Genomic DNA, 144,179 nt, shown 5'->3' on the forward strand with positions numbered 1-144,179 from the left:
GGAGACATGCTGAAAATGTAAAATCAACGTACAACATAATCACATGTCATTGCACTGCCCTGTGTCTCCAGAAATCGTCCCACTGACTTCACGTCATGTTTCTTTTCTCAGCCTCGTTTCTTCAGCACAAACATCATGTGAGGATAACAAAAGCTGATCTAAATTTAAACGCTCACTTTTTCCCAGATTGTCTAAACTTATTTGAAGCATTTTATGTGACACAAAGCTCTGTTCTAAACCTGCGCTAATTACCGTGCCATACATCATTCTGGGACTCTGAGACTCTGGGACTCTGAGACTCTGTGACTCTGTGACTCTGTGACTCTCTGACTCTCTGACTCTGGGACTCTCTGACTCTCTGCTCACTTGTCTGTTGGACATATTTGATCACCACAGCACAACACTTCTGTTTACAAATGTGTATTTCAGATCAAAATTCATGGACATGTTCTGAGCCATATGACGGGTGAGTCGGCGTCGTGGCTGCAGGTCTCATCCTCTCACAAGATGGTTTCAAGTCGTGAACCTGCCTGCAGCGGCGCGTAAAGCACTTTACTAAAATAATGAAGATGAAATCTGCCATCCACATCACCAGAGCACAAGTGTTTATGTTGGGGTTCTCCCGATGACAGAAGTGCTGCTGTGATATAACAACAAAGAGAGAGGGTAAGAGTGAGGGCAGCCCAAAATGGATAAAGCTATTCTAATAATGAACAGCTGAACAAGCACCATCACTTCACATGATTTATCGTTTACACCATTCCACGCCTGGTCTCATATTGCTTTTCCAGGGCCGTCATTTGTTTCACCCAAAGAAAACACTTCTATTCCACAGCCTTGTTGTTTTAATTAGGGAAATTAATAAATAAGAATAAATTAATGTAGCCTCCTCGCCCCTTCTGTACCCCCCCGGAATGGTGGCAGGCACCATTGCCTGCCTCCCTGCTCGCCTGCCTGCACGGGATGTATTTGCGTGCCATAATTAACGCTTAATAAGTGAGTGATTCATTATGATTAGCATGCGGATTCGCCGTAATGGCCCCTCTCTGTGCTAGCAATCAACCTCACTCTGTTTATCCACACATACGTCCCATGATCCATCTCTGTCCGCGATCCCCAGTCTCCGTATCCACCACCGTACTCCATTCCTCTGGTCCTGACGCCGGGCCATTTGTTGGGCGTCTGTTAGAGGCCTCGATCAATCTGAGTGTCTTTAGCCAAGCTGAGGGGGAGGAAAGGGGCCTCGCTGTCGTCAAAAAGGGGCCGATTGTCTTAAGAAGGGAGGATCAGTCATTTTGGCAATGGGCTGTAAATGTAGAATACGTTCATTTATCAAGAAATTAATATGTTTGGCAAGTTGGTGCAAAGAAACCTTCGTGTGTCAAAGGATCGCTCGTTATCACTTATCAAACCCCGGAGAGTGAAGGAGATGTATTAATAATGGTTGTAATCATTTTTGGGGAGGGTTTGTTGAGTGTTGAAGTGCTAAAGTGCTGCGACTGTTGACATGTGATACAATCTCATTTAGTTAAAGTCTCTTGGGAGCAGTTTGTTTATTGTTCTGTAGTCACTCATGGCCCCATGTGGCTGGTGTTAAACGCACCAGAGGCCTTCAGCGACAGAAAGAGGATTATAAATAAAATCACTCCACGCACATTAACAGCTTTGGAATTAACGCAGCTAAAATGATTTGTTCAGAGAAGTCAAGCCCAGATACACTTGTTTCAGGACTTATTTATCACTGCACTCATTCCCATTCTCTATGTGAGGAACGTCCTCTCTGGCACCACTGGTGGGAAGTATCTGAACAAAACACAAAACAAAACACTCACCTCATAAAGTCTGTTTACAAAGTCCATTACATCTTTAAAATATGTTAGCCACTGTTAGACAGTGTTATCTGAAACTGAGGTTTGTCAACCACTCGCTCTACTGCACAACAACTCCTGTGTGCCGTCATGTCAAATTGTCTCTGTGGAGACTGCGGTCTACAAAGCAACACTAACTTTATATACTGGTCACAAAGCTCCTAAAATAAAGGTAGGTGAGTCTTTTCTTAAGTGACTAAAATCTAGTGTTCCTGCTGCTCACAGTGTCCGTCGCAGTGAGAACTCTCCGTCTAAAGTTCAAAGTTAGTGAGGAAATAATGTTCATTGTGTTCCAAACTGGCGCGATGGAGGGCAAGATGATTGTTAGTTCACACAGAATCATATTGCATTTATTTATACATACTGTATATAGGGGAGGGGGGGCGACGGTGTGGGTTCGATTCCCAGTCTACATGCCGATGTGTCCCTGGGCAAGACCACTTAACCCCTATGTTGCTCCTGACGGCTGTGAATGTGTATGAAAACTGTATGAAATGTGCATGGGTGAATAGTGACTAGAAAAGATTGATTGTGCAGTTGACAGTCAAATATCACGAGTTATAGAATCTGGTCAGCCTGAAACCGGATGTCAGATACGTGCAGGAAACAAAGAAACATAAACGAGATGAAACTAAATCAAAGTGTTTAGTTACAAGTGGCATATGTAGTTCTTTATTATGCCATTACTATAATGCATCCTATAATTTGAGACAGTACAAAGTCATTTCTAGTGCTAACACCATGTAAACATGCATCCTCACACACACACACACACACTCCCTAACTCAGCTCAGTGGGGATCTTGGTGAAGATCCACTCAATGAGCTTTTCTCACCAACACCTCCACTTGACAGCAGCTGGCTCGAGCCATTTTGTAGCCTTTGAGAAAGGTTTGCACTTTCCTCAGCCGCCCCCCATACCTTGTAGAATGTTCATTGCCTAGAAAATAATTTCTCTAGTCATTTCAGCGCCTTTGTGAGTGGCAATCAATTTCTCCTCTCTTCATGATGGTCCCGCGTGTGGGCACAGAAGTTTGACCTTCTCTAAAAGATCTATCAATTTATCCGTCCATCCTGCAACCTATCCATTAATGTTTTCATCTTCCACTGTTGGTTTTCTCTCCCCATCTCTGCTCTCTGGCTGCTGACTGTTGGCTGGTGAAGGGGCTTTAAGCTCATGCGCTCATCAGGTTACCTGGTGGGTGTCTGTCGGCACAATTATGCCTCAGTCTTACAGCTGGAGCAAAATCAGCCAGGGAACAAAATGATGGTCATTTTGACAGAGGAGAATATGCACTTGAGACAATGGGGAGGGAAGCCTATTTAGAGCGAACCTGGGTAAGGGAAAGGGTCAGGCTAAGGCTAAATGACATATCACATTATCAGCCAAGGGGTCACACAATTTCTCCCAATCTGCTCCCAGCATTTCTGTGGCTATTGTTTGTCTGTCGGCCTGATAGTTTCTCTCCTTCTCCCTCAAGCGTCTCAGTCCCGTTCATGTTGTATCAGTGATTATTGGTGTCTGTATTTTTATGAGTAGATAGTGATTAGTAGGTACTGTACATTTTCTTATTAGATAAGATAAGATATAATAAGATAAGATTTGCGACTGCGGCCATGGTGGTTTTTGAAACCTAGAGGTTCACAGATGACACAAGCCTTTATTAGTCCCACAATGGGGAAATCTATATATCTATAATCTATAATGTACAATATAGAATAAATATTAAGAGAATTAGACCCTGGACAACATGAGCTCACAACATCAGCTCTCAGACACAGTAAAAGTTAAGCTTATGTTCCTGAGTTAGTGTTGTTATCATGGTGGTGTTGCTGTGTCTGTGACGGCTGAGTGGAGCCTGGACGAGTCTGTTCACTGTGATCTGTAGCATCAGCTCGTCCGAGAGGACGATACTGGGACGTGAGCGTCTTGTTTTTGCCTCCTGTGGTTTACTGTCACCCGTGTAAAAAGTCACGGGACAGATTTCTCATTTTCAAATCCAGAGTTTAGGAGATTCAGACAGGATTTGCATAACAGAGCAGACCAATAACAGACAAGTAACACTGAGAGGGGAGGAGCTCAGACCGTATGCTAAAATTTGACATAATCTCCTGTTTTGAAGCTGTCAATCAGTGTCCACTCATATGTGCCTTCTTATCATCTGTTATCTCTTCATGGGAAAATGAAATCATATTCTGGGGTTAGGGTTATCGAATTAGACCTGAGACTATAGTCCTCAGGGAAATGTTTACTGCCCCTAGTGGCCGTTCAATAAATCGTCATTTGCTGGTTGAGACTCTGTTTTCTTGTGTAATATGGGACACAGCATTTCTGTTTGTCACATGTTTAACTTTATTCTTTTTTTTTACATTTAACATGTAAATAATGTCGTGGGTGAATGTTCAAGATTAGTTCTTTAATGTGTTGTCATAACGTGGTGTGTGGCCCTTTGCTTTTTCTCAACTGTCCACCTCTGATCTATGAGCACATGAGTGTGAAAGGAAGCACCTTACGTTCTGTGGCAGTCCCATTGGGAGAGAGCTGATTCCAGGATCCCTGAGAGGGGTCACGACCCCAGGAAGTAAAACCAGGTCGTGAAATTGTGACAAGTGCCTCCTCTCTTCCCGTCTGGACCATTAAACCCGACAACAAGGCTTTTTGGATGGATAAATGATTTAAACCGATAAAAAGAAGTTTGTGTCTGTATCTGTGTCACCGTCCTAAGTGGTCATGGGCAACATAAAAAAAAGAAGTGATGGGCACACAGTGAATTATAACTGCATATGAAATGATGTATCAATTATTGGAAACTGTCTGATATCTGATATCTAACCCTAACCCCTCCTTGTATCCCATCAACCTGCCCAACATCCAGGTATTTTTAAGCAGTAGCATTCACCTCTGCTTCACCTCAACTTATTCACTTTACTGCCTCCATCTGTCTCGATGTAAAACACATCACTTCCTGTGTGCAGGGTGGGGACACACAATCTAAACTGAGAAACACTGTGGGTGCATTCACACCAGCTCCTTCTAAATGGAATTCTAGTTCGGTTGCTTTGGAGAGGTGTGAATGGTGTGAATGAGCAACTGTGATCCACACCAAACAAGAGAACTCTGGTCCGCCTAAAATCTTGGTTCAAAAGAAGGAAGCGGACTACATTGCAGGGCATTGTGGGTAAACACAACCAAATCATACGAGCATATGTGTTGCATGTTGACATAAAACCATAGGATTTGATGCAGCTCCATTAAAACAACAGATGTTCTCATGTTCACGTCGTCTCCTCCTTCAGCATTGCTGGGTGCAGCGCCGCCTCAGGCGAGGAGGGGAATACGTTATTCAAGTGTGTGAAAGAACAGCAGAGTCATGTGACGATGGTCGAGGTCACATTTAGAAAGTTACGCACTACAGCTTTAAAACGATGCTCTACAAACCCTGACCACCGAGGTTAAGCAGGTTAAGCAATTCCATCACATTGGTCTAAGATGTGCTTAGTTGTCATGGCAGCATATGGTTAAGGGAAACCTGAGGGTCGCCAGTTCAAGTCCCAGGATAGAACAGGGGCTGGGTGCCCTTGGGCAAGCTATCCAACCACCATTGCCCCCCAGGCACAGATAAGTGCTGCCCACCGCTCCTCACTGGTGTGTATATAGTGTGAATTCTTATAATGCTGTTTATCTGGGAGTGTTTCTGATGTCACAGGCGTGTTAAAGCTGCTCCGAGGGTTGAAGCTCTTTATTGTCTACGTGTGAATGTGACAGTATTTCATAATTCTAACGTAATGTGTTTGAAATGATGCTGTTTAATGTTTTTTTTTGGGGGGCTGTCAGCTCAGGAGTTTCTCTCTATGGGCCTATTCAGCTGTATCCTCTCCATCCCACTGATCCTTTTCTCCTCTCATCCCCAACCACCTATACCCTGAACCTTTCCATTCTCATCTCTCTCTCTCTCTCTCTCTCTCTCTCTCCCTCATGTGTTTTCACTTTCCCTCATTCACACTACTCCCTCTGTCCCTTCCAATCTCTCTCTTCCTCTCGCTTCCCCCCTCTCTCCGGCTCACAGGACAGTATTATATATTCCAGTCTCATGCTTTGCATGATTTGGGCAATAGATGAAGCCATATCCCTCTCTCCTCTCCGGGCTCTCCCCTCCCTCTCTCTCTCGCCTTGTTGTTTAATGTTTCAATTTGGAGGAAGCAAACATTCAATCAGACAGATTAACTGTTTAATGCATGTCATCAGTCAAACTGTCTACGAGAGGGGGGCCCCTCGGCCCGGCGCCGCCTCCCCCCCTCCACCCACTGCCGCTACGTCCTTCTCACTCCCCTGCTCTCCACACGCGCACTGTCTACTCTCATATAGACGGGCCCATCCGAGCTCCGGCCCAGACGCACACACACACACACACACACACACACACACACACACACACACTCATCTACAAACATAGACATACACTCATATACTTATATATGCAACCACATGCAAGAAAAAACGCCCGCTGACATCAATGTAGATGCAATTTAAACAAAGTAGAGAATGTGCTACACAACGTGTGTGTGTGTGTGTGCGTGTGTGTGTGTGTGTGTGGCAAAGTGGGATTTCACATGAAATTCCATACAATTACAATGTCAAAGAAAAGGACACATCAGCTGATTCACTCACGATTGTGAAAGTGCTTTACACAATTAAGTCATGCTCTCTTAACAGACAACACACTTGCTCTTACATGCTCCTTCTTTCTCTCTTTCTTTCTGTCTTTCTTTCACACACACACAGACACACACACATCCCACAGGCCAGTGGATAGGGAAATCAAAGTGACACGGAGGTAGAGCAAGGGGGAGTGAGAGATTAGAGGAAATGAAAAGAGTAAAGAGGAAAGAGGGAAGGAGGGAATGGGAGGCCGAGCGTGCTGCAGATGGAGTGGACTGTAAAATAGGCAGAGACGCTCACAAACCCAGATTATAATAATGATACTGTATACGGGATGAGGATGTACAGAATGTTAGATGTTGCATACTGATGACTGTAAAACACAAACGATGTCTTTATCAATAAATCTCATGTGTCTGTAACGTGCTCTCACGAGGACTCGGAGCTGCTGGTCTCCTGCTGCCTCATCTGGTCAGTCTGTGACACTGAGATGAAGACTGTGTGGACATAAGCAGGCATAGTGTTTATGAGCAGAAAGTTTCTAATCACTTGTTTTGTTTTCACAGCTTTAGAATACGTCTTTAATTTGTACTTGAGACAAGAGCCTTGTTTCATGAAAGCTGCCATCGTTTGTCTGAACAGGAAGTGGAAAGTGACTGCACAAATGAAGAAGAACAACAACACAAATGTGTTTTCATTCTGTCCCAGCTGGCAGCTCAAGTTGGGGTTTTTTGGACTGTGTGAGGAAACCTGGAGAAAACCCACACACACACACACACACAGGAAGAACATGCTAACTCCACGCAGACAATTACAATTAAATACAATACAATTAAAATAACATATATGTTGAGATGGTGTGTGAACACGTGAGAGGGTAACAGTCTGAGTGTAACAGCCCCACAGAGCTGCTGCTGCTGCTGCTACTGCTACAGCTGCTGCTGCTGCTGCTGCTGCTGCTGCTGCACTGCTGCTGCTGCTACTACTGCTGCTGCTGCTGCTGCTGCTGCACTGCTGCTGCTGCTACTGCACTACTGCTGCTGCTGCTACCGCTGCTGCTGCTGCTGCTGCTACTGCTGCTGCTACTGCTGCTGCTGCACTGCTACTACTGCTGCTGCTGCTACTGCTGCTGCTACTGCTGCTGCTACTGCTGCTGCTGCTGCTGCTGCTGCTGCTGCTGCTGCTACTGCTGCTGCTGCTGCTGCTGCTGCTGCTACTGCTGCTGCTGCTGCACTGCTGCTGCTGCTGCTACTGCTGCTGCTGCCGCTGCTGCTACTGTTACTGCCACTGCTGCTGCTGCTGCTGCTACTGCTGCTGCTGCTGCCACTGCTACTGCTGCTGCCGCTGCTGCTGCACAGCTGTTTCACACACTGCTCTCCTCAATCATTTTCTCCTCCATCCCTCTTTGTTTTACTCTCCCGCTCATTCATTTTTATTTTATCTCCCAGTGCTGTGGAGCATCTCGTGTGTCTCCCTCTCTCCCCCACTCTCTGACCACAGCGCAGAGGGTGGCCAAACCTGGTAAGTATTGACAGAGAGCTCCAGTGACACGGAGAGAGGCAGTCAATGCCCAGACACCCAGGGCAGGGGTCAATGACAAAAAGGTACGCCGCCTGGAAACACAGGGCCTGGCAATGAAGGAGAGAGAAGACAGAGGAGGAGGAGGAGGAGGAGGAGGAAGGGTGATGGGGGGACAGATACCTGGTGAAAGACAAACTAAACTCTGAGGAACAAAGAGGAACAAAGAGGAACATGGACTTGAAAGAATAAATGATGAGAGACCACATTGTTGACCACATGAGACAATATTTAATTATCAAATCACAGGCTTTCAATTCATTATAGTTCAAGACATCAGTGGTTCCCAAACACTGGGTCGGGACCCACAGATGGGTGGCGGGAGATTTTTGCCGTAACATCTTACTGGTTTTACCATATATGTGTGTGTGTGTGCTTGTATTTATATTTCTGTGAGGACATTTTGACCTGGGGACATTTGGTATGAGCCCCACAAATTTAAAGAGCTTTTTCAGCTTTTTTAAGACCTGGTTTTAGGGCTATGATGGGTTAGGGATGCATTATGTCTATGATATGTCCTCATTAAGATATAGAAACAAGTTTGTGTGTGTGTTAAATAACATGCATACAATTAAGTTTGAATTATTTGACCAAACACATTGGTTATAATGTGCTTAGTTATTTAAAATGATATAGATATGGCTCTAAATGAGTGCTGAATTATACACTCTTTAAAAAGTGGGTCCCCATATAGAGAGATCAGGACGTGCTGACTTGGACCAAACTAAAGTAAATTACAAGTAAATATTGTGTTTGTCTCGTCGATCATTTCACTTTCTAATGTGTGATTAGAAACTGGAGACGTCGTGAGAACATGAGTGTTCCTCAGAGACTGTGGATGGGACGAGTGGGACAGGACAAGAGACTACGATTAACAGACCTGCACACACACACACACACACAGAGAGAGAGAGTGTTTGTGTATTGACACACACACACACACACAGAGAGAGAGAGTGTCAGTATGTATTGAACGGCGGGCAGTAAGTGAGCCCTCCTCTGCCGCCCATCCCCTCCTCCATCTCTCCTCCTCTCTATCGGATATCAGTCCCTTCTCTTCTAATCATTTCCTTCCTTTTGGCCCTCTCTTCTTTCTAATGCAATTATCCCTCGTTCCTCCCTCCCTTCCTCTTTACCTCTGTTTGTTTTACCTCCATCTTTCTCCTCCTATGGTGTTGCTTTTATGTTTCACCTTACCTGACTCTTTCTCACACACACACACACACACACACATGATTTGTTTTACCTTTATCTCCCCAGTCATGTTCCGGCTAACAACACTGTGTCTGCCATTGTCACTTGTACTTATTGTTCCCTCTTGTTTGCACTTACCTGGCTCTCTCCTTTGTTTTGATCTGCCGTGATCAGCCTCCCGTATCGTGGCTGTGTGACAAAAAGGTTCTCATTAATCAATATCACTCTCCAAATGTGATAACATTCTTCTCCGAGCCTCGGCAATATGGCAAAGACAAACATGCAAACAACTTGTGAACCCTGGTGAAGAAGGTGTGTTAGTATTTCATTGCACGTGTCACAAATACTCCTTTATGCTGGCACAGATGTCATTATTGTCTTAGGGCTACAATCCCATTTGCAGATTTTGTTTGTTATATTTTGTGGGATTATTATTTTTGTTGACAAAGGTGATGTTTCTCGTCTGACACTTTTGTTGATTGATACACTTGCGTTAGTTTTGTCTTCCACAAATAACTCGCCCGTGTTTTTTGCCTCTTCTTACTTTGGAAAGTCACAGATCGAAGCGCTAATTGCCTGACCTGTTTTCTAGTCGCTAATTGGCATTGTTTCAACTCATAATGGTGTTTGTAATTAAGTTTCAATACTGCATGTACTGCAGTGTGAAAAATGAAAGATGCACCATACAGGACGTTTTGCCCTTATATTTTCTATCCCTCACTGTGCTGCTCTTTGCCCCCTGAATTGCCCCACGGGGATACATTTCTGAATCTTATATTATGTTATATATACGTGTGTGTGTGTGTGTGTGTGTGTGTGTGTCATTGTGTGTCTTCTGTAGTGAAATGAACAGAACATTTGGCACACACACTCATACTCATGTCATAGCAGATGTAGTTAGAACATATCGTGGTTTTGCCAATATCCCATAATACATTTTGAAGCCAATATTGGCCAATGTTGTGTGGATAAAGTTGTGTTGTTTTATTGTTTTTGTTTAAATATACTCCAGAATAATATTTCAAACGTAAGTAACAACAAATAACTGAGTCAAGACAAGTCATTAAATGGACACATTGATGTGAATGCACACATTTTACAAAAAACGATGCTTTTTCTGTAAACATCACACACTGGCCCTTTAACAAACGCCATATTCCTGCATATGGTCACAATATCTTAACATACAATAATGTTGTGTGTTTTATGTCAGTGTTACACAACATTTCCTGACTTCATGAGGCTTTCTAAACAACTACTCCCCACACCAAAGTCAGTCAGTCATCATCTAACCGCTTTATCCTCCACCAGAGGGTCGCGGGGGGTGCTGTGCCAATCCCAGCTACATCGGGCGATAGGCGGGGTACACCCTGGACAGTTCGCCAGTCCATCGCAGGGACACACACAGCTAGAGACAAACAACCATTCACTCTCACACTCACTCCTACGGTCAATTTAGAGTGTCCAAATTACGTCCACAGAGTAAATAAGTGATTTGATGTGAGTTGTTGATCCACTGCTGTGTCCCCAGTAAGTTTAAATGTGTTATTTTGTGACTTTAGTGTTTATACATTTTATTACTAAAAACAAACAAGGCAGCAGGAGACCAGCAGCTCCGGTGTCCCTGTGAGCTAAACACACATGTTACCTTTGGACTTTGGTGCAGAAGAGTGAGTGGTTTACACACTTTAGTTTCCACAAACCCAAGCAGACCTTTTACTTACTGTCTCAATGGAATGTGTCTGATTTAAATAAGATTACAAGTAGAGAGCAGACAGAGATTACATCTTCTCTGTTGTTCCTGCAGATGCCCAGGGCAGTGCTCATCAACAGAGGTGCAGATTGGTTTGTCTCTTTGCCAGTTTACCTTCACACACACACACACACACACAATGGACTGTACCATAACAACCAGCTTCCCTTCATCAGTGATGTATCTCTATAAAACACTCTCTCCTCTGGTTATTAGACGGTTCTTCCTCTTCTGTTCTGCAACACTTCATCTCTCCTGAAGGCGCGTGTACAGGCCACGACCCGACAGATAGGAGGGAGAGAGAGGGAGGGGGAGGGAGGGAGGGAGAGGGAGGGCGATACTTCACATACTTCACAACAAGCGCATTGGCAGACAAACCACCTTTCCTCCTTTTTTTTTTTTTTTTTTTCTGCGAGAGCCTCTCTTGCTTCCTGCGTGCCGCGCGCATGGTGCTCTGCCGGAAACAGATGGTTCCCGGAATGTCCTCGAGCGCAGATCCGAGGAGCTGCTATAGTAGCCGAGAGGCGCGTGAAGGAGGGAGGGAGGGAGAGAGGGAGGGGGCGCGCGCTGTCTTTGACAAACTTAACTTCATCTGCTTCTCTCTGCACTGTCTTCCTGCTTAATGCAGATACTTAATGGTGACTCGGTGTAATTGTACGTCAGTGATTGACGTTATTACAGAGGGACGACAACAATGTCGTTTTATGACACGGAATTCGTTTGGGAATATGCGCTTTACATGACGAAAGCCTGAAAAACACCGAGCTAAACGACCGGTTGCTAGGCAACAACGTCAGTTTGAGTTGCAGACTGTTTACGTTTATCTTTCTAAGGAGAGTGTGTGTGTGTGTGTTTGAGTGTGAGAGAGACAGACAGAGAGAGACAGACAGACAGAGAGAGAGAGTAGATTAGAGCTGAAGGAGGCCTGTGAAGAAGGTCTAAGAACTTCAGGCAGGTTTCAGAACCGTGGACAGAGACAACGAGTGTCCACGGGAGATCCGGCAAATTCAGCACCGTGGACAGCGAACACTTTTACTGTGCGCGAGAGTGATGACAGTGAACTTGTGAAGTTACAGTATTTCTTTGCTGAATGAATGTGTGTGTGCATAATAATATCTGCACGTTTCTCCCTAAAAACAACAAACAAAAGTGATTTTATTTCACTGCAACTTTGAGGACCTTGAATTATGATTTTTAGAAACTCATGTTTACACAGTGATTTGACTTAATGTACTTGAGTCTATACATATATATACATAGATATATATATATTGTTATGGACATTACGAATTACTACTTAGCCAAGAGTTTATAACTCCTATATCTTCTATTGTAATTGTAAGCACGCCTTAAAAGAGTATTCTGGATAATTCTGACGAAACTTCGAGTCTTGTAAACAGTATTTTTGCACTGATATTATCATAAATTGTAATATAGAATATGGCCGAGGTCCCCACTTTAATTGATGAAAAGCGAGGGAACAACGAAGAGTCACTGGTCTATGTTTGGGCAGCCGATAATGGACTGAAAGCATCTTTTCCTATTAGTCCGCTCTAATCCGCAGCTCATCCCTGTCTTACGGCCCACTTGTCCTACACCCGATACTTTGATGCAGACTTGTCGGCACCTGACGATCCGGCCCTTTGTTACAGAGGAGTCCGGGGCTAATCTCACTGACCCGCCGCAACCTTGACCACCACCACTACTCCCATCCCCCGGCCTTGGGCCTCAGAGAGCGAGGGAGAGAGGGAGAGAGAGGGGGAGAGAGAGAGAGAGAGAGAGAGGGAGAGAGGGAGAGAGAGAGGGAGAGAGAGAGAGAGAGGGGAGAGAGGGGAGGGAGAGAGAGAGAGAGGGGAGAGAGCTTGAATCGTTTCATCAAACGCGTCCCCGCTGCGAGAGCAAGTACGCGCCGCCGACCTCCCACTCGTCACAGCTGCGGGGATAAGAGGGAAGTCAATGCAACAGCGCCACAACACTGTCAGTGATCCATAAACAGGAGCCAGTAATGAGGGACTTCACCTGAACTTTATGTAAACGATAAAGAGTAAATGTATACATATATATATGTATATATATATATGTATATATATATATATATATATATATATGTTGACAAATGAAGACATTAGTGTGCCAGAAGTTATTTTATTATGAAATGTAAAATTCAGGAAAGACTTTAGTCTGACATCCACAGCATTCATTGCATGTTTGTGCAGCTGTTTAGTTCAGATAATGTACTGACACAACCCTCACCTTAACCACAACCAGTTAACCTTAACCTAAACACAATTCACATCTAAATCTAAGACCAGGTTTTGGTCTCCACGAGGAGTACTGGACCTGACAAGGTCAGTGTTTAAGCCAGGAAAGGTCCTTAAGAGGTAACACACACACACATTTAAACTCAAACTGAGGGGCACCTTTCACCGCCTCCTCCCCCCTCTATCTCTCGTTTTCACCCCCCTCCACCTTCTCTGTGGAAGGAAAAAAACGGCAAGGAGGCGCGACTCGCAGGGCCGCACATAGCTGATCAATATTCGATTTAGTTGCTAATTTAGGGCCTTTCTATAGCTGTCATCCCGTGATGTATGAGTCCTAACCCGAGGTCGCCGCGGAAAAGAAGAAGAAGGGGGGAAAAAAATAAGAGAGAGAGAGAAAAATCAAACACCAGTCAACTTTTCACTTAACAATAGAGCGACTTGAATATTATTTATGGGCGAAAGAGCCACTTTATGGGTGAATTGCTCCTATCGCTGGTGGGATGATGAAGCGCCTTGTAAGTACATGCCACACAGGCTGTGACACCGGCGTAAACAGACATGCAGGCGCGAGGGAAACATGGAAACACACACATACACACACACGCGCGCGCGCACGCCGCCGCTTTTTAAAATCAGGAGCAAAGCCGTGAAAAGAAAGAGAGGAAATATTCATATCAACGCCGCGTCAATATCCCGCTCTCCTGGACTCCACAGCGCTACAATCACAGCGTACATATTTGATTGATTAATGGTCTTCCTGGGATAAAGATACGCCCCACACACACACACACACACACACACACGCACGTGCGCAAGAGCAAGTTTGAATTGACACAAAGACAGAAACAGGATCTGTCACGCGCACTAATAATAAGATATTTGTGGTCCTATGTTTTTGCATATTGCCACGCACGCGCGTACACACACGTGCAGATTCGCACGTGCACACAGACAAGTTTGGTCTTGTCACGCGTAGTAATAGTAAAAAAATTATTATAATTATTTTTGCATAATTTGTGGAGAAATATTATTGCTCCACACGCATGCGCGCGAGATTTACACATTTGCAAGTTTGGAATAATAAAAACACAGTAACACTGTCACGCGCACTAATTGTTTTGCTCATTGCAAAACACACACACACACACACACACATGCACATTGGACAAAGTTTGTCATGTAGGTACGTGAAACATTTGTTCACAATTGTTTTTGCATGTTGGCTCACACACATATGCACGCGCGAGATTCGCCCGTGGACACGAGCAAGTTTGGAATGACAAACGGAGAAACGCGATCTGTCACGCGCACAAAAAAATAAGGTAGGCCTAATTGTTTTTTCCAATTTAACTACACACACCAATGTGCGCGCGCGCTCATTGGCGGCAAGTTTGGAAGGACATAAGAAAATGTGTCACGTGCACTAATAATAAGGCATTGTGGAACAAATTGTATTTTATTTGCCACACACACAGGCACGAGATTCGCACGTGGACACGCAGAAATCACGCGCACTATTGTGGACCTATTTATTTTTTTATTTTTTTATTTTAAATACATACAGCTTCAAACACGCACATTGGCACGTGCAAGTTTGGAACGACACAAAACAAAAACAAGCAAAGACAGTTTGTCACGCGGACTAATATTAAGGATTGTGGACCTAATTGTTTTTGCATATTTACACACACACACACACACACACACACAGAGGCTGCTTTACTTTGCCACTTAATGTCTTCCCGATCGATCACTGTTCTAAGGATGTTATCAATAATTTGAGAGCTTGATTAACTTCAACATTTCCATAACAATCGCACACCGCGTTCATCCTCTCTCTCTCTCTCTCTTGAATTCTTTTTTTAATTAACGCCTGCTTAATTAGTTCGAGATCGTTTAGGAGTGAGATACTTTGTTTTAGATGGAGGAGGCAGGAAATTAACATAAAATCCGCTGATAAATTGATATATAATCAGGAAAGAAATGTTGTAGGGATTTTCGCGGCGGAACGAGTCATAAACAGACATCCATCAAGACAAGACAGCCTCAGACAACGGTATAATTCTTTTTTGGGGCGGGATTATTTCATTATTTAATGACTATACTATTCTAATTTCTCCAAATAATGAGGGTGCACATTCCCGCTGCCTAAATCATTCACAGACAAAGAGACAGATTTATTACATGCAGCATAAACAGGAAACCAATTTCCTCAGGTGACAGAGTATTTTAAGGCACAGTCAGTAGCTGCACGAGGGCCGTGGATTACATTATAGTGTAACATCTACTGAAACGGCTGAGGGAAATTTCTGTGCATTTTCTACGATGCTTGATCCTTAACTGCAAGTTAAAGGCTGCCATGTAAACCACTGAATGAGTAAAAGGCATTTTAATTAGAGTGATTAGTTAAGGAATCAATGGACTGGCACTAGCAGAGCTTAAAGGGAGACCTGAGATCAGCTAATGGAGCAGTAAGACCCTAAAGTAAGCTTTTACACACCTGCTTTAACTAGAAACTCTGTTTGTTATTGGCTGAGAAAACCCTCAAATCCTGGGAGTTATATACGGGGATGTAAAAAGTCATTTATGTGCCCATTAAAAACTACGCAATCAATACAGGATGAAAAAAGAAAACAGAGTTTGTTGATTTGGATTCTGTCTTGGAGCTGGTTTGACTAACAGATCATGTGGTCGCTACAGGAGGAATAGATGTGGGATTCTCACGCAGGCCATACATCACAGATCAAGTGTGTTTATAGGAGGCTCTTTGCATAGCAACGAGGATATGGAGTGTGTGTGCCTGTGTGTGTGCGTGTGTGTGTGTGTGTGTGCCTGTGTGTGTGTGTGTGTGTTGGCTGCTGCCAGCTGCCTCCAGGTTGTCGTGTGAAAGTGAGAGTGTGATTTCCCCAGACCCAAATCTCAGGGGACGACCCTCCCACCCCTGCCATCTCCCCAAAACCCCACTGGTTAAACAGACAGGTCACTGACACACACACACACACATGGAGTCGATCTCCTTATATGGGCCCCTGCACTGACATATGAAGGCCACATTTCCCTGGTCATTACCATTGACTCAGTCAGTATGTTTACAGCACGTAACAATGATAATACAGAACATTAGTGCGACTGAGATTGTTCTAGATTGAATTTCACCCACGTCATAAGAATAAGTGCATGTGGGGCACAAGTATTCACTCCATCATAAAACGTCGATACGTTACTGTGACTGTTTACAATAATATATATATGAGAAGACACAAACTAAATGTTTCATCAGTGATTGCATTTCTAAGGGTTAACACGCTGTGAACACATGCACTGGACTATTTGAATATTCAAAGAATAATAACATAATGTCAGTCAGTCAGTCATCATCTAACCGCTTTATCCTCCACCAGAGGGTCGCGGGGCCAATCTCAGCTACACGGGGCGATAGGCGGGGTACACCCTGGACAGTTGGCCAGTCCATCGCAGGGCCACACACAGATAGAGACAAACAACCATTCACTCTCACACTCACTCCTACGGTCAATTTAGAGTGTCCAATTCACCTAATCCCCACATTGCATGTTTTTGGACTGTGGGAGGAAGCCGGAGAACCCGGAGAGAACCCACGCACACACGGGGAGAACATGCAAACTCCATGCAGAAAGGCCCTTGTTCCAACCGGGGCTCGAACCCGGGTCTTCTCGCTGCAAGGCGAGAGTGCTAACCACTACACCACCGTGTGGCCCCTAATAACATAATGTAATATAATGTAATATATGTAATAGAGTAGACCGGAGTCTGACTGGAGCTGGTCTGGACACCGCTCGAGTCATGTGTGCATGTGTTTCAACATTTTTTAGAACCTGTCCTCCAACCAAATACTCGTCACTGGAGTTTTGTCCCCCGCGGTGTCTGTGAGGGTGGAAAACACGTCCGTTTTCTGGAGGGTCAGATGCCTCAGAATGACGCTACAACCACCAGCCGGTACGTTTACGTCACTGTAAACACTGCACAAACGTCGCTCGATCGTCATGGTAACAGTGAAGCAACATGTATGATGGACACGACTCATTTACTGTGAAGCTGTGGCCGGTGACGGCAGCCATCTTGGAGTCTTCTGTGACCTTATGGCTCCGAGTCAGACTTCCTGTGTGAGTTCCGACCCGTGCTTGTGTACACTGGTCCAGTATCATGGCGTTATTTACACCATAATCAGATCAAACCTGGAGTCGAAGCATTGAATCATAGAAGGAAACGACCTGGTGAATATGAGAGTTGTAATTGTAAATGTGATTGTAGCCTTTTAACCACATGCTGTAATGAGCATTGTTTAAACCACTCAAATGAAATTGATGCCGATTCACTGAGCACCAATGACAGCTCATATGAAGATGTGTGTGTGTGTGTGTGTGTGTGTGTGTGATGGTGGCGGCCCGTTTAACAGTGGTATTAATAAGCTCCATGATCTATGAGCTCGTCTGTTGTCACTCAGCCATTACAGAGACTGTCTCTCTGTGTTCTCCACACCTCTTCCTCCCCACACTGCCAAAAATAATTGTGTGTTAATGGTTAAGGAGGAGGAGGAGGAGGGTTGGGTATGAAGAAGGGGGAGATTAGAGCCTGGGGAGGGAGGGAGGGGAGGATTATCAGAGAGATGGGTCACTGTTAACAGGAGCGATGATTAGGTGAGATGTCTGACCCTTCCCTGTGTCAGTGCAGGAGATATGTGACAATAATTAGGAGCAGGAAACTGTGAAGGAATGAGGAGAAGAAGACTTTGTGATGATGGAAGAGTTAAAAAGCCAACGCTCGCGCTCGTATTCCTGGGAGATGTACACATCCAAATCCGGGTGAAGTAGCCTAAAGCCATTTACTGGTCCTAATCTGGGTGGAATGAGCCGTGAGAGGAAGGAGGAACTAAAGTACACTGACTAACAGCTCTCCCCTGACCCTTCTCCAACTCCCACTCTCCCACCTCTACTTTTCCTCTTCCTCATTTCCTCTGTCCTTCCAGCCCCCTCGCTCCCGACCACTTCCATCTACAAAACAAAGTTGCCTGGCATTGACGGGACCCAGGAGGCTGTCGGCGAGGAGAGGTGAGAGTCACCCTCAGCCTAGAGAGAGCAGGGAGAGAGGTAAGAAAGGAAAGCCAATGAGGTAGAGGTAAAGAATGGGAAGGGGGGGGGGTGGAGCGTGAGGAGATTGAAGCGTTTCTAATTTAAATAAACCCTTTGGCAGACTGAAACTGGCAGCGAGCTTCCCCTTTACTCACACGGAAGAGAGAGAGAAGAAAGGAAAAGGCACAAGAGGAGGAGGAGGAGGAGGAGGAGTGGGGCAAGAGGAAAAGAGATAGATAGATGGATATAGAGATGTCTCCGTGCTGGTTTGGTTATCCACATGGGAAAGTTAGAGGCCAGAGGATGGAGAATGGGAGAATAGAGAGAAAGAGAGTGAAGTGGAATAAAGATAGAAGGCCAGATGGAGCAGAAAGAGAGGGGACACACACAACACACACACACACACACACAACAACACACAATAACACACACACGGGGTTAAGGGAGAGGAGAGAAGAGCTTTGAAAGTTAAGTAATAGAGAACTCTGTGTGTGTGTGTGCGTGTGTGTGTGTGTGTGTGTGTGTGTGTGTGTTTGTGTACACACAGGTGGAAAGATAGAGGTGTGATCAATCTTTAGGGAAGAGTTCATCTGTCCTCTCCTCCTGAGGAAACACAGAGAAAGAGAGACAGTGGAAAAGAAAGTCAAATAGGGTCTTTCTCTCCCCCTCTCTCTCCCTCTCTCTCTCCCTCTCCTCCCTCCCTCCCTCCCCCTCTCTCTCCCTCCCTTGCGCTGCAGTGGGTCCGGTCAGTCTCATGTAATCAAAACTTGGTTGAAGTTTTTTGGATGGATCACCACAGTGTTCTCCGTCACACTGTCTCCCCCTGTCTGTCTCTCTGGGTCGTCACAGCATCACACTGATCACAGCTGTGACCTGAACTCTAACTACACAACACTTAGTTTGTCTGCTGTGTGTTGTGTTGTGTTGTGTTGTGTTGTGTTGTGTTGTGTTGCAGTTCAGAGGCATCAGGGATGAGAAGAGGGCAGACCAGGAGGGGAGGAGTCCAAAACCGGATCAAAACCAAACTTAATGAAAAGACCGTGTGTGGTTTATAGAGCCAGAGCTTATGGCTCAAACTTGACGATGACAACACTCAAATCAGTCAGTATTGATCATTATTGCAGTAAATGTATTTTTGTGCCTGAGATGAGTTTAATATTTGTTCATGCTCAGAAAACAACACACACATGTATCGCACAGGAAAAACATCTAAAGCAATTACACGAGTCGTGTTGACACAAAGCGTAAACATTACATCAATGTCATTTTGAACATTTGTTGAAGAAAATGATCGGTGATTATATAGGTACTGGGTTATTATTTATGTCTAAAGGGAAGAAAACAAAGGAATCCATGTTGGGTTTTATCTGCTCAAAACAAACCAACTAACCATGTTCCTACGTCATCATCGTACAAAAGAAAAGACAAACAAATCCTGTTTTAAATTCCCAAACTTTCATAATCACGTTAAAGAAAATGTTCTTTGTGAGTCTTTGTAATCAGTCGTGTTTTATTGGTGTTAGATTTATTTAACAGGGTTCCAGACCAGGTCTTACATCCTTCATATATAAAGGAGCATTAGAAATGCTTTATGAATCAAAGTGATGATTTCATTTCTGCTTTAGCTCACGTGCTACGTGAAGGTCGTGAAGGTCAAACACCTTCCTGCCACGTCACTTCACAGGATGTTAGATCAGGTGCCCGCGCTCATATCCATACATGTCATATACATCAGCCAATACACATAAATGACACAGTCAACACAGGAGTCAGAGCCTGTTGACAAAAAAAATGACAAGATGTGATTACAGTCTCTCTGGATTAAAGGTGTGTGTCTGTGTGTGTGTGTGTGAGTGCGACACGCATGATGTGTGCAGGCCCACAGGTAGAGGCAAAGTCCACAGGATGGATATGAGAGAGAGAGAGAGCGGGGGAGAGAGAGAGAGAGCGGGGGAGAGACGACCCCCTCCTTCAAACATACACAGCGAGTCCTGGCTCCGGCTTCGCTGGAGTGGAGAACCATAAATCTTCATATAGCGGCTGTTTTGATTAATGCAGCCTAGTCGAGCTAGGGGGCTGGACCTATCCCATTACGGCCTAATGGAAGATGGAGCGGCGCTGTCTCCACCACTAGGCCCCTGTCATTTGTTCCACTTTGCAGTCCATTTGGCCGAGAGACTACAAGCCACTCCATCAAAAATATTTTCAGAGTTAATTTCCGCCCGCTTAATTCGCCTTGATTCGGATTGCGTATCGAATGGCAGGATCGATTTTCGCCTGGCGTCTAAATTAAATAAAAGAGAGGGGGTATACTTTAAGTCTGCGTTTTCTTTTCTTTTTCTCCCCTCTATTCCGTTCTTCCACCTCCTTTCCAGCCATCCTTTAACATGTGCCCGCTCATTCTTTTTTTCTGCGATGCATCTCATTTCCTCCTTTCTCTCAGATTTTGATAGACCCATGTTTGCAGGGGGAAAAGAGGAGGAGGAGGAGGAGGGGAAGGAGGAGGAGAGCCAGATCTGAATGAGGGAAAACCTATTGAATGATGAGCTCAGGTGCATGTTTGTATCCTAAATTACAAACATGCACAGAAAGAAGGAAAGAAAGAAAGAAAGAAAGAAAGAAATTAAGAAAAAAAGGAAGAAAGAAGGAAAGATCATCACATGACAACACTATGCAGGGTTTGGAAAAACGTGTGAAAAAGAATTGGACGGGTCGACGAGGGGAAAAGTGGGGTAAATTAGGGGCATCGGGGTATTGAAGGGGTGAAAAATAATAGAGGGAAAAAAAAGAAAAAAAGAAATGAAAAGAGGCAAAAAGCACAGTGACAAATTGGTGGAGTGTGTCGCGAATTCCCTTTTAGATTTAAAGCTGCATGTAGCCTATCGTCATATCTTTCCAGAGTAATTTATTTTCTCATTTCTCTCCCTCTCTCTGTGTGAATGTATCTGGTAGTCACGTGGACCAGGACCAGGAGGAGGAGGAGGAGGAGGAGGAGGAGGAGGAGGGAGAGAAAAGTCAATAAAAGTCTCTGGCGACAACTGTTTCCCCCATCGCTCTCTTGTCTCCTTCTAACATTATCTCTCTCCTGCTTTGCTTTCTATTTGTTTATTCAGTGAAGCTGCTTTGCTGCGTCGCATTTCCTCCTCCTTTGGCTGCGTTTCCTGTTTGGGACGCTCTCCGCTCATATCACGCAGGTCTAGCCAGCCTATACCTTCTCTCTCCTCTCCACAGAGGCCTATTGATTTTATTCTCCCACTAACAGCAAGCCCCACGCTTTGAAATTACAAAATCAGGAAGCTGTAGGATCCATCTCTTGTGTCCACAGCAGAAATGTTTTCGATACGAGCGTCTGAAAAGTTCTCAGAGGTTTACAAGTTGAAGATGAAGGCCAGTGAGCTTTTGGCCCGCAGACACAAAGCCACATTTTCAAATCAACCAAAAGAATTCAAACTAAATCAATTTGACTTTATTACTCTTTGCCAAACCTCCGAGACAGTGTGCAGCCGAGTAACAGGCAGCAGAGAAGAAGACTCGTACAACATGGAGGGATTTAAGGGGATTTGACTCAGGAATAGAACGGAAGAAAGAATCCACTCATCAGTGAAAGCAGTTTCCCCTCTGGTTCTAAACCACACAATACAACAATCCTCACAATCTGCCCTGATTAACAGAGCATCTATGTATATATATGTATATATATACATATACATATATATATATATATATATATACATATATACATAAACACACGCGTCATTGAATCAGTTAAGTATAAGTTTATAAAAAGTATTAAATTATGAGAAACAGTTACTTATAACCACAACATGTCTACAAAGCATCAGACTTCATTTCATCAAAGTATTTCAGTATTTCATTTAACATTATTATTATTACATTATTATTGTTTTTGTAGTTTATTATAGTAAGTCCGTGTATTGTGCACTAAACAGTACTTATTTAATCCAATGTTATTCTCATTTTTATTCTATTTTAAACTATATTATATTCTACAGAAGCATATTGCTGCCACATAAGTGTATGGTTCTTATAATATGTGTATTATTATAATAAATAAATACATTATTTATAAGACCAATATACAGTATAATGTTCTTTCACATTATAATAAGGATACTCTCTTGATTATAACTATGTTATATTATGCATATTATACTGTATATGCACTTTGTACATTTTCTGTGTTTGTACCTCGTTGCTATGACAATTACATTTTTATCTGCCTCTTTCGTTTTGGGGTTTGCGTGTATTTTCTGTCCTACATGTGTTTTCTGTCCTGCGTGTGTTTTCTGTCCTGCATGTGTTTTCTGTGTTTTCTGTCCTGTGTGTGTTTTCTGTCCTGGTGTGTTTTCTGTTCTGTGTGTGTGAGTTTTCTGTGTGTGTTTTCTGTCCTGCATGTGTTTTCTGTCCTGCGTGTGTTTTCTGTCCCTGTGTGTGTGTTTCTGTCTGTGTGTTTTGGCTGTGTGTGTTTTCTGTGCTGTGTGTTTCTGTCTTGTGTGTTTTTGTGTTTTCTGTCCTGCATGTGCGTGTGTTTTCTGTCCTGGGGTTTGTGTGTTTTCTGTGTGTGTTCTGTCCTGCATGTGTTTTCTGTCCTGTGTGTGTTTTCTGTGTTTTCTGTCTTGTGTGTGTTTTCTGTGTGTGTGTTTTTCTGTCCTGCATGTTTTTGGGGTTTGTGTGTTTCTGTCCTGCATTTGTTTTGGGGTTTGTGTGTTTTCTGTGTGTTTTCTGTCCTGTGTGTTTCTGTCCTGTGTGTGTTTCTGTGTTTTCTGTCCTGTGTTTTCTGTCCTGTGTGTGTTTTCTGTCCTGTGTGTGTTTTCTGTCCTGCATGTGTTTTCTGTCCCCTGTTTTCTGTGTTTTCTGTCTTGTGTGTGTTTTCTGTCCTCGTGTTTTTGGGGTTTGTGTGTTTTCTGTCCTGCATTTGTTTTGGGGTTTGTGTGTTTTCTGTGTGTTTTCTGTCCTGCATGTTTTCTGTCCTGTGTGTGTTTTCTGTGTGTTTTCTGTCCTGTGTGTGTTTTTGGGGTTGTGTGTTTTCTGTCCTGTGTGTGGTTTCTGTCCTGTATGTGTTTTCTGTCCTGCATGTGTTTTGGTTTTTTTTGTGTGTTTTTGTTTCCGCTTGTGTTCTTGAATCTGCAGCTTGTTTCTCCTCCTGCATGTGTTTTGGGGTTTGTGTGTTTTTCTGTCCTGTGTGTGTTTTGGGGTTTGTGTGTTTTCTGTCCTGCGTGTGTTTTGGGGTTTGTGTGTTTTCTGTCCTGGGTGTGTTTACTGTCCTGCGTGTGTTTTTGTTTCCGCTTGTGTTTTGGGTCGTTGCAGTGCGTTTGCCTCTGTTAGCCACAGTAAATTCCTGTGCACAAAGAATTCCAAACACAGTCAGCCACCAGGGGCCCCCCCAATAGCATTTGAAGAAAAAGTCGTCCAACTATCTTCAGTTTAGGATTTTGTTTAATTGAGGAAATGATGGTTTGTTAGTTTCTAAATAGTGTTTATCTTAAGTTGTTTGGTTTTATTTTGCAGCTGAATATTACTCATTTAGTGCATGTTTGCCCACTTCATTATACTACACTTAATGTAAAAGTGCAAACTAACACTAATACTGTGCCAACCACACGATCAAACAAGATCACAACTGTACCTGCTTATAGCTATTACCATCTCACAAACATGATAACATTTATACTGATCTGTTAAGATGTCACTGACATCTGAACCATGTGTCATTTCAATTGCTGCCAAATCCGTAATCTCAATAATCTGATGCACAGTGTCTGGTCCTGCATACATACACCCAGTTTTGTTCAAATCTGATGAGTTCTTTTGTTTACAGTTTGCCTGTGTTAAGAAATGTAATATTCATTGGTGACGTCATCATTGAGCAGATTCTTACTAAACTTACTTGGGTGATCACCTGTCAAAAAAAATCTGATCGATACGGGAAAAATTGTCCACAGGAAGTTGCCAAGAGGACAAACTTACAGATAAACCCAGAAAAAAAAAAAAATACCCCTTTAATATGCAAAGTACTCGTAGATAAATGTACCGTGAGAGTATATATTATATATAGTATATAATATTTTCAACTACAGAGCTGCAGAACCAAAGGTACCAGTGGCGTTAATGTACACACTACAGTACACACTCTGTCGTCTTTCAACTCGAAGGTCGTGGGTTCAATTCCTAACGCCGCTATATGACATGCCTGTGTCCTTGGGCAAGACACTCCACCTGGTGTTGCGTGTGAATGGTAATGTGTGATGTGTGATGTGTGTGTCACAATGTCATTTTCATGACTGCACATTGTGTATGTTTGCAACTTTATTCATGTAAAACATTGTGTGGACAATTATTGCTCATTTTTGTGTCAGTGGGTACATTTCTGCACCATAGGTACTGAATTCTCCTTAAACGGGTGCAGTGTGATAAGGTACAGGTAAAAGTGAGTGTAACGGCTGAGCAACAACCATTTGTGCCTATTTCTGAGTGTATGTGTGTATTCATATACGTTGAGCTTTGGGCTCGTGCTGCTATCGAGCTTCAGGGTTTGATCAAAATTGAAGTCTCTCTCTTGTGGTCTCGGTATCCTTAGGGGTTTTACAGTTCCACAGCAAACAGGACTGATGGCCGACCCGCCCGGCTATATGACTTGTTCACTCAGCCCCCTCCAATATCACTGTCTCTATTTCAGTCAGCACATCTGTTATTGTCTGATTCTTAAGAAAAAAGTGGCTGAGCAGAGGATAATGAAATCAAAGCCCAACACACACACACAGTCAACAAGCCCCTGGTAAGAAACACAGTGTCAATATTAATCTCCCTGACAGAAGGTCGAAATATGGCATCTGTCACACATCATCTTCCCTCTCTCCTGTCTTTCTGCACTGCTGGAAAAAGATGGAGGAAGAGGAGGTGCTTTTGGTTGGGAGTGAAGAGGGGGAAGTTGCTGGAAACTGAGGACATGGAGCGGAAAGTGCACAGGACTCTGGAATATGTGTTGTATTCTATTTGTCTCCTTACATTTGGAACTCAAAAGCAAATTCATATGAGATATCTCAAAGAATTGAATTTTGAATTGAAAACAATTGATGGGGAAGCCAATAAATACATATTCCATTGTGTGCATTGATTTCCGCTGCAGCTTTGGTACTAATAAGAATAATGGGGATGAGGTGTAAGAGATCAAGATACAACGTTTATCATTGATTTATTCATTATTAATCAACTGCTAAATGAATTACCAGCTATTCTGAGAATGGATTATTATTGAGTGGGGGCTTCAGCTCCTCTGTGACAGTAAACTGAATAGTTTAAGTTAGAATAGTTTTTTTTTATTTTATGGACGAAACTGCTATTTGATTCAAATAATTTATTTATTTTCCATTTCCTGTTCTCTGTATGTTCATTAGCTTAGACACGGATGTTCACTCACACTGAGAACATGAACGACAAACACTCACTGAACCAAAGTCCAGAGAAAAGGAACCATTTTACAAACATGAGCTGGTGATCCACTGCTGCCTCCATCACTGAGTCCAGATGTTTTGTGACTTCAGTCTTTGAAATCTGGAGCAGGAGCAGAGAAGGGTGAGGGCAGCGTCTCAGTGAGGAGAAAGTGCTCCAGACAATAGATGGAGAATGTAGAGGCGTGACCAGTTCCACTTTAAACTTGGAAAAAAGAAGTTTGGACTCTTCAAGGTCAAAGTGTGAAGGGCAACAAGTGAGAGTGAGACTCGCTGACAGACAGACAGACAGACAGCAAACCTAATGTTGCTGTGAGGCAGCCATCACCACGACACCACAGCTCTTAGTGATGAGATACAAAATGTCCTCCTCGAGTTCATCACTTTTCCTCCCCATGCACATCTGCTATCCTTTATCTATCCTTCAATCTTCCCGGACTCTCTCTCTCTCTCTGTCTCTCTCTCTGTCTCTGTCTCTCTCTCCTTCCTCTTTGGCCTGTTATCTTTTTCTCCCACTCCTTTCACCTCGAACACTTTCCTTTCTTTCATCCTCTTTCCATCTGCTTCCTATTCCTCCCACCGCCCTTCTTCCTCTTCTTCCTCCTCCGTCGCTTTCTCTCTCTCTCTCTTCGTCTTTTGGACATTTCTCTTAGTCCTCTGTGTTTCCCTCCCCTCTTTCCCCCTGTGATGAATGAGTCTGTCTGCTGGGTGCAGTTCATATTTACTGAGCAGGGGAGCGCACACTGTCAGTCTCTCTCGCCCTCCACATCTCTATCCCGCCGCTAAAGAGACAGAGGGAGCAAGAGGTTACAGCGAGAGGAGAGGAGGAGAGGAGAGGAGGAGAGGAGGAGAGGAGAGGAGAGGAGAGGAGAGGGAGGGAGGCCGCGGTCACACAGATCTACTCCAGTTTTCACCACCATGGTTTCTCAGTGCCAGCATGAGATGGTGGAGGGAGAGAGAAGTCTTCCATACCTCTTGGCAAACCTGTCAACGTGGTGATACTAATAGGGAATAAACGATGTGTTTCCATCCTTTTATGTGCAACTCGGCAACCCACTCTCACCACTCAATGCAACGCAATTTAACGGCATTTTCTCCCTTCTTCCTTTTGTGTGAGCCATGCTTTTAGGCACATTTGGACTTGAGAGGGAGAGAAGTAAAAGCCGCTACCAGCCGCAGCTTACCAAAGGCCCACAAAATACCCGGTTTCATCTCCACCCACACACACCAGAGCATTGTGGGGAGTCAAGCGGTGTGTTTTGACCCATGCGTTGACCCCTTCATGAATGAGGAGAGTGGATGTGGGCCCACCGGAGCCCAAAGGGACGGGCCGAGAGCCGCCGCAGAGCCACCGTGTCTTCCCACACACTGACCTCGGAGGCCAGCCGACACCAAAACCACTGCAGCGTGACGACACGAGTGACACCCAGCGCCAACGCACACAATGTGTTCCTCCGCCAAATTGACAAAAATATAGACAGTAAATACAAGGAAAATTGGATGGCTCAAAGTACATTACAAAGCGAAAATCCTCTCAACTGGACTTTTATAACATTCCATATGAGGTAATTTAATTCTCAGACAGGCAACATAAAAACACTGGAAAGTGTCTGTCAAAGGCAGCAGATTGAAAATGTGTTTTGTGGCTGTGGGAAGTGAATGTAAGACGTTATGTTTTGATTTGAGGATGATTTGCAGTATCTCTATGTGTCTGTATCTATATGTGTCCTGATACAAGACGATGAAATCATTCATATCATCTTGCCATATGGTAGAATCTAAGGAAGGGGAGAAAATGGGAGAGGAAAAGAGCAGAATGCTGAAAGCAGGGGGAAGCAAAGCATCGCGCTATCATCATCTGATTATTAGGGAAAATTGGACGCGGGAAAGGCAAAAAATTGGATATGGGAAAGATTTTCAGAGAAGCCTGAATGCATCAAATGTGAAAACAATGACCGGATGGAAACAAATGTGGGCCCCTGAGGACAAATCACTGCCGTAAAATATCCTTTAGAGCTCCTAAAAACCTTCCTCGGCAGACAAATGACAGGGTCAGAGGTCGTACACGGGGAGCACCATCAGCTCCGACAGCACTGTTTATGATGGAGCAGCTTTACAATGGCACATAATACAATCTTTGCTACATGCAGTGCTGACCACAGGCTGCTTATTCCAAAATCACATATATACAGTAGTTCTAACAAATGACTCAAACTTCACACACGTCTCCTGAGCTCTCGTCTGTTCCCTGAAGCCTCCTTTCCACAGCTATCCATTTCCCCCTGGTGCCTCAAGTGAGGAACTACTGTTATTTCACCTCAGACTGAATTCACCAGCGCTGACGGAGCGGATCACCGTCCTCCTCCTGTCCCATCAGAAGACTAAAGAAACTGATGACTGACATTTATCCATGAATGACTTCTAGAGCACAGCAGTTTTTATATATATATATGTATAGACTTCTGTTTTCTGTCATTCATTTTAGTTGTTCTTCAATAAATGATTTGTTAGTCACGGACGGAGATTTATTAAGAGCAAAGCACTTTTGTTTTTAAAGGAACTAAAACGTTACAAAAAGTCTATAAAGACGAGTTTTGTTGAACCTGTTCTAAGAAATTGAGGTGTTTTTCTTTACATCATTTCATTTTATGATCAGATTATTTGTCTATATTGTCTTATATTATATATATATATAGATACATATATGTATGTATGTATATATATACGTATATATGTATATATAGATTTATATATCTATATATACATATATATGTATATATATGTATATATAGATATATATATCTATATATATACATATAGATATATATATAGATATAGATATAGATATTTTCAAAACATTTTAAATAAATAAAAAAAAAGGGTCCGACTCCCACCCAGTGATTATTTGTTCGGATGTTTCTTTGCTGTGTGTTTGTGTGCAGCTCCTGCAGCATTACAAACCCCCCACCACCACCCCACACTCCTCCTCCTCACCAGCCTCTTCATCCCTGGATCATATTTGTCCATCAGCCTACCACGCCGATGGAACGCTCCAAAAAAAAAAAAGAAAGAGGCCTCTGTGCAATCTATCTCAATTTTCCAAATCTATTAACTTTCTTTGTGTGGCCTCCCTCTCCTCCGAGCAGATCTTTAAAAAGCGTGGTTTGTTCAACAATTATGATAACTGCAACAGGGGGAATTAGAGGATCCACCCCATTCATCTCTCTCCGCCCCTCCTCCGCCCAGACATGACGCGGCTAAATGAAAAATGGACACGCTTTAAGAAGTATTGATTCCAGCTTTAAACAAAGGTACAGTCAATATTATTTACTCCTAAATATATCTTTGTTATCTGTGTGCTGGAGTCGCAGTCGCCGCTCCGTCCTCGTAATTGCGGACATAAAAATAATAGACCAATTCCCACGGAATTGACTGAGACAGGTTTGGTTGTGGCCCTTGTCCTAGTGACGCATATCCTGGGTGTGAATTAAAGTGTGAGCAAGGTCTTCCGCTGATGACTGCTCCAGATGAGAGGAAGAAAAATACTTAGCTTTAAAGTGGAAGTTTATCCTTAAAGAAAATCTGCTTTTCTCCTCATAGAGCTTTGTCATATACTTCAGTTTTGCCTTTTTTCAAAAGAGATTTCTGGGGCTTGTTGTGTTACACAGAAACACAGCAAAGGACCACAAGTGGAATCAAACCCCGGTTCCTTTGCCTTACCTTGCCAACTGAGCCATCAGGCACCCCAGTTTGACCTTAAGTTGTTTTTATTTGTGTCTTAAATGTAAGAATTGTACTCATAGCCAAGCCAAGCTCAAGTGCTGGGGTACCCCTAAACAATGTACCCAATCCCCATTAATCACTGTAAATTGACCCCAGCCACAGGGGGGCGGCACAGCCAGTGTAATCCTAGTGCTGGTTCTAAGCCTGGATAAATAGTAAGGTAGTGTCAGGAAGGGCAGGAATGTCATTTCCACCCAAATATGTTGATCATCTGCCGTGGCGACGCCCATGAAAGGGAGAAAAGCAATTAACTCACACTGGTTGCTAGCAGAGTTAGCTGCAGTGGTGGGTCAGAAATGCCAAACATTACCAAAGTTAAAAAGCCTCAAATTAGAATGAAAAACAAAGGCCTTTCTTCTTTTGCTTTGTGACCTGTCCTGTTACTGTTCAACTGTCCTCATGTCTTCCTTCACAACAGTATAATCACAATCTTCTCCTCTGCACGGGACCAAACCATCTCAACCTTGACTCTCTCACTTTATCTTCAAACTGCTCAACTTGAGCTGTCCCTTGAATATGCTCATTTCTAAGCCTGTCCATCGTGGTCACCGACACCTCCAGCTCCGCCTCCTGTCTTTTAGAAGTCATACATCACAGCACCGTCATGTGGACCTTTGACAGTTCAAAATGAAATCAATCAATATCAATATACATCAAGTGTTACTCATTGGCGTCTGTCAATGCTGGTTACTACCATTCTTATACAGTCAATATTATTTACTGGTTTACACCTGAAATCTTTGATGAATTATTTAATAATCTATGTTGACATCGGGCAACAGAGAAGACAAAGGCAGTAAGGCAACATTTCAGATGCCATATTCACACGTTCAAAACTTAAAAGGCATTAAAGGAGTGACATCATCATTACAATCTGAATGCCGATCATCTTAAAACACTATTACGCATTCCAACTTCACGGATTCCAAATGCCATAAAAACACCAAAGAACGGCCTGCTGGAGCTTTGAAGTGCCCTGTGGAGGGCAGTGTTACACCTCAGTGGACACTACAGCCTGCCGGGAGTTATTTGAAGAAGAAAACATTCGACCTCAGACAGAGAAAGCGTTCTCTGGCAGCTTCATGTGTGCTGGTTCCTGACAGTTTCCGTCATGGCTTTTAATCCAGGCTCCAAAAGATTTTCAAGCGGTATTTATGCCGTCTCCAGTCGCCCCGAACATTTGGAGATGCTCTTCAGACATCGTGAATACGACCTCCATAATCATGGAGACAACATGTCTGATGGTGGTGTTGCCAGAGAAGATACTTCGGCTCAGCGCGCCGCACGGACTGTATTACGGCTGACTGTTGCTGAAGTGCAAAGACAGCAGCTCAGCAGAGCCATTGCTCGAAAACACGAGAAAGAGCAGACCAAGTTCCTGAAGATTCCTGTAGCTCTGATGAGCCGACCGCATGTCGAAGTCCAAACAGATCTTTATCTTCAAGAAACGGCGGTTGTTGTAGATACAAGAGATATGCACAGCCAGACTGATGTTCACATGGAGAAGCCACCATCGCCACCATACATACCTGCCAAAATTGGCAAAGATTTCGAGGGTCAAGCGGAGTTGTTTGACTTTGACGTGGAGGTGCAGCCAGTGGCGGAGATCCTGGTGCACAAGACGATAGAGCAAACTTTAATGGAGGTGATGGAGGAGGAGGAGCTGGCCTGTCTGAGGGAGCAGCAGAGGGTCTCTGAAGAACTCAGAGCAAGAGAGTTCGCAGAAGTGATGCGGCTTCAGGAGCAGGAGAGACACCACACAGTGGAAAAAGAGCGCAGAATTACAGAGCAGAGGGAGGTCCTGGAGAAGGAACGAGAGACTGCAGAGAAAGTTGCTGCGCGGGCGTACACCCAGCAGTACCTGGCTGATCTTCTGCCTGCAGTCGTCACTTCACTCAGATGCGATGGCTACTTTTATGACCCTGTGGAGAGAGACATTGAGCTTGAGTTCTTGCCATGGCTAAAGACTCAGCTTCTGGACAATATGGACAAGAGAACCATGACAAGACAGATTCTCGACACTATTATTCTCAATATCGCTCAGATGAGACAGGACAGGTTCAAGTAAACTCTCTGCAGTGTGCACACGATGATTTAAAAAGCATCTTCTTCCAGGTTCTCCCTGTTGGGGTCACCACAGCACTTGTGTCCTCTTCTTTTACATCAACTGTCCTCATGTCCTCCTTCACAACATCCATGAACCTTTTCTAAGCTTTTTCCAATAAACAGATGAATTAAAGTGTGAATCACCTTTCTAGTGCCTGCTGAGATTGATGTTGGACAGGGACTGGTATGCTACACTACAGCTGGGCCTTCACCTCAGCCGTCATTGCTGAGAAAATAAATCATTGCGAAAACAGTACGATGAATTAAAAGCGTTCAACAACTGCAATCCTTTAACTAACGATGACAAGGATGTAAACAAATAGACCATGACATCAATAACATTCTCCACATTAACTTCATAAAACTGGAGACCATTTAGGATACACAAATGAAATAAACATAGCCAAAATCTGGAAATATCAAATGAGGTCACCCCGTGACACGAGGCTCATTTCATCACCATGGACAGCGCTATGAAATCACAGCGCACAACAAACCATACACACATTAAGAAATAAATTCATGAGCATCCTCAAACTACAATACAATTTCAAGTGCACAAGCTGGTAATACAAAGACTATTTTTTAAGGTACAAGGAAGTGTCGGCCCTCACCTTCGCCACATGGCACAATCCACCGGCGGCCAGGGAGGGGACCCACAAGGGGAGCCTTCCGCACATTCTCAGTTTTTTGTATGTGTATGTGTTATTTTTCCTTTTCCCTAATAGGAGTGTCAGAGCCACTCAATACACTATAATGCAGTGCACATTGTAATGAAAGTACCCAGCACTTTTCAAACCACACTTAAGCGATGGTTATTGTCTGCGGCATTTTATAAACAAAGTGCCAATGATCAATCATGAGCTGCATGAGTCAAAATGCAGCTTCTGGTACGCTGTGCGCACGTCTCCAACTAATAAGAATTTTCGGTCTTGAAATGCCTTTCCACTTTCCTTCTTTCATTTCTTTTATTCTTCCATTTTTATTATTTGGTTTTTCTGTGAAAGGCTGCCTTGAAAACGGCGATGCTATCAAGCTAGCCACAACATCGCTCTCGTCTCCTGCTGCCATTTTACTGTCCTCTACCTCTGGGGGGCGTGGTCTGCAGTTAGACCCGCGCTGTTCAGACTTCACGAAGACCGAGGATCTTTTGTTTTTGGCCCGCCCACTTAAAATCAAACTGTGATTGGGCAATTTGCCCATCACTCTCCAAACCAAAACTTCCCCAGGGTTTGAGAAGTTCTAACCAATTAATGAGCCAGCTAACCGGTCCTAATAGAGATGGACGATTCTGATTGGATAATATGTTTCGGGACAGTAACCTTTCATTGCTGATGGGAAATTGACAGTAAACTTAACATTAGAACATATATGAGAGAAAATTTATTAAATGTATCTTGTTTAATTAAATGTAGGGAAGCGCATTGTATTCATTTCTGAGTAATGAATTTTTTGGTTTGTTTTTTTAAATATTTTTTTTCCTGTTTTTCTGAGTATTTTTTTTCTATTTGTCGGAGTAATGTTTTTTCTGAATTATCAAGAACTCTTGCGGGAACCTCCAACCGCAAGTGACTCTCATATTTTCAGCAGTCTCCTGATTGTCTCTTGAGTCACCACGTAGCCAGAGGCCTGAATGCATTTCAATTGCATCATCTTGTATCTGAATGGGCTTTCCTTCTGAACAACAGTCCTCAGGTTCTGCGTAGTCGACAGACTAATGGTAATACCATCTATGTGACTTAATCTCCCAGTGTCTTAAACCCAGATCAAAGTAAAACTTGATTAAACTGAACAAATCGAACTCTCAATAAAGGAACAAATGGGTTTATTGTTTTAAATGAGCTCTAAACTCAGAAAAAACATGTTTTTAGTTAATCAGAAAAAAATACTCCAACTATGAAAAAAATTACACAGAAAAACAGAAATAAATAAATAATTACTGTTTTTTTTTCAAGTGTATGCAATGTGCTTCTGTATAAGTGAGATAGAATTTGAGAAGGTTCCCCTCTGGTTACTATAGTACTAGTTTTAAATTTGAAATTAAAAAAAATTGAAATGAACTGTTCCAAATGATTACGCACAACAGAGTTTCAAAACATTTTATAGGTTGTAAAGAACTGAAAACGGTCATGTGTGGAATTTGCAGCATTAGGTCATATTTACTGAAATCAAAAGCTATTTCAATCAAAAACATCTGGACGGGTCGTTACATTTTAACATAGGACCTCTTATTTGATAGCAGCCTCACAATTCTTGCATCCATTGAACTTGTGAGTTTTTGGAGAGTTTCTGCTTGACATTCTTTGCAGGACGTCAGAATAGCCTCCCAGAGCTGCTGTTTGGATGTGAAGTGCCTCCCACCCTCACAGATCACAGATTGCTTGAGGATCCTCCAGAGGCCTGCAGTTATGCATAAACCTTCTATTGGACCACCTCTAACCAATGCTCATCATCATCATCATCGTCCTCCGCTTATCCAGGGCCGGGTCGCGGGGGCAGCAGTTTCAGCAAGGGAACTTCCTTTTCCTGAGCCGCATTGACCAGCTCCGACTGAGGGATCCCGAGGCGTTCCCAGGCCAGAGTGGAGATGTAATCTCTCCACCTGGTCCTAGGTCTACCCCGAGGCCTCCTCCCAGCTCAACGTGCCTGATACACCTCCCTTGGGAGGCGCCCAGGAGGCATCCTCACCAGATGCCCGAACCACCTCAACTGGCTCCTTTCAACGTGAAGGAGCAGCGGTTCTACTCCGAGCTCCCCCCGGATGACCGAGCTTCTCACCCTATCTCTAAGGGAGAAGCCAGCCAGCCTCCTGAGGAATCCCATTTTGGCTGCTTGTACCCGCGATCTTGTTCTTTCGGTCATGACCCAACCTTCATGACCATAGGTGAGGATAGGAACGAAGATTGACCGGTAGATCGAGAGCTTTGCCTTCCAGCTCAGCTCCCTTTTTCGTCACAACCGTGCAGTAAAGCGAATGCAACACCGCACCAGCCACTCCGATTCTTCGGCCCATCTCCCGCTCCCTCGTCCCCTCACTCGTGAACAAGACCCCGAGATACTTGAACTCCTTCACCTGGGGCAAGGAGTCACTCCCTACCCGGAGAAATGGCTGTGGTGGACCATTCTCAGTTCTTTACAACCGATAAAATGTTCTGCGTAATAATTTGCAACAGTGCATTTCAAGTTTTATTTTTGAAAAAAATAGTCGTCAGTCATTCAATAACATTCAAAATATACTCTAATGGTTGATGACTTGAAAATGATGCTGACTGTTTCAGGAAACTCCCAGGAACTGGATAAATCATGGGTCTCCAACCTTTTTCCTTCTGAGAGCTACTTTGACAAAATGAAAATGGCCGAGAGCTTTTTTAACATTTATTCTCATTTCAACCAAAACAAACTGAAAAAGCTTGTTTTGCCTGAACATTTACAAAATATTGATGTCCACAACTCACATTTTATAATAAACATAACAAAAATAGTATCTAATTCAGCTCTGTGTGCATTGTTCTGTCAAAACAGAACAATGCATCCACAAACACACTTTTCATTTTGTTATTATCTGCCCACATGTGACTGTGTCACTTCACAAGAGTATCCATATGTACGGCTGAATGTATACTAGGTATTTCCATCTGACAGTGTGAACACACATTCTCATCAAGCCAATTGGCAAATAATAGTTTAGTTTTAGATGGGGCGAGACACCTCTGACTTTGATTGGATGAAAATGTAAGTGTTGGAGACCCCGCCCTAGGGTGTGTCCCTTAACCAAGTGGGTGTGGTTATATAATAATTTAAGAGTTGAATTTTAAATAGAATTTCAAAAACTTTTTTTTCTAATTTTTAAACTTTATAATTGACATTTAAATGACAACAAATGACTTTAAACTTTTAAATATTAAGAAATGACATTCAAACCATTGTCTTTTCATTTAATACAATGCTGATTAAGTCGTTCAGCTCCACAGTATAACAGTATTTAGATCTCGTCAACATTACTGCGCTGCACACAGGAAGTGATTTGTTTTATGACAGACGTAGGCACTAGCAACACTGAGTTAGTAAGAGAGACTGTTGCCTCCGTCTGTCTTGATTTGTTTCATGAAAGCACAAAGAATAATAATCTTAAAACAGGTTTTTAGTGATAATAGGTTAGACTTTAAAAGGCTGCGTCAGACTTACTTATGTTGACTTACCTGTTAAAGTCAAATTTCAAAACAGAAATGTTAAGCCTGAACACACATGCTGCTTGCTAAACCTGCTAACTGCTAGCTTGGTTGGCGCTAGCAAAGACATCGCCTGTGAACAGTAGTAAACACAAAGATAATAAATGTAAAGGTGGTTCATAACCTGCCACTGTTGTTGTTGACGATTCTTCTCTCCATCAGTTTGGAAACATAATCCATGTTAATGTGTTTCTTAACTCTGTTTCCTATGGTGGGGCTAATTGCTAGCCCTTGTTCCTGATTACAGATAACTTCAATTATGCTCAAATATAATGCCATGTTTTTAAGCTTATTCAAACAAGAGAATAAACTGCACTTTAAATATGACATTACACACATTACATGTGATTATGCTGAAAAAAAACACCGTATGTCTTCAAAGACATCATAAGTGTAAAACACAGCATAAAACAATTTAGAGAATTTGATCCAACAAATGTCTGTTTTTGGTTTATAGGTTTTTAGATACTGAGGACAAATGCTCTTTCTGTCAGACTGAAACAACTTATTCAATCGGTATAATTTTGTATTAATATCTGGAAGAATTTGGAGAAGTGTATTTTAGACCAGTTTATACCAAGTACCACCTAAGAAAATATTAAGTAATTATCGCCAAAGTTAAAATACTGTGGCATAAATAGGCCGAGCAAAGAAAAGGAGGCAGATTTATTACCAATAAGATCATTTGCTCTCTTCTTCTTCCCATATACTTCATATAGTTATATACTACCATGGTTTTAGAGGACACACCTACAAAACGTGTGTTAAAGGGGAAAGACATCATTTCAGGTTTTGTCTTTCACAATAACACATCTAACATGCGCTCCATTACAACTACTGTGCATACAAGTCCATATGGTAGAAAGCACTGGTTACAACCTACACTGACAAAAACGAGTCAAAAAGACAGTTGAACAATAAACAATAAATAATATGACGCACATATGTAAGTGTTTTAAAAACGTGTGGATGAAACTCCTCCTGCAGCTTTAAACACATGCACAAACACTTCAAATATCACTCGAATCAAACTGTGGCTCCTCAAAGTGGCTCAGCAGACAGCAGCATCACAACAGAGTGTTCATCAGGTCATTTATTCATGTTTCACAGCTAATACAGCATTGAACAGTGGTCATTGCATCTTACTATGTTCATGCTCTGCATGTCCTCATTGTCCTCAGGACACCACTGTAATAGTGTCTTCAGTCCATAGTGTTTATTTAAGTTCCATGCAATGACAGAAGTCATGACTTGTTTAGTGTTACAACAGTCCTTTAAGTGAAGGGTTACACAAACCTCATGTAAATAAGTATCCAAAACAAGTTGCACATTATACTGACATGAGAGTAGCCTCTGTGTCAGAGGTCTCAAACTCGTGGTCCTCGGGCCACATGTGGCCCTCCTATCCAATTAACATGGAATGTGGCTCTCCAATCAATTAAAAAGCAGAACGATGGAGGATTAAATGTCTTGTATCTGGGAGATTGGGGCAGAAAACCACCAAAGATCTCGGGGGGGGGCATATACACAAACATCCTAATCAGGTACTGGCAACAAGCCTAAGGCAGTGATAGTGTTATTTTAGACGTTCATCGTGGCAGAGCTGATGTCTGAGTTTTTGCAACAGTGAGGATAAAGCAGGAGTAGGCAATGGATGGTTGTTTGAGGGAGTGTCATAAAAATATGTCCTCCAAAAGTGCAAAAAGCAACCAGACATGGAATATGGAACATAATTCTGTGCTCATAATAACAGTTGCTTTTTAAGAATTTCCATTTGTCACTTGACTGGCCCCTGCCTGACCAGACTGGACACTCATTGGACCCCAGATCCTTTGAGTTTGAGACCCCTGCTCCAAGTAGTTTGCATAATTACATTAAATACGTTTATTTACAATCTCTTAACAACGAAAAGCTAATTTAGCGACATTTAGCCACGTGTCCAGAAAGATGGTGAGAGCGGGCAAACCTGCGGAGGCAGTTGGGGCAGGAGTACGGCTTCTCCCCCGTGTGAGTTAACATGTGAGTTTTCAAATGGCCTGACAAACGGAAGCTTTTGCCACATTCCTGACACGTGTAGGGTCGTAGGTTAGTGTGAGTCCTCCTGTGCTTGCCCAGGTCACCAGAGGAAGTGTAGCGTCGGTGGCAATCTGGACATTCGAAGGGCTTCTCCCCGGAGTGAATCCGTTTGTGCTTGATCAGATCCCCGGACTGAGTGAAGCTCTTGTCGCACTCGGTGCATTTGTAGGGTCGCTCGCCGGTGTGGGTGCGCTGGTGGTTTCGCAAATGTGCGAGTCGGATAAATCTGCTTCCACAGACCGTGCAGTGGTAGGGCCTCTCTCCGGTGTGAGTCCGCAGGTGTATTTTCAAAGCCCCGATATCTCCGATCTTCAGACCGCAGTCCCCGCACTGGTGAGCTTTGACGCTGTTGTGGACTTTGGTGTGGACCCTCAGGTTTCTCTGAGTGTTGAACTTCTTCCCGCACACGTTGCAGTGGAAGGGTCTCTCGTCGGAATGCGTCCTCAGGTGGAGATCCAGACTCGACTTGAATCCAAACTCCTTCCCACACTCGGTGCACGAGTATTCCTTCTTGCCGAAGTGTGTGGTCAAGTGGCACTTGAGGTGGTGCGATCTTAAGAAGGCTTTCTCGCACACCTCACATTTGAATGGCTTCTCCCCACTGTGTATTCTCATGTGCTGCCGCCAGCCGCTGCGCTCCACAAACCTCTTGCCGCAGTCTTTGCAGATGAACGGCCTGTCGCCTGTGTGGGTGCGCATGTGGATCTCCAGGCTTTGAGGGGTGCGCACCTTCTTGCCACACTCTAGACACTGCACACCAGTGTCCAGACAGATGGGCTTATCTTCTGGTTCCGTGTTTACTGGCTCGTGACACAAATGAGGCCCTTGACCCCAGGTAGCTTTGAAACTCTTCCCACAGTCAGCGCAGCTCAGGTGTCCTCCTCTGGTGACCACAGACATGCTGTGCCAACGCTGACAGTGGTTCTTCAGGTTCTTCAGGTACTGGAAGCTGCGTGCACAGCATGGACAGGTGTGCAGCCTGCGAGGAGGCTCAGAGGGATGAGCTTCACCTACATGAGCCTTCAGTTTGACTTTAGAGTTAAAGGAGCTGCTGCAGATAGTGCACTTGTGTTTGGGGATGAGGCTCAGTGTGCGGCTTGAAAGGCAATTTTTCAAGTTGTCCAGATACTGTTTCTGATGGACCCATTTCACATGCTTCTCCAAGAACTCCAGGTCAGTGAAGGAGACAGTACAGTGAGGACATGGAAAGAACTCAGATGATGATTCTAAGCAGAAGGAGAAACACAGAGAGAGAGAGAGAGAGAGAGAGCGGAGATTAAAGAACTGAAGCATGTTTGGTAATAAGGCTGCAACTAACAAGGATCTTCTTGATTACTCGATTAGTTCCATAAAATGTCACAAACAGTTAAAAAGATACGATATCTTGATACGATAACATTCTGAAATCAAACTGAGAACTCAGAGAGAATCCGATTATCCCATGAATTTAGTAATCAATGAATCCATTCATTTGCAGCACTATATGATAATACCCTTCCCTGTTAAAGGTGAACCTGTTATGATTAAACACAATTATTTTGATAATGAACACACTGGATTTATTGTTTTTTTTGGTTTGTGGACAAAACAAGTCTTTTGAGAACAACAAATATGTGATTCATATGTGAGTTATTTCCACATATGAATGAGGCCTGAATCTGATCTGATGATATCTGAGTCCATGTGGCTTTTTTCCTGCTTACACTGGCATGGGTCATATCTGATGTGTATCACATGGGAGGAACAGCTCACAATTGTGTCACTGGTGTAAATGCAGTTCAACAGCCTATTCCAACTGGAAACTGAAGTTTGTGTCACGTTGTAAACCGGTCACTCCCTTTGATCCCAACAATAGTTAGACACAAAAACTACTGCACATACATTTGGAAGGTTTCTGTCACTATGGTTTTTCTTCAGTCATAGATTAACGCTTCACTGGTGAAGTGTCACTGGTGGACATGTCACTGATGGACATGTCACTGGTGGACATGTCACTGATGGACATGTCACTGGTGGACATGTCACTGGTGAAGCGTCACCGGTGGACATGTCATTGGTGGACATGTCACTGGTGAAGTGTCACTGGTGAAGTGTCACAGGTGGACGTGTCACTGGTGGACGTGTCACTGGTGGACGTGTCACTGGTAGACGGTCACTGGTGAAGTGTCACAGGTGACATGTCACCGGTAGACGGTCACTGGTAGACGGTCACCGGTGAAGTGTCACTGGTGAAGTGTCACTGATGAAGTGTCACGGGTGAAGTGTCACGGGCGGTTACCAGAAGTATCACGGTGACATGTCACCGGTGAAGTGTCACTGGTAGACGCGGTCACTGGTGAAGTGTCACGGTGGACATAAACAGACTGCGGACATGTCACCGGTGGACATGTCACTGGTGAAGTGTCACTGGTAGACGGTCACTGGTGAAGGCGTAAGTCACGTGGTGGACATGTCACGGGTGGACATAAACACGGTGACATGTCACTGGTGGACATGTCACTGGTGGACGCAGTTGAATGGTAGATGCATGTCACTGGTAGACGCAGGTCACTGGTGAAGTGTTCACGGGTGGACATGTCACTGGTGAAGTGTCACTGGTAGACGCAGGTTACCCAGACGGTCACCGGTAGACGGTCACTGGTGAAGTGTCACGGGTGGACATGTCACCGGTGAATCCGTCACCGTAGACGGTCACTGGTGAAGTGTCACGGGTGGACATGTCACTGGTGGACATGTCACTGGTGAAGTGTCACTGGTAGACGGTCACCGGTGGCGACACGGTGGACATGCGTCACTGGGTGAAGTGTCACTGGTAGACGCGGTCACTGGTGAAGTAACACGGTGGACATGTCACTGGTGGACATAAAATAGTGGGTGGACATGTCACTGGTGGATATAAAATAGGTGGTGACATGCTACCGGTGGACATGTCACTGCGGCGTCACTGGTAGACGGTTACCGGTGAAGTGACACGGGTGACATGTCACTGGTGGACATGTCACCGGTGAAGTGTCACCGGTAGACGCGCAAGGTCACCGGTGAAGTGATTGACGGGTGGACATGTCACCGGTGGACATGTCACTGGTGAAGGGCGTCACTGGTGAAAGTGTCACTGGTGGACATGTCACTGGTGGACATGTGGACATGTCACTGGTGGACATGTCACTGGTGGACATGTCACTGGTGGACATGTCACTGGTGAAGTGTCACTGGTAGACGTGTCACTGGTAGACGTGTCACTGGTGAAGTGTCACTGGTGAAGTGTCACGGGTGAAGTGTCACTGGTAGATGTGTCACTGGTAGACGGTCACTGGTGAAGTGTCAGGGTGGACATGTCACCGGTGAAGTGTCACTGGTAGACGCGGTCACCGGTGAAGCGTCACTGGTGAAGTGTCACCGGTGAAGTATCACGGCAGAGACGGTTACCGGTAGACGCGGTCACTGGTGAAGTGTCAGTGACATGTCACCGGTGGGACATGCTAAACACTGGTGGACATGTCACTGGTGGATATGTCACCGGGTGAAGTAGTCACCGGTAGACGGTCACCGGTAGACGGTCACCGGTGAAGTGTCACAGGTGGATATGTCACCGGTAGACGGTCACCGGCAGACGGTACTGGTAGATGTGTCACCGGTAGACGCGGTCACCGGTGAAGCGTCAGGGTGGACATGTCACTGGTGAAGTGTCACTGGCAGATCACCGCGAAGTGTCACCGGTGAAGTGTCACCGGTAGACGGTCACTGGTGGTGACGCAGGTCACCGGTAGATGTGTCACTGGTGAAGTGTCAGGGTGGGATGTCACTGGCGGACATGTCACCGGTGAAGTGTCAGGGTGGATACGTTACCGGTGAAGTGTCACTGTAGAGGTCACCGGTGAAGCGTCAGGTGGACATGTCACCGGTGAAGTGTCACCGGTAGACGCGTCACTGCGAGTGTCACTGCGGACATGTCAGTGGGTGGACATGTCACCGCAGACGGTCACCGCAGACGCGGAAGTCAACAGGACGGTCGATTGGCAGACGGTCACCGGTAGATGTGTCACTGGTGAAGTGTCAGGGGCGTGACACTGGCAGGACATGTCACCGGTGGATACGTTACCGGTGAAGTGTCAGTGGACATGTCACCGGTGAAGTGTCACTGGCAGACGTGTCACCGGTATGTCACCGGACATGTCACTGGTGAAGTGTCAGGTGGACATGTCACTGGTGAAGTGTCACTGGTAGATGTGTCACTGGTGAAGTGTCACTGGTGGACATGTCACTGGTGAAGTGTCACTGGTGGACATGTCACTGGTGGACATGTCAGTGGTGGACATGTCACTGGTAGACGTGTCACCGGTGGACGTGTCACTGGTAGACGTGTCACTGGTAGACGTGTCACTGGTGGACATGTCACTGGTGGACTCAGCAGTGGTACAAAGCAGGTCAAAGTGTCCAGCTGTAGTTGACGCTCTGGATTGACTTGTTGTTTGGATACAAAGGCTTCAGACGAGGAGAGAGATCAGACCAGTCTTACACTTTCAAAATGGAGAGCTCTATGAGGCACAACATGGCTCCAAATGAACTTAAGACTCTCTTAAACTTCAGCTCTCCGTCCTGGATTTCTAAGTGATTTGATGAACAGTAGAGCTGCAACGATTAACGATTAATAATCGATTACTAAATTAATCGACTATTTTGATAATGTGTTTTTAATTCATTTCATTGTGAATATATTCTGAATTCTTTGCTCCATTTAACACGTAATCACTAACAAGGAGATAGATCTTTTTGGTTTTTTTAACAAAACAAGACGTTTGAGAAGATCATCATTTCAGGGTTTGAGAGACTGATTGTCATTTTTCAAAATGTTCTGGAGCAAACAACTAATTGATTAATCAACTGACAGATGCATTCTTAACTGTGACAAAACGTGACACTTGTGTATTACATATGGAACCTTTAAGTCATTAAAATCTAGCTTTTGTGCCCCTGCTGGCAGCCATGTTTTCATTCAGTGAGAGGTTCCTGGTTCTGGAAGTCACATGTTACACAGTCAGCACTAACTCTCACAAGTTGTGATTGTGATTGTGAATGCATGCCCTCATCGCAGCTCTTTTATCTTTGTTTGGATGCCACGGTTTGAATTCGACTGAAAAAGGCACCAGTACAACACAGAGCAACACAGTGCAACACAGTGCAACACAGTGCAACACAGAGCAACACAGAGCAACACAGTGCAACACAGTGCAACACAGAGCAACACAGTACAACACAGTACAACACAACACAGTGCAACACAGAGCAGAGCAAGACAGTACAACACAGTGCAACACAGAGCAACACAGTGCAACACAGAGCAACACAGTACACAGAGCAACACAGTAAACACAGAGCAACACAGTGACACAGTGCAACACAGAGCAACACAGAGCAACACAGCAACACAACACAGACAACACAGTACAACACAGAGTACAGAGTACAGAGCACAGTACAGACAGAGCAACACAGAGCAGTACAACACAGAGCAACACAGTACAAGCACAGAGCAACACAGAGCAACACAGCAACACAGAGCAACACAGTACAACAACACAGAGCAACACAGCAACACAGAGCAACACAGAGCAACACAGTACAACACAGAGCAACACAGTACAACACAGTGCAACACAGAGCAACACAGTGCAACACAGAGCAACACGACACAGAGCAACACAGCAACACAGTACAACACAGCAACACAGAGCAACACAGCGACACAGAGCAACACAGTGCAACACAGTGCAACACAGAGCAAACACAGTGCAACACAGTACAAACACAGAGCAACACAGTACAACACAGAGCAACACAGTACAACACAGTGCAACACAATGCAACACAGTGCAACACAGAGCAACACACAGCAACACAGTACACAGAGCAACACAGTACAACACAGAGCAACACAGTACAACACATTGCAACACAGTACAACACAGAGCAACACAGTACAACACAGAGCAACACAGAGCAACACAGTACAGTACAACACAGAGCAACACAGTGCAACACCAGAGCAACACAGAGCAACACAGTACAACAAAGAGCAACACAGAGCAACACAGTACAACACAGTACAACACAGAGCAACACAGTACAACACAGAGCAACACAGTACAACACAGAGCAACACAGTACAACACAGAGCAACACAGAGCAACACAGTACAACACAGTACAACACAGCAACACAGTACAACACAGTACAACACAGAGCAAACACAGAGCAAGACAGTACACAGAGCAAGACAGTACACAGTACAACACAGTACAACACAGAGCAACAACACAGAGCAACACAGTACAACACAGTACAACACAGTACAACACAGAGCAACACGCAACACAGTGCAACACACACAGTACAACACAGTGCAACACAGTGCAACACAGAGCAAACACAGAGCAAGACAGTACAACAGAGCAAGACAGTACTACAGTACAACACAGTACAACACAGAGCAACACAGAGCAACACAGAGCAACACAGTGCAACACAGCACAACACAGAGCAACACAGAGCAACACAGAGCAAGACAGCAACACAGTACTACACAGTACAACACAGTACAACACAGAGCAACACAGAGCAACACAACACAGTAACACAGAGCAACACAGTGCAACACAGTGCAACACAGTGCAACACAGAGCAACACAGAGCAACACAGTGCAAACACAGACACATAGCCACAGTACACAGAGCAACACAGAGCACACAGTACAACACAGTACAACACAGAGCAACACAGAGCAACACAGAGCAACACAGTACACAGAGCAACACAGTGACACAGAGCAACACAGCACAACACAGCACAGTGCAACACAGAACAGTGCAAACACAGTGCAACACAGAGCAACACAGTACAACACAGAGCAAGACAGTACAACACAGTACAACACAGTACAACACAGTGCAACACAGAGCAACACAGTATGGTACAGAGCAGCTCAGAGCACAGAGCAACACAGTGCAACACAGTGCAACACAGTATGACACAGAGCAACACAGCAACACAGTACAGAGCAACACAGAGCAACACAGTGCAACACAGTGCAACACAGTACAACACAGTGCAACACAGTGCAACACAGTGCAACACACAACACAGAGCAACACAGTACAACACAGTACAACACAGAGCAACACAGTGCAACACAGTACAACACAGTACAACACAGAGCAACACAGTACAACACAGTACAACACAGTACAACACAGTACAACACAGTACAACACAGAGCAACACAGTGTAGAGTTCATGTTTGATATTGATGCAGTGACTCCTACCTGCACAGTCCTCCTCTCCCTCCTCATAATCCTCCTGGATGGTGTCAGGCTCCTCTGCTGCCTCCACCTCACTGTTCCTCTCCTCTTTGATCCATGACTCCGACTCCTCCTCCTCCTCCTCCTTGATGCCACTTCCACTGTCATATTCATCCAGTGGCTGAAGGTCAGAGTCTCTCTCTTGCTTTACACGTGCGTCTGAGCAGCATGTCAGTGGGTCAGGCTTGCTGTCCACACAGCTCAGTGCTGGCTCTTCACAAATGTCCTGTGACAGTGGCTCCTCCTTCACGTGGATGTTGAGACCGTGTCCTTCCTCCTCCTCCTCCTCCTCCTCACTGTCCATCCCGAGTTCATTCTCAGTCTTAACTATGTTAGCATCGTGTTGACTCTGCTCCTTCTTCACTGCTTTGTTACTGGTAGATTTCATCTTCGTCTTGTCACCATTAAGACTGGGCCTCATTAGTTCACTGTGGAAAACGACGAGTGAGTTGAGTTTATATGCGAGTTATATCTGAATAGTATCTAGTGTTAGCATCACAGCTAAGCTACATCACCGGGCACACGTTGACCTAGCAGCGGTGTTGTCATTGCTCCTGAGGTTTCCTGTAAGTGTCAGTGACATTCAGCGTGTGTCTGCTTTTAAAAAATACTTACGCTTTTCTTTAAGTGACACGATAAACATACAAACTATCGTGTCCGGTCCATTGATGTGCAGTGATTGATAAACAACCCACTCACACAAACGCAGGAAGAGTAACACACTTCCGGATTTATGACCAATCACACCACAGCCCGCAATGGGATTTAAAGGGATAGTAGCACGCGTCATCCACATGTTTTACAACTCTTTACAACAAGCTTTTAGAGTTACAAGGTCCAAGGAGACACCACAATGACTTATAAATGCCAATTCTGTAGGTCTCACGTAAAATACTATCAATGTTTTCTAAACAACACTTCTAATACAGATACTACTATTTAAGATAGTAAAAAGACTACCACTCTAAAGTAGCATCATTAGTTACGGCTGATGCTAAAATGATACTAAAATACTATCAGTAGTTACTTAAGATGCTAAAATAACACTTAAACAGTATTACCTCCAGCTGTTACATGATCACTCTAGTCTGTTCTAGTACGAGTCTGATAATATGCTGGCTATGTAATCATCAAAGGCACTAAATGGTACTAAAGTCCATGTCAAAGGTCATCACAGGTCCACGATACCACTTTCCTAAGATACTAAAATAGACACCTAAATACTATCACGAGTTACTGAACATACTAAAATAGACACTTAAATACTATCACTAGTTACTGAATATACTAAAATAGACACTTAAATACTATCACTAGTTACTGAATATACTAAAATAGACACTTAAATACTATCACTAGTTACTGAATATACTAAAATAGACACTTAAATACTATCACTAGTTACTGAACATACTAAAATAGACACTTAAATACTATCACTAGTTACTGAATATACTAAAATAGACACTTAAATACTATCACTAGTTACTGAACATACTAAAATAGACACTTAAATACTATCACTAGTTACTGAACATACTAAAATAGACACTTAAATACTATCCCTAGTTACTGAATATACCAAAATAGCTCCAATTATTACTAGATAATAACAACAACAACACTAATAATAATAACAATACATTTTATGTAGAGGAGATTGAATTTGTGGATAGATGATGAACAGAGTCTTTGGGAACACCAGAGGAGAGGGGGATGTTTGGGATATGAAAGTTTTCAACTGAATGACCTAGTAAAATAGCAGTATCTAGTATTTTATATATTGGTAAAGATACAAAAATGTTATCAATAGCTGCTAAAGGTACTAAAATAGGCCCTTGAATAGCATCAATACTTGCTGAAAGATAGAACAGAAGTTACTTAGACGTTAAGATAATATAATAGTAGTAATAGTATTAACAGTAGTATGATAGTACACACACACACACACACACCATCTTGTTCCACAGACTTTATTTCAGTTGACTCAGGACAGAGAATCTTGAGGCAACAGTTTGCACAACACTGTTCCCTTCTTTGAAGAAAAGAAGAAAAAAAACAAACAAACACAAAAGTTATGTACAAAAATAAAGCATGTTAGGAAAACTGAAACTGAATTAATGCAAATTTGTGGAGGGTTGCTATAAATAGTGACGATATTTATTTGAGCTTTATTTGCTTTACTAAGCTGCGAGTATTCAGTTCATGACAAAAAACCTCCCAGGAAAACCAGTAGCACCACTTGAGGTCGTCCATGACACCGAGTGCCATCGGAGGCTGGACGACGTCCACTCTTTAGTGTTTCACATGAATAACCGGGCTCGGTGCCTCCATACAGTGCAAAAAGGAAAACAAACAAAAACATTAACATCAACACATTGTTTCATACATTTCTCACCAGGAGAACTTTCTAACACAACTCTTCTCACTATCAATGGAGTTTTGATACAGTATTTTTCAACCACATCGTAATGTTTTGATCATAATGTCGCAAACATTTAACGTCAACAAAATGTGATCGACTTTTTTCAACAGGACACATCATGTCTTCATGTTTATGGACGAGTTTGGTTGTGTAATTAAATTATTATAGGGTAAGGAACCCCAGGCGTGCATTAAAAACATGATCCTTCATTTTTTTTTTGTACAGAAAACAATTAATGTAACAATAATGTAAAAAATGCAACTGTTACTCCATCCTCCGGGAGCTGCACCACACATTTCCATTAGTGACTCACAGACAAGGCAAGAAGTGAAGGCAAATGAGCAGAAAAACCACGGATGTAGTGAAGGAATATGCAGAAACATACTCACCGGTCGTGTTTAACATAAACATAATAGCTTACAAGCCTGCCGCGTATTCAGTTACAATTACACAATTAAAATAAAAAGATTCTTGCAAGCAACTCTGACCTTTTGTTTTTTTCCTGCGCTGAGCTGACAATCAGAAGTTTGCACATTAGGTTGAAACAATTTAAACAGTTGTTTGTTCTAAATGGCAACTTCAATTTTGATTGTCACTTTTTTGGGGGTATAAAGCACATGTTGGTTCCAAAGTGAGCAGATGATGTCTTTCTTCACATCTCTGTTGGTCAGTGAGTATTAACACTAGCTCAGTCTCGGTGTGAGGCTGATCACAGTCAAGGATGCGACACTGTGGTTTTGTTTGTTGTAGTGCATTCTAAAGACAGCTGGCTTGGTCATGTGACGCACGGAAATACAGTATAGCAATACATCATACAACAAAACATACAACAAAACAACAAATTATACAGTGTATGTACAGTTGTGTTCCGAATGCTCCTGTTAACTGGCTGTGACTGTTCATGTGTGGGTGTGTGACATGCTGACAGTTTGGGTCACAGGACACAGCCTTTGTTGATCCAACGTTTCATTTTGTGAGTTCCGTGTTTGAAGTCGTTTGTTTCGATGAACAAATGAGGCAGCAGTAAACCAGCCGCTCCTGCCTTCTCTGACCGAAACGCAGATTTTCTTCATGACATCTGGTGCAGGAGAGTGAGTGAGTTTATAAGCATGAGGTGTCGATTTGATTGGAGAATCTGTGTTTCCATCGAGTGGAACGGTTCAGTTTGGTACAGTGCGGTACGTATTTTGTTTGCTTTTCCTTTAGGAATGCCAAAATAACCAAAAATAACAGCCCCGACCATTGAATTTTTGGCACCCTTCCTTTGAGGTACCAGAGTAAAATGGTACAGTAAGATTGGGGTGGAGCTAGACTCTGACTCCACCCAGGACAGTCAGCTGATTAGGTGACAGAAACTCCCTTTGTGACGCCTGCAGTCTATTCTCAGACAAAGCTTTGACGTCTTGCTGAGACGAACGCAAATCTTCAATGTTTGTTGTGTCACATTTGTTGTTGTCGCAGCGGTATGACATCACAGCTCAGCCCACACCCCGCCGACCAAATGAAGCTCTTGTTCTCAGTGGAAATGCAAGCCTGACCCATTCCAAAGCGAACCGTACCACGATGGAAACACCATGTTTTCAGTCTGTCAGCACCTCATACAACCATACATAAAGAAACTATCCTCTATGTCTGTGCCTTTCAAAAAAATGTACATCAGATACAGTTACAGATGTCTCCCATCATATTTCATTGATATAGTTTTCTGTTGCTCTACATAGCCATAGTGGTCAGGTGCTGATGCCCCAGAAGCCCCTTACGCCCCGCTCCCGCTCCTGGGTGCCCCCCTCCGTTGCCGTGGCCGCAGTATTCTTGCAAGTTCTGCCGCAAAGTGACCAGTGCGGAGCCCAGACAGGCGCGGTTTGGAGCCATGACTCCCCCGGGCAGCTGGAAGAGGACGGTGGCCACCCCGGCCATGCCGTCATCCGTGGGCTCCAGGGTAATGGGCCCCACTTTAAAGGACGAGTAGGAAAAACCCATGAGCTGGGAGAGGAAAGGGTCGGAGCGGCAAAAATGCTGGTAACCGCTGTAGGTGGACGGATGGTGGTGATGTGACGCTGGGTTGCCAGCGGTGGTGCTGGCATAGTGGTGGGTATTCAGGTAATGCAGGGGGAGGTGCTGACCACTGTTACCACCTCCACCCAGGGTAAGGTGATGGTGGTGGTGGCCTGTGGTTCCAGAGCCTGGGTCATGTTTGTAGGAGACACCTCCAGCCCGACCCCTCTGACCCACCACCACTCCTCCTAACTTGCTCGTGCGGGCATGTGCAAGTGAGACGGTGCTGCCCCCCACCCCTCCCCCAGACGAAGGCAGGTAGATAAGCTGTGGCTCCTCTGGTTCAAGATATATAGTGAGCTTCGCGAATGGTCTCGATGCCATCTTGGTCATCTCCTGAATGTGGCGACGCTGCTCCCGACGGAAGTCCAGGAACTGCTTCACCTTCCACAGGAGGACACAGACGGAGAGGAAGAGGAAAAAGCAGGAGAAGAAAACTGAGAAGAAAACAAAGAGGTCGATGTGTGCTTGGTCCTGACGCAGGAACAGCAGACCCTGGGACTCTCCCTGCCTCTCGCCGGTTCCCACGCCTCTCAGAGCGATGTAGAAGCGGCTGGACTTCAGGGAGTGCACTTCATGGGGGAAAGTGATGACCACGCGATCTCGAACGCGGCGCACGATCAGCACCGTCTGTGGTTTCCACACGGTGATGTAGGAGATGAGTCCTTCAGCTCGCTCCTCCCGAATTTCTCTATCGGACCCGGGAGCTTTCGCTTGCAGCTGCAGTGGGTTGTGGGAAAGCACGGGACCTCCAAAGCTGGATGAGGTGTTGGCAAACACTTTAATAGGAGACGGAGGTGAATCCTTATCCACACCAGCGGTCGTCCCCCGAGTCACCGCTTCCTCCTCAATCTTGATGGTGTGAATCCCTGTATAGCGGTCCACGTCCACGATGAAGGTGTCATGAGAGTTGGAGACGTACACCTCCACTTCGCCGAAGGTCACATCAATGGTGACCCGTATGTCCACATTGGTGAACTTGGGCTGGGCTGCAAAGAACACAGTCCGGCCCTTGGGGAGGTTACGGATGGTGGGGTCGTGGAAGCAGTTGGTCTGGGACGTGGGGTCAAAGCAGCACTCTGTGTCCACGTTGAACTGACGGTAGCACTGACGCCCATTCACTGGCGTGCCGTTGAAGGAGTCTTTGCATTTGGCACACTGAAGTGACAGGAGAAAGAAAAACATTAAAAACATTTAATTTTGTCACAGAATATTATGATACAAGGAAAAGCATCTCTACATGTGCATACCTGTTGCCTGTAGCAGTCTTTGCGGTCACTCTGAGGGTTGCTCAGACAGGACGAGGTCTCAGTGTTGTTTTGACAGGGGCAGCCTGTGCCGTCATGCTCATTACACGTGTCTGCGTGGCCATTACACTGACACCTGTGATCAAAATACACACACGGAAACACAAATGATCCAAACACTGTAAAATAACAACTTTGAATGATTACTCGACCGACTGCAGAACACAAGACACACACACACACACACAGACGACGAAAACCCAAGAACTTCAATTTGTTGAAACATGAGAGAGTTTTTTTTTTTTTTTTGCAGCTCCAGGTGTTTTGAAAAGGGGAGGAGTCTGCGACAATGAGACTTGCTGATTAGACGAGAGAGTGATGAAAGAGTACATGAAGTAGCTTGTGTTTGACCACAGAGAGAAGATCAACAAACACTAGACACCCATATAAACTGGTTTACATCTCAAAATAGTGGATTGGGGGTGAGTGACACTTTAAAATACCAACCACAGAAGTGAAGGAGTATAACAGGTACATAAAAACCTACAATCATACAGTTTGACACGTGAAGGATATTTTACAGTCATGACTCACTTCTCACACTTCCCCTGCAGCAGGAAGTAGCCGCTGAGGCAGCTCTCACACTTGTCCCCGACACTGTTGTTCTGGCAATTCACACACACAGCATTCTCTTCTGTCGGACCCTCAGTCACAAAATTCTGAATCTGAAGAGAAACGTTCATTTAAATTTCAGATAACTAACATACTAATGACATAACTTCTTAATATAATTCAAAAGACTTTTATAAGTTTAGCCCTTAGCTATATATTCATATATTGTCATTAAACATGCCAATCTGAGAACTTGGATCTGTTACAGTCCGTTCAGACGGATTTCCCTTTTCTGTTACTGCTGTATTTCCATTCCAAACAAGAATAATGGACAGACACGCGCAGCGTTTGTGCAGCTGAACCTTGATGCATGTGAGCGCAATATTGCGTCCATGTAAACAATGGAATTGTAAATTCCAATCGGAATTCATCTTTTTTGGGAATGAACAATGTTTCCACACGGAAACATACAGTAGCTACTTACTGTGTTGGGGCCCAAAATGAAAAGCCGTGGGTTTTCCAGCGCCTTCTTGTGTTCGTCCCGGGACAGACACACGGCACTGTTTCCCCTGCAAAACTCCCGACATGGACGACATGTTCCGCCGCCCTTGGCGGAGCCCACAAACAGTGGCTTACACTTTTCACAGTGTTTACCCTGAAATAAAGTGAAGGTAAAAAGGAGTACATATGTGGAATATATGGAATATGGAGAAGTAAGTGTTTAACTTGTGTGATATGGTAAGCACTCACTATAGTGTTATTGTGGCACTCAAGGCAAACATCTGGTTTGGTAACTCCAGCACAGTTGCTGTGTTCGTTGCAGCTGCACTGAGAGGAGCAGTTGTCCCCTACAAAGCCAAAGTGACAGCGACACACTCCAGGAGACACACATGTCCCGTTCACACAGCCCTGAGCACACACTGGCTCACACTGACCAGAAACACTGAGCGGAAGAAAAAGAGGAAGCAGCCATTGTGGTGAACACATGAAAAACAAAGACTTTAAATGAAAGTTATACAGTAGTTCAGGTTCTTTGAAGTGTGGTTGTATGAGGCACTTGACACATGGTCAGCACTAACTGCATCCAGGCTGAGGACCGGGACGCGAGGGAAAACAGAGTTTGCTGCTTCGTAAAAGGCTTACCTAATTCAAATGAAGAATATGTTTCCTGCTTTGACTGTTAGACAGCTTTTCCTGACAGGAAACAGAAGTTTACAACCTGACGCTATACAACAGCAAGTGGCATAGATTTAGGGGCTATTGTTTTCTGTGTGTTTGTGTTCATTAAGATCAGATTCATAGATCTCTATATTGTTGTTAATTAAATTGCTAGCTTTGTTCAGCATATTTTTAAGTTAAGATCTTTTGGGCTTTGTGCCTTTACTGGACAAGACGGAGACACATGAAAGTGTTGAGGGTCGCTGCGATGGGCTCTTTGACCCACAGGTTTGGGACCAGAATGCACCTGGGTGACATTTTGTGCCTCTTCCTTATACAACCACACTTCAAAAAGCTGTGAACTATCCCTATTTTTCTCCAGCAGTATATTGATCTCACCTGCTGAGTATGTAACCCTGCTTGCAGGTGCAGTGGTATCCCTGGGGTAGATCATGGCAGTTCTGGGTGCTGTTGCAGTGGTGATGGCCGTTAACACATTCATCCTCCTCTGGACAGTGGAGGAAAGACCAGCTGCTGTTTCTCAGCGGACAAACACCCTCACTCACACCTGGGAATCAAGAATAAAGTGAATTATCAGTAAGATACACCGAGCTCCTATTCAGAGAATCAAGTCCTCACCATCAAGTCCTCCCTGCAGACAGCGTCCAGCACCGTTACCCCCACGAGTGGCACACCAGCCACACTGAGGCCTAGAAATGCACTGGGAGCACTGGGTGAGCTGGGAGCACTGGGGAGAGCAAGAGTCTCCACCAGACAGCAGACGTCCACACTGACCTGCTTCACATCGCAGGGGCACAAAGGAAGGGCTCATGCACTGCAAGAAATGGAGGGAGGGAGGTTAGCTGCAGAAGGAAGACAATCTGTGGGTATTGGTGCAGCATTTGGGGGTGACTACGGTCACTCAACATACTTCTAAGTTGTAAGTGTCCAGCTGTCTCTTTATCATCCTGATCTTTATATCCACCAGTCAGCTTGCTCATTAGTTTAATATCAATATTGTTTGTACTGTTTTTCTTTGTTTTGTTCATGGATGGATTTGATGAAGAAAGAGATTTTGAATGTTCTTTTACTGACAATGGAAACATGAGTTAAACCAATCAAGAGAGAGCAGTATGAAGAAAAGGCTTTGGTCCAATTGATGAAGGAATATGATGACAAAATATGGACAACATCTTTTATCTATATCATGACATGAAAAAGACTGTTGATAATCATCACATTTATTATATTGAATACATTTGTGAAACACACTAAATATCACAAATTAGATATTATATAAAGAGTTAGAAAATACATGAAATCAACATCATATTTATAGGCAGTGCCATTGTTTCAAACACACATAAATATCTTTCATTTAACATTAGAAAGCCTTATAGACCACATATATAAAAATATCCATAGACCACATGCCCAGCCTTAGTCGAACATTTTCTTCAGTTTCCACTTGGTTGACAAAGATAAAAGTGTCTAACACAGATATGGCCCTCGTGTACAGGTGCTGAATATGATTAAGAGAAGCACCGGTTCAGACTTCAGTAGCAAAACAAGTACTTTTGACAGCTTGTTCCGTTTTAAGATTTCCAAACTAGAAAACCCTCGCTCAACAATAATAATAATAATAATAATAAAAAAAATAAAAAAAATTGCAGTACCACTGCCACTGCTTCAGCCTTAATCACACAGGAAACAGGAGCAGGGGGCGGGACAACCTATTCAAGTATTTTAGGAAGATGCAGACATACCTGTTGCAGCGCCATGCTCCACACGCAGTGCTGCCAGCCCCCGTCCGAGCCTCTCGAGCCCAGACACAGGCTGCAGTTCTGGAGAGTGTGGCAGGGCGGAGGGCACGGCAGAGGGGGAGAGGACTCCACTTGCATGGGTGAGACGTTGAGCAGGGCGTAGCTGAAACATGTCCAGTCATAGGTGGGGTTCACACTCAGGATGCGCCTGGTCTCACCTGGAGAAATCACAACAGATGTCCAAGAACTTAAAGTGGCTATTTAATCAAATGTTTTTAATGTTGGACATTTTTTCCAGCTCCAGACAGAAAACTAAAATCAAACAAATCATCTGCAATACTGTTTTCTGTACCTGTGCGCTTGAACTGGCGAGTCCACATGCATTTTCCTGAAGCAGTACACTTTGGGCAGTCAGACGCCTCACAGCTGGTCTCAGTGCAGTTGCTGGACAGAAAAATCTCTCTCTGGTTGATCCGACAGTCATGTTCAGACGTGCAGCTGACAGAGCTGCTGATACAGGCCCCCTCCGGACAGTTTGTGCACCATTTACACTGAAGAGCAGGCTAGAAAATGCAAAACAGAACCAACTTTAGCTCAGTGTATTTTATGCATATTTTCATTAATTCGATCAGATCACATGGGGGATCTGGAGCCAGTGGGGTACACCGTGGACAGTGCCAACACACAGAAGAACAACCATTCACTCTCACATTCACACCTATGGTCAATACAAATCACACACAGCTTTTATGCTTAAGTAGTAAAGTAAAACACTAAAAGGTAAACGGGAGTAAGAGCGATGGAAATAGATTCAGCAAAAAAAGAAAGAAAAATACATTTAGAAAACACAAACTGAAAGGACTGAAACCTCCCTCCAGCTTCTGCATTTCACTGTGCTGGGAAAAATAATAACAATAATAATAGAACCAGCAGATGTGAGGAAAGCACAACATTCCTCTAATCAACAACACAAGAAGCTAATATTACTTCAATAATAGATGGAAGAAGCAGCAAAACACCACAACAGCAGATGCTCTTTGTTTATATCATCAAGTTGCATCTTCTCATCCTTTAGTTGTGATACAGACTTGTGCGCCATCTACTGCTCGTCTCAGTGAACTATTAGCAGCAGTGGATAGAAACACATGAATGTGCATTTTCTTTTACCAAAAGTACAAAACACAAAACAAATACACATGTGGACAGAAATCATGTATGTGTGTATTTACATTAGGGCTGGGCAATGTTTGGATACTATATTTCATATTGTGTTAAGGTATCTGTGATTTTAAAGGCTGGTGCATTGATGATCATCATATTTATTATATTAAATACATATAAAATAACATTATAAACATTGATCAAAAATAAATAAAACAAATTTTCATTTTAAGACAAATTATTTTAAGTTATATCCTTCATTTGATATTAAAAAGCCAAAGAAATAAAGCAGGTATTTTAAGATCATGTAATATCGCCTTTGAGAAGCACAAACATCTCAAAATAAAACTTTTCATGAGTCCAGAGAAACAACCTGTGTGCCGCTTTATATCCACATACATCTCATATATCAGGATAGCTGAAAAACTTCTAGATATTATTTATAAGCCATACTGCCCAGCCTTACAGTAATACTGATTTGATATTGTGATATAATATCATTATTGAAGTAGGAAAACAAGTATATCGCCTCTCACTTTCAGAAAAGTGAGAGGCGATCACATGTGGTCACATCCCAGTTGCATGTCGATGGCAGGTGTGAACAGTTGAACTTACAACTTTCTATTTGTGATACTAGATCTGAATGAGCTCGGGATGGTGTTTGTGTGTGTACCTGTGATGGACTTGACAATGTCTTGGGGTGTCGGGCCAGGCATTCGCTGCAGGTCTTCAGCCGACGACACTGGTCTGGCTGACGTGGGGTTGGGGAACACGGGGACTGACCTGTGAAACAACCCATCCTGATGGAGACAGAGGGACTGCTGCATTATTTATTGGCCCGAAATAACTTATAGTATCAGGCACAGAGCTCTATTTATTTACTGATTTGCTTTCAGCCAGACGTGTTACCTCTCAGCAGTATTTGAAGTAGCACAGCTTCCCCTACACCACACGCAGCTGCCTGTGGTGGTGTTGCAGGCCTCGGGGGTTGGCAGCAGGCCACAGGGGTCAGAGGGCACAGTCAGGGTTAGGAGTCTGCCCAGTGTGACACCGTTGAAGCCCCCTGACACAAACATACGACCATCCCAGCTCGTCATGGCAAGAGATACGGAACGATTCACTGGATCTCCAACGGCAGAGACTGAAGGAAAGAGACGGGAAGGTCAGTTTAAGGTACGGTAAATTATGATTTGACAGCGAGCGAAGCTGCAGGACAACTTTCAGATGATCACCTGGTCGTATCCAGGTGTTACAGTTGATCTGATACAGAGACACAGAGTTACTGTAGTCTTCTGCTTCTGTCCTCCCCCCAACTATGACCATGGTGTCTTTGATCAGGGCTGCAGCATGGAAGAAACGGGACAGGGGCTGCGAAGCAAAGGACACGATCAAGAACAGATAAGTTATCTTTTTGCACTCGACTGATAAACATAAGTGTTTGACTTGTTTAACTTTCTGTCACTCAAGCAGGTGAGAGAGCTTCTTACCTTACTGCCCTGCGAGGGGACGAGCAGAGACCAGGTGAGGTTGGGATAGTACAGACTGTAGAGCTCGCCTGAGGGCTCCACTGACTCCACGTGAAAGCGATAACCTCCAAAGACATAGATGGCATCAGTCTGCTCGTGGTAGACTGCCGAGTGTCCATATAAACCTTATTTAAAAGCAAAACACAGAACAATGAGGAGTTTGCAACATCTGTGTGTGAAGTTACATTTAGGAGACTTGACTGGTATAAGTGTGTAATTGCTTTTAAAGCCTAATAAACCTCTTCATTTGGACAAAGGGTTTGCATTATGGAGGTGGCCAACTTATTCTATAGCATCCCAAATGCACAAAACAGCCAGAACGGCTGCTTAGAATGACATCTTCTGTTTCCACTTGTTAGTTTTCCTCTAGTCCTCCTCCAGTCTCCAGTCTGACCTATAAATGTCACTACTCGTCACATGCTGGACCATCCTGCATCTTTTTTTATTTACTGAAATCCTCTTTACATCCTGTCACACATCTTTAAGCCCTCGCAATAATAGGTTTAGCTGTAGAACAGTTATTAACCAGTTTATGATGACAATGTTTAGAGATTTTCTGTCAATAAAAATCTCCTCACTCGGCTTTTATCAGTTGCGATGCAGTGTGTGTTTGTCATGTTTCGAGAGCTTTGACGAGAAAGCAGGAGGACGTTTCGTTGCATCTATAGCAGTGGAGCATGTTATTATGACCTTTTCCAGACTCATACTAACACTGTACGTTGAAATTGAGCACATTTCAAAATGCAATCATGTCAAGCTAAATTAGTTAGTTCATTAAATAAAGTTAAAATACATTAATAAGAGCGGCTGCCTGAGGAGACTGCAAAATACCACAGAAAAACAGCCTTTTCTTACCGAGCAGCATAAGCGTGGAAAAGCCTAACTACAGAACATTATAAATGATTTCACTCATAAATGATTTATTTGGTACCTATCTTTTGACTAACTTCCTACAAGACTGTGTGGTCTAATGTATATTGTACGTATTGATTGTTTGCCTGTTTGTCAGTGTTCATGCTGTGCAGATGAAAATAAGCTTTACCACATTTACATGATTTATGAAATGAGCACGTTAATTAATGTACTTTGTCCCTTTTAATTGAATGAAATAAACATTTTTTGTTTTTGTTCTTAATGAAAAGTTATGATATAATCACTGAAAAGCAAAAGGCCTCAGAGACCTGTAGGTGGTGTTCCAGTGTGTGGGGCTATGGTCCAGTTCCCAGTACGGGGGCTGAACTCCAGCAGGTGGTGGTTGAAGCCGTTCTCTGGAGAGTAACCTCCAATCAAAAGTACGGAGGATTCTCGGCGTACAGTCAGAGTGTGGCCTGCGACTGAGGACAAGACTGCGCTCTAACAAAGGCACAAACAAAAGTATGTGAGGCACAAGAAAGGAAAACCTTTCAAAGATTTTGGATTTCCACATTACATTCGATCTTTACCTTGTGTTCTCTCCAGACTAAACTGCTGAGATTGAGACTCCAGGTATCCATGGCAACACCATTCTGAGTGACACCTCCCACCACAAACATGAAGTTGTGAGTGGCACCGTGGCTTCCAGAGCCAGACTCATGTGTGGTGAGCAGTGCACAGGCGTGGTGATAGCGGGGGCTCGGAGCTGAGCCCTCCTCCGCAGAGCTCGTCAACATTTGAGTCCAACGATGCTCCGACACGGAATATCTTAATGAAACAGAGGCAGAATGCATTATAACACAACACACAATAACACAATAACACAATATTTCCTTGAGGTTATGTGCCCCTACCTGTAGACATTTCCCAGGATGCCCTCTGACAAGGAGAGTCCTCCATACAGCCAGAGATTGCCCTGTGGTCCAGACACTAGAGAGTGGCCCATCCTGTGGAGGAACCTGTGGGCCTGGTTCTGTGGAGAAACACAGCACGTGAATGTGAATGTGTGTGTAAGTAACACAATGAGGACGTGCTCTCCGGCACTGGCACAACATTATTCAGTATGTCGCAGTGAGCAGTGATGATCCCAGTGAACTCTGAAGTAGAACAGAGCAGACACAGTAGCCCGTGTCATAGCATTTCATACAAATATGATTACAGTTTTATTTTTCAAGATATTAGAAAACGAAAACTAACCACAGAAAGAAACAACAAAAGAATGACAGTACTTCAGTTTGTGTAGCTTGCTTTTTCCACCTGACTTATAGAACAGGTTTGTCATTGTTTGAATCACAGGACAAGATGACTTCAATAACTCGGCCTACATAGTTACATAGTGCCGGTGCAGGCGATGTAGACCTGTTCAAGGTTCGGCAGAGGTGCCGTTCCCCTTGTTGTAAGTTGGTGTACCATCAAAATAATCTTGGAAACATTATTTGGAGGTTGAAATCCTACATTGTGTTACTTTAATATGATAATAAAGTTTCCCACAAAATCTAAAAATAGCTAAATAATGTTTCATTACCATCATACAAATTAAATCTGCAGCTCAATGTGCATATATTGGGGTCTTATATAGTTTATACATTAAAAAAACGAGTGTTTGCGCTCTTGGTGTCATGAGGAAGAGCAGGAGCAGAGAGGGAGAGTTGGTGAAAGTATAAAATAAACAATAAAAATAAACTAGTTACACAAAAATAAACCCTCAGACATTAGGGCTGGGTATGTCCTACATCAGTGGTCACCAACGTGGTGCCCGTGGGCACCTGGTAGCCCGCGGGCTCATTTCACTTCACCTCACTTGTATGTATCCATATGATCACTGAGTAAAATGTCCTTGATATTGTTTATAAAAACTGTGATAATCATTAGGAGTAAGCACTGGAATTAATGTGTATGCAATTGAATGCATAATATTTATCCTTTAAATGGTAAACTGCATAAAATGTTAATATGGTAGCCCTCCATATTATTCTCTAACCTTCAGGTAGCTCTCGGTCTCAAAAAGGTTGGTGACCCCTGTCCTACATCCACATGACACAAAACAGAAGCCAAAATGTGATACTTATTGAGAAACGCAGTTATTTTGAATTATGACCACAACCTACACATTATCTAAAGCCTTTATCTGCTTTATTATCCTTAACAGTAAGGGCAATGGACACGTTTAAGATAATGCTCTGCATCATGATCAGTGATGATAACATCTTAGACAATACCTGTCTTTTAATTCATTGTAACTCCCGCACAGTCCTATAATAATTGTTTTATTACTTGCAGTAACAGCATACAACTGAAGGAGCAGAAGGTTTGTTTATGTGAGGTTGTGCCATTACCTTGGTCAGCTGTGTGTCCAGCAGTGTTTCCCAGATCAGGGTGTTGGCGTCTCGAGGAACGGAGCAGTCTGAGCCAACCCAGCTGTCTAAGCACACACACACTCCCAGAGACTGAGACAAACACGTTATGTAGGTTAGTGATACAGGTAAAACATGGAAAACCACACGCAAAGTTCCAGACATGGACATGATAGAAATCTTACTGAATTACAAGCCCCCCTTCCTTCTGCTATTCCACAATCCTGGGGGCACATGGGCCGGTCACAGTGGGGTCCTCCAAAGCCCTGAGGACACTGGCAGAGGCCACTCTGGCACTGGCCTCCCCCTGGGCACACAGGTGAGCCCTCATCACCCTCGTCGGAGCTCTGGTGACACCGGCGCACCCAGTAAGACGCGTTGAAGCCTTGCGGTTTGGTTGAAGACACGTTGGCTTCAAAGTAGACTGAGATTATACCTGGTGGTGAAAGCAAATTCATTTGTTTAATTAGCCTCTTATCAGTTACCAGGAAGTACATAAACTCGGGTTATCATTTAAAAAGAGTGTCTGCTCGTGAGTCAGTGGGTTAAATGGAAGGATACCTGAGGTAGCCTCCACTGTGATAGGCTGAGTCCTCGTAGTGCCACAAAAAGCTCCAATTAGGTTATGATCCGAGTGAACAACTCCATTAGCCAGAAAACGAGGGAGACCGTCAAACACATACACAAACGAGTTCTGCAGAATATAAAGAATTTGGCAGAGCGTTAACGCGAAAACTGACAAAAACAATGTGGCCGACGTGTTTGTACTCACTTTACAATGTGTATGGGAGTCAGGGTGTAAAGTGAGGGCTACAGGGGGACACAGCTGTCTGGACATACACGGTGCCAGGTTATCGGTCACAGACAAGACCCAAAGGCAATGAGAAAGACCTCCTTTCCCTTCAGTGCCGCTTCGCCATCCCAGAGAAGAAGAAAGAGGCACGGTGGAGGACAAGCTGGAGGAGAGGAGCACAGAGCGACCCTGGCACTGACGGTAGCACGTGCCATTGTTCCTAAGAGACAGAGAAACAAATCAGAACATATAGAATTCAACCAAAGTCCTCATCTCTGGTCAAACAGTGACAGAGGAGACAGCAATGTTTTACTCAAAGACAAGATGCACACAGATGAGGTGGTTAAAGCAACACTCAGTCACTTTCCCATAGAGAACAGTGGGCAGCGCTTGTGGGGTCTCTCCTTCTGGGCTTATGTTGGAGCTGACGTGCGTTTGTCTTTAATGCTTTCCAGTTACTTTTCACTGCACCTCAGACTCTGCGCAGGGTGTGTGTGTGTGAGTGAGAGAAGTTCAGGTGTTCAGGGTGTTTCAGCAGTTTAGCTATAGCATAATCTGTATGGACAAAAGAAATGGAACCTCCATAAAACACTGTGATTATATGGTGTAAATATCTCAATACCTGGGGTCTCCATAGTAACCAGGCAGGCAGGACTCGCAGTGTGGTCCCTGAGTGTTGTGGGTGCAGTAGCATTGGCCAGTCTGGTTGTGGCAGTAGCCTTGGAGAGGGTCACCATGGCCATTACACTCACAAGAAACACAGCCGCTGCCGTCAGCCAGGGCTGAACCGAAGCTCCCAGGACGACAGTGCTCACAGTGAGGCCCTGTAGTCCAGTCTGACAGAGGGAAGACCAAAGATGACATTTTAACTAGCGCCTTACAAATGAAATAATAGTCTTTATCATAAAGCCAGCACCACACTGAACTCTGCACTGAAAACACACACCTGATAACCCATGCACAATATTTATTTAATTAATAGACATGTTGGCGCAGTATATGGGAATATGACAATTAAGTTATTATAAATCTGGAATTTCAATTCATCAGTTGAGGGGCTGGACAATACACCAATATTATATCTATAGAGTGGCATGAAACACGAGATCATGTTAGACTTTGGATATCATCATCTCATGATAATGTATCTGTGATGACTTTTCTTCTCCTGGTTTTAAAGGATGTTGTTTATTATACTGAATCAATTTGTGAAATACACTAAATACTATAAATGAGTAAAAAACATGGAATCAACTAAATAATTTACTACCTTTTTTAATAATAATAAGCCTAATATTTATGTAACAGCTAAATTTAAACATATTTAGAGGCAATTTCATCGTTTCTAACACACGTAAATATCGTTCATTTAAAATTAAAAAGCCAAAGAAATAAAGCAGGCATCATCAGATATTAAAGGTAATACGTGTATTTTAAGAGCATGTAATACAGATCATAAACGGTAGCTCTTTTATTTTAGAGTGCATATAAAGTATATATAAAGTGTACAGAGAAAAAACTTGTCTGTAGCTCATAATTAGGCTAAAAATACCCAGATATTATTTATATCACCTTTGACTTTTACACGTCACCCAGCCCTAGTCGGAGTATGATTTTAACTATACACTGTCTCAAAGAGACAGTAAAGAGGAGCTGCTCATCATCATCATCATCATCATCATCTGTGTCTCACCCTGGCATTCGTCACAGATCCCCGGAGCAGTGATACAGGTAGAGTGAAAGTTACAGCCACAGTCCACATCACATTCAACACCACTCAGAACCAGAGTGGCAGGGTCAGACGTCCAACCCAGGGAACACTCGCACTCGAAGCGTGGGCTCCCGCTGCACTGACCCTCGCGACATTCATTGTAGCACCTGAGGAAGAAAGACAGTAACATCCCGACGACTCAATGCAAAAGTGAAGCATTATTTTAGACAAAGACAACAGAGGTGAAGACTCACGTCTGGTTGCAGTGCAGCGTGCCGTCCCCTGTGTATCCTCTCTCACAGTGGCACTCGTAGGACGTGGGAGTGTTAATGCAAGTGGCATAGGGGTGACAGTTGTGAAGACCCAGTCTGCATTCTTCGACATCTGGGCAGGTGGGGTAAGACCAGACTGCATCTTGGTCTTCATCGTCCAAGTGCTCCAACTCCAGCTCCATCTCCAGCGGCCGAGGCGGGGCTGAGGTCTGAGGCTCGGGGCTGAAAAAAGGACAGAGGGATTATTTATGATGGAGAGAATTACATTTCCAATTAAACTACAGGAAAACTAATGGATAGAAAGAAAATTGGCTAGCACATATTGTACAATTAAGATTAAGAATTAAAAATGTACTTAAAGCAAAAGGAAGCCAACTCTATTTATTTATATATTCGCATTCAGAATATGAAGACACACCCAAAAAGTTTAATTCAGTGAGCAGCTGATTATAGTATGACACAAATATTTATCTTGTTTGTTTGTGTCCCTGTATTTATAGATATTTGTATTATTAGCTTGTTCTTTTAAATGTATCTTGTACTTGGATGGTTCTAATTTGTATGTGGAACACGATCATTATTAATAAAAAGACAAAGCAGATATACGATATCTGTTCTTCAGTTTTTGAGAAATATCCTTGAACCATGATACGAACACATATTCTTACTTTACAGTTCAAACAATTCAACACACAATCACATACTTAGCAGCTCGTGCTTCAGCCACAGCCACACTGCAGTTATAAACAGAGGGATCATCTATTCCAGCCCAGTCCCCCCTCAAACACCTGAAGAGATGAGTGTAAAACAAAGTGTAAGTAGAAAAACAACAGACATTTCATAAGAAAATGATGTTTTTTGTGTCAGTATTGTTTAATGTCATACATACTTTCCAATGGTGGGATTGTTGTAATCACCACACCAGCCACACTGGAATGTTCTCAGACAGTCTGTGCATGTGTTGAACGATGAACATTGTTTACACTGGGGAACTGAATGAACGCTAATGATGGGGGGAAAAAAGAAGACAATATCAGATTATTCATCCAACGTTCACTGAGTGACAAAAAATCCTCTAAAAAGTTATTTCATCTGCGTTTCTCATGTAACGTGAAAGTAATCATTACGTGCATCAACTCTCATGTAAAATATAGCAAAAAAATGGAAAAATGTCCTCCTTTTACCTGTCATACCAGTCTCTGCACTCTCCATATGGGTATTTTGTGAGGTAGGCAGCAAAGTAGAAGCAGGCCTGGGCTGACTCACACCACGCACACTGGCTGGAGTTGGACAGGCACTCGCCACATGTCTTTCTCCTATGCAGGACAAAGATTTAACCATAGAGTGGAGGAAAATAGGGGTGTGTTAAGGGTTTTCTGTGGAAGTCATGCAGTATATATAACTACTATGTAATTAGTATAAAAGAAAAGTCTTTGTAACGCACTGATTGCAGACTCTAGGACACCCTGTCGGGTCTCGTATAGATCCGTCCAGTCTTCCCCGTCGACTGCACTGATAGTCCCCTTTCTTGCTGGAGTTTATCTGCCACTCACAGTAAGGGTCCTAAACAACAAGCATTTACACACGTCGTAAGTAAAACACCAAGTTAGGCTATTTAGATTATCAGTAGTGCTGTGTGAAGCTGTGTATTGTACCTGGGTACAAGCAGAGCAGTCTCTGTACTCTTCACACAAGGTGCACTGCTGGGGGGCCAACAGCAGATGGTGCTGATCTTCCTCTCCACCTTCACTTTTCTCTCTCTCGGGGCAAGGTTCAAGGTCCGGGCTGTCCCGCAGCAGGCAACGGGACAAGGACGGGCACCAGCCACAGGACTGATCGGACAGACACGCCAGGCAGGACATGTAGCCCGAGCAGGAACCTGAGCGGTAAGGCTCCAAGAACAGGAAGGAGATTTCCTACAAGGAGAGCAAGTTATACGTAAGTGGATTTAAGTTTCATGTTCAGCATTTAATTTACAGCTAAAGCAATTTTCATACACAAATAAATGTATAAATGTATAAATGTACTTTACTCACACTCCCTCCTGGCAACGTTCTATTCCAGGTAAGGGCCATCTCACTGGTTTGTCCTGAACCGGAGTTGTTCAGGTAACCCTCAGCCTGAACAAGGTAATGATTGCCCCTGGTCAGGTTAGAGAACAGCCTACTGCCATCTGAGCGCGACAATATCTTCAACTCCTTTTCCTGCTGAGCTGCCCAACGACCCACCACCTCCTGGATTCAGGAAGAAGAAAAAATGTTAGGTGGCTAAGGGAAAATAAACAGGCAATAATTATTTTCCAATTTAATATTTGTCCTTTCAAATAATTGCAGCTACGGCTCATGTGTTGAAATGAAATCATCTGGGAGTTTTTGAAGACTTGGCACAGCAACAAAACACTACAAAGACACACACAGGTACAGTAAGCTTTCTATTAAGTAAAGATGGGGTAAATACACACAAGTCTGTTTGGGTTTATACAGCAGAATCTGTATGTTTTTATGTCTCCTTTATCATTTATTGTATTATAAAGCACTCATCTGTATTATAAAGCACTCACTATAACAGTAAACTTGACTTATTTACAAATCACATACAAAATTGTTAAAACATTTTATTCATTTAAAATAACACTTTGATGTGGAGACATGAACGTTCCCTCACCAGTTGGCTGGAGTTGGGACCCGATGCCACTCGAGCCTCAAAATGGAGCCTCTGAATGCGAGCCCACATGGAGACGGTCTCGGTGGGAGGAGAGGCGTGTGGGGGAGCCCCCCACAACGGGTGTATGAAGCCCCTGAACTGCAGAGCGACGTCCATTTCTGTGGTGGGGCTAAGGATGATGTTGGAGCTGCGGAGGATGGAAACCTAGCGAAGGGTTGAGGAGGGTGAAGGACAAAGGAGGATGGATGGAAGTGGAAACACATCAACAGCAGCACTAATCTCTACACACCACTCCACAAGTCTGACATACACTACTTACAAAAGGGAACCTTAACTACAAGCATAGTGCAAAACAAACAATTAGGAAATAAAGAGAAACGATAGTTGGAGTTTTTCGACGTGTGAGGTACTGACAAATAGACAGTGGGCGTGCTAACCCTCACTGGCTAACCCTCTGCAAGGAACCACTTGCTCTCGCTGAAAAGATGGCTGCCAGCGGGGACACAAGGAAAACTGATCCGGTAGAATATGTTTGCCACTTTATTGTTCTATTTTCCAGCAGAGGACAGACGTTTGTAAACCGCTCACTCTCCCACACCAAATTCTGCAATGAAAATGAGCATTTTTAGCAGCACTGTTTGATAAGTTTGTGTCATTTAGATAAATCTGAATTTCAAAAGCCAGAGCAACAAAATAGACCTACATCTCCTCTGTGCTGTGAGTAAAATTGGACTTTGGTTCAGGAGAGTGAATGGTTTACAAAGAGACACAACTTCATTTCAAGTTCTAAGAAAAAGACTGTCTAATGGTAAGATAAAGTGGGAAACAATTCTTAGGATACCGTTGACTTGAACATTGTATATATCATAAGGTGAACCTTTTGTTAAGTGGCTAAAATACAGTTTCCAGGACAGCAGGTGTCCGTGTCCAGGCTGGTTCTGAGCGCTGACTATGTGTCTGTAACTCACAGAAGTGTACACAAGGAAAAATGAACAATAAAAGAGAAACTAACACATTTTTAAAGTCGAAAACTACAGTTTCGGAGGAAGGAAGGAGGGATAAGTACAAGCAGAGACAGAAGTTACATCCACAACTAATACAGTTAGAACTTGAGGTCTGGACTCTGTACCTTGTCAGGCTGGGAGTTGTTGCGGGGGTGCTGGAAGGTGAGCAGGTGCAGTCCTGGGACATAGTTCTCGGTGCGACAGGAGTGGAGGGAGGTAAGGAAATGGGTACGCTCCCCCCACCAGCCGTACGCCCCTGAGATCTGGTCCACACGGCACACACTTCGCTCTGTGAGACCGAGAGGGAGAGGTCAGCACACAAAAACACACATCTGACCTCTAAATAGCTCATGACACGGCAGTTTAAAGCAAGTAATACTAATACTGTACTGCATCGTATGGGACCTGTGACCTTTGGGTGTGACAAGGAAGAAGCAACACGTGACTGTACTGCACCAAAACAAAGTGTGTGTGAATGGACAGCTGCGTCAGATCAGGTCAGGTCTGAGTAGTCTGTCCAATCTCAGCTAGGTGTAGTCAAGTCAGTGTGCTCCGTCTCTGCAACACCCCCAACATGAGTCTCCTCCCTCCCAAGTCATCTCCCAACATCACTGGGGGTTTTTTTTTTCTCCTCTGGCCTCCTTCCTCCCTGCATGCATCTCACCTGACACGGGCAGGCACGACTCATTCTGAACACACCACCCAAATTCTCCAGGGGCAAGGGCCAAAGTAGCTGGAGTGCCACTGAACACAAGACAAGACTGGCAGTCAGACAGGAAGCGCGCCAGGCCCAGGCAGCCAGTACTGCCGCACTGTGAACGGAAGACAGGGGTCATAGGTCAGTGTCCGTCAGTGACAGTGCTGACAGACATTCATACACAGTCTGATAATGAAACTTGACATTTCCGAGGTTATACCCCTGAACTCAGATAACAGACACTTCGCCAACCCGAACATGGGATTCCAAGATGGCTGCCACAGTACAAACACTGCCACATTTACTGTTAAAAGTACCTCTGTCAGTTTTGTTTAATAGTAAATTAAGTCATATACATAGTACTACTGTAGGGCTGCACTCTTCTGGAAAAATGTGAATCACGATTTTTTGCTGAGAATTGAGATCATGATTCGAAATCTAAATGTTTATCGCATTAATGAACAAAAGATTAGAAACATTCAATTAGGCATTCAATAAAGTGCCTGAACACGGCCCTGAATAATGGGCTCATTGTTATTATTATTGTTGTAATGGCTTCAGTGACATATGGCGTGTTTCCACGAGCTGGACTCATGACGTCATAACCAGGGAAAATACGAGTGCCGTCACAAGAATCAAACCTAACAATGCCGGACTGTAGATCATTTAAAAAGACTAAACAATCGTGGGTTAATCTCTAAAATCTCATCATTTAACAGAGGAGTCTGGTGTATTCAGCGACATCACTGCTGAAAGCCGGTGATCGCGCGCAGCGAGCCGAATGCAAACCTTTCTTCGGCCTTTTTCTCGTCACTACCACCGGGGTTTTCATTACCATCCATTTTGTATTTATTTCTCCTTGTAAACTCTCAACTGCAGACGGACTTCTGCCTTCACTGAATCATGAATGTAAATGTGCTTCATATGTTGAGAGAGAAGGCAGCGACGAGGAAACTGAGATTGTTTATTTATGATGCAGCTCATCAAATAAAATGCAGAAGAATCGAAATGAGATCACGTGTCGTTGTGAATAGAGATCGTGATTTCGATGAACGATTTTTCGTGCAGCCCTATAGTACTGTTTGATTTTTAACCACAGACATGTTGCTCTGCTGTTTGTGTGCCATACTTAGCGTTTTCAGCAACTGATACCGGGCCAAAGCATCATATCTTTTTCTATTCTTTTTTTCTTCTAAAACGTCTAAATCTAAATGCCAAACGTGTTGGTTTAAAGTAACTTGAAAATGCCACAGACAATTACTTGTGTCTGCTCTTTGACTCATCTTTTTAAAGGAGACATATTATACCCTATTTCCCCAATTAAAATAGTTCCTTTGTGTCCTAATGAACATGTCAGTAACATGCTTTGGTCAAAATACCATAAGGATGAAGCATCATAGCCGTTCAATAACCCTGCTAAACCCACCCCTTTACATGCAAATGAGACACAGGCAAACACACACCCATTTCTTAACAATGTGTGTGTTTGTACGTCAGTGACTAAATACGGCGACCGCTGGCCGCAGTCTGATGTGAAGTGGTGCGAACACACGAACACACGTTTGCTGACTTTATCCGGCACATTAGCTTCATATATAAAATCCTCTGTAAAACACTGTGCTCCACTGTGCAGCCACCAACAGCACACTTGTCCCTCCGCGTTGACATAATACCGCTCTTCCTCCCTCGCCTGCACTCTCGCAGGGACAAGGTGGAGCTAAGGTGGAGCTCTCCAAGTAAACTTACTGGTGGGCGGTAACATTCTCAGTGAAATGCGCATGCTGTCGTCATAAGCGCAAGGAATTCAACATCGAGCGTTTTATCGCCTATACTTACGCTAAGGGGGACCATGAAAACATGACTGAGTATTCTTTTTCCACACTTTGGCGACTGGTAGGGCCTCCAGAGTCCCAAATATAAGTACTGAAATGGTTAAAAAGTTGATTTTGCATAATATGTCCCCTTTTAATTTATATTTTCGTAAAGATAAGCAAATAAATAAAAATAAATTCATCTTAATTGATAAAGATAACAATGCTGACAGGCCAATTACTGCCCACTCATGTAGTGCATCGTTATTGACTAGAATTGCTAAAAATGGCTAGCCTGAGCTTTGTTTGCGTCACAGTGAAAGCGACGCGACAAAAAAACATACGTTATTTCGACGACATAGTTCAATTAATAATTCAAAGGCAGAAGGTGTTTGACTGAGGGTTGTGAAGCAGTGCTGAGTGAAGCGTTACCGGGTTAGTGGGTTGTGACTCTCGACAGCGGCCTTCGCACCAGCTGCACTCTGGGTTCTTCAAGCACATGCTTTCATCTATAGCCTCAGCACATACAGCATCCTGGTAGAGAAACACACAAACACACACAGGAAGTTTTGATATTTGTCTTTCTTTTCTCTTGTTTGTATGACATTCTGACACCTTCACTCACCCTGTCACCTCGTTCACTACTGACAAACAGTGGAACTTTGTAAGCCACCAGGTCTCTATGGGCAACACCACTGTAACCTCCAGCAACCAGGAGCACTCGACCTTCCATCACGGCAGCAACATGTGAGTAACGCCCATGCACAGTATCCCCGCCTTCAGAAACAAAATGACATTCATTATTGTAGGCACTATGTGAGCAAGTAATAACTGTTTATAAATATGTAAAAGACGTGGCAGATGATTATATCTAAAAGAACTCACGGAGGGACCATCTCTCGCCAGTAGACACCCACTGATGACAACCCAGGTGGTAAAAGAAGATCTCCTCATCATAGCACTTCTCCTCATAGTGGTGAATATGTACGTTCCCACCTGGGGGAGAAAGACAGGGAGAAGGGAGGATAAATAAACACAGGACTGCCCTGAATGCACTGTGTCTGATCATTTTGTCCATGCTCACCATAGACCACCATGTAGTTTCCAATGACGGTGGCTGTGTGGAAAGCTCTTTCTCTGGGGCCCGTTGCTGGAAAACGTGAACGGAGAGATGTCCAAAAGCGCTTGTCCACGTGGAACACATCGGTATTGTTCACCCTCACACTAAACCTTAGAAACGCAAACAATGACAGAACTTTAAAAACTTTTATTAATTATTATGGCGTTTTTTGATAACAGATCCCAGGTCTTAAATCACCAATCGTTGCCTTTTCGTGTACACATCCACTATTTGCTGTTGCCATCTTTCTCTATCTGTATTTGGATATCGTTTGATCTATTTGCTTTATGATAACTTTTATTTTCTGTTTCTGTGACTGTGTGACGTTTTTACTGTTTTATTTTCAAAATATGTTCAGTGATAACCACGCTAATGTTTCCCCCCGAAGACGTACCACCATCGCCAAGTCTCGCATGTTGTCACTGAGGCTTTGAAGCAACTTTAGCACAGGTAAGCCTTGTACAGAGAATGCAAGTGAGAAGCCAGAGCTCGAGGAGCCACCGAGCTCCTCGAGCTCTGCTGTTTGGGAACACTGTGGTTTCCCAGTGAACTTCAGTAGCAGCGGAGAAAGCCAAGTGAACAGTGCCGTAGATAAGCAATTGTAGATAAATTAACTACTTAACAATCCTACAAATGTGGGTTAATCTCCAACAACTACAGAAGTCTGGTGTAAAGTCACTAGTCACTTGCGTGTGTGTGTGTGTGTGTTGCGTATAAAACCAAGTCACCGCAGTTTCACTCAGCCGTGCAGTGATGACTCCGCCCACGTTAAGTAGGTACTTTTTTGTAGTGGCGAGGCGAGTAGAGCCGGTGGAACCGAACCATGACATTTGCGTATCATTCATTACCCCCCTAGTATGTATTGTAAAAACCTGCGTTTTTAGCTTGCAGTAACATAGGAGCTGCTGGTCTTTTGCTTCCTTGTTGGGCTGCACGATAAACTGTTAAAAAACACGATCTTGATTCACAACTACACACTATCTCATTTCTAAATGACAACGATTCTTCTGCATTTAATTTCATGAGCTGCATCATAACCTATTTTCCTCTCAGAGTTTCTCACCCTAAACGCAGCCTAGTCGATGCCTTCTCTCTCAACATATGAAACACATTTACATCACATCATATATATGTGTACATATACACAACTGCAGGTGACTGCACAAATGGACACACATGATCATCTCTCTTGTAAGTCTGTATCCACAGTATTCACATGCACAGGATGGTGTTTACCTGGCAGTGGTGGGTCGATGGCCTCCATAGACCAGCAGTGTCCTGGATGGGCCGTGGAACACCATGGAGTGGCCAGCGGTAGCTGGAGGTTTTCCCCCAGTGGGCTGCACAGTCTCCCATCGTCCAGAGCCACTCAGTCCGAACCGATACAGAGACGAGGAAAACATATCCTCCTCAGTACGACCTGGGGAATAAGTTCAGATGTTTTTTCTTAAAGATATGATTGTACTGTATGCCATAAAAAGGTCACAATATAATTGGAAACCCACCTCCAAACACGTAGAGATGATCTTCGACTACAGCTGCAGCATGGTTTGCTAGTTTAGGGGCACCAAGTGTACTTGAAAAACCAAGCTGTTGCCAGTCATCGTGAAGTGGCCGATACATCCAGACATCACTGGCCAGCGAGCCATTAGCTAATTCACCTCCAAAGATAATCATGTTGCCCGTCCATTCTACTGCTGTGAGGGAATGACGTGCCACCTGACAACAGAAGAGAGTCATAGGGCGCAGAAGGAAGAAAATGACATGGAAATAAAAAAAATTATTTCTGATATGTTACGATATTTATGTGTGCAAATATAACGGATAACAGAGAAACACCAACTCTATACTCATGACTATATAACCTGTATGAATGCACTTGGTCAATAATGAGAATCATGCCCCACTATTTTTAAACCGCATCTTGCACATTTAACATGAATGCATGTTAAATCAGTAAAGTCCATGATGTCTTTACTGAAAATACTGTGCTTGTGTGTCTACATTTTAAATCATTTTGTTTTCATCAGTGGCAGTATGAGGAACTCTGTGCACCCCATGACACACCAGTGATGGGGACGAGACCGCCTATGCCGAGTCCGAGTCAAGACCAAGTCTTTGAAGGGTCGAGACCGAGTCGAGACCGAGTCGAGACCGAGTCGATACCGGGTCTTTGAAGGAACGAGTCCGAGAAAGCAGAAATCGGTCTCGAGACCGGACTCGAGTACTACATCACTGAGACACACTCACCCTGACTGAAAACACGGCTGTCGGTGAGAACACAGGGGAACACAGATTTTAGATGCCTACTTGATAAGCCTTCACAATATCTTAGGATATGTTGACCACTTTGTTTTAACAGCCTTTTCTGACGGGAGACATTTGTATGGCCTTGTAAACACCACACCCCCCACATGAAGGCCCATAAAGAAAACAAGAGATGTTACATCACATCACACACAAGTTGTGGAGAGCAACGGAGAACTCGGTGGTAAAGGGAGTCGTCTTTCTACTTGAGGGTTGTGGGTCCAATTCCTGACTCTGCAAGTCTACATGCCGAAGTGTCCTTGTGCAAGACCTAACCCTTACGTTGCTGTGCCGGCTGCGTAAAGCAGCTTGAAGTGGGCGCCAAGTCTGGAATATTGCTATATAAAAACAAACAATTCAACATTTAAAATAATTCCTTTCGGATTTACGGAAGTGACACAGACCAAAATGAGGCAGCAGTGGCCTAGCAGCTCACATCTTCAAGCTGGCTGAAAACACTAAAAACTATTCCTCTGTGGACTTTGGTGCAAAACAGTTGTAAACATAATCTGAAAGATACAGATGTGCGCAAGCATAGATTTTTACTAGGTGTGCCTTTTGTTTAGTGGGTAAAATGTGTTTTCCTTACAGGAGTCGTTTAAATCACTGTTCACTGAAGCGACACCTGATGGTTTGTTAGTGTTTGTGTTTTCTGATTTCTACTGTACAGCGACCTTGGGTTTCATGAAAGGCACTTTTTTTATTACTAGTGAGAGTGAGTAGGCCTCCCTGTATTAGGCTGTTCCCTACACCAGTGGTTTGCAAGGCAAAGTCAGCACAGACTATGTACCTCATACAACCATACTTTAACTTCATGACATACTTTGAATTACAACTTCTCCGTCACACCTCAGGTTCATTGTTTATCTACTGTAGAGTTAAGCCTGTTTCACACTGGATATGTGTGCAGAGTGTCTGTGACGCAGCTCTTCACTAATGAGAGAATTTTAAAAGTTTTATCGTGAAATATGTGCAGCAACAACAGATGAGCCGCTTCATACAGATGAATCCAGATATTTAGGTGAGTACAGGGGAGTATTCAGAGTATGTGTGAGAATTATTTATGGTTTTCAAACGCAAGATGTAAAAGCTCAGCGGCAGGTGAGCAGAAGACACGCACCCAGTGTGGAGGACAAAGCTGCACGACACACATCCACTGTGAAACTGGCCTTTTACTGCAACCTCGGGAAAGAGAGTGTGTGTGTGTGTGTGTGTGCATGCAACCACACTTACAGGAGAGTGGCCATAAGACCTGCTTTCCCATTGATTGGAGGTGAAATTGTATTTGATCAGGTCACCAAGAACTCTGTTGAGATCAAATCCTGCAGAAAAAGATGAAACATAGATTGTCACTAATGATCCAAAAACCAGGAAACAAATGCAAGAAACAGCACTATTAATGTCTGGTCATACCTTAAACAAAGTAGAAACAAAGTAAACATTGAATAAATGGAGTCGTTTACAGCCACTTACAACTTATTCAAAATAAATTACCTCCAAACAAGTACATGGCTCCAGTGGAGGACAGATACACGCCAGCAGAACCTGTTCTAGGACGCGTGTAGTCGTTTCCTTCACTCACACGCCACCACTGGCCAACACCATTGTCGTCATGGAGACCAAGCTGGCAGCTGTGACCCAGGAAGCCTGAGTTACACAGACAGCGCTCTCCTTTCTGAAACAAAACACAGAGACGTGGAGACTGAGTCAAGTCAGTTATACAGGAACTACGATGTAGAAGAATGACAAGAGGATGAGATGAACTATGATAAAGAACTTGAACTGTGCAGGGCACCATTGCACCTACAGCTGGGCAATATATCAATATTATATCTGTCTCGTGACAAAGTATCGTCTTGGATTTTGGATATCGTCATATCCTGATTAGGTATCTGTGATGACGTTGTCCCATTTCATATTTATTATATTTTATAAATTTGTAAAATATACAAGATTGGCACAGCGCCCACAAACAGTAGAAGATGCATGTAAAATACAATTAATATTATAACTATTATAACTATAACACCTTTCATTATAAGCCTAATTATTTGTTTTTTTTATACCTGTTTTGACAAATGTCATTGTTTCGCACACACATAAATATCCTTCATTTAACATTAAAAGACCCAACAAATAAAGCAGGTATTATCTGAAATGATGTGTATTTTAAGATCATGTAATGCAGATCATAAACAGTAGATATTTTATTTTAGTGTATTTACAGTGCATTATCACTCTCCTTTGAAAAGCACAAACAAGTACAGAATATTATTTATACTTCACCCAGCCTAACCTTTAAGCTTGACAGAAATATTGATTTGATTTATATTGTATATCGCTCAGAGCTAATTACACCTGTCAGTGTACAGCCTGCTGGAAATTGTGATTATTCAATGTTATTTGTATAGCGCCAAATCATAACATACATGATCTCATGGCACTGTACATTGAAGAAGCCAAAGCATGAGATGCAAAAACAGAAGAATAAGAAGCAAAAGCAGGAGAAGAAGATGCGTAGGAAGAGATGACTGATCTTACATGTACCTTGTCACATTGGCCATTCACAAAACAGTCCTTAGAGCACATAAGGGTTGTACAAGCTGCTCCTCCCCAATCCTGATGGCACTGGCACTTCGATGTCGAGGAGTCACAGCGGCCATGACCACTACAGGCTCCAGGGCACAAAGAGAAGGTGTAGGTCGCATTGAAGCCCAAGCGGTTGTAGTTAGCATCACTGAAAAGATGAAGCAGCATCTGGAACAAGGACAATAAATTATAGGCACACAATTTAATAATTTGTCACAGCTTCAACATCTCACTGGTCGTGTTTTGAATGTGTTACCTTGCCAGACTTGGCTTCAATAGGTTGAGGCAGCGTGTTGCCACTCAGACTGGCAAGGAGAGGGCTCTGGTAGGAGTCACCATCGTAAACAAAAAGGTAATCATAGGTGCACTCTGTGTCCATGAAGGTGAAGTTCAAGACGATGCGGTGACTGTTGCTGGGAGCTGGAAGATATGAGACATGTAAATATCAGTGTTATCATAATGTACTCACTTCTGCTCAGAAACTAGCTATGTTTACATGAACACAGGTAACTGGAATAAAACATGTAAACATGCCAATCCAAAAACTCTGCTACAGCCCGTTCGGAAACAAATTTCATTCCGTATTGGTATATACTGATTGTCATTGAGATCAGTGTTTCTATTAACAGTCGATCCAATTAACTGAAGTCAATTTTATTTATACAGCCCAACATCACAAACACAATGTGCTTCGAAGGGCTTCACAGTCTGACACCCTCCATCCTTAGACCCTCACCACAAAAACCCCTGTACAGTGAAAAAATGGTGTCATCCGTGTCTGATCCATGTAAACGTGGCGTGTTTCTGTTTTGTCACTGCTCAATAACAAAATCATTCAAACCGAATCATTTTGGTTTGTGAGCTATTTAGAACTACATTTCCATATTTCACTGCAGTCCAAAGCTCCCAAACACATTTCAACATTCTCCACCGCAGTTCAAAGTTCTCCCTAATTCACACACCCATTCTTCTATCCTCGTCCCCGTCCCCCATTCTCTGGGAATGCTTCCTCTCTCTCAAAGCTGCTTCCATCTCCACAGCCCCAGATGTGGGGGACTCAGTCCTTGAGTCCTCCCCTCCACGAGTCCAGCTTGTTTAACACCTTGTTTAAAGTGTCTCAAGCAGTCAGCAGCAGTGAAATGTGTCAGTAACTATCATTGTTTATCAATTTCCCCATGCCCAACACAATACCTCAATAAAGTAACAATACCTTTAATAAGCCATTCGCAGTTCCCGTTGACGGAGTAGTTTCCGGGGCCATCTGTAACATAGCCTGGTGGCCCCTTCATTACCTGCCTGTGGCCCTTGCAGTCTCCTGCCTGGCACACCGGCCACTTAGCCAGCAGCAGAAAGACCAGGATGAACGAGACAGGGAGGGGAGAGGCCATCACTGGCACCACCTGAAGGACGAGAGGCAAAAACCAGTGAAAGAAAGGTTTGGTGAGGGAAGTCATACTGTGATTATTTGGTGATTGGGATATGATTGAACATTGGTACAGTCTGTATTGATACTTCGCTGTAATTTCACACACACACACAAAAGAAATCACAATCAAGATGTTTTTAGTGCAGAAGAAATCCACCATAACAACTGTATCTCTTTCAAATAATTGGAGTGCCTTTTAATTTGGATTTAGAAATTCCAATATTGTTGCTTTTTGATTGTGCAGCCCCAGCACAAAAGTCTCTTTATTTTGATTTTTTGGGGGACTTTTTATATACAGCTGTCCCATGCTAGTATAACCATTTTAATTTGTGACAGTGACATTTTTTAAAAAAAACAATGTTTTACATGTTTTCTTTTCTTCTTTATGCAAATCTATCATTTTCCTTCTGCTTCTTTTCTAACTGTATTGTGGATTTATTTATTATTGTATGATATTGCTTACTCCATGTTAAATTTGGACCCAGAGAAGAATAGCTGTTGTCTTAAGTAATGGGGATCCCAATAAACTGAACATAATCATATCCGTGCAGGTTTTTAATTCTTACAGATAAAACTAAATGAGGGTAAATTACAGACAAAGGCTCTGCCTATTACTTTTGAGCAATAATATTGTGAATCACAGTTACTATGGACAAGATAAATGTGACAGGAAGTGTTATGCCTAAACAAAACATGCAGCGAATACAATTTCAGATGAATGTACCACTTGTACCACAACAGCATCAATACCACTATGATACTTGTGACGTTCTTTAAGTACACACGTGTACGTAGACGTACAGTAAACCTATGGGGCATTCAGTAACAAAATGTATAACCGTAACAACCCCCAGTGTGCATCAGAAACACAAAACAATCACAACCAGAGGGCAAAAACTTAATGTACCTACTCCTACAGTACACTTTTGACTGGTAACGGCAGAAATGCACGACCATAACGTGCAGTTTCTAGGATATGTGGCCAAAACTGCACTGCATTATGCTCACAATGTTCCACAGAGGCAGCCGCTGGGGAAATAAAAAACACAATTTATGGAGGAGCTAACATCTGTTAGCGACTGTGTACAGTAGCATCAGCCTCACAAACATAAGAGTGACGTGAAACTATGCTTTTCACACATATACGGTCAGAGGCAAATGCAAAGAGCGTTTGACATGTGTGGTGCTTGTGTCGACCTGTTACAAAATAAACCAACTAGCCCTTCGACAACAAGGGCTTCTGCGCAGGCTACCATAACAAAGCTAACGCAAAGGGGTTGCTAACATAGCTAACCCAGTACCGTTAGCCGGCTAGTCATTACGATACTCACCAGTTCCCGTCTCTTTGACTTCATGGTGATTTACATTTTCGGCGACTCCTTTATCGCTGGCCACCACACGAGCCGACCTGTCATAAGCGAGAGCCCAGACCTGACAGCGAACGTAGCTGGTAGCGACAAATTCGGATGGAACCGCAGCCTGGGTCCACGGCTCAGTGCTATGCTATGCTATGCTATGCTAGCTTGTTCGCTAGCTAGCGGTCGCAGCCAACTCCAGATGCGCAATCGTCAGTGTCTGCAGAATGTACCGGAGCGAGTCACTCAGGATTCAGAATTCCATAATCATGAAATTATAAAAGTCATGTTTTTGGATCTCACTGCCATTAGCGAAGTAGAAAACGCTGCAGGTAACAGGGGAAACGAGTCATGCGATACATTTCATTTACAGCTTCTCGTTGTGTTAGTGTTTACGGAGCTGGTGAGCAGTAACCAGTGGTTGCCAATACAATAGACAGCAGCATGTCTCACTATCGCCACCCAGCGGAGATGAGGAGCAACAGTCAAAACATCTGGATACACCACAAACCACAGCAGGGCTGTGTACGTTTCCTTTACAAATACATAAACTAGTAAATTCCCATGTCATTCAAAAAGTAATGCTGTTTTACTTCAACAATAATAACACAACAAATAACAAACATTCAGTAGTTCAATCAGCACAATTTAATGGACTAATACTACTAAAAAACAATTTAAACAATTAAATATTTACAACGAAGCTATTAGAGAGTCAAATGACTTGGGCACTTCTAATTCTCATGACATTGACGTGTTAAATATGTACTATGAGAGATAGATTACTATTTTCATATCAAAATTCACTCAGAATACTTGGCAACTTCTCCATTGTTTGGAAGTGGTCAACAGTGATATTGCAAGACGCCTGTCAACTGAAAGACATTCAGACATTCCGTTGCACGTTGGTATGAAAAATGTGCGATAGAAGATGTGCTGCACACTGATGCACTGTATAAGTGAACTGCATAAGTCATCAGTAAAAAAAATATTTGGTTGTCATATTAGGAATCTCACAAATTCTCCCTGTTAAGTCTCAGCATAAGCCAAATATGCTCTTTGTCAGGCAACACCTGGCTAATAATAATAATAATAATAATAATGATTATTATTAGCCAGGGCCACATCAAGACGTCAAACATAACATAGCCATAATAACATAATAACCAATGTTATTTGGCTGAGGGGCCCCTGTCAGAAATAAGGGGTGAACAACATAAACCATGGTATATGATTGAGGGGCCCTATTAAGATAACCCTTGGGTCTCATTAAAATATTGGGATAGAAGCACAGAGGTTTGGGCCTCAGGAACCCCTTAGCCCTTGGGCCCCTGGGCCTGTTCAGTAACCCATCCTGGAAGAGGAAAGAATATAAAAAAGACAAATGTAAAAGATGGGAATTACAAACTCATAGAAGAGAGGCAGTTAGTCGTGAACACGAGGCTGTAGATGGCAGTGAAATTGAAATTTCCCACTCACACAAAACAGGTGTGGCTTGTCTTTTTTATGTGGGTCTTATAAATGACACAACACATATTTCTTTCATTTTTAATGAAGTGTGTTAAGTATGTTAAGTTTCGTGATTAAAAGCAGTTCATAATAAGGATGTCATCCTTCAAAGTGGAGTTGTGCCCTGCTGAAAATGACAACATCCTGGACGCACTTACACATGCACTGTGGTGAGGGACGAGCAATAATCTATCGCAATTATTATACAACCAATGAGTCTGTTTGGAGATAAGCAACAAAAGCATCGAAAAGCAGTGAAAAGCACCAATGTCATTCAATATTGAAATATGACTCCTGTATGTATGTTTTCAAGATACATTACTGTGAGACTCTGAAACACATGTAGTGCTACAGTTGTAGTTATTGAGGATTTTTAAAGGTTGCTGCTGCTGCTGAATATCCCTCACCTCATCATTCCAAGTGTGTTGGAGATGCTACTTCAGTTAGCATCATTTAGTTTGTCCATCGTGGGCTACTGTTAAAAACACGGTAGTGCAAAACAATTCATATCAGATGATTGCACATAAAACATGAAGTTTACTTACTTTGTGTTCAACTTCTCTTACTTTCAATAATATCATCTAAATAAGAGTTAAAGCCATAGCTTTGTGCGGTTGTATGAAGTAAAGACACGACAGCGAAAAACAAATTAAGTCAACAACATTGTTAACATTGAATTGCGAGAGGAGGCAGAGCGGAAGATACTGAGATTATGTTTGGGAGTGACCGGGACCGTGAGGATTGACAAGGAGCATATTGGAGGGACAGCTCGGGCTGAGGTGGTTTGGCCATGTGCAGAAGAGGGACAGTGATTATATTGGAGAAAGGATGAAAAAGACCACAGACATTTTTGTGGATGTTGTGAAGGACGACATGAGGACAAGAGCTGCTAAGTTTATCCTGTTTTTAAAAGGCTTATTATTTAAAAGGGATATTCCCATGTTCACAACCACCACTCCGCTGCTGGCCCATCATGATGTGTGCACAGCCATTTTTCCTGGCACCAGAATCATAGGTTCACTACAGAGCCCGGGCCCAAAAATAGGAAACATCTTCTCACTAAATTTGTGTGTAAAAGTGATGAGATGTTTTTCGTTTTCCCCATCCCAAAACGACACTTCTCCCTTATCCACGTTTAACCTGATGCGGATCCTTTTGGGACGCGGCTGCACCTGTAGCTCTGTACGCTCGGGGGTTAAGGCGTAGTACATCCCTTTGCTGAGGCATATGGACCACACACCACGGGTCGTAGACACCGTGAACTTCTTTTTGCGAGCCAGGGACTCTTTACAGACTCCCACGATCCACTTGGTGCTGTCACCAACGGCAACGTCCCATTTGAGTTTTCCAGAGGTGTAACCTTCGGCGCCCAGGACAAAGACACAGGGATCAAAGCGCTCCGGGTTGTCGGGGCTGGTCAGCCGCTCTGAGCTCTCCTTCATACTGGTCAGGTCATCACTCAGCGACAGCCACGGACAGGCTGTGCTCGGGTCCAGCACCACTGGATCTGTCGCCGAGCATGAGACGCAACAATGTCATATTACACACTTTCAAAGTGAGCATCGTATGTAGTGTATGTGCACCAAGCTCTGCAAGAGACAACGAGGCAGGAAAAACAGCAGTCTATGCTGTATCTATGCTGGCTTAAGTGCACCAAGACTATTAAGATTATGTTTGCCACCTTTTCTTACCATTAGACAGCATTGTTTGCCTAGAAACTATGGTTCCTGACCTTAATCTCCTGTATAGTTCACATGGACACAAGACACTGCTGTATCATTTAGCTCATTTGTTAAGTTTGTGCACACACTGTTGGTGAGTTACATCTACATGAAGAACATCAAACACCAAACAAACAACACTATCATTAGTCATCAACAACACCTGTGTGCCGTGCCAATGGCTGCTTTTCTCTGTGGACTTTGGTTTGGGAGAGTGAGTGGTTTCCAGTCACAAAAGGCCACTTTGCAACAAGATGAAGCAGAAAAATATTCTGGCAGAGATTTTACTAGAAAATGTAATCTGTTGGATTAAATGTGTTTTTCCTGATGTCACCCTTGGCAGCCATGTTTTCTCTGCCTGTCATTTCCTGCTGCTTCTCAGCATTCACAGCTGTATATAAATCACTTATTATGTTTAAGTACTTCATGAACTACTACCTTAAAATCAAATTTTCTCAAGATTATGCTTAAGTATCCAGTGCCATTTAATGGGCACTATTAATGGAGTTAATATGAAATACTAGGACTGGGAGTCACACACATATAGAGACCTTGCCATGCCTCATAAACCTCGTGAGAAATTAACTCACAGTATTTGACGTGGGATTGCATATCCTTCCAGATTTTGAAGCTCAAAGAACCAACATGGCTGGCCATGTTCAAAAGCGAGTCTTCAGGGAGTCGAGGGTCTTCGTGCATCCACTGAGCTCTAGAGCAGAAATGGCAACGAGTTAGAACAGAACAGAATTGTTTGTTGTACATCAATGAAAAGCACTTCAGTGATGTGAAGCAAACGTCTGACTAGATATGCACATCTGTCTATCAAAAAATGTCAAATGTGACATATGAATGAGCCAATCAGCTGCTGTACCTGTTCCTGACCCATTCAACTGCTGCTGCCTGGGAAATGATGAAGACAGTCAACCGTCATGCTGAGTTCAATTTACATCAGAGTTCGAAACTTCCAAACTTCACGTTGAATAAATGTGGATTTAAATGGATTAACTGCACTTGACTGACTTGCAGCAGAACAGCCCAAGTATTGACGTACTGATGCACCAAAAGTTTTAAAACTCCTCATGCCTGACATTAAGTGGGTCATATTTCTTTTAAAGAGGAAAACAAATGGACCCATCACTGAATACAGGTCTCAAGTCTGATTTGTCCATGAAGACTTTGGTTACTGTGGGAGGATTTGGGTTGAGCACCAGTGTGTCCAGCACGAGTCTGACACTGAAATGATATGATTAAAAGTGCAACTTCCACCCCCTCAAAAACAGGCACATACTGAACAGGTACTGCACAAGAATGTTCTAACAAATAATAGACTTTTATACTGTACGTGGGGTTGCAACGGCATGTCATGCACGTACTTACTTGTTTTTTAAATTCTTGAAATTCTGAAACACACAAAAGTGATATTGAGAAGTAAAAAAAACGCACTCATTCAGAGACAAATTAAAATGGTATTAATAATTCCATCACCAGCAGGAAGGTCAGCTCCTCATTGCCCTGCTCCTTCTTCACGTTGTCAATGAGCTCAGTCAGAGCCACAATGTGTGCCTTTGTTCTGGCGTTCAGCTTCTCAGCGACAGCGATCTTCTGCTCGCCCTCAGTTTCCACGGCTTTCAAACGCAGAAGTTCTTCTTTGTTGAGCAATTCGCGGAGCCTCTGAAACTCCGCCTTAATCTGATTCTCTGCTTGCTGAGCTTGATGCTGCGTAAAATCAGAGAGGAAAGCCAACATACACTGTACTTAAGACCTTGTCCACACAAAAGCAGAGCTCTTCAAAGGTTTTTCATAAACACCCCAATATTATCATTACTATTATGATCTAAAATCAAGGTGTTACAGTAAAGGCAGTAAAAATATTCAGAAGAAATGCTATAATATGCACAATTTTGTTCTAGAATTGGGTCAGCATATAAAAAGTTTGGAAAACACTGTTCTAATCTTGTGTCTTAAAAGCAGTGTAGAGCATTAATGTTTAATTATAAATGAATATCTATTGCTATATAAGTTCATAAAAGGCTAATTAATGCACAGACTGTTTCTTTTTTCTTATAGGAGAAGAATATTTGTTTGAAATGGCACAAAAATGTTGTAAACAGCTTCATAGATTAAAGATTACAAGGTCTAAAATGACTGTATTGAAATTACTTTGTATCAGTAGAGACTCAAGTTTGGGTAACACTTTTTTAACACCTTTTTTTAGGAAAAATCTTAATTCATGTGGTAATAGAGGTAGAATAAGGTGTTAGGATGTGCTTAATAATTACTAATAAAGGGCTAGTATGCTACTTACATATGTTAGTAAGCACGTAGTTAATGGTGAATATGTGTTTCCTAAGATAAAGTGTTACCCGAGTTTGTGATATTATGACCATCCCTATTAACTAAGCAGCTCCATATGACTCTGGGTTTGCAGAGAAACCCAGATCTAGCAACTGGTTATTTGAGCGATGGAGGTGGCGCGAGATCTCAGAGGCAAACATCAGCATGTGTCTGGATAATTCTTCAGAACACCTCAAGGGGGCTGCAGAGGTTTCACACTGCAGCTTTAACAAAAAGACATGTTGAATGTGGGGAACTCTTGTCTGACGGAATACCTTGATGTATTCCACTGTGCTGCTGAGTTTGTGTGTCATTTTCTTGTATGATTCCTTCTTCCTTTCAAGAATTTCAACTTTGTCAGTGAGCTGCTTCTGTAGGGTGAGAGAGCAGAGCATTAGGTCACCAAACTGCTGGGCAGTTGTTTGTTAGTTAACAGTGGGGTCGCCTGAATAGAGTATGTTCAATGCATGCTAACTTGTGCTACAACTGACAATAAATCTGCCAATTTGTTAGTCACACTACTTGTGTTGTCCATAAAATGTCAGAAAATATTGAAAGACGTCGATCTGTGTTTTTTCCAAATCTTGATATTCTCAAATGTCTTGTTTACACCAACAAAAACTATTCAGTTTTAATGATTTCTTTGTTATATGGAGCAAGGAAACCACAAAACATTCCCTTTTAAGAAGCTGTATTCTCAGTGTCATTTTAATGCGGTAGATATACTCATTTGTGGGAAAGCAATATCAGACATTGTTTCAAGACGGGCTACACGACCGTGGACTTTGGGCCCCCCCAAAATCGAATTCACCTTAGGGCCCCATAAAGGCTTCGGCCGGCACTGAAGTTATTGTCCTTTCACCATGATTATATTCGTTGTTAAAGTCTACGGAAGCGCCTCCGTGTCTCTACGGCGACCATTTACCTGACAGAGCGACGTTGCCGTCCTCAGTGGCCACAGCGTGTGTGTTTGGTGCTGAATGACACAGTCCACGCACACCGGCTCCTCGTCCTTCTCACAGAACAGCTCCAGCGGCTTCAGGTGGATCCTGCAGATGTCCGCTCCCGGACGCTCGTAGCCCCGCCGCCAGTCCAACTGTCTGCGGTAAACCTCGCTGGCGTTGCTGAGCGCCCGATTGGGGACGGCGTCTCCTTCGTTGAACACCGCCCGGCACACGGGACACTTCCTGTGGCGCTGCGAGGTCTTGTCGAGGCAGTCCTTACAGAAGCTGTGGCTGCAGGGCAGCAGGTACGGGTCCTCAAAGAACCGCGTACACACGGGACAGCTGAGCTCCTGCTGCAGAGGCTCCTGCGACATGTCCTCGTCCTCCATGTTGTCCGCCTCTCAGCCGAGGCTCCGCGGGGCCTACTCACTTTTTTTAACTTTCGTTTTGGACTTAATTTAAAGCAACACGTTTCCACACAGAGAGACGCGCTGTTTGTGAGCGTTACGTCGAGGTTTCGCTAACAAACGTGAAGAAACAGTCGCGAGTGAAGTGTAACAACTGTCAGAGTCGTGACACCAACTTTATTCTCTCTTTCCGGGTTTTGATGACAGGCAGCAAACTCCGCCGGGGATTACATTACACAACACCGCCCTCTAGTGGCACAGTGCGCTCACGACACGCCTCCTATTGATAGAGCCTCCCCTTTTTTTATCCCCAGGAGTGTCAAACTCAAATGACCCGGGGGCCAATGAGCTTCTAGTCTGGTCAAGCGGGACCGACACAGTGGGAAAAGAACTATTTATATAAGATATTCATTATGATATTACACAGACGTGCAAAGTAAAAGTGTTTGTTTTGATATAAAATGACAATAAAAACATATTTATGATGCACAAAAAATGGAGAATTCAATTGAAAATTTAGCAAATACTGACGAGGATAATTGTGATTAAAACAGCTTAAATATATGTTGAGTGTAATACATTTAATAAAGCAATGATTACAACCCAATGTCTTATTACTACTAATAGTAATAGTACTAAGATTTCAGGTGAGCCATGAAAGGTCATCACATATAAATATGTTAATGTTTTTAATTTTCTGTCTTAAACTGCTGTAACATATGTACAATAGATTTTAAGAAATACTGACAAAGCCATGTGTCGCAGTTCATTCAGCAGACTCCACCCCCATGACTCATACTCCAGCCCCTCACTCACACGCCCTCATGCAACATGTGAAGGAGAAGAAGTGTCTCAGCAGCATTATCAAAGTCTGTTCCAAGACCATCGCAGTCCAGCTAAAGGACTTAAGCTCCATCTTAAGAAAAAAGGGTTATGCAGAAAGCGAGGAAGGTCATTAGTCATCCTGACCACATCCTCAGTCAGGAATTCTGTTTGATGCCCTCGGGCCGGCGTTTGTTGTTGTTGTTGTTGTTGTTTTGTTGTACGTTTTATGTGACTGAGGCTGCAAACTGAATTGCCCTGCGGGGGATAAATCAAGGTGTTGAATTGAATTGAAACCTCTCTGTCAACGAGTGCCTCCACGTCCCTGCTGATGCCTGTTTGCCGTTCCCTCTGCTGTGGTTTCAATAAAGGCTGTGACCAACTGTCCTGCACCATCGTGCTGTATCTGGCTCCATACGGCACCGGGCGTTTAAATGAGGTTTTATTTGTATTTGATCCGTCCTAGTATTGCAGCTAATGTGATTATGTAGCAATACTGTGACATTTACATGTGTCCAGCGTCAGACAGTCAACATTCAGGCCTAATATTCCAGGATTGTTCTTAATGTTCATTTTTGAACCTTTCAAATATTACATGTACATTTTGACTGACAGCCCGACATTATTCAAATGTGCTCTTTTGTCATTTATACATTTACATAGACAACGAAATAAGTCCTCTGTGAAGATCTCAGCACTCTAAATAGGCCGAGGAGGAGGAGGAGGAGTGGGAGTGTGAGTGGGTTGGACCGTCCACACCTGGAGCACCTGCAGCCATTCATGACTGTGACAACGTTCTCACCTGCTTCAATTCTGGCCAGAGGAATGTTGCCGTCTTGTGGAAGTCCTGTCTTATCATTTTACGCGGGAGCCAGTCTTGGTGCCGTAGTCTTCGAGCAGAGTCCAGGACACACCAGAGACACACACCAGAGACACACACACACACGATTAAGACACTTAATCAGGCTCCCGCTGTGCTTCATAGAACGGCTTCAGAATGAAAAAGCCCAGTGTCCCGTGTAAAAGGATAGAAATGAAGACGATCTCCAGCTCTACCTCTCTGACTCAGATGGAGACACAGATGCATGCTCGCAGTCAAACATTGCCAGAAGAAGAAAATCTAGCTTTATTTCACCTATTTGTTTTCTTTTATCTTGCTATTTTTCAACTGGAAATGAAGCTTGGTTATAGCTGACTCACTGACTCTCCCTCACACCACAGGTCATGGGGACACAGGAACTGCTGTTGGGTCAGTTTATGGCACTCAAGCTAAAGTGAATGAAGGATTTCACACAGAAACTGAGAACATCTGTGTTTTTAACGCGCAGGAGCTGCTCTTCTATTACTGCGTATCACTCAGGTGAATCTAAAGTAACACATGAAGGGAATGCATCCAGCAGACGGAGCTACTGTGCCAAAATGAGAGCTCAGATGTCTTGTTCCTGTTCTTATGAACTGCATTGACTAATTAAAACTCAGAGGAAGAGAAAGACATCGTTCAATTATGAAACGGCTTCAAACTCACACCCCCATCATTTTCCAGATGATGTTTCACAAATTTCCACCGTGACACATTTTGACATTATAGTTGGTTTAATGTTATCTGGCCGGCCATATGTCATCTACAACACTTTTCATGCTACATGGGTGCATGTATATTTAGAAGAAGGGAAATTAAATAACTTAACTTAACTTTACTTAACTTCACTTCACTTCACTTTACTTCACTTTACTTTAGTTAACTTAACTTAACTTAACTTAACTTAACTTTACTTCACTTCACTTCACTTTACTTTACTTTACTTTACTTTACTTTACTTAACTTTACTTCACTTCACTTTACTTTACTTTACTTTACTTTACTTTACTTTATTTAATTAATTGGATGCATGTGTGAATAAAATGTCATCTATAACTAAATTTGCTGTGTTTTGGTGAACATTTATAAGCTGGGCTGCTAAAATTTGAAGGCTAAAAAGATAGTTTTTTTTTAACAACTACTGCAGCAAATGTCACACAGGAAATCCTCAGTAAAGCTGCGGCTTCTGTCTTTTTTTTCTAGTGAGAGAGAGTTTGGTGGTTTAGAACCAACAGAGGATGTTTAGTGATCTTTATGTGGTGGGTGCTGTCAAATCTGAAGAAAAATTCCAACTCTGATGGGGGAAATGTTTTCAATGAACTGAAGTGTAGACCTGAGCAAATACACCACCAGTCAAATACACCACCAGTCAAATACACCACCAGTCAAATACACCACCCGTCGTACACAGAGAACTGTTTGATTTCCATAGATGGATAAGGAGGTAAAGCTTGATGAGGTAAATGAGGGGGGTAGTTTTCAGTAGTGTTACAGCTCTGCGGTAGAAGCTGTTGTTCAGTGTTGTCATGCGGGCCCTCAGTGTCCTGTCACATGTTCCTGAGGGCAGGGGGGGTTTAGGAGGCTTTAATGATGCCCTTGACCCTCCGGATGCAGCGGGTTTGGTAGATGTCCTCGAGTCTGGGGAGCTCTCAGCGGTGAGAGCTTTCCTGTTCTCTGGGGTGCAGCCAGAGTACCACGCTGTGATGCAGTATGGGAGAAGTGACTCGCTGGCTGACCTGTAGAAGCTCACCAGCAGCTGTTGTGGGAGTCGTGCCCTCTTCAAGCACCTTCGCAGGAAGTGAAGCCTTTGAAGACCTTGGTGTTGACGGTCCAGGTCAGGTCGTGGCTGAGGTACCTGATGTTCTGCACAGCCTCCACTGTCTCGCCATTAATGGTGATGGGCTGATGGACGAAGGGCTTTGGTCTCCTCCTGAAGTCTAGGATCATCTCTTTTGTTTTGGCTGCGTTGAGGATCAGGTTGTTCTCTCGGCTCCAGCTCACCAGGTTCTCTACCTCAGTCCTGTAGGCGGCCTCGTTGTTGCTCGTGATCCTGCCTACCACGACGGGTGGGTTTGCAGTGGAGAGTGTGGAGAGGGAGAAGAGGTCGGGCTCAACACACAGCCCTGTGGTGCACCGATGCTCAGGGTGATGCTGGAGGAGACCTGCCTTCCCATGCACACTCATTCCTTATTTTTTTTTTTAACCTGTCCTGTCTAGTACCCAGGGCATGTAATATGATTGACTGCATGCCTTTTGGTGTCGGACAGATTTGATATGTGCAGGACGAGTCTGGGATACTCATAACTGCAGTATTTTTATTTATTCGTTTTATGATTATGTGTTGCGGGCAGCCGGACCGGACAGGGGGACAGGGAGTGGACTGACAAGGGGATGGGGAGTGAGCGGGGAGGAGGAAGGGAGGGGGAGTGAGAGAGAGAGAGAGAGCGAGAGAGAGAGGGAGAAAAAAGAAGAGAGAAGGAGATCGAGAGTGAGAGAGAGGGAGAGCAAGGTGGACAACAGTATAATACATGGGTTAGTACCATTAAATTGAAATGATATAAAGTAGACAGAACATACCTGATAAGACAGAACCTAGGCAACTTAAGGGTGACATTAGTGTGTTAGTAACAGGTTAATAACATTAAACAGTTGAAATTATTTAGCATATACAGAACATACTTTCAGATACAGTTTATATAGTAATTGTTAACGACCACATCAAGAGAGTTTGTCCGGGCTTACAGCAGTTATATCAGTTAAATTTAATTTATCTTAGCGTGTTAGTGTGTGTGTGTGTGTGTGTGATCGTGCATATCACTGTATATGTGCAGGAGTTGTCATTAGGTATGATTGGAATTGGGGTGGGGGACCGTGCCAATGTCCGGCCCGTCCCCAGCGACGGCCACCACTCCCAGGATAGCAACGCATCCGCCCCGCAGGGGGCCCGTCGGAGGAATGCGGGGGGAAAGCCCCCCCCACCCAAGGTCGACCCGAGGGGGCCGACGGCGACAAGACCACGGATAGAGGCCGAACCACCCCACACCCAGGCAGGCCGCAGAGGCCCAGGGTCTCCGCACCCAGAGCCCGCCAGCGCCCAAGGGCAGGGCCAGCCCACCACCGGGGGGAGCAGAGCCCCCCCAGACCGCCCACCAGGGAGGCACGGCCAGATACCAACCACCGTCACCCCCACCGCCCCCCAGCCCAGGGAGGGACAGGCGGAGGCCCACGTAGGGCCACCAGCCAAGGGGGCCCCCAGAGACAGAAGAGAGGCAGACTCCCGAGCCGGTCCAGACCCCCAGGTAGAGGCAGGGCCAATGGTCCAAGGACCCGCCGCGCCCAACCCCGCGGTGCCCCGGAGAGGGGTCCCCCAACATCCAGGAGCATCTGCGCCCGCCGACGACCCCCGCCGGGTAGGCAGACTGCCGCCCACCACAGTACCTTCAGGGAGGTGCGTCATGATGAGCCACAACATGCCTCCCAGACACCCCCCAGACCGAGCGCAGGGGACCCCGCGTCCAGCGACGCCTCATGGCCACCACTGCTGCCCCCACCCAGACCGCCAGTCCCAACACGGCCAGGGGGTGGGCAGGAATCGAGCGCTCAGGAGTGCACCCACGACCACCCCCCCCCCCCCAGCCCACCGGTGATTGATTTGGAGGTGTGTGCATGTGTGTGGTGTGTGATACGATGTATGTTGGTATCTGGGGTGTAGTTAAAATGGCGGAGGGAGATGTGGCACGGGCGTCCCACTGTTGGCAGACAGTGGGGCCGTCGACGTGTCTCTCGCCCACCAGGCCCTAATGTCTAACATGCGATAAAATTTGGGGAAGGGTGGCAGATCATCGGGGGAACGGAGAGTGGCCCCATCATGTGATGGTCCCACCCCACGACTCCCCATCATCTCAGCCACACACCCCCCGGTGTCCTAGATGTGTGTGTTTAGATGTATCATCTGCGGTGGGGGGGGGCGTAGGGGGTGGGCAAGAGTGCCCCCCCAAGTAGGTTGCCAGCTTCCTGACTGGCAGGGCCACACTCATTCCTTATTAACCTAACTACAATTCAGATCTTAGCCCTAAAGCCTCATACGGTCTCCATGACGACTACTGGTGCTGACAAGGACAGTGTTTATGCCAACTGAATCTGTTTCCATTGCAGTTACAAGCATTTACCTTTAATCAATGTGCCAGCTTGATGTGACTGTCACACTGTGACGTTTACAGTGTTTGTCTAACCTCAGCCTGTTTCTATGCACAAATGCTAAAGCTAAAGACAAGCTGATGAGAAACCACCTGTCGTCAGTGCAGCACATCCTGGGTTTCAGGAGGAAACCAATGATTTTCCATCACAGCACTGGAGCTGTTGATCCACTGCTGCCTCCTTCAGTACGTGTTCAAGTGTGTTCTTTTGTTACCTTTGTGATGTAAAAAGCAGCAAACACATTCTTCAGAAATCACAGACTGACACAGATTTTATTTTCTGTTACGCGAGCCTTTCGTGAAGTGTCCAAAATCTTTTGTTCCATCCGTGTCGTCGGTGAATAGTCAGCATCCCTGTCTCATCCTGATGAGTCATGACGACCGACTAAAAATACGACTTTCTCCCCTAAATAGAAACGGCAGAGGGAAAACAACGGTTGCTATTCAAACTTTACAATGTGACAACCATGATTTAAGAATCAAAACAAAACAAGCACATGGATGTGTGTGTGTGTGTGTGTGTTTCTTCTTCTTTCAGTTCCCCAAGTGATATATAATCATGGTTTCACAATTTGCTTTTAAGCAAAATCTAAATTTAAGGGCAAACTCACATTCTTAACACACAACACACTATAATCTCATCTCACTCTTCTTCTTTATTTCAATTATTAACACAAGTCTTTTGGCTGAAAAAAGCTGCTGTCTGACTAAAATATGAAGATACCTGTGGTTATCAAAGTGAAACCTAACACACTACATGTCTGAAACCACACTGAGGCTTTTTGTCTGAACATTACTCAATTCACCAACAACTCTTCTGAAAACAGCTTAAAAAGCAAAAGGTCAGACGTGAACAACGTTTCTGTTCTGTGTAAATCATAATTTGGTCGTTTCACCGTCATGCTGTGAGATGTCTGCACACGACATCAGGATGGAAAAACTAGAAAAACAAAGTCTGCAAAACACAACAGGGAAGGAAAAAAAAAAAGGTGTTAACCTCCGCACTCTGCATGAGACCGTGGGGCAGGTGTTTGGTTTGCATACCAGGGTTCCTGTACCCTGCAAACACATGAGCAATACTGAGAAAAAAAAGGTGAGGTTTCAGAGAAGAGGACTGCAACCAGGAACATGATTTAACAAGAGATTTCAACACTGATACACACGATGTTGTAGCATTATTATAGCATTATAAGTGTTGATTAAACTGATTAAGCAGCAGCAGAAGGTTCATTCACAAAGTTCTGCCTCAAATTTGTCTTTCATTCTGGTTCGACTTTCATTTCCTCTCTCGGTCAGTCGTATAGTTTCCACTGTTCTCTTGTTACACACAAATGGACACATTTGATGTACAATTACTATTATTACTTTTATTGTATCATACATTCATAATCAAAGATAATAAACGAACCCAGCCGTGGGAGGGCCAGTGCATTCCTTGTGCCTGTGCTACGCAAACGTGAGAGTGGTGTCAGGAAGAGCAAATCTATCCCCAAATCTGCTTTTGGAATAAAAAATGTTTTTTATAATCACATCATTCATTTCACTATTTTAAAACAGGTAACGCTGCATATTCTGATGGTGGTCTTTTGTTTAAATGTAATGTAGTTGCTCAGCAGGCTCTAAAACAGTGTGGCGTTCACCGTCATCAAACTCATATCTTCTTTTTTTTAATCACACTGACAATAACAACTGTTTGAAGTGGGAGCGATCTGTATTTGGTTTCCACTGGATCAGAAACAGACCATATGAAGCAATGTTGGATTAAATGTGCGAGTTCAAAGAAATGACACGCATCAGTTTTCTTGGAACGTGAACCCACTTATGGAAATTCAAATAAATAAGTTCAACATCCCACTGATCTAAGGCCGTGGTTCACCAAACATACATACATTTCATTTGTGTTCATCTAGTGGCTTGATGAAGTTCTGTTTGCACTGAACGCTCAGCACACACATCACGCTGTATATTTACAAAATCTGCGTGAAAAGTGCTTGAAATTGAAATCTTATTTTAAACTTGACCTTCTTTCTTCTTCTTTTTGTTAAAGAATAGCAATGACTGCAACAGTAATCATCAAACGCATGTGCATGTGCTGCTTCATTATCATGTCAGTGGTGGGGGGCGGGCTTTGAGTTGGGCTTCCTTTGTGAAGCACTGACATTGTTTCTGGAAACACAGAATTCTATAGTGTAGTCTTATGAACCTGCTCTCTGAACACAATATAATGGCACAGAATTTTAACTGGGTAAGTCATTGTGTTTCATTTTTTGTTTTGTTTTTTAGATTAAAAAGGTTTGAGAAGGTTTTGAAATCCACATGTGTGTATTGTTCTTTACTCTATTATGTTAACTGTTTCACTGTATATTGTATATATTTCCATATTGTCTATTGTTGTATATTTAATTTCATTCAAATTTTTTTGCCTATTTTACTGTTTTATTTTATATTATTTTATATCTGTATCTTTACCTCTAGTTTCCACTCATGTATTCTGATTCTGACGATTATTAAGGAATCTAATTAGCATATGTGCATCACACACACACACACACACACACACACACACACACACACACACACACACACACAGACTGCAGATGTAATCTCTTACTATAAAGGAAACAACTTTGCTTGTACAACAAAATGTGTTCTTTACCCTTCAGAGTATGAATACTATCATTATATATGAAGACATATAGACAGTGTGTGTTTGTGTGTATATAAACTATAGGATGGGAGGACACTTTGGGAAAGTGAGGATATTTTGTCTGGTCCTCACAACTTTAAAGGTTTTTGGAGGTTTAGGACTTGTTTTTTAGTGTCAGGGTTAGAATTAGATTTAAGTTTAGGGTTAGGTATTTAATTGTGATGGTTAGGGTTAGGGAATGCACTATGTCTATGAGTGTCCTCACTTGTGTGTGTGTGTGTGTGGACAGCCTCTGGTTATAATGATGGAGCTGTCTATTCTGCAGACTACAGATAACACATGAATGGCACAGTGATGGAACCGCATTGTATATCATATTGATAAAATCATCAAATTTGAACGTTGCCATTTTTATTTCGGTTCCCTGTAAGTATCTTTTCTTTCCGCTAAATGGGAAATAACTTGTTTCCTCTTCTTGAACATGTGCATTAATCTCTCTTCCTCATCTACGCGCAGAGCAACAGGGTTTTTAACGCATGGACCGTGACTGTGCTCTATTGTAATGTGACATGGTTTTATATATTACGTGGTGATGCACACGTCTCTGTCAATGACTAACACACACTTATCATTGCTCATCAGCATAAACCATTCAGACTAGAGTGAAGAATGAGTGTAGTATTTAAGATTGACTGTAAATTAGAAGCAAACAGTTGAGCTTGATATTATTTTGTACATTTCTCATTTCTCAAAAGTACCTGCTCAAACTCCACATCATTTAAATATCTTGATAAAAGCTAGTATGTGAGTCATCACGTATGAAACAGTTGTCAGAAACTGTTATCTATACATTTATTAGACTTTTTTTCAAGTGAATCTTGACTTTCAGTGTATGAAGTGTCAGAATAAGCAATGATGAGGCACAGCTACAGTCATTATTGCTGCTTTGAGACTGAGCATGTGTGTTTTACTGTAGAACGTTTGTGATTCCAGTCTTTTAATGTCAGTGTCCCACAGAGTAAGTGTAAGTATAGTGTCAACGTGCAGCCATCAAAATATCACCAAATATTTTGAATAAACGGCTCATTCCAATGTAATCTCACATGTAATCTTGAAAGCTAGATTGATAGATGGCACCACCACGTGGTTGGAAACCAAACTGACTGACTGCAGACTTCTTTCTCTGCAGAGCACGTTGATGAAGACAGGTGCCAGGATCACAGTGGACGACGATCAACCATTTTGGGAGGCCTATGACAGCCTTTACAATGATACGGATTATAATGGCAGCTGCTGTGAAGGCGGTGACGTGTGTGACCAGGAGGAGGCCATGCATTTCGAGGCGGTGTTCATCCCAGTTCTGTACTCTGTGGCGTTTGTGGTGGGCATCCTGGGAAATGGAGTGCTGCTGGGAGTTCTGGCCCAGAGCAGGAAGTGTTGGAGCGTGACGGACACTTTCATCCTCCACCTGGGTGTGGCCGACATCCTGCTGCTGGTGACCCTACCCCTCTGGGCCGCAGAGGCTGCTCAACGGGAAGGCTGGACCTTTGGTACTCCTCTGTGCAAGATCACTGGGGCCCTTTTTACGGTAAGAAAAACACAAATATGTTTTCTGATGTGAACATGTTGCAATTATTTTAAACTTCACTTCTCTCTCTCCCTCTCAGATCAACTTCTACTGTGGTATTTTCCTGCTGGCTTGCATCAGTCTGGACCGCTACCTGTCCATTGTCCATGCCACGCAGATGTACTCACGTAGAAACCCTTGGGTTGTCCAGGCCAGCTGCTTCTCAGTGTGGCTCTTCTCACTGATCCTCTCCATCCCCGACTGGATCTTCCTGGAAGACGAGAGAGACGGGAGACGAGAAAAAACCGAGTGCATTCGCAACTACCTCAAGTTTTCTTCTCAGTCGGTTGGTGAGTGGCGACTGGCCTCGCGCTTGCTCTACCACATTGTGGGCTTCCTGGTCCCTTCAGCTATCCTGATCTTCTGCTACTCCTGCATTCTGCGCCGGCTGCGCTGTGGCAACCAAGGCCTCCAGAAGCAGAAAGCGTTCAGGGTGATTTTGTCAGTGGTGGTGGTTTTCTTCCTCTGCTGGACGCCGTACAACATCACTCTCTTGGTGGACACTCTTCACACCAGCAACAACACCGACAGCTGTGACGTCAGGACAACTCTGGATAAAGCCAAAACCATCACCTCCACCATAGGGTACCTCCACTGCAGCCTCAACCCCATCCTGTATGCATTTGTGGGAGTGAAGTTCCGGCGTCAGCTCCTCGACATCCTCAGGTCTCTGGGCTGCAAGATAAAGACGAGTGCCACACTGAAATCTGTCGTCAGCAGCAGGAGGAGCTCCTTATGGTCTGAGTCTGCTGACACCTCCAACTCCATCGCTATCTGAGTACCAGAGGTTAAACACGTGAACACACTCCAGCTGCAGGAGGCTGGAAAAATAGTTGATTGTTTAGTTTGACCTGTTTTAGGATCAATGCCCTCTGACCTGAGCTCCTCTCATCAGATTAGTGCAGACATGTGCACTTGTTTTATAAGTGACAGATGACCCAGAGTGCTTCTCTCCTCCCACAGCCCAAAAACCTGCAGAGGTTATTTGGACACTTCCCATAGTTGTGTATGTGATCGTGAATGGCTGTTCATCACCACACGTTGGTCCTTCAATGGACTGGCGACCCTCATGTGGAGCCAGTGCGATCTCTCCATCTCTGAATCTCCTTGTTGATACTGACATGTGTTTTATTGCATTGCGTCTAATTCTTTTTGACTGTTTCCTTTATTTAGGTTTCTCTCCAGCCAGCGTGTCCATGTGGACCCCATCAGGGTCATATTTGAGGTATAATTTGAAGTATATTTGCTCACTTCAAGCTCATGTCCACTTAGAACCCTTTCAAACTGAAAGTCAGAAACAGGCACACATATCATATGCTAGAAAATGACTCAAGGGGGGAAAATGCTGGTAGACAAACAGGTAGATGATCAAATGACACGGGGCAGAATATACATTATACTCAAGGTTGGGGCTCACAAGCTACGGGTGCAAACAATAAGGGTGGGGTTAGAAATCAGGCCAAGTAAAGTATCTGACATGAGAAAACAAAGTGAATACCAAAATAAAACAGTAACTCAATGACTAATGAGTGAAAGAACCAAAAACGTCACCTCAACAGGTGACAGATGTCACAGGAGCATTTTCTGGTCAGAAAAGGCCACAGTAACCATGGAAACTTTTGAGGTAATGCAAGGAGGTCTATGGGTACCCAGACCTGTGTAATCCATTGCTCAAAGATACATAAACATAAAAATCTGGGTGAACTGCCAGTGAGAAATCGTTGCTTCTGGCCAGTGCATGACAAGAAACAAAAACAAATGCTGCCTACTGTGCCTTTGATAACCCTGATAATGTGTACATAAGGACCGAGACATGAGCAGCTGAGCATACATGTGTTTTATATACCGCTCACATGTTGTATAGTGTTTTCGTGAAACCGCGACATTATTATGATCACATGATCTCCCTCTGAAACTGAGCTCATGCACCTGCGCTTACACACTTCCTCTGTCAGCTCCACATACTATAGGCTACTGTGAATATCAAAGCTTTACTTTTACATATGTTTTATACTCACTCATTTTTTTTAAACTGCATATTTCATTGTGTTGTTGTGTAAGGAATAATCAAATATGGAATAAAATGTTATTTTCTGAATCATAAACACGTGTGTTTCTCAGATCAACACAATATCAGACTTCCTAACTAAGAACGCTAAATACAGAGGAAATCTATTGATCAGTATTGAACATAGAATTGTCTTATTTTCTCATGTGGAGATACGACTCCAGCTGACCCCAGATGGTGGCACTGTAGCGCCACAGTCACTGCAGTCAGACACACATATCACACGTTAGCCTAAGTGACTGGTTTTGATATGTTCTTGACCAAACATCAAGACATTAGAAGGCGTTGGAACAGCATCTGGAAGATCACATAACCTTCCTTTGAATGAAAATGCTTTTTTTAATGCCAAAAATGAAGTTCAAAGGCCCATTGACAGCAGAACCCTGAGAATGTCCTGTTTGCAGGGTTCACTCTGTGCTGACCTTTGTCACCAGGACAGATCTATAGGTTTTAATGACCTATGTCTTTGTGGATGTAAACTTTACAGAATAAGCAAGGAGTCAAGGTTTATGACTTCATTGTTTTGACTTCCTAGGATATAGTAATGACATTCATATTCATTTCTGATACCTCTCGTGCAATATCTTATATCTTTATGAAATATGACAATTGCCGCTGCCATGGAGGTTATGTTTTTGGGCATGTTTGTCTGTGAGCAAAAAAGTAAACATATTTGACTGATCATTTCTGGGGGAGAAATTACGAAATTTTGGTGGTGATCCTTTGCGAGACAAGGGAAGGCATTTACACTGCGTGAAACTGAAAGAAACTAATGGGAGTTTGATTCCTACCAGTCTGTATTTATGGGGGGTATATTGGGGGAGATGTGCAGTTGAATGAAAAAAAGTTGGATATTTTAATGTAACTCACAGCCAGAGGAATACTACCATCTAGAAATCAGTGTTACAAGTGTTTTGTATTTGCTCCACATAATAATCCAACTCATACACACACATATGGACTTCATTTAGAGATTTTTATTGTTGTTCATCCACACAGAACTTTACATCTGGGAATGCGGAAGAATGATAATAAGGTTTGGACACACCTAAACTATTCATCCAAACATCTTTTTCTATTTTCAGTACTATGATATTAATTTGAGATTTTAGTTTCTATGTGTTATAAAGTTAAGATTAGGGATTATAGAAAAAACTATGAACCCACATAAAGCGATTTCAGTGGAAACGCATTTTATCTCACACTGACTGGAAATTGAAACTGTGCTACAAAGCAACCACACATTCTAGACACATGTGGTTAAAGGGACAGGAAACACACATGAGCAATCAGGTTGTGACTTGTAGATGTCTCCAAGTTCACCAAAACCAATTCTGTGAAGTTAAGTCACGGAGCTGATATAAGACTGCAACAGTGATCGTGCCATTAAAAGATCTCAGCTTTAAATGCACTCATACACTTTCTTTGGTGAAATCAAACTACACATTGTAAAGAAAACAACTCACCTAAAATGACTAAAATGTCACAAAATAATACGACAAAGTCATGTTATGAAACGATTACAAAAGACACGTTACTAATGTTACAAAAACATGTTGCTAACATTACAAAAAAAGGTCACCAATGTTACAAAAACATGATGCTAACATAAAAAAAACATGTCACTAATGCTACAAAAACATGTTGCTAACATTACAAAAAAGGTCACCAATGTTACAAAAACATGTTGCTAACATTACAAAAAACACGTCACTAATGTTACAAAAACATCATGCTAACATAACAAAAAAAGGTCACCAATGTTACAAAAACATGATGCTAACATAAAAAAACATGTCACTAATGCTACAAAAACATGTTGCTAACATTACAAAAAGGTCACCAATGTTACAAGAACATGTTGCTAACATTACAAAAAACACGTCACTAATGTTACAAAAATATGATGCTAACATAACAAAAAAAGGTCACCAATGTTACAAAAACATCATGCTAACATAACAAAAAAAGGTCACCAATGTTACAAAAACATGATGCTAACATAAAAAAACATGTCACTAATGCTACAAAAACATGTTGCTAACATTACAAAAAAGGTCACCAATGTTACAAAAACATGTTGCTAACATTACAAAAAAAGGTCACCAATGTTACAAAAACATGTTGCTAACATTACAAAAAAAGGTCACCAATGTTACAAAAACATGTTGCTAACATTACAAAAAACATGTCACCAATGTAACAAAAACATGTCACTAATGTTACAAAAACCTAAACTATTCATCCAAACATCTTTTTCTATTTTCAGTACTGTAATATTAATTTGAGATTTCCTGATAGTTTCTATGTGTTATAAAGTTAGGATTGGGGATTATAGAAAAAAAACTATGAACCCACATAATGCGATTTCAGTGGAAACACATTTTATCTCACACTGACAGGAAATTGAAACTGTGCTACAAAGCAACCACACATTCTAGACACATGTGGTTAAAGGGACAGGAAACACACACGAGCAATCAGGTTGTGACTTGTAGATGTCTCCAATTTCACCAAAACCAATTTTGCATGGGAGGCAAATCTACTCATCATAATAGGTGTTGGAGTTAAGTCACGGAGCTGATATAAGACTGCAACAGTGATCGTGCCATTAAAAGATCTCGGCTTTAAATGCACTCATACACTTTCTTTGGTGAAATCAAACTACACATTGTAAAGAAAACAACTCACTTGTATTAAAATGTCAAAAATCATGTTATAAAACGATTACAAAAGACACGTTACTAATGTTACAAAAACATGATGCTAACATTACAAAAGCATGTCACTAATGTTACAAAAACATGTTGCTAACATTACAAAAAAAAGGTCACCAATGTTACAAAAACATGATGCTAACATAACAAAAACATGTCACTAATGTTACAAAAACATGTTGCTAACATTACAAAAAAGGTCACCAATGTTACAAAAACATGATGCTAACATTACAAAAAAGGTCACCAATGTTACAAAAACATGATGCTAACATAAAAAAACATGTTGCTAACATTACAAAAATTATGTAATGTTTTGTTTAGCAGACAAAATTATTTTGTCTGCTAGGTCAAAGACAAAGTTGTTATTGTTGCTGTTTTGACCTAGTTTCTATTGAGCCATCACCATCACCAGGTGAGAAGTTTCACTGGCTACAGGGGAGTGGCCAACACAGCTGTAACCAATCAGCCTCTAATCAGCTTCACTGAAGTGTCATTGGCTAGAGGGAGTGGCCACTCAGCTGCAATTAATCAGCACCTAATCAGGTGTCTTTTAAAAAGCAGCACTTACTTTGAAGCGGCAGCTTCAGCGGCAGACTCTTCAGACGAAGACTCAGGAAGACAAAGACAAAGGAGTCTAAACCGGAGTCAAGACTCAGGAAGACAAAGACAAAGGAGTCTAAACCGGAGTCTAACAAGGAGGCTAATGAGGCTAAGTACCTGTATCTACAACTGTTACCTACTACTCTTCACATATGTGCGTTTTTTCCATTCCTGTTCATGTCTCTTCTCATAGATATTACAAACCTCACAATCATTCACAGCACCACCGTAACCTTTCCTCACTTATCTATCCCACCCGCTCCACACACATCCAACACCTTGTTGCAGGGGGCCTGTGGAACTGCCAGTCAGCTACCCGCAAGACTGAGTTCATCTCTGGCTTTGCTACTGAGCAATGTCTGGACTTCCTTGCTCTCACAGAGACTTGGATAACACCCTCCAACTCAGCCACCCCTGCGGCTCTCTCCTCTGCCCACTCCTTCTCCCACACACCCAGATCCACTGGAAGAGGTGGCGGGACAGGTCTGCTTATCAACCCCAACTGGACTTTCACTCTTTTCCCACTGCCTCACTTCTCTTCACAGTCATTTGAATTTCATGCTGTAACTATAACTCACCCAGTAAAACTCATCATTGTTGTCATCTACCGTCCACCAGGCCCATTGGGACACTTCTTGGAGGAACTTGATGTCCTCCTCTCAAACATCCCAGAAAATGGTCCACCACTTGTTCTTCTTGGTGACTTCAACATCCAGTCAGAGAAGTCATCTGATCTACTTCTCCTTCTTTCATCTCTTTCTCTCTCACTTGCTCCTTCTCCACCAACACACAGAGCTGGCAACCACCTTGACCTCATCTTTACCAGAAACTGCTCCACCTCCGACCTCAAGGTAACCCCACTTCATGTCTCTGATCATTTCTTCATTTCCTACTCTCTCCCACTCTCCCAATCTGATGATCTCATCTCATCAGATATTGCACTTGTCCGTCGCAACATTCGCTCTCTCTCTCCCTCCTCTCTCTCCTCAACTGTTCTATCAGCACTTCCTTCAGCTGACTCCTTCTCCCTCATGCATCCCAACTCTGCCACAGACACCTTCCTCTCTACTCTGTCCTCCTCTCTTGACTCTCTCTGTCCTCTTACTTCCCGGCGGGTTCGTAAGTCCTCCCCAGCCCCGTGGTTGTCGGACTCAGTGCGTGCTGAGAGAGCCACGATACGGGCAGCAGAAAGAAAATGGAGGAAATCAAAACACCCTGATGACCTGCTTTCCTATCACTCTCTCCTCTCCACCTTCACTGCCTCTATCTCTGCAGCCAAACGATCTTTCTATCAGACTAAAATTCAATCCTCTTTCTCTAACCCCAAAAAACTTTTCTCTATCTTCTCTAACCTCCTTGATCCCCCCACCCCCCTCCTCCTTCCTCCCTTCTACCAATTCACTTTGTCAACTACTTCACAAAAAAGGTAGATGACATTCGCTCTTCTTTCTCAACCCCACCTCCTGATCTCACCACTCTACCAACCACACATTCAGCTCCTTCTCTATCCTCTTTCTCCCCTCTATCTCAGGATCAAGTTCTTTCCCTAATAACCTCTGCCCGCCCCACCTCCTGCCCCCTTGACCCTATCCCCTCTCACCTTCTTCAGTCAATTGCTTCTGATCTTCTTCCTTTCCTCACCCACCTCATTAACACATCTCTGTCATCTGGTTGCTTTCTGGACTCTCTTAAAGAGGCCAGAGTGACCCCCCTCTTTAAAAAACCCACCCTTGACCCGTCTGAAGTAAATAACTACAGACCTGTCTCTCTTCTTCCTTTTCTCTCCAAAACTCTGGAGCGCGCTATCTTTAATCAACTTTCCTCCTACCTTCACCGGAACAACCTTCTTGATCCTCTTCAGTCTGGTTTTAAAGCAGGTCACTCGACCGAAACTGCACTTCTTGCTGTCACTGAGCAACTCCACACTGCCAGGGCTGCCTCTCTCTCCTCTGTGCTCATCCTCTTGGACCTTTCTGCAGCGTTTGACACAGTTAACCACCAGATCCTGACTTCCTCCCTTCAAGAACTAGGTGTCTCAGGCTCTGCACTTACCCTACTCTCGTCCTATCTTCAAAACCGAACATACAGAGTAACCTGGAGAGGATCCGTGTCGGAACCCTGTCCTCTAGCTACTGGGGTCCCTCAGGGTTCTGTCTTGGGCCCTCTCCTCTTCTCTCTATACACCAACTCTCTTGGTTCGGTTATTCGCTCTCATGGTTTTTCCTATCACAGCTACGCCGATGACACCCAACTCATTCTCTCTTTTCCCAGCTCCGACACACAGGTAGCAGAACGGATCACCGCTTGTCTGACTGACATCTCTCAGTGGATGTCTGACCATCACCTGAAACTCAATCTTGACAAGATTGAATTTCTTTTTCTCCCAGGAAAGGGCTCTCCCACCACAGATCTAACCATCACCCTCGACAACTCTGTGGTAACTCCTTCTCACACCGCAAGGAACCTGGGTGTGACACTTGACGACCATCTCTCCCTCACTGCCAACATTGCTGCAACAGCTAGATCTTGCAGATACATGTTGCACAACATCCGAAGGATTCGGCCTCTTCTAACCCAGAAGGCGGCACAGGTTCTGGTCCAGGCTCTTGTCATCTCACGCTTGGATTACTGCAACTCCCTCCTGGCTGGTCTTCCTGCATGCGCCATACGACCTCTGCAACTCATCCAGAATGCAGCAGCTCGACTGGTCTTCAACTTACCAAAATTCTCCCACACTACACCCCTCCTCCGCTCCCTTCACTGGCTTCCGGTAGCTGCTCGCATCCGCTTCAAGACTCTAGTGCTTGCGTTCCATGCTACAAACGGATCCGGTCCAGCCTACATCCAGGACATGATCAAAACCTACACCCCAGCCCGCCCACTCCGCTCTGCATCGACAAACCGGCTCGCTGCCCCCTCACTGAGAGGATCGCAGAGGCACTCGCAGAACTCGAGACTGTTCACTGTCCTCGCTCCCAAATGGTGGAACGACCTCCCCATCGACATCCGGACAGCTGAAAGCCTCCACATCTTCCGACGCCGACTAAAAACACATTTCTTCCGACTCTACCTCGACTAAGACGAAAAAACAAACAAAAAAAAAAAACTTGTACATCGCACTTATGACTAGCACTTAATAGTTTGTTCTACTTGAAGCTCTTACTTACTTCTAGCTCTTATATGTACCCAAATGTTTAAATGCACTTTTGTAAGTCGCTTTGGATAAAAGCGTCTGCTAAATGACATGTAATGTAATGTAATACAAAAAAGGTCACCAATGTTACAAAAACATGATGCTAACATTACAAAAAAGGTCACCAATGTTACAAAAACATGATGCTAACATAAAAAAACATGTTGCTAAAATTACAAAAAGGTCACCAATGTTACAAAAACATGATGCTAACATAAAAAAACATGTTGCTAACATTACAAAAAAGGTCACCAATGTTACAAAAACATGATGCTAACATAAAAAAACATGTCACTAATGCTACAAAAACATGTTGCTAACATTACAAAAAAAGGTCACCAATGTTACAAAAACATGATGCTAACATAACAAAAAAACACGTCACTAATGTTACAAAAATATGATGCTAACATTACAAAAAACATGTCACTAATGTTACAAAAACCTAAACCATTCATCCAAACATCTTTTTCTATTTTCAGTACTATGATATTAATTTGAGATTTCCTGATAGTTTCTATGTGTTATAAAGTTAGGATTGGGGATTATAGAAAAAAAACTATGAACCCACATAATGCGATTTCAGTGGAAACACATTTTATCTCACACTGACAGGAAATTGAAACTGTGCTACAAAGCAACCACACATTCTAGACACATGTGGTTAAAGGGACAGGAAACACACACGAGCAATCAGGTTGTGACTTGTAGATGTCTCCAATTTCACCAAAACCAATTTTGCATGGGAGGCAAATCTACTCATCATAATAGGTGTTGGAGTTAAGTCACGGAGCTGATATAAGACTGCAACAGTGATCGTGCCATTAAAAGATCTCGGCTTTAAATGCACTCATACACTTTCTTTGGTGAAATCAAACTACACATTGTAAAGAAAACAACTCACTTGTATTAAAATGTCAAAAATCATGTTATAAAACGATTACAAAAGACACGTTACTAATGTTACAAAAACATGATGCTAACATTACAAAAACATGTCACTAATGTTACAAAAACATGTTGCTAACATTACAAAAAACACGTCACCAATGTTACAAAACATGTTGCTAACATTACAAAAAAGGTCACCAATGTTACAAAAACATGTCACTAATGTTACAAAAACATGTTGCTAACATAACAAAAAACACGTCACTAATGTTACAAAAACATGTTGCTAACATTACAAAAGGTCACCAATGTTACAAAAACATGATGCTAACATAACAATAACATGTCATCAGTGTTACAAAAACATGTCACTAATGTTACAAAAACATGTCGCTAACATTACAAAAAAGGTCACCAATGTTACAAAAACATGATGCTAACATAACAAAAACATGTCACTAATGTTACAAAACATGTTGCTAACATAACAAAAAACCGCACCAATGTTACAAAAACATGTTGCTAACATTACAAAAAAGGTCACCAATGTTACAAAAACATGATGCTAACATTACAAAAAACCTCACTAATGTTACAAAAACATGATGCTAACATTACAAAAAACATGTCACTATTTTACAAAAACACTTTACTAATATTACAAAAACACATCACCAATGTTAAAAAACATGATGCTAACATAACAAAAAACACGTCACTAATGTTACAAAAACATGATGCTAACATAACAAAAAACATGTCACTAATGTTACAAAAACATGATGCTAACATAACAAAAACATGTCACTAATGTTACAAAAACATGATGCTAACATTTACAAAAAACCACGATCTTTTAATGTTACAAAACAAGATGTAACATTACAAAAGCTTTCACGTCACTAATGTTTCAAAAACATGATGCTTTAACATTACCAAAAGGCAAGTCACTAATGTTACAAAACATGTTCGCTAACATTACAAAAAAACATCAGTAATGTTACAAAAACATGATACTAACATTACAAAAAACACGTCACTAATGTTACAAAAACATGATACTAACATTACAAAAAACATGTCACTATTTTACAAAAACACTTTACTAATATTACAAAAACACATCACCAATGTTAAAAAACATGATGCTAACATAACAAAAAACACGTCACTAATGTTACAAAAACATGATGCTAACATTACAAAAAACATGTCACTAATGTTACAAAAACATGATACTAACATTACAAAAAACATGTCACTCATGTTACAAAAACACGATGCTAACTGTTACAACTGGGAGTAACATCACCTCCAAGTTGACCGTGTTCCTGAGAAGTAATTAGAGGAAAAATGACAAGAACACAAACATATCTCCGGCTAGTAATTGTTAGCAAATCCAACTGATAAAAACGCTCTACATGTTATTTTGCACACACCATGTGTTTTTTATAAATCAGTCATACTGAAACAAAGGTGTGAAGTGCAGTTGCAAAAGTAACGATGCTTGTCGATATCAACATACTTTTATCAACAATTTCTGCTGCTGCTTATATAAATGACATTGTAGTTCTAAAAACATGTCATCACTAACTCTCACTGTCCTGTCTACACTCAGAACTTGATACAGTTGTTGTGTATCTGCTCCTGGTCTCTTTCTTCTGTCTCTACCTCATCTCCCGCTTGTTCTTTCTCTCCCCCAACTCTCCACTGTCCCCCATTTTTCCTTTCACCCCAACCGGTCGAGGCAGATGCTGCATATCTGTGAGTCTGGTTCTGTCAGAGGTTTCTTCTTCAGAGAGTTCGATTCCTGGTGCTTGCCCATGGTGTGAACGGTTGTGTCTCTCCATGATGTTGTCTATGTTCACTGCCTTGAGATAATGTATGTTATGATTTGGCGCTATACAATTGTGTCCAGTCTGTTACTGAATGAGCTGAATGATGATGATGTGCTCAGAGAGATGCTAAATCATTAGCACCACAGTCAGTACTTCATACACAAAGCTGTGCCATTCACACATTATTCAAGCACATCAGCAGAGCCACCTATGACCAATTATTAGAGCCCCCAAAAGCTTAGCACGGCCATGGTTTGTTAATCATATTAATAGCAGATGCTCACATGCTCCCGTTACAGCTTTTAATACGATCACCTGATCAAACACAAGGGTGCAGGACTTGAAGGGTGCTGGATAGACTCTTGCTGGCCTTTATGCAAGCGAACATGACAGCTCAGTCAAAGTGAGCCCCCTGAGACTCACTTTGCACCCTTCATAAAAGTGACACTAAAAACTCTTCAAAATACTCTTCAAATACAGTTTCTCCAAGTGTGTTTATTATTGTAGGTAGTTATTATCACAATAATCCATGTCCAAGAGTCCATTTCCCCACATGAGATGGTTTTTATTCATTATTTGACACTATAAACACACACTGACCTCCTAGGGCTTTTATTTTGGTACGTCCGGTTACCAGCATTTTGAATTTGCATATTAGTTTCACCCAAAACATTTAGATTTAACATTAAACATTTAGATTTAACATTTAGGTTTAGATTTAATATTTAACATTTAGATTTAACATTTAATATTTGGATTTATCTATTTAAAATATCTCTATGTTGACAAATATTGTTGTAAATGTGCAAAAAAGTGACCCTGAAAAATTCATACCAGTTTTTTAAACATTGTTTGAAGCTAAATGTGACAAAATGTTGCTGTTATTTTCAGCGTGAGCCGCTTTACAAACGGCATCCCATAATGTTCCTTCAACATTTTAGCCGTGATCTAAATCTTCCGAACTTTGTGCTGAATTCATTTTCATGATGTCCACAAACACACAACAGGTTCAGCTACTGTGCTGCTCTCTGTCTCCATCTTTCTGTCGCCAGTGGTGCTGCAGCCTCACCCTACCTCATTTCCTCACCTTTAGATATTTTTAAATAAATGTTTAATAACGTACACATTGCATTGATCTGTATTAGATTTATTATTAATATTATTATTATTATGCATCATGGATACATGTTTGTCGTTCCACATTAAAACGAGCACTTTCACTTTGGAATTCAGTGAGAAATCATTGTGAATATCATTTACAGACGAGATGCCCTTAAGAGTCCCAGCTCGTTTGACTTCCACACGGCCTTTAAGAAAAGTCATAATCAGCTGTTCGTCTCTACAGACGACCTCTAACCCACACAGGAAGTAACATGTCCATGTGACGCAAGGCTTTTCTCGTAACAGAGTGCATTTTTCAGAAGGTGAAGAGCATTGAAACACACACAGGCAGTGGAAGTGTAAAGCTCACTTTATTTCACAGTATTTGTGAAGTCCACATGACGATTATCTCAGGGGTTTTTTTCCCTTTATTGACACTTGACTGCGTTCACAGACACAGAGCACGCCACTGTTCTCTCGCTCCCTGTGAACGAGAGTAAACACTGCAGCTTTCTTTGTCTTTCTCCCTCCTCCTGTCTTCCCTCTGTCACCTGACTGATGACATCACTGTTACAACAGTGAGTTTCAGGCTGAGGTGTGGAACTGTCTCACATTCATCTCTTGTGAATTCACACAGACTAACTCCTTTATACTTTATACTTAACAAACGACCTCTCTTACTTATTATTTCATGTATTTAGCGTTTTATTCGCAGTATTTGCTGCTGTTTATTTGGTCTCTTTTGTCCACTTGTGTATTTCCTTGTAAGTGATTTCCTGCCTTTCACAGACTATTAGAAATAAAGTCAAGTTGAGGTTGAAAAGGCCGTGGGATTCGCTGAGGGAAGTTCCCCGAGCTGTGGAATCCACGCGCTCGTGTTGCAATTGTGGAATCCACACATTCTTCTGTGCGGCAGAGAACATGTGAGACAAACACTTGATGACTTGATGACTGAGTGCCGCGTGGTTTGATGCAAGGACACAGGAACAATAATACTAGAGATAAGAGCTTATATTCCTTAGAATTTGAATAACTGTGGCGTTAGCTTTGTGATGATTGTTTCACTGACACAATATAAAAGCATCTGTTTCATAAACATAATTACACACCATAAAAAAATATATATTTCTACATCTGAATAAGAAACAAATGACAGACTTAAAATAAACATGAGACTTTCCCAAGAAAGCACAGCAAGTCCTCCATCGAGGGTTTTTCCTCTCAGTCGATGGGTTTGAGGGTTTTTTCATCTTTGATTAAAACACATTTTCTTTCTTATTTTTTAGCTTTTTAAGTGTAAATGTAGGATGTTGTTGAATAACATGAAGACGATGGAAACACTGATCAATATTTTTCTCCATTTTTTGGAAGCATAAAACTTAAACGGACGTTAGTTGCAGCCCTAACAAAGTGCAATGTGAATATATACAGTACCTATTCGTCATAATGACTCATGTCACACGGAGCTCCTGCAGGCGTGGGACATCGGTCAGATCTCAGCAGGACTTTTTTGGGTGTGTTGATCAGCACTGAGTGGACACTCCACGCTCCTCATGGGCTTCAGCTTCTCCTGCTCATGACTCTGCTCAGGCAGGACTTCCTCAGCCACACCCAAATCCCACAGCGAACCCCTGAATTCAACTGGAGCACACCTCAGCAGGGCCAGTGTTTGCTTCCTGAAGTTTCCACACAGGCCGAGGTAGAGCAGAGGCCTGACGCAGGCGTGGACGCAGCCCAGACCGGATGTGACCATCAGGGCTCTCTTCAGGGAGCTGATCTCAGTCTCTGCACCGTGAGGCTCTTTCCACGTGTAGCTGAACGTGTCTACGATGAGCGTGATGTTGTAGGGCATCCAGCAGAGGAGGAAGACCGCCACCAGAGGCACGATGACCGCCACGGCGCTCTGCTTCAGGAGACCTTCTGATCTCCGCTGCAGCCGCAGCAGGATACGAGAGCAGCAGGCGGTCAGGGCGGTCACAGGCAGCAGGAAGCCCAGCGACAGGTGACACAAACGCGACAACAGCTGCCAGTCTGTCCCCGACCCAGAGTAGTTGTAATCACACAGTGTTTTCTCCCGTGAAGCACCCGTTTCAGCAATTAGAAAAACCCAGTCGGGGATGGTGAGGAGCAGGGAGACGCACCACACACACACGCAGCTCGCATGAACCGACAGAGGTCTCTTGAGCAAGTGCAGCTGCGTAGAGTGGACGACGGACAGGCAGCGGTCCACACTGACGCCAGCCAGCAGAAAGATCCCACAGTAGAAGTTCATCTAAGACAAAAAGAGAACTGTGTCGGTCACTCTCAGTGAAAACATGATAGAATCCACACTGCAGCTAGTTTGTGCCTCTTTTAGAAACCGCCCACTCTCCCACACCAAAGTCCATAGGAAAGCAGTGGTTTTAGTGCACAGTGCACAGATACATGTAATGTCATGTAATGTCATTACAAACTTCAGTCGTCGTCTGAGGTTTTATTAGGTCTGCCTTTGTGTTACATGGCAGAAAGTGGCGACTTCGACTCACACACTACAACTAAACACCTCCAACTATCCCTTCAAACGCTGTCTCACAGAAGACAGAAACCTCCAGTGACCTGTCTCGCTGCATTTATTTCACCACTTCCTTCTATTCCTTAAGAATGAGCTGCTACAGTCACTTTGACTGTGCAGTAAATTGGCGTTTATCACACTTTCACTTGTCTCCTCCCTCTCACTACATTTCCCTGAAATGGAGGAATGTGGGGAGAATGAGGAGAACACACTTGCTCAATAACAGGAATCTGTATAACTGCCAAGATTCTTGCACAAACTGGGAGTGGAAAGGTTTTCCTTTCACTTTGCGTCCATCCATCACTATGTGCTACTTACATGAAAAACAGCTCCACTGATCTTGCAGAGAACATTCCCGAAGCACCATCCGTGCGGCCGGGCGGCCTGTGTGGCCCAGAGGGGCAGCGTCGCCAGCAGCAGGATGTCTGCCGCACTCAGGTGGAGGATGAAGGTGTCGGCCGCGCGCCACCGTCGCCTCTTCAGTGTCAGAACAACCAGCAGCAGCACGTTCCCCAACAGACCCGCGATCAACCCCGCGGCGTACAGGAGCGGGACCAGCACCGCCTCACCGCCGCGCCACTCACGCTCCTCTTCATACTCGTAGTCGTCGTCATAATCGTACGTGGAGTTCTGGCTGAGGAATCCACCCAGCTCCACGTCCATGTTCTCTTCCTGTGGGAGCAGAAAGAACTTCAGCTGCTTCGTCTATCTTCACTGTCTGTGAATGAACTCACGGAGGAGCTGAAGCTGTGATGAACATGAGCACACAGAGGAAATAACTGTGGACGCGACACATGCACTCGGGCTTTTCCCCTGTTGCTTAAGCAGATGTGGTGATAACATGAGGTTCATTGATTTTATTGAGACGATGAAAAGGCTTCTTTTTAAAATACTCTTGATGACATCATAAGAGAACAGAGTGGACGTCACGGTGCTGAGTCACAAGCGTTCCTTTTCCTTATTTATTCATGTTATGTTTTCCATTTAGTCATCGAGGTGAAAATAGTCGACATTTTCTAGACTTTGAACTTGTGTATGTTCTCAATCCATTCAAATGGTTTAGTGAACAACTTTCTTGTTGAGGGAAATGATTATGTAATAGGATGTGTGGTATGTTACATTAATAAACTTTCACCTATAGACTGAATTATTTCAAACTACTGATGTTGATACATGGCGTCGCTGTTGTTGTTTATTTTGATATTTTATTCTGTAAACACATGAGTAATGTCCCACTTTCTCCTCAGTTGTGTTGGTTCATGACTCAGATCAACAAGTGGATTGTTTTGTGAAATCTAGAGCTGAAGCAATTAATCAATTACTAAATGAATTGACAACTATTTTGATAATCGATTCATTGTCAAAGCTTTTTTCATGATTAAAACAAGATTTCTGATTGTTTAAGCTTCTTAAATGTGAGTATTTTCTTCATTGGTTTTGGTCTGGATAACAAAGAAATCATTACATCATTTATCATTTTGGTTTGTGGACAAGACAAAACATTTGAGAACATCATCATTTCCAGGTTTGACGAACACTGAACAACATTTGTTAAGGTTTTCTGAGATTTTCTGGAGCCAACGATTAATGGATTATGAAAATAATCGTTAGTTGCAGCTCTAAAACTATATGTTCTGGTCACCTAGCTCCATGAATGCAGGGCGGATATGTCTGTTAAATAATATCTGAAAATATTTAGCCTACATGCTGATATATGAGATCTTCTCTGGACTCATGATGTTTGTGTGTCTCAAAGGAGAGTGACAATAAGTTCTAACATATCTACTGTGTGTGATCTGTATCCCATAATCATAGAATACATTTGCTTTCATTTCAGATAAAACCTGCTTTATTTCTTTAAAGTGTTAAATGAAGGATATTTAGGTTCAATTAAAGAACTAGTATAATAAATAATAATAATAATAATAATAAATAATAACATTTTGTCAATTCCATGTAATCAACACATATAATCTTCCATTTACAATATGGTGTGTGTTTCACAAATGTTTTCAATAATAAATATTGATGATTATCAATTTAAAACCAGGAAAAGTCATGACAGACAGATCCTGTCTCATGTTGTCTCATCCTGTCTCATCCTCCATATGACAAACAAATATCATCACAACTGCAAAACATGTTGGTTTGGGGCCATTTTTAAAGGTCGTTGTGGAGCAAACACATGAAGACGTGAATCCACAGATTAGAAAATGTGTGGTGAATATTGTGAACACACGTGACGACTCACAAACATGTCACAACTGGAGACAAAGACTCCTCAAAGGACAACATGATAATGGAGGAAACTGAATCATGTCATTCAAAACACCGACAAACTGCGACCGTCACGTGAACGAGTGACGACGTGACGATGATGATGATGAAGACGTGAGTGAGGAAAAGTGCGTAAAACAACAACAACAAGACTCGATCGATATTCTAATGAACAAACAAACAACACATAACACTAACCTTGAGAAACCCAGCAGGTGACGGACGGAGGACAAAGAGGCGACAGTTCCCGCCGCCGTGCTTCCGTTTACCGGACTGTCCTGCGTCTGCACGCGCACTGAAGCTGTCCCGGTGTTTACGCACAAACTTTTCGGAAGCAGCAAACTTATTTTGTAGCTGAATCTCGCGTGTGTTGACAGCGATGGTGATCCATGTTTAAACAAAAGCAGAAGAAAGAGAAACACACACGGAAAACGAAACGAAAAGAAAACGGCAGACGACGCGAAAGACTTCGCTCGCACCAGCTGGAAGTTCGCACGCAGATCGACCTCAACTCGTTCCTATATTTGTCCTACAGAGAATGTCGCTCCACACACTCGGGCTGTTTACTGTCGCGCCGCCAGGACAGCACGCTGCTGCTGCTGCTGCTGCTGCCACTCCTGTCAAGTCTCCGCAACCTACACCACAAAGACAGTTTCCGTCGTTTGATTTTCAACATAAAGGTCTAAAACAAACGTACACAACATTTCATACTAGCAGACCAGAGAGAGAGAGAGAGAGAGAGAGAGAAAGTACAACCGCGTAGTCCTTTAGTTTTAAGTTAGTTAACATACAAATGCCACAGAAAACACGAAGGACTTAACAATGGACTACATGCACGGAGCGTCACTTACAACTTCCGCTAAAATACAAAACCCACCTTCCGTCATTTGATTTTCAACATAAAAGTCTAAAACAAACGTACACAACAACGTACATTCATACTAGCAGACCAGAGAGAGAGAGAGTGTGTGTGTATATAACTGTTTAGCCTTTTCGTTTTAAGTTAACAGTAGAAATCAAAAACATTCATATACATGCCACACAAAACATGAAGGACTAAACAATGGACTACATGCACTTAGCGTCACTTACAACTTCCGATCAAATACAACTTCCGGTCAGTTGTCGCTGTCTTTTATAAACGTTTTCAGTGGCTATCATTAATTCACTCAGTTTTAACTCGTGACAAGCGACAACTGACCGAAAGTTCCAAGTAATGGAACAAATGGTTTATTTTGAAGGTCAAATTACTTCACTTCCGCCTGTCCACTTTGCCTCATGTGACACAGAGAAAAAACCCACAGCCCGCCAGATGGCGCTGTCGTGTCTGTGTTTCCAAAGTGAACAAAACGTGAGTGGCCCACGAGGAAAAGATAACAATGTCGTTTACTGTCGTTTTACTCTTAAAATAAGTCCTTTCACGTGTATATTTAGATTATCCTTAACATTTCCTACAACGATTTAAACTTCACAGTCCATTTTATTTGGTGTCCTGTTATTAAGCTGTCCTCCAGGACACAAATGTGGCAAGAAGTCAGTGAATAAAACTAAACATTAATAACATTATTTTTCTATCGGCTTCTCCCTTTAGGGGGCGCCACAGCTGATAATTAGCCCAAATAGTCATGACACTAGACTCTAAGGAGAACAAATGATGATTCATCATTAGCTCTCTTGTTGCTATTAGCATGATACCTTTCAGCTACATGTTATTTCTCCCATGCAAATCTACAAAGAATGAATGCTGACAAGACACTTTGTATTTATTCCAAAATATTTATTTTTTTTAAAAAAAAGCCCAACAATGAAAATTCAAGACAGGTCGTTTCCTTTTTTTCAACAGAGTAATATTATTAATAATAATAATAATAATAATAATAACAACAGAGAGAACAGCTGAAGAGGGGAAAGTAAAGGAAGGTTGAAAACAAGAATCTCAACATGATGATGAATGGACTGATTTTCACAGTGAGTGTAATCTGATTAGAAACCGTCTGCTGAGACGTGTTGGAAGTGCTGAGCAGGCGTTTGTGAGAGTGTGAGCACACTGGTCACGCTCTCACAGACAAAGTACACTGTAGAGACAGCGTCAGTGAGTAGAAGCTGCCACGTTGTTCGGAATTTTATAGTTGTGTATGTAAAAGTCAGTCCCTCTTTTATATATAATCTCTGGAGTTACCTTAATCCTAACTCAAACATTTTCTATGATTGTAGATCATAACCCGAAGGAAGGAAGGAATAATTAAAGTGTGGTTTCATGGTTTGAATTGCTTTTCTTTTTCATTTTTCATTCACAGTAGCACCACCCCCTGTATCACACACCATCTCTCTCTTCTCTTCCTGTCTCTTCACACCATGACAGAGACAGAGGTGTTTTCGCTCTCTGCGGAACTGAAAGAGCCTGTGGTTTTTCTGAGCCTCCTCTGCTTCCATCCCTCCATCTCCAGCAAGCCTCTCTGCCCAAGCAGCCCCTTGCACATTCGGGCCAGCTCCCTCCTGAACTTCACCCCCACAAAGCCGTACAGCAGAGGGTTCAGGGCGCAGTGAGACAGCCCCACACTCTCAGTGACCAGAGTCCCAATGTCCACCACTCGGCCAAAATGGCAATCCCCGCTCACAGAGCCCAGCTTAAGCAGACTGTCCACCAGCTGGAAGCAGTTGTACGGCGCCCAGCAGATGACAAACACCGACACCAGAGAGATGATGAGGCGGAGAGACTTGCGCTTTTGCCTGCGGGTGGCGTTGCACAGAGACTTGAAGATGCGGATGTAGCAGTAGAGCATGATCAACAGAGGCAGCCCGAAGCCGAGGACCACACTGATCAGGTGAACCCCCACCTGCCACTGTGTGGGGTTCTCAGTGTACCACACCTCACACAGCAGCGCACTCTGCTGGTCAGCAATGTACACAGCCTCCACCTGTCTGAAAGCAATCTCCACCCCACTCAGGACCAGGCAGCACATCCAGATGAGGGCGCACGCGATTTGCGCGTGGCAGGTGTTCCGCTTCCAGCCAGAGCTGACGGCGTGGACGATGGCCAGGTAGCGGTCAAAGCTGATGCAGGCAAGGAAGAGGATTCCACTGTAGCGGTTGAGAGAGAAGAGGGCGCCGGAGATCTTGCAAAGTGCCAAACCAAACACCCACTGGTGAGCCCACTGTACTGCGAAGAGGGGCAGGGTGAAGGCCAGCAGCAGGTCAGAGATGGCCAAGTGGAGGAGGAAGGTGTCGGTGAGAGAGAAGGCACAGGCGCCACCGCGCTGCGAGTTGCGGTAGCGGCGGATGACGCACAACACTAGCACGTTTCCCACCACTGCAAGGATGAACACCAGCGTGAAAACAACAGGGGAATATCTCCGTGCAAACGCATAGATGTACTCCTGTTTGCACGGCGCTGACTTGGATAATTCCGTGTCATTGTACTCAGCGTACTCATCATAGTCAATGTCCTGCAAAAGAAAAGAAGCGTCAGTTTATGTAAAGGACCAATGAGTGACAAGGGTTAGGTTTTTCAACAAAAAGTCAATTTACTAACTATACGCATATTCATATAAGTGTAAAAGGGTGTGACTGAACCTCCCCTCTGCAGCTTGAATATTAAACTGAGTTGCAGCTGTGTAAGGGTCTGAGACATGTCTGCACACACACACACACACACACACACATTGTGTTCTTGCTGCAAATGGCAAGAGCACTAACCACTAGTCAGCAAGCACACTCACACTTATCTTCTATTTACTGGTGTGGTGCTAACAGTGCTAACAGTGCTAACAGTGCTGACAGTGTGTATGTGAGCAGTGACAGACAAATGCAAGCTCTTCTTCATTGTCTTCATTGTCTTCATTGGAAGAGTGCAGTCACCTCCCACTTCCCAGCAGCATAACCAATGGACGTAGATGAAAACGCCTCAGTAGGCAACTGGACAGACCTAAAACCAGTCAGACCATTGATCAGGATGATCAGGTTAAGCCCGCCTCTAATGTGCCAGTGTGTCTGCAGTTAATCAAAACAGAATGTTATCTATGCTGGATGTACTGTAGTTATTATCGATTACCTAACATTCAGTGAAATAATAAAAGATTGATAAATGATTGGTATCAATTCTAAAATGACTTGTCACGATAACAGTTGACTAAAGATTCAGACCTCTCAATGCTTTCATGACTGAAGGAGAGTGGAGTCGTGTGTGTGTACATGTATATACATACACATGTACATATATACATGTATATGTATATATGTACATGTATATATACTAAAGTGTGTTGAGTGTTGAGTTGTCCTCCATCCACAGCTTATCTTAATGAAGTGTGACTGTGAGACTTATCGATCCAAAGTACTAGAAAAGTATAAAAGAGTACAAATACAAGAACGTGTGTCAGATTGTGGGATCAGAACGATGTGACTGAGTGTTGATCTTATCTATTAGCAAATTCAGCTTGTCATCATGTCTCGATTCAGATATTTGTGAAATAATAGGACCAGTAACATGAAGCTTTTTTTCCCCTAAACCTGAAATAGTTTAAAACTGCATTCATGTTTCCAGTATTTCTGGATGTGTTCTAATAAAGTTATAGAGAAATAATCGCACTTTATGGTTAGTATAGCATTGCTAAAACAACAGATCTAAAGACGTTTAAACAGTACTGTTAAGATTAAAGCAGATTAATAAGGAAAGAAATAATAAAATATTGCATGAGAATTAGCAATAATGGGCACTATAATATCAAATAATGCTTAAATATTATATATAAATCAAGAATGGAACAAATCTGTACATGATATCTATATGTGTATATATATATGTGTGTGTGTGTGTGTGTGTGTGTGTGCAGGTGCATTAACTCCAGATCATGTGATGCACAGAATATTTGAAGATTTGAAAAAAGGTCCCTCACCAGGTAGTCTGTGGTGTTCGGTGTGATCGGATCCATATCTGCAGCAGAGCGCCTGAAACCATGCAAGAGGGTCCAAGAGACAAACACAAGAAAACATCCCGTCTTTCAATCTACGTTTGTCTCAGAAAAGAGAAGTCACAGTTTTAGGAAGTGAATCCTCGCACACTTGAGACACATGTGTATTCATAGTAGGAATGGATGACTGTCTCAGGAAAATCACCACATGTTTTTAAAAACACGGCTGACAGACGACTGGTGTGCTCTATGTGGAAAAAAGAAATCTATTTTCTGGAGCGTGGACCCACGTGCAGCTCCCACGTAACGTGGAGTCAAAAGGGAACAAGGTTGTTGGAATTAAACCCACGAAGAAGCAGGAATTGTTAAAACAAAACGAACAGAGAAGTGAAAGTGCTTGACGAGCAAGAATTTCACACTTTGCTCTTTTTTGTTGTTGTTCATATAGTATATGCATCATAAACCCAGGCTTTGTGTTTTTCTTACACATCTACACAGAAGTTAAACACAATATTAATATACTTACCCTGAGATATCTGGTAAAGATGACAGGAAACAAAGTAAGGACACATTTATTATCTTATTCAGAAAGGAGATGACAGGATATTCATGTGGTCATATACCCTCACGGGGCAAACACTGACATCATCTCAGGTCAAACATAGATGTTGCACGAGGTGCAATCATCTCAACAAGATACTGTCATTTCATAAACAGGCCGTGTGGTGAATGTGAGAGGAAATGAACACACGAGCATTTCTTCTGGTAATTTACACGATGGTGCAACGTCAGTGAAACATGCACGGCCTTACACTGAGTGTCAAAACTGTTGTGACGGTGTTCTGGACCTGCGCCCCAGCAGCCGCATGAAACGCCCACACTTAGAAACGTTGGGTCGTCAAATCTGGTTTTTAGCATGTGTGACTTTCTTTTTCTCATCTTCTACCACTTTATCCTCCACATGAGGTTCACGGGGTGAAAGGGTGAACACATGAGGTCAAACGCACAGACAAACAACCATTCATTCTCACCCTCACAACCAGAGACGGACAGTGTTTCTGATACATGTATTTAAAGTGACATTAGATTGTGATTTGTTGAAATTCAATTTTATTTGTATAGCGCCAAATCATAACATACATTATCTCATGTCTCTGTACATAGACAACATCAAGGAGAGCAGAGAAACACAACAGTTCACACAATGAGCAAACACTAGGCATCAGTGGAGAGAAAAAACTCCTTCTTAATAGAAGAAGAAATCTCTGACAGAACCAGACTCAGAGATGTGCGGTCATCTGCCTCGACCGGTTGGGGTGAAAGGAAAATGGGGGACAGAGGAGAGGTGGGGGACAGAAAGGGGGGAGAGAAAGGACAAGAGGGAGATGAGGTAGAGACAGAAGAGAGAGAGAGACCAGCAGCAGATACACAACAACTGTATCAGGTTACAAGTTTATACAGTTACTGATATCGACTTTTTAATTATAGCACAATAATAATGGTGATGATATGTATGATATGGATAGCCTCGAAAACTGGATCTGGATCCTGCAACCTGCAAGATGAGAATACAGAGAGAGAGAGAGGGAAGGAAGGAAACTGAAGGTTCTGCCTCCCATTCTGCTCTTACAGACTCTGGGAACCACAGAACCACCTTCATATTTGTATCAAAATACTTCAGTGTTGTGTATTTTTAAAATACTGTAAAATACTTTCTTTGAGACAGTGTGGTGACATCATAAGAACGCAGCATGGAGCTCGATTTGCTCAGTCTTGTTCAAATCACACTTTCCATTTAGTCATAAATAACAAAGTCACCTCGTACCTCACAATATGACTTGAACATAAATGTCATAATTATTGACGTGTGTGTGTACGACGACCTAATCTTTTTTCTTTTTCATTTAAATGAATGGGGGTTGTGCTCACACCAATGAAACAGTGCAATCACGTCCTATACGTACTTACCTTCACATTTATCTGGGTAAAGGGTAATGCTGGGATGTCTCTGGGCAGGACGCTCAGCATGTTTAATGTGTTGACTGCTCGTGGAATTTATCTGTTGCTCTCAAACATTGTCCTCCAGTCTGTGCAGGAGAGACGAGGACAAAACGTTGCCTCAAAAAACGGCCTCATGGGGGAAAATGTGGTGTGGCTGCTGTATTAAGTAGAGTATTAGTCAGTCAGTCAGTCATCATCTAACCGCTTTATCCTCCACCAGAGAGTCGCAGGGGGTGCTGTGCCAATCTCAGCTACATCAGGCGATAGGCGGGGTACACCCTGGACAGTTCGCCAGTCCATCGCAGGGCCACACACACAACTAGAGACAAACAACCATTCACTCTCACTCCTATGGTCAATTTAGAGTGTCCAATTTACCTAATCCCCACATTGCATGTTTTTGGACTGTGGGAGGAAGCCGGAGAACCCGGAGAGAACCCACGCACACACGGGGAGAACATGCAAACTCCATGCAGAAAGGCCCTTGTTCCAACCGGGGCTCGAACCCGGGTCTTCTCGCTGCAAAGCGAAAGTGCTAACCACTACACTGCCGTGTGGCCCTCAGAGTATTAGTATTTTATTTAAAAATACATTTTGATGCATTTTTACCCATCCGTGTTAACAACTATGAGTAAATTAGAGTGTAAAATGAACCTCTGCCGTGTTTGAACATTTGAACCCAGAGAAAAGATGCAAACGCCTGGACAGACTCAAACCAGCAGACGTCTTTTATCATGACTCATCTCCATTATCGCTTTACTGCTGTGAGCACTTAATGACGGCCTCAGCCATTCTTCTAGTCTTGATGACTCAAAGCTGCTTTACACTTCACTTTTTACCCATTCACTCACACATTCACTCACACATTCATACCCAAACTTACTTGCCGACCTCTGCCTTGAGAACTATGTTAAAGTGGAGTTGTGATGAAAACATAAATAAGGTGTGAAGAACCTGATAATGTAATAACTTCCTAATAATGTAATACACTTTTGACCAATAATGTAATAAAGTATTACAGTGGTGTAATAGTGGTGATACTGTGTGATACTGGTGATACTGTGTAAGCAACGCAAGCTCCAGAGCTCTAGCACCACCAACAGGACAAAGTTGGACATGCATGTATGTACATGAACTTTTGACTTGTTCATCCGTTGCATTGTCGGGTCCTCTTCATAGTCAAACCGCTCTCCTTACAGAGCGTAACAGCAGGACATGTATGACAACTGTGAGACAGCGGTGACAGAGAAGTTCAAGGTGGAGGCGGGACTACATCAGGGTTCGGCTCTGAGTCCCTTCTTGTCTGCGGTGGTGATGGACAGACTGACAGATGAGGTTAGACAGGAATCTCCATGGACTATGATGTTTGCAGATGACATTGTGATCTGTGGTGAGAGCAGAGACCAGGTGGAGGAAAAGCTCGAGAGGTTGAGATATGCTCTAGAAAGGAGAGGAATGAAGGTTAGTCGCAGCAAGACAGAATATATGTGTGTGAATGAGAGGAACCCAAGAGGAACCATGAGGCTACAGGGAGTGGAGATAAAGAAGGTGGAGGATTTGAAGTATTTAGGATCAACAGTCCAGACGGAGTGACGAAGATGGATAGAATCAGGAATGAGTCAATAGAGGAACAGCACATGTTAGATGTTTTGGAGATAAGGTCAGAGAGGCCAGAATGAGATGGTTTGGTCATGTACAGAGGAGGGATAGTGAGTATATTGGTAGAAGGATGCTGGGGTTGGAACTGCCAGGCAGGAGGTCTAGAGGAAGACCAAAGAGAAGGTTTATGGATGTAGTGAAAGTGCAGCCGAAAGGAAAAGAAAGAACAGTCCACATACAACACACAAGTAACTTATATCCAGAAAAGCCACCTCATTTTAAAGCCATAATTTTAGAACTTTATTTAACTCTATAGTTGATGTCTTCATCATGACTATTTTTAACATGGATTTGAACTTTCTTTGGCATCCAGGCCTCCACCACTCCTTGTGGTCTCCTTGAAAAAGAAGTAATACAATATGAATGTTTTGAAAAAGTTAGAGATATCAACATATTTACAAAATTCTGTATATAGATATGAACTCACTTGTCTCTTCTACTTCCAGTATATATCTCTGACTTGGTATCTCCCATAACTCAGATACCATGGCCAAGTGCCTTTGAATTTCAAGATGTTGAATGCATTGGTGTGGCATGGTCTGAAGATCATCTGAACGATGTTTTGAGAAGATTACACTAAATGTGTGACAAGAGAAGCCTTTGAAAGGTTAGGGATCAAATCAAAGATGGCAGAACAAAACATTAAGGATGCGTTGAACTCGGCTTGGCTCAAGGGTTCCAGTGATACATCGTTTGTGAAAAACGGATGAACAAGTCAAAAGTTAATGTACATACAAGCATGTCCAACTTTGTCCTGTTGGTGGTGCTAGAGCTCTGGAGCTTGCGTTGCTTACACAGTATCACCACTTGAACCCAAGTAACGGGTGGTCTGCTGTTAAATTATTACAATATTGGGGAATTATTACATTATCAGGACCTGTGAAATGAAGGATAACCTGATAATGTAATAACCTCATGTAATACTTTATTACATTATTGGTCAAAAGTGTATTACATTATTGGAAAATGCACTTTATTACATTATCAGGTTCTACAGGCCTGTCTTATGATTGACTCTTCTAAGACAATGTTGTCTCAGTCCCAGGATCTTTGTCGCTCTCTGCATGAGTCGTGTAATCGGCTTTCATCTGCACCCACACAGACACGGAACAAAACGTAAACAATCCTTTTTTTTGGTCGATTTGAAAAAGTCTCCCGTACACACAACTTATTTTCAGGGAATATATTCTTCCACGCGGAACGCCCAAAATGACTCTGACACTGTAGCACATGTGATGTTGCAGCGCTGCTACAGGTGAACACATTATAATATGTCAAATGCACTGTGTACACACTTTTTTCTTTAAATTCTTTATTTGAACGTCACCGTGGTTAGAAACGGTTAGTAGTGGTTAGAAGTGGTTAGAAGGGGTTAGAAGCGGTTAGAAGGGGTTAGAAGTGGTTAGAAGGGGAAGTGGTTAGAAGTGGTTAGAAGTGGTTAGTAGTGGTTAGAAGGGGTTAGAAGGGTTAGAAGTGGTTAGAAGGGTTAGAAGTGGTTAGAAGTGGTTGAAAGTGGTTAGAAGTTAGAAGGGGTTAGTTAGTAGGGTTAGAAGGGGTTAGAAGAAGGGTTAGAAGTGGTTAGAAGAGAAGTGGTTAGTGGTTAGAAGTTAGAAGGGTTAGAAGTTAGAAGTGAAGTGGTTAGAAAGAAGCAAGTAGTGGTTAGAAGGGGTTAGAAGTGGTTAGAAGTTTAGTAAGTTTAGGCAGTGGTTAGAAGGGTTAGAGTAGTGAAGGGGGTTAGAAGTGGTTAGAAGAGAAGTGGTTAGAAGGGGTTAGTTAGAGTGGTTAGAAGGGGTTAGAAGTTTAGAAGGTTAGAAGTAGAAGCGGTTAGTAGTGGTTAGAAGTTAGAAGGGGTTAGAAGTGGTTAGAAGCGGTTAGAAGGGGTTAGAAGTGGTTAGAAGGGGTTAGAAGTGGTTAGAAGCGGTTCGTGGTGGTTAGAAGTGGTTAGTAGTGGTGACCTTTCTGCATGGAGATGACGTGTTCTCTGCGTGGGTTTCCTCCCACCATCACGTGTATGAATGATTGAAGTGGCTCTGATCAAGCCTCCATCTGACCTCACATTTCAGATTCATAATGACAGTAAAGATCCTTACCTGCTTTCACCGTATAATCTACACATTCACAGAGACAGATTATACACCCTGTAGAGGGTGTCCAGGTAGAACATGCACAAAGGTACAACAGAGGCCTTTGGGGCCTTTTGCGATGTCCACTTGTTACTAACACCGTGATTCCCATAGACTTGGTTAGTCGAGAGCTGTTCCAACCTTTTACTTCAGATTTCTGTGTATATGTTTTAATAACATGCATAAAAGGTTTCCATTATTAACCACTCATACATTGGACATTATTTGTTCACCTGTAAAAACGTTAGTAAGTGTTACAGATATGGCTTTAAATGAGTCGCTATGTTATTCACACATTTCCTCTCGTCACAATTAATATCATGATTTGGGTCATGACAGTCGGCCATCTTTAGAACCAACTCGTAACGGCAAATCTCAAGGATAAGGACAGAGAGCTGACGGGGTTTCCAGGATTCAGATGAGACGAGTAAATGAGGCAGAACGAGAGTGGGCACTTAATGACGGCAGAGCAGCTGAGTGAACCAGCGTGAGTGGGCGTGGCTAACAGGTCAGGCTGGTGGAGGTGGAGCCAGAGTTAATGGAAAATTACTGGGTGACTTGGCAACACGAGCCACAGTCAGTCAGTTGGAAACAAAATAAATGGGACAATGCAATTGTTTCAAGGTTTGTTTCCGTTGAGTCTGTGACCAGCACAGCCATGTACAACAAAGCCTGATGCTACTGATGCTACTGATGCTACTGATGCTACTGATGCTACTTCCAGGTCTGACGATCAGTCCTCATGTCATCATCTGTCTTATGACACATGTCATCATCTATTATGACATATCCCATTAGATAGAGGCAGGAGACACAAACCCTCCCTGGTAATAATCTGGTCTAATAATCTGCTAATACTACTAGCAGTGGCTCTATGGATATAAAAGACTGACCAAGGGTTATGAACAAGATTTAAGTGTTAATAGTGAGAAGACTCAGCCATGTTTGGCTTCATTGAGCTAAAGAAACAGGACAAACAAGAGCACTCAGATAAAGACGATGTGACAGTGATGAAAACATAGTTACCAACCGTGGTTAAAGTGGAAGAAGTAGAATGAGTCTGCGGTGAATGAATGAATGAGGAGTGAACGGAGAATGGCACACCCATTCACCCATGTGTATGTATCTGTATGAGTGGTTACAGCATTTCCTCTGTTTTCTCTGTGCTGATTGTGACAAAGTTCTGAATATTAAGATTGTAGTGATGGTGAACAGGGTCTGACGACAGCGTTTCATTTGAAATCAGAACTTCACTCTCTCTGGATTAAATGTTCAAGATAAAGATCATAGCTGCACCCTGGTTTATAAATGACTACAATACAAACATGCTTCACTCCCCTGCTTTGTTCTCCCATTACTGTATGCTGATAAAAAAAAACATCTGTTATACTCCCCAAAACTAAACAGCAGAGCTTTGTTAGCAGCTGTTTGTTTTGTCATATCAGCACAGAAACTGACGTGTGTCACATGAGTATAAAAAGCTGTGGTCATGCTCAGGTCCACCTGTTTGTGGATTTATCCCTGGACCGGCGAGGCAGTTGGACCACATCAACATTACCAGGAGAGATCAGGTGAGAGTTACATTTACTAGCTCAAAGTGAGCAAGCTTTTGAAATAAGAGCACAGAGAATCTGGAACAAGTCAGGAGCGTCCTTTAAATCATCATCATCATCCTCATCCTCCGTCCTTTAAATCAATGCTTGAAATTGACTTTATTGCTTTTCTGATTTTATCTCATTCTGAAATGTTTTCTTTCACTTTTTCTTTCTCCATTTTCCTTTTATGTGTTTTTACACATGTTTGTGACGCACTTTGTGACATTGCCATATGAATGAAGGTATTACTACTATTATTAATGTTATTATTATTAATAATATTACTGTAATATCTAGGACACAGTCATTTACTGTGAATGTATTTTATTATTAATAATGTTGTCACTTCCTGTTGTTGTTTCTCTTCCACACGCAGCGATGGCGTTCCAGTCAAATGTGATCAGCTCGCAGCCTCAGGTCACGGTCACGCAGTACACCGTGTCGTCAGCACGATCAGAGTGGAACTCAAACGTGTGCGACTGTTGTGACGACTGTGGAATATGTACGTGATTTTGACAGTTTGGGTTTTCTGTGCCGGGTGAGAACATGGCTGCCAGCGAGGACACAAGGGTCACCTGATAAAGTCGAAGCTCACCATTTTTGAATGTAGCCTGGAGTTTGTAAACAGTTCACCCTCCTGAACCAATGTCCACAGAGAAAATCAGTGTTTTTAGTTCACAGGGAGACATTCAGTTACGTTGTGTCACTGAGGGAAATCTGAGAGGAGGATTTCAAAGACGTCCATAAAAAAACAAATTGCTGCTTTTCTCTGTGGACTTTGCGATGTTAGAAAAGTGAGAAGCTTAAGATGTTGTGGATCAGCTGGTCCTTGTCTCCCTGCTCATAGACATACAGTATGTATGTATGTATGTACGTCACACTTGAAAACAACCTGGAACTGTCCCATTAAATGAAACCTCGTGGTCTGATTCCCACTGTGACCATTTGCCTTTCACCTCCAGGTCTTTGTGCAACATTCATCCCATGTATCCTGGGATGTAAGGTTGCTCAGGACAACGGGGACAGCTGCTGCGTGCCCTGCCTCCCCGGCGCTATGATTGCTCTGAGGACGAGCATCCGCAGCAGATACCAGATTGAGGTAAGTGTGACATGAACTAATGAAATGGATTCTCAAAAAAGTCTCTCACTTAAATACAATACTCTTCACGCTGCCGTTTCTTTGCTTTTCTCCCAGGGCTCAGTGTGTGATGACTGGGTTGTCATGGCCTGTCTGCCTCTGTGTGGACTGTGTCAAATGGCCCGGGAGCAGAAGATAAGACAATAAGATAAAAAATATAAAAACCAGTCTGAGAGCACTTGTATTGTGTATGTAATGTATTCATTTTATTTCCTGGACTGTTTTTCACTTTGTGTTTGTACCTTAGAACAAAATGTACAATTATGAACAGATTCCATTTTAAAACTACAGAAGAGACTCACAGATATAAAAGAAATAATTAGATATTATGAATCTCCATGAGACCGTCGCCCCCCCACCACCCTTGAGTGAGTGAGTGAGTGAGTGAGTGAGTATACTGTATCTTTATGAGCCTCAACTTTTTGCACTTATAGCAACAACAATAAATATATTTCAGCAGTAGTTTCAGACTCCGGCATTCATCAGGGAGTCAAGAGATCATTTGTGTGGACTTGAGAGGGTGCAGGCATGTAATACATCCAGCAGGTGGCAGCAGGTTTGGTCCAAACTTACTCAATAACAATTGAGGAAAACATATATGACAGAAACTAATAGAAATAGTGAGAAGTGCAACAAATGAATGAGCCGCTTGTACGTTACAAAAGACAGTAACAAAACAAATATAAATGAATGTACATTAACAAAGTATATGTAGAGATTCTCTATGTTAGAAAAAAGTGGCTGCAAACATGTAAAAAAAGTTCTATATTCTGTATAAACATGATCTCTAACATTAACCATGACCAGTTCATGTCTAAACCGAAACATTTACACATCTAATCTTCCAACTCTTAATCAGTTCCTCAGAACGTTTTTTCTGTCTCCATGACGACTCCTGGTCCAGTGTTTATGTCAGAAAATGTCCTAAAGATATAATAAATACATACAATAATAATGTGTCTGTGACTCTTTGTTTTATCTCTTGGCACACACACTTTAGAAGGGCGTGCAGATAAGAGTTTATGAGAATGCCATAAGAGGGCACGGCAGCTCACTTCATACACAAGGGCAACTCCATGTGCTTTACATGAAACAAAGTTTAAAACGCTGAAACATTAAAATGAACAATCGGAACAAAAAGCACAATCATAACCTGAACACAAAGTAGAAAATAGATTTAAAAACATTCCACTACAGTAGAGCCGAACATGTTTCTCACGCCACGTAAACAGAAAGAAAACAAAGCATGCATGATAAACCAAAGTTTTCAACTTATAAGCCTCTAAATGTGAATCGTCATCTACTCTTGAACCAGCTCGACCGAATGATCAGAGTGCGGTGAGCCTGTTCAACCCTAACTCGGCCCCCCTTAGCATCCACGTCACGAAAATCCAGCAGCCCGTGTTCAAAGAAGTCCAAAGCATTCCTCCCCTCCATATTCTCCGACAGGTTGAAAATGCGGATATTTTTCTACCGCCCTCTGTTTTCCAGTTTATCTACATCAGGGGTAGGGCAGGGCAACTAAAATTCGAAAAGGTCCAGTTAGAGAAAATTTCACATCACAATGTCTAACTTGCGTTATGATTTTAGGAGTGGGATATACATTGAAGTAGCCCAGTAGTTCAAGTAGTAGATCAAATGTAGAAAGAACATTTCAAAAACATTTCGACAATATCTATTGTCATGTTTATACAATTATACAGATATCTAATACTGAAGACATGTTTTATTTTCTTTGCTCTTTATTTGTTTTTAATTTATTTTAGTGGTTATTTTCTGTGACCTCAGTTCAGACTTGAGTGGGTATGTTGGGCTAAAAACTTTGTGCTTTGTCTCAGTGCCACGGTCTCTGAGCATATGATACAGACATTTGATTGGCTTTAATGGCATCACGTGGGATGGCTTAACTCAAATGCAATTGGTCAGTGGATTTCCTGAGTCGCTAAACCAGTACCGTAAAGTCTAGAGAAGCTGCACCGGTCAAAATAGAAGCGCCCCTTCAAAATTTAAAATATTTTAATTTATTGACTGTAGGTTCAGGTCCATATAGGATGGCGTCTGGGTCCGGACTCGCACCGTGGTCCGCCTGTTAGTGACCTCTGATCTACATGGTCAAGGAGGGATTCGACTTTTCTCTCCAAAGCCACTATTCGATTAGCTTTGGCTCGTTAGCGGCCTCGAGCTGTAGCATCCTGGTCTCTGCTTCATTCAAGCGGTCATTAGCCCTCTTCAGCTCGGTAGTATGAGAGAGGACCATTTAAGCTAAAGGATCAAGTTTGTCGTCAGCCGTTAGTTTAGTGGTCATCAAATCCAGCGCTTTAGCACGGCCGGGTTCAAGTATTGCCTCCTCATGTCGTCATCATGCTCGCTGCCATGTTGGACTAGCTCCATAGCCGTGCTGTCAGTTGGCTGTTGGGATTTAATCTTTCCCTTTGGCATTGTTTGGCGTTGGTTTGTCCAGACATGTTCAAGAGTCATACTACTGTACTGGCATTATAAAAAGACCACATAGTTTAAGAGCGAATGTAAAATACATGAAGGGTGTTGGCGGACCTCCCGCAAAACCGACTATCTCCTAGGCTGTCAACACGTGACCTGGTCACATTTTTTAATCGTTGGTGCTGCACTTTAAAGGTTGACACTTTCACGAAACCCAAGGTCGCTGTACAGTTGAGAACAGAGAAGAAACCCAGAAAAACACACACACTAGCAAAAAAATAATCAGGTGGCAAAAGCTTGCTGGAACAAGTGTCGCTTCAACAGAGATTTAAATTCCTCCAGAGTAGGTGCCTGGCGAACAGCCAGAGGGAGTGAGTTCCAGATTGTTGGAGCAGCGTCACTGAAAACCCTGTTGCCAAAGCTTTGCCTGCAGGTCCACTGGACTGAGAGGAGACCTCGGTCAGCAGAGGGACGGTGCACATGGTGGAGGTCGGAGAGATAATGTGGAGCAAGTGAATGGAGAGACTTTTAGCAAAGGAGGAGAAGCTTGAAGGTGATCCGGAACTTAACGGGGAGCCAGTGCAGTTGTTTCAGTGTGGGGGTGATGTGTTGCCAAGGTTTGGTCCGAGTGAGAACCCTAGCAGCAGAGTTCTGGACATGTTGGAGCCTATCCAGGGTTTTCTTCGGGACCCCAAACAGGACGGCATTACAGTTGGCCAGGCGTGATGTAATGAAGGAATGGATCAGGGTTTCAGCGACAGAATCCGTGAGCGATGACCAGATTCGGATATTTTTGAGGTGAAAAAATGCAGATTTGATGTGTGTGTCGAATGATAGAGGAGTCCAGAATGACATCCAGGTTGTGAACCTCTGTGGACAGTGAAGTGGTGATGTCATCAACAGAGAGGACCAGATCTTCCACCTTGTTGAGGAGAGACTTTGGACCAACCACAATCAACTCTATCTTCTGGCTGTTTAGTTGGAGCAGGTTAGAGGTCAGCCAAGATTTAATTTCCTGTAAACAGTTGATAAGTGATTGTGGAGGGAGCTGAGTGGAGTCTTAACTTCAGCAGCAGTGGAAGTTAAGACCATGGTGGCGAATAATCTGTCTGAGCGGGAGCATGTATATGGAGAAGAGGAGAGGGCCAAGGACAGAACCTTGTGGAACACCGTGGTTGACTGGGGCGGGGTGGGAGCATGAACCATGAATAGAGACAAACTGCTTCCTGTCAGAGAGGTAAGAGTGGAACCAGGCCAGAGCAGTACCGTTGAGTCCAAGGTGAGTGGAAAGGCGCTTCAGCAGAATGGAGTGGGATCCAGCAAGCCCAGGATGTTAATGTAACCAGAGTCGGCAGCCATCATAAGATCATTAGTGATCTGAAGTGATCAGGCTTCCTTCTTCTGATGAACGATAGGTGATGAGTTGATGGTGTAGAAAGAACCCCTCTGACACAGGACTCATTTGGTTAAGTCAAGCATCAGACCAAGCAATGCAGCAGCTTGTGAGAATGTTTTTCCTGCCGAATCTCCAAACAATTCTGACCAGAGAAGAGCAGTCCATACACTTAAAGGTTCTCTGACATCATCATACAATACTTCACATCTGCCCATTTTAGGTATTCTATCTTCAGTCTAGAAGCCACCTCGTGATGGACAGAGAAGAAAAAAAAATGGTCCCCCACCGTCTTTAGGTGCCACGTCTCAGCATATACAAGGACAGCTGCTCAAAGCATACATCTACTCTTCAATGTAAACATATCGTACATGTAAACCCAAACTCCATCTCATCTGCTTCTCAATGCAATGAAGTGTACATTTTAAACATATTTGAGACAGAATGTAGCTGTGTTAATGTGTTCATCTAAGTCAAATGTTCAAATGTTTCATAGAGCTCATTGGTGGACATGTGATGATGGAGCTGGGCAGCAACTACTCTTTCAAGGATCTTGCTGAGAAGGAGGTTGGAAATTGGCCGATAGTTATTGAGGTCAGCAGCGTCCAAACCTTCCCTTTTCAGGATGGGGGTAACAGAGGCAGTTTTCAGGCTGATGGGTACAGTACCGAGTTGGAGAGATGAATTATCCATGTCTCGAATGTGGCAGCAGACAGAGGGAAGGCAGGCTTTGACCAAAGCGGTGGGCATAGGGTCAAGAGAGCATGTGGAGGCCTTCGTCTCAACTCAGCAATATAGGTGGTATCAACTGGATTTAGGGAGGAAAGGGAAGGAGAAGAGACAGGGGAAGTTACATCCTGGGTCAGAGACACCCAGGAGGTAGAGGGAGATGATTGTAGCTGCTGGTATACAGACTCAGTGGTGGTTGTTCAATTCAATTCAATTCAATTCAATTTTATTTGTATAGCGCCAAATCATAACATACATAATCTCAGATCTGTACATAGACAACATCAAAGAGAGCAGAGAAACACAACAGTTCACACAATGAGCAAACACTAGGCATCAGTGGAGAGAAAAAACTCCCTCTTAACAGAAGAAGAAATCTCTGGCAGAACCAGACTCAGAGATGTGCGGTCATCTGCCTCGACCGGTTGGGGTGAAAGGAAAAATGGGGGACAGTGGAGAGGTGGGGGACAGAAAATGCGGGGAGAGAAAGGACAAGAGGGAGATGAGGGAGAGACAGAAGAGAGAGAGGGAGACCAGCAGCAGACACACAACAATTGTATCAGGTTACAAGTTTATACAGTTACTGATATCGACTATTAATTATAACATAATAATAATGGTGACTATGAGCGTAGCCTCGGAAACTGGATCTTGATCCTGCAACCTGCATGATGAGAATACAGAGAGAGAGAGAGGGAAGGAAGGAAAGACACAAACTAGGGAGAGAAAGAGACAAGGTTAATGACATATAAAAAGTCATAATCATATCCTGAGTGTGAGAAAGTGAATGTGCGTGTACCACAGGAAAATCCCCCAGCAGTTTAGTTCTATAGCAGCATAACTAAGAGATGGTCCAGGTTTCCCTGAACCAGCTCTAACTATAAGCTTTATCAAAAAGGAAAGTTTTAAGTTTAACTTTAAATACAGAGAGAGGCTCCGCCTCCTGAACTGTCATTGGAAGCTGGTTCCACAGTAGCTAAACTTGTAACCTGATACAGTTGTTGTGTATCTGCTGCTGGTCTCCCTCTCTCTCTTCTGTCTCTCCCTCATCTCCCTCTTGTCCTTTCTCTCCCCCCATTTTCTGTCCCCCACCTCTCCACTGTCCCCCATTTTTCCTTTCACCCCAACCGGTCGAGGCAGATGACCGCACATCTCTGAGCCTGGTTCTGTCAGAGATTTCTTCCTGTTAAGAGGGAGTTTTTTCTCTCCACTGATGCCTAGTGTTTGCTCATTGTGTGAACTGTTGGGGTTCTCTGCTCTCCTTGATGTTATCTATGTACAGTGCCTTGAGATAATGTATGTTATGATTTGGCGCTATACAAATAAAAATTGAATTGAATTGAATTGAATTGAATTAAAGGCTCTGCCTCCCATTCTGCTCTTACAGACTCTGGGAACCACAAGTAAACCTGTATTTTGTGACCTAAGTGGTCAATTAGGGTGATAGGGTAAGACTAGGTCTTTCAGGTATGAAGGGGCGTGACCATTAAGTGCTTTGTAGAATAGAATAGAATAGAATAGAATAGAATATACTTTATTAATCCCTTGCGGGAAATTCTTTCGTCACAGCGCTCCAGTGTACAAAGGTAACGAATGTTATAGCAGCAGTTTTTTACAAAGTTAAAAACTATAAAAATAAGTACAAATAGACCTAAGAATAAAATTACACAGTTAAAGAATACAAATAAAATAAGAATAAATTTACAAGTTAAAAATTTGAAGAATATACCTCAAAACTTGCACCTCCCCCCCCCCATATTAACAATATAAGCAGAGGAAATATATGCCTATTTATCATACAGAAGAATTGTACATTTTAATGGCCACAGGCAGGAATGATTTCCTGTGGCGCTCTGTGGTGCAGCGTGGTGGAATGAGTCTCTTGCTGAATGTGCTTCTGTGGCTGGTCAGCACATCATGGAGAGGATGGAGAGAGTTGTCCAGTATGGACCTAATCCTGGACAACATCCTTCTCTCTGACACTGCTGTCAGGGAGTCAACCTCCTCTCCAACAACATGGCTGGCTTTGCTGATGAGTTTGTTAAGTCTGTTGGTGTCCCGCACCTTCAGTCTGCTGCCACAGCGTAGAGAATGGCACTGGCCACCACAGACTCGTAAAACATCCGCAGCATTGTCCGGCAGAAAATAGAGACGGCTTTGACCCTTCCTGTAGAGTGCGTCTGTGTTTTTAGTCCAGTCCAGTTTATTGTCCAAGTACACCCCTAAGTACTTGTAATCATCCACTATGTCCACGTTAACCCCACGGATGGGGATAGGTGTCACTGGAGCCCTGGTCCTCCTCAGATCCACCACCAGTTCTTTAGTTTTTGTCACGTTGAGCTGCAGATGGTTCTGCTCACACCACGTGACAAAGTTGTCCACCACACCCCTGTACTCAGTCTCCTCACCCTTACTGATAAGTCCAACTACTGCAGAGTCGTCAGAAAACTTCTGAAGATGGCAGGTCTCTGTGCAGTAGCTGAAGTCCGTGGTGTACAGGATGAAGAGGAAGGGAGAGAGGACAGTCCCCTGCGGTGCCCCAGTGTTGCTGATCAGTCTGTCTGATGTGCAGTGCTGCAGGCGCACATACTGTGGTCTGCCAGTCAGGTAATCCACAATCCAGGACACAAGGGGGGGCTCCACCCGCATAGCTGTCAGTTTCTCACTCAGTAGAGCTGGCCTGATGGTGTTGAATGCACTGGAGAAGTAAAAAAACATGACTCTTACAGTGCTCGCCGGCTTGTCCAGGTGAACGTAGACACGGTCTAGCAGATAGATGATGGCATCCTCAACTCCTAGTCGGGGCTGGTAGGCGAACTGGAGGGGGTCTAGTAGTGGTCTCACCATGGGCCGGAGCTGATCCAGGATGAGTCTCTCCAGGGTCTTCATTATGTGTGACGTCAGTGCCACGGGTCTGTAGTCCTTGGATCCGCTGGGGCGTGGTATCTTGGGCACAGGAACGATGTATGATGTCTTCCATAGCATGGGGACCCTGTGAAGACTCAGACTCAGGCTGAAGATGTGTTGTAGCACTCCACATAGCTGGAGGGAACAGGCTTTCAGAACCCTGGGGCTCACACCATCAGGTCCTGCAGACTTGCCTGCATGGAGTCTCTTCAGCTGCCTCATGATTTGGTCAGCAGTGATGTGGAGTGAGGAGGTGACCTGTGGGGGAGGGGGAGGGGTGTTGTCTTGGAGAGTGTCGTCACTTTGGGAGCCAGGGGAGGAGGAGGTGTGCGGGGGGCCATCACTGGAGGAAGAGGGGCTGTAGGAGGGGGGAGGGAGAGAGAGTGAAGTGGGAGCTAACTCCAGGCATGCAGGAGAGGAGCCCATGTGAGGATGAGCCGGGGTCACAGTCGGTTTGCACAGTCCATGCTGCCCCCAACTCCTCTATTGCTGGTTGGTCTGAAGCCAGTGATGGTTCTCATTCCACTCCAGACCGCCCTCATGTTGTTCTGCTGGAGCTTCCACTCCAGCTTCCTCCTATACTTCTGTTTGGCCTCCTTGACCTTCACCTTCAGCTCCTTCTGGATTGTTCGCACCTCCTCCCTGTTGCCAGCTGTGAAAGCCCTCTTCTTGTTATTGAGGATGGTTTTGACTTCCTTTGTTACCCATGGCTTGTTATTTGGGTAACAACGGACAGTCTCCGGTGGGACGATGGTGTCAACACAGAAGTTGATATAGTCCGTAACACACACTGTGAGCCCATCAATGTCCTCTCCATGCGGCTCACAGAGCGTCTGCCAGTCTGTCACTTCAAAGCATCCCCGCAGTGTCTCGTAGGCCTCATCAGACCATCTCCTCACGATCTTTGTGGTTACAGGCTGGCTCTTCACCACAGGCACATAACAGGGTTTGAGGTGAATCAGGTTGTGATCTGACCTGCCAAGTGGGGGGAGAGGAGAGGAGCTGTATGCCTCCTTAGCATTAGCATACTGCAAGTCAGTGGTTCTCTCCTCTCTGGTGGGACAGTTCACATACTGTGTGAATGTGGGGAGTGTAGTGTCCATGGTGATGTGATTGAAGTCACCCGAGATAGCAATGAATGCACTAGGGTGCTGAGTCTGTAGCTGGGCTATGGCAGAGTGAATAGAGTCATTTGCCGACAGCGGGTTTGCAGAGGGGGGGACATAAACAGCCACCATGATTACCTGTGAAAACTCCCTGGGCAGATAATATGGTCGAAGTCCAACAGCACAAAGTTCCATGTTCGGGTCACAGATGATCTCCTTGATGGTGATGTGAGCGGGGTTGCACCATCGGTTGTTTACCAGCACAGCGACCCCCCCCATCTTTGCGCTTGACGCTCTTGGCGCAGTCTCTGTCGGTCCGTACGGTGTGGAAGCCCGCGGTGGAGACGTTGTCATCAGGAATATCCTGGTGCAGCCATGTCTCTGTAAAACACATTATGCTGCATTCCCGATACTCCTTCTGACTCCGGGCTAGCGCTGTCAGCTCGTCCATCTTGTTGCCCAGGGACCTCACGTTCCCCATGATGAGAGGGGGGAGACACGTCTTAAATCTCCGCTTCTCTAACCTCCGCTGTCTCAACCCATCATTTTTCTTCTGTTTCAATCCTCCTCTGCGTCCCCGATGCGTTTTTCTCCGTAGCTCCGCTGGAACCTCTGCCGGTCTGTCCGCTAGGCCAGCCGGCCTCAGGTCGATCAGCTGTTCTCTGGAGTAAACAATTCGATCGGCTTGGACTTGTTGTGCTGCGATGCCGGTTTGTAGCAGAATCACAGCGAGCAAAAAGGCAATCATATTAACAACCAGCATATTTAAATAGAGTGGTTTTAAATAAAATAAAATAGTATAAAAGTACAGAAGTTTAACAAGAGAGAAAACGAAAAAAATAAGAAAGAATAGGAAAGTTACACGGAGCGACTGCAACAGGCTGCACGCATGTCGACGCATGCGCACTTAATGTACGTGAGGAGGAGGATTTTAAATTTAATTCTAAACTGTTGGTGGAGCCAGTGTAGAGAAGCTAACACTGGAGTTATATGGTCTCTCTTTCTAGTTCCTGTCAGAACTCGTGCTGCAGCATTTTGAATTAACTGAAGGATTCTAACAGACTTGTTAGAACATCCTGCTAATAAGGAGTTACAGTAATCTAATCTAGATTAACAAAAGCATGAACTAGTTTTTCAGCATCCTGTAAAGACAGAATGTTTCTAATTTTCATAATGTTCCGCAGGTGGAAGAAGGCTGTTCTGGAAATGAGTTTTATGTGTGAATCAAAAGACATTTCCTGGTCAAAAGTAACTCCAAGGTTTGCCTTGCAGCGAGAAGACCCGGGTTCGAGCCCCGGTTGGAACAAGGGCCTTTCTGCATGGAGTTTGCATGTTCTCCCCATGTGTGCGTGGGTTCTCTCCGGGTTCTCCGGCTTCCTCCCACAGTCCAAAAACATGCAATGTGGGGATTAGGTAAATTGGACACTCTAAATTGACCATAGGAGTGAGTGTGAGAGTGAATGGTTGTTTGTCTCTAGTTGTGTGTGGCCCTGCGATGGACTGGCGAACCGATCGCCCGATGTAGCTGAGATTGGCACAGCACCCCCCGCGACCCTCTGGTGGAGGATAAAGCGGTTAGATGATGATGACTGATGACTTTGTTTGTGGCCTAATTACAGTAAGATCCCTCCAAATTAAAAAAGAACTTTGTATCACACACACACTTGCTTGCATCGCCTTTTCTTAATAAGAGAAAATTGTGTTCAAATGAGTTTTGATCAAATATCTGGGTCAAGGGTCGCTTTTTTGAGAAGGGGTTTAATAACTGCTACTTTAAACGAAAAGCAGCTGTCTGACACTCATCTCATGTCCTCATTCAAACAGTCGATATCAAAACACGTATCAGAGCACATTCACCTGGGAACTATACTGCAGGTTTCGGAGGGGCTCACGTATATGGGGGGTGGGAGTTGCGGGTGCCTCAGAGCGAAGGCTTGTGACATATTTTCCACCGGCTCTACTCGACACGCTTTAGGTTACATCTCCACTACAAAAAATGTACATACTCAACTCAACACATCCATTATTACAAGTCTGTACTTGTCTTAAGTCAGCACATCAAATCCAAACTCCACACACACATCACATCTGAATCAAATCAATCAAAAAACGCCCCCAAAATCTCACAAATCATGTTTCCAGGGGAGCTCATGTCTCATTAAGGGGCCTGAGACCCCCCTGGCACCAACACTGTGACTGTGCACATTAAGACTCTGTCAGATTGTTACTGTAGGCTCATCATCACTGTAGACGTCACGTTGTCAGGTTGTGAAATGTTCCTGTCATAGATCACTGATCATGATGAAGATTATAGCTGAAGTGAATATTTCTGATGCAGCTGGAAACACTTTAACTTCACTGTAGTTTAGAAGTGACTTTTTGAATCTCACTGCAGACGAAATCTTAATGTTTGACAGCATTTCAGTGACTGCGTTTATATTTACACGTGGAAATATAGTCATGAAATAGTGTTGAGCAAAATGTTTTCATGTAAAATAGAGTGAAAAAAGTGAGTCAGTTTGAACATGGACACTTTTATAATGATGGTCCATAAGTAAACTATGTTTTATCAGTTTGATCCATATTCTCATCTTCAGTTTGTGTCTCGTCAGGTTACAGCTGAATAAATATCTAATCAAATGTAACATAATGTTAGGACTGGAGCATTTCAGCATCCATTAATGAAACTAAAGTCAGTTAAATGATGAATGAGTGGATTACACTGTATACAATGTAATAGTGTTCATTTATTGACTCGTCTCTTCACTTAAATGTCATGTTTATTGACATGTGTTCATATTTCTACTCAACTGGATTCAAATGGAGGCTGTGCTCTTTGTTTACCCGTTGCCATGGTGAATTGTAGTATCAGAGCTCCATTGATGATGGCCTTTTTCATTCCCAACGCACACGCTTAACTCAGAGTGAACATACTCAGAGTTGATTGAACTAATGCTGATCAGCTGTTCTGAAACCCAAAACTCAGAGTTTGACAGCTCAGAGTTGGCCGACCTAGAGTTAAGGTTTTAACTCTTAACTGAATTATTTAACCATGAGATGAGGGAAACTCTAGTTTTTCGCAAAAGCCAGTTCAGTTCAGTTCAGAGTCAACATATTCCATGAACCTAAGCTGCTCGCTGGCAGGTTTTCTTCAACAAACCCTGAGTTTCTCTCTGTTTCCCTCTGTCTCCTCTGCCAAGCTTGCAGACTTGTTGTAATTAAGATGTTATTGTCCCCCAAATTCTTAGTTTTCCTTGAGTCCAAGGAAAATAAAAGACTTAAGAGGTCATTACCTGCATTTACAGATTCCAGATATAGCCATACCGATTCTGGGTCATTATTAACCTACTCAGCAATGTATCGAAGCTGTGCAGCCAGCTGATAATGCCTGATACTAAGCCTCCCTGCTCTACCGACATATGCAACTTAGCCAATTTCAGTCATGGTTTCTTCCTGTTCCAAATAAACGATGGGGTGATGGAAATTCCAAGATAAGTATAGCCTGAGGGCGACCATTTAAATCAGTACTTTTCAAATAGTGGGGCGGTGAGGTGTCAGGTTCTCAATAGTATTTCAATTCGGTTTATTACTTCCAAAACAGCTGGCATAGATTTTGTCAGATTAGTTATAAAAAGCAAATTATCAACAGCATGTAAGGCTATTTTATGTTCTTTCCCACCAACTGAAATTCCAGTGATATCTGGACTATTCCTTATAGCTTCTGCTAGGGGCTCGATCGCTATAGCAAACAACACCCCTGTCTGGTTCCCCTACCCAAAGGAAAGTAGGATGAAAGTTGGCCATTGATCTGAACAGCAGCCAGTGGCCTGATATACAACAACCTAGTTGCTGAAATCATCTCCAAATCCAAAGGCATTTAAGGTGGAAAAAAGAAAATGCCATTCAACTCTGTCGAAGGCTTTTTCGGCGTCTTATCACCATAAAGGGCAACTTCTGCTGATGGGACAGCTGAATTACATTTGACAGCCTTCTCATATTGTTACAGGAGTTCCTGCCAATGGCTGGTTTCCCTTTTTTAAGTGTAAGACTAATATTGGCTTCTGTAAGTGATCTAGGTAAAGAGCCTTTATTAAAAGAATCGTTAAGCATTTCCAAATTGGTCCCATAAGCTCAGATTTAAAATCTTTATAAAATTCACTGCTAAGACCGTCTAGGCATGAGGATTTCCCTGATTGTAAGGTCTGCAATGCCTCTAAAACCTCCTGCTTCGTGATTGGCTCATTTAGCCACTGTTTTTGTTCCTCTGTTAGTTTAGGTAACGTGAGCTTCGACATAAATCTATCAATCAAGTCCTGAGCCTCCGGTGGCTCTTCACTACTATACATTTGTATAAAATTCCCTAAAAACCTTACAAATATATGGCATTGTTTAGCAAATCGAATACTCTGCTCAGCCCTATGAGTAAGAAGAGAATTTAGAGACACTCTTGTAGCCAACATTGCTTCCATATTAATATCAGAGGGGTATGTCGCATATGTCTCCAAATAAGCAAGCTTCCTTCTAATTCCCTTTGGAATGTTGCTTGCGTCTAACATAGGAGATAATAAGGCCTCTGGCATAAACATTACAGGTTTCCCATAATATTGATGGGGTTGTAGCTGGGGTTTTATTTATTGCGTAAAATATGTTGAATTCTGATTTAAAGTAAGAAATGAATTTGGGATCACTTAGTAAGTGTGGATTGTACCTCCAGGAATTAAAAGAGCACTGTTTCTAGGTAAAGAGCAACTGTAAGAACATTGGGCTGTGATCAGAAATAGATCACAGCCCAATGTATCGCAAGACACAACAGAGGAAAGCATTAATTTAGGGATGAAAAAATAGTCTATTCTAGAACTACTCTTATAGGCCTTGGAAAAAAAGGTGAACTCTTTAGAAGTAGGATGCACAGTTCTCCAAACATCACTAAACCCAAACTCCTCACATGTGCCTATTAATGACCTGGCTCTTTTTGATGGGGCCCTAGGATATGCAGGCATTCTGTCCATAAGCGCGGTTCAGGTGACAGTTAAAGTCCCCACCGACAATACAACATTCACTTTCAAGTTCTGCAAACTCCAAGAATGCCTTTGTGACAAAGTCAGTAGGGTGACTTGGAGGCACGTAAATATTAAGAATTGATATGTATTTCCCATACAGCTGACCCTTAATTACAATATATCGTCCACTACTGTCCTTGACACAAGATTCCAGTTTAAACGGCAATTTCTTAATTCAATTCAATTCAATTCAATTTTATTTGTATAGCGCCAAATCCTAACATACATGATCTCAGGTCTGTACATAGACAACATCAAGGAGAGCAGAGAAACACAACAGTTCACACAATGAGCAAACACTAGGCATCAGTGGAGAGAAAAAACTCCCTCTTAACAGAAGAAGAAATCTCTGACAGAACCAGACTCAGAGATGTGCGGTCATCTGCCTCGACCGGTTGGGGAGAAAGGACAAACTGGGGATGGAGGAGAGGAGGGGGACAGAAAATGGGGGGAGACAAAGGACAAGAGGGAGATGAGGTAGAGACAGAAGAGAGAGAGGGAGACCAGCAGCAGATACACAACAACTGTATCAGGTTACAAGTTTATACAGTTAATGATATCTTATTAACCAAGATACATACCACTCTGCTGTTTGATGTGTTGGATGAGAAAAAAGTCTGACCAACTATCAGGTACAGGACTGGACCCAGATGCAGGGCAGTGGTAAGTAAAACGTTTTCATTCTTAAACAAACACAGATAACAGGCAAAATTATCCTTAATTGGCCGACTAGAAAGCTGTCAGCGCGAGATCGACGTGGAACATATAGGCTACAGCCAAAATACTGGTGGCTCAACTTACCCCCACCAGCTCAACTTACCCCAGAGCTACCATTTTGACTTTATTAGTCCCCACAGCTAAAATGGTGCACTTTTATGCTAGGTTTATGACCTGGTGTTGTAGCACATAGGAGTCTGTGAAGGTAAGAACCACATGGGTAAAGTGGTTAGACATTTATTTTCAAAAAACCATTTTTCAACCATTTCTCGTTCTCAACGAGAAATGGAAACAACTTGTTTTTCCAATTTCTGATTTTGTGCTGAAATGAAAAACGGAAAAAAACAGATAACGAGCGTTTCCCGTTTAATCCAATTCAAATAATGCTGAGTGGAATATTGTTGTACGTTGGGCTTCCTAGAAATTGGGTTTCCAGGCCTAGAAATGGAGAACAAAAAAGTGCTTAAGGGCACAATTGATGTATAAAACACATTTAAAATGATCTGTTTTGGTCTAAACACAATTCTCATGAAACGTATGATAGACTAAATTCACTTTCAAGAATGAAAAATGTTTTTTTGGAAATAAATGTCTAACCACTTTACCTATGTGGTTCTTAACTTCACATACTCCATTAAATGATGCCTTCCTCCTAAATATTTGGTCACATGATCAATGTTTTTTACCGTTTCCTAGCAACAAGGGGTGGCTCAACTTACCCCAGTCTCCCCTACACAATCCAGGGCCACCTCTTGCGAGAAGCCTCTAGATTCAAATCTACAGAAAAAATCATTGAACTCATTTGCTTTTCCCTCCTCATTAATTACATTAATGCCCATCTTAGAGTCCCACACTTTCTTATTGTTCATGGCCAGTCTTGATACACTCTGTCATGTTTTAATCACAACATTTACAGCAAGACAAATGGAGAACAAAAAAGTGCTTAAGGGCTAGGAATACACTCTCCTGATTTCCCCAAATCAAAGTATCTACACTATAAAAACTCTTTTGGCAATATAGTGTATGTTGTATCAACATATAAAAATAAATAAAAATTCAGTGCACTTGCATTCTTATTAAAACATAAATTATTCAAAAATAAATTTCCTCTTAAAACATAAACTGTGCAAAATCTTGAACTTAATGTAGAATGAATCTTTGTTGGAATGTCATACGTGTATTCACTTTTATGAAAAATAACACAGAAAATAAAATAAACTATAAAAACGTGACTCTTCAAACAAGAACATCAGTCTGGAATATAACAAGGCTCACATGAAAACGACATGCTTCACAAAATCATCATTCAGCAGTGACAGTCTAAGATAAAGCAAAGGTAAATGTTCACATCATGTCACAGCACAGACTGCTAAGCTTTCTGCAGGAGCTCACGTCACTCAAACCAGTGGAAGGATCGTTGGAAGGAACTAACAAACAAAACCAGAGAGAGAAAGTGGGGCAAAAAGCCTGAGGCAGTGATCACTCTCTAAACGTCTCATGAGGCTTTTCCAAGTGTCATGAAATCCACCTTTTGTCTCTCTTATCATCTGGAAGAAGAAATTGTTGCTATATGGTGCAGCCACACACACACACACACACTTTAGGATGTCACAGTGTAACTGCCCTGACTGCTTCATCTCTGAAGGTTTCGCATCAATGTGCTTGTCGAGCTCTTGAAGAGAAACCCTCTTTTCTTTGGCAGTGCGATGCAAACTGTTTGATTTGGTGATGAGGGTGAGTTTCCCAGTGGATTCAGCTTTTTCAGCTTCTTCCTTTTAAGGTCATCCAGATCGTCTGCGAGGGCTTTTCTATTTTCTCCTCGCTTTTCCTGTTCTAGCGCCCTCCTCTGGTCATCCAGGTAGCTGTGGTACTGTCTTGCTCCAGACACAGATATCAACAGTCATTTGTACATTAGTTATACCACCAACTAATGTGATATGGCCAACAATGAGCCTCTGGGTATAGAAGAGTGTCCACTCTGTCTGTTTTAGGATCAAAATCCTTGAAGTCGTCTTGTAGGGAGGCAAAATCAGAGAACTCTCCGAATTCTTGAAGGACATGATCACAGGCTGTCAATGTCTTGATTTCCAGTGACCCTGACTAACCCTGCCTCTCCGATATTTTGTTGGTGGATTTCAGTTGGTTCAGATGAGTTTCAATCCCGCGCTGACCTTTAGGGACAAAATATGAATCCGCGTATCATTCGTTCATTCGTTTGTCAAAATAAAACCAGAAATAAAAGAACAAAAAAACAACTTGCTTTCTCAATATTCGTTTACAAAATCAAAATGAAAAAACGGAAACAACTCGTTTTTCCAATTTCCGATTTTGTGCTGAAAATGAAAAATGGAAAAAACAGATAACGAGCGTTTCCTGTTTAATCCAATTCAAGTAATGCTGAGTGGCATATTGTTGTACGTTTGACTTCCTAGAAATTGGGCTTCCGGCCGTAGAAACAAAAAACTGATTCTGCATGCAGGTTTCATTTGTTGTGTTTAGAGACAAGTCCAAAAAAAGGACAACTTTGAGGCTTAATCTCTCAAAAATTGTACAGTAAAAATGTTTGATAATGAGTCAGGGAGTAGTCAGGATGCTCCTGAGGTCAACTGTACCAACCATTGTCAGAACTTATGGGCCAATGTGTTGTTATTGTACAGTAAATATAGAGTTTTCTGCCTTTTTCTGAGAAAAACTTTGAGGCTTAATTTCTCACAAATTATAGAATAGAATAGAATAGAAATACTTTTTCGCCCCCGAGGGGAAATTGTTTTGACACAGCAGCAATACAAAAAAATATATTATAAACTTAAAATTAAAATGAAAAGTTAAAAATGAAGGACTTCCAGTTAAGCAGCCATGAGGTAGGCAGCATAATAACAGAGCTTCCCAAAGTGATTGTTACACATTAACAGAAGAAGTTAAATAGGCGTTTATAATATGCCCAAACCAAAACAAAAAAACGCTTCACAGACGAAGGAAAGGGCTCACACAGCCGAGGTGGTGTCCCCCGAGGAGGACACAGCTAGCCACCCTAGCGCGTATGAGCTACAGGTGGATGCGGACATGGCTAACCTGCAAATGATATTGCAAGAACTGAGAGAGTTTCGGCGTGAAAATGCAGAGACTCTCCGAGAAATACGTGAAGACATTAAAGCAACTAACAACAGAGTTGATGAAGCCGAAATGCAAATTTCAGAGATTGAGGAAAGAGTGCAGGGGCTGGAGGAGGCTACGAGGGAACTGCTAAAGCTACAGGCTAAGTTGGAAAATAAGCTAACTGATCAAGAGGGAAGAGCAAGACGGGAGAATATAAGAATTCACGGCATAGAAGAAGGGTCGGAGAGCAACTCCACATGGATGGTAACATTCGTGGACAAGCTACTGAGGGAAAAACTGGAGTTGCCTCATACATTCCTGTGTGCACTGAAAAAAAGAACACATTGGATTTACTTAATTCGATAGTGGACATTGGTTGCACACATATGTTTTGCTTTGGCAGCAACTTAAACAGTCAGTCAGTCAGTCATCATCTACCCGCTTTATCCTCCACCAGAGGGTCGCGGGGGGTGCTGTGCCAATCTCAGCTACATCAGGCGATAGGCGGGGTACACCCTGGACAGTTCGCCAGTCCATCGCAGGGCCACACACACAACTAGAGACAAACAACCATTCACTCTCACACTCACTCCTACGGT

The 144,179-nt window shown here is 43.1% G+C and overlaps 9 protein-coding genes and 1 long non-coding RNA gene across 10 annotated transcripts; 5 read left to right on the top strand and 5 right to left on the bottom strand.

The window, feature by feature from the left end:
- Nucleotides 1-30,784: 30,784 nt before the first annotated feature.
- Nucleotides 30,785-31,741, top strand: LOC122774717 (radial spoke head protein 3 homolog B-like). Its single transcript, XM_044034195.1, has one exon. It carries the CDS (start codon nucleotides 30,785-30,787, stop codon nucleotides 31,739-31,741), a length of 957 nt encoding a protein of 318 aa, XP_043890130.1.
- A 5,789-nt stretch (nucleotides 31,742-37,530) lies between these two features.
- Nucleotides 37,531-46,155, bottom strand: LOC122774203 (zinc finger protein 2-like). The gene is made up of 3 exons (XM_044033280.1): nucleotides 46,056-46,155; nucleotides 45,405-45,868; nucleotides 37,531-39,310 (listed from the first exon to the last, which is right to left on the bottom strand). Exons 2-3 carry the CDS (start codon nucleotides 45,859-45,861, stop codon nucleotides 37,926-37,928), a joined length of 1,842 nt encoding a protein of 613 aa, XP_043889215.1. The 5' UTR covers nucleotides 45,862-45,868; nucleotides 46,056-46,155; the 3' UTR covers nucleotides 37,531-37,925.
- A 1,242-nt stretch (nucleotides 46,156-47,397) lies between these two features.
- On the bottom strand, nucleotides 47,398-78,831 carry megf8 (multiple EGF-like-domains 8). Its single transcript, XM_044033728.1, is given in 44 exon segments — nucleotides 47,398-51,078; nucleotides 51,171-51,303; nucleotides 51,762-51,892; nucleotides 52,264-52,434; nucleotides 52,530-52,722; nucleotides 53,337-53,505; nucleotides 53,577-53,772; nucleotides 54,704-54,918; nucleotides 55,053-55,263; nucleotides 56,535-56,661; nucleotides 56,771-57,002; nucleotides 57,094-57,267; nucleotides 57,270-57,512; nucleotides 58,569-58,740; nucleotides 58,830-59,067; nucleotides 59,154-59,272; nucleotides 60,636-60,746; nucleotides 60,839-61,089; nucleotides 61,215-61,347; nucleotides 61,426-61,666; nucleotides 62,069-62,282; nucleotides 63,140-63,324; nucleotides 63,412-63,651; nucleotides 64,134-64,217; nucleotides 64,319-64,432; nucleotides 64,614-64,745; nucleotides 64,874-64,992; nucleotides 65,085-65,345; nucleotides 65,466-65,663; nucleotides 66,094-66,297; nucleotides 67,223-67,386; nucleotides 67,762-67,909; nucleotides 70,038-70,139; nucleotides 70,231-70,382; nucleotides 70,491-70,601; nucleotides 70,690-70,835; nucleotides 71,962-72,145; nucleotides 72,231-72,444; nucleotides 74,266-74,354; nucleotides 74,527-74,707; nucleotides 75,580-75,789; nucleotides 75,878-76,041; nucleotides 76,832-77,021; nucleotides 78,379-78,831. Coding segments are annotated over 44 exon segments (8,790 nt in total). The 5' UTR covers nucleotides 78,403-78,831; the 3' UTR covers nucleotides 47,398-49,578.
- On the top strand, nucleotides 65,207-67,108 carry LOC122774445. Its single transcript, XR_006360992.1, has 3 exons — nucleotides 65,207-65,367; nucleotides 65,494-65,846; nucleotides 66,097-67,108. It is a non-coding gene; the product is annotated as an uncharacterized LOC122774445 (long non-coding RNA).
- Nucleotides 78,832-79,035: 204 nt separating the features above from the next.
- trim35-28 (tripartite motif containing 35-28) lies at nucleotides 79,036-85,549 on the bottom strand. Its single transcript, XM_044034696.1, has 6 exons — nucleotides 84,892-85,549; nucleotides 84,242-84,337; nucleotides 83,118-83,348; nucleotides 83,010-83,032; nucleotides 82,223-82,341; nucleotides 79,036-81,418 (listed from the first exon to the last, which is right to left on the bottom strand). The coding sequence occupies exons 1-6, from the start codon at nucleotides 85,297-85,299 to the stop codon at nucleotides 80,883-80,885; spliced, it is 1,413 nt and encodes a 470-aa protein (XP_043890631.1). The 5' UTR covers nucleotides 85,300-85,549; the 3' UTR covers nucleotides 79,036-80,882.
- Nucleotides 85,550-89,844: 4,295 nt separating this feature from the next.
- On the top strand, nucleotides 89,845-90,645 carry LOC122774718 (proline-rich protein 2-like). Its single transcript, XM_044034196.1, has one exon. It carries the CDS (start codon nucleotides 89,845-89,847, stop codon nucleotides 90,643-90,645), a length of 801 nt encoding a protein of 266 aa, XP_043890131.1.
- A 2,678-nt stretch (nucleotides 90,646-93,323) lies between these two features.
- Nucleotides 93,324-97,534, top strand: cxcr3.1 (chemokine (C-X-C motif) receptor 3, tandem duplicate 1). The gene is made up of 3 exons (XM_044033365.1): nucleotides 93,324-93,439; nucleotides 95,031-95,429; nucleotides 95,509-97,534. Exons 1-3 carry the CDS (start codon nucleotides 93,392-93,394, stop codon nucleotides 96,244-96,246), a joined length of 1,185 nt encoding a protein of 394 aa, XP_043889300.1. The 5' UTR covers nucleotides 93,324-93,391; the 3' UTR covers nucleotides 96,247-97,534.
- A 10,700-nt stretch (nucleotides 97,535-108,234) lies between these two features.
- Nucleotides 108,235-113,561, bottom strand: LOC122775303 (C-X-C chemokine receptor type 3-like). Its single transcript, XM_044035163.1, has 3 exons — nucleotides 112,906-113,561; nucleotides 110,749-111,102; nucleotides 108,235-110,151 (listed from the first exon to the last, which is right to left on the bottom strand). The coding sequence occupies exons 2-3, from the start codon at nucleotides 111,091-111,093 to the stop codon at nucleotides 109,369-109,371; spliced, it is 1,128 nt and encodes a 375-aa protein (XP_043891098.1). The 5' UTR covers nucleotides 111,094-111,102; nucleotides 112,906-113,561; the 3' UTR covers nucleotides 108,235-109,368.
- Nucleotides 113,562-114,475: 914 nt separating this feature from the next.
- Nucleotides 114,476-117,928, bottom strand: cxcr3.2 (chemokine (C-X-C motif) receptor 3, tandem duplicate 2). Its single transcript, XM_044033233.1, has 2 exons — nucleotides 117,603-117,928; nucleotides 114,476-116,153 (listed from the first exon to the last, which is right to left on the bottom strand). Exons 1-2 carry the CDS (start codon nucleotides 117,636-117,638, stop codon nucleotides 115,056-115,058), a joined length of 1,134 nt encoding a protein of 377 aa, XP_043889168.1. The 5' UTR covers nucleotides 117,639-117,928; the 3' UTR covers nucleotides 114,476-115,055.
- A 6,970-nt stretch (nucleotides 117,929-124,898) lies between these two features.
- Nucleotides 124,899-127,088, top strand: cnfn (cornifelin). Its single transcript, XM_044033234.1, has 4 exons — nucleotides 124,899-124,971; nucleotides 125,372-125,497; nucleotides 125,958-126,094; nucleotides 126,191-127,088. The coding sequence occupies exons 2-4, from the start codon at nucleotides 125,374-125,376 to the stop codon at nucleotides 126,278-126,280; spliced, it is 351 nt and encodes a 116-aa protein (XP_043889169.1). The 5' UTR covers nucleotides 124,899-124,971; nucleotides 125,372-125,373; the 3' UTR covers nucleotides 126,281-127,088.
- Nucleotides 127,089-144,179: the final 17,091 nt, after the last annotated feature.

Source organism: Solea senegalensis, linkage group LG9, assembly GCF_019176455.1.
Source record: "Solea senegalensis isolate Sse05_10M linkage group LG9, IFAPA_SoseM_1, whole genome shotgun sequence".
NCBI lineage: Eukaryota > Metazoa > Chordata > Actinopteri > Pleuronectiformes > Soleidae > Solea > Solea senegalensis.

Coding starts and splice junctions, on each gene's coding strand:
- LOC122775303 (XM_044035163.1), bottom strand. CDS start 111,093: ATGGACGTGGAGCTGGGTGGATTCCTCAGCCAGAACTCCACGTACGAT. Junction 110,152..110,748: donor TCAGTGGAGCTGTTTTTCAT/GTAAGTAGCACA, acceptor TTTTTGTCTTAG/ATGAACTTCTACTGTGGGAT.
- LOC122774203 (XM_044033280.1), bottom strand. CDS start 45,861: ATGAGGCCCAGTCTTAATGGTGACAAGACGAAGATGAAATCTACCAGT. Junction 39,311..45,404: donor GGGAGAGGAGGACTGTGCAG/GTAGGAGTCACT, acceptor CCTTCTGCTTAG/AATCATCATCTGAGTTCTTT.
- cxcr3.1 (XM_044033365.1), top strand. CDS start 93,392: ATGAACCTGCTCTCTGAACACAATATAATGGCACAGAATTTTAACTGG. Junction 93,440..95,030: donor TGGCACAGAATTTTAACTGG/GTAAGTCATTGT, acceptor CTTTCTCTGCAG/AGCACGTTGATGAAGACAGG. Junction 95,430..95,508: donor TCACTGGGGCCCTTTTTACG/GTAAGAAAAACA, acceptor TCTCCCTCTCAG/ATCAACTTCTACTGTGGTAT.
- cxcr3.2 (XM_044033233.1), bottom strand. CDS start 117,638: ATGGATCCGATCACACCGAACACCACAGACTACCTG. Junction 116,154..117,602: donor CGAACACCACAGACTACCTG/GTGAGGGACCTT, acceptor TTTCTTTTGCAG/GACATTGACTATGATGAGTA.
- LOC122774717 (XM_044034195.1), top strand. CDS start 30,785: ATGGCTTTTAATCCAGGCTCCAAAAGATTTTCAAGCGGTATTTATGCC.
- LOC122774718 (XM_044034196.1), top strand. CDS start 89,845: ATGATTGGAATTGGGGTGGGGGACCGTGCCAATGTCCGGCCCGTCCCC.
- trim35-28 (XM_044034696.1), bottom strand. CDS start 85,299: ATGGAGGACGAGGACATGTCGCAGGAGCCTCTGCAGCAGGAGCTCAGC. Junction 83,033..83,117: donor AGGAGCTGACCTTCCTGCTG/GTGATGGAATTA, acceptor TGTGTGTTTCAG/AATTTCAAGAATTTAAAAAA. Junction 82,342..83,009: donor TTCAAGAATTTAAAAAACAA/GTAAGTACGTGC, acceptor TTTCTGCTCTAG/AGCTCAGTGGATGCACGAAG.
- cnfn (XM_044033234.1), top strand. CDS start 125,374: ATGGCGTTCCAGTCAAATGTGATCAGCTCGCAGCCTCAGGTCACGGTC. Junction 125,498..125,957: donor TTGTGACGACTGTGGAATAT/GTACGTGATTTT, acceptor TTTCACCTCCAG/GTCTTTGTGCAACATTCATC. Junction 126,095..126,190: donor GCAGCAGATACCAGATTGAG/GTAAGTGTGACA, acceptor CTTTTCTCCCAG/GGCTCAGTGTGTGATGACTG.